Source organism: Geotrypetes seraphini, chromosome 2 (genome assembly GCF_902459505.1).
Source record: "Geotrypetes seraphini chromosome 2, aGeoSer1.1, whole genome shotgun sequence".
Taxonomy (NCBI): domain Eukaryota; kingdom Metazoa; phylum Chordata; class Amphibia; order Gymnophiona; family Dermophiidae; genus Geotrypetes; species Geotrypetes seraphini.
The window spans coordinates 47118171-47262349 of record NC_047085.1 but is presented as its reverse complement, the minus strand read 5'-3'; the positions used below and the strand labels follow the sequence as shown (position 1 = coordinate 47262349).

General features: G+C 41.9%; 1 protein-coding gene across 1 annotated transcript; it reads left to right on the top strand.

Annotated features, from left to right (window-relative positions):
• Positions 1 to 77918: 77918 nt before the first annotated feature.
• On the top strand, positions 77919 to 143613 carry COLEC10 (collectin subfamily member 10). Its single transcript, XM_033930054.1, has 6 exons — positions 77919 to 78130; positions 107323 to 107394; positions 122605 to 122676; positions 125304 to 125357; positions 131121 to 131216; positions 142667 to 143613. The coding sequence occupies exons 1-6, from the start codon at positions 77974 to 77976 to the stop codon at positions 143056 to 143058; spliced, it is 843 nt and encodes a 280-aa protein (XP_033785945.1). The 5' UTR covers positions 77919 to 77973; the 3' UTR covers positions 143059 to 143613.
• The last annotated feature ends 566 nt before the right edge of the window (positions 143614 to 144179 follow it).

Here is a 144179-nt window from a genome sequence, read left to right as displayed (position 1 = left end):
ATTGAGCTTAAGATGATGGACCAAGGCCTAGTCTTCCATGATATTAATGCAAATTTTTATCAAATAAATTGTTAGCTAATGATAAAGAAACAGGTAGTATAACTGTGATATGTATGTATATGTGTGTATATACTTTTTATATATATATTGCTTAATCATTGATTGTTCCTAGGTAACTCCCAATGATTGCATAAGCAGATTGAATAGTATTGGAGAGAGTGGGGAGCTTTGAGGCATACCACTCAAGGAGTGCCAACTATCCAAAAGTGCCTCCCATTGCATCCCAGAATGCATTGGGAGGGGGAAGGCCCATCATTCGCAAAACACAGCCCTGTAGCCAGGAGGGAGTGGGCTTCCCTCCTGCTGAATTTGCAGCACAAACTACAGGAATGTCTGGTGATGTGGGGGGCACTATTGCCTAAAGTTGGGTGGTATCCGTTGATGTGTGTTTGGGGGTGTTGCCTGAAGTCGGGTGGTGTATGGTGATGGGGAGGGGGTAGGAATGTTGGGGGATGTAGGGGTGATATTGGGCTCCAGCTGAGTCTGGCAGGGGGAATCCTCTTCAGCTGAGCCAGCAGGAACATAAGAATAGCCTTACTGGGTAAGACCAATGGTCCATCAAGTCCAGTAGCCCATTATCACAGTGGCCAATACAGGTCGCTAGTACCTGGCCAAAACCAAAGGTGTAGCAATATTCTATGCTACTGATACAGGGCAAGCAGTGGCTTCCCCCGTGTCTTTCTCAATAACAGACTATGGATCTTTCCTCCAGGAACTTGTCCAAACCTTTCTTAAAACCAGCTACACTATACACTCTTAGCACATCCTCTGGCAACACGTTCCAGAGCTTAACTATTCTCTGAGTGAATCCCCAAAACTGGCTCAGCTGATGGGGATTTCTCTGCCATCTGCCATGATCAGCAGATGGCATGCCCTCAATGTGCTGTTTTCCCCCTCATCTCTGGGTGGTGGTAGAGGGTCATGCATTAAACCCTCTAGTGGTCATCTTGTCAACTCACCTTTGGGACACTTAGACCTGTTTTACTTTGGTCTAAGTCTCAGCATGTAAGTTCCACCTAGGATGTCTTAGAAAAGCTTTGATTATTGCTTCAGGATGTCTAGTTGAAAGCCTGCCCAATTCCCACCCATAATATATCTCCCAACATGCCCCTTTGAGCTCTGGACGCACAGCAGCTTAGAAGTGCTGCTGAACGTCAAGAAAGTTTGTTTTGATTATCGGCACTTGGATGTCCCTGCTATTAGGACATCCAAGTGCCGACTTAGGCAGGTTTTTAGATGTGTTAAAGTTTTGATTATGGCCCACCTAAGTATCTATCAATTTCTACTTTCATCACGTCCCCTTCCACTGAATACAACACTTTATAATACTCAACAAAACAATTTCTAACCTCCTTCTCTGTGCTTACTACCTAAGAGCACTTTAGAATCTTGGTCTTCTTTCCCAGTCCTTGAACGCACCAACAGATGCTCAGGTTTTCAGGGCATCCCTAACAGATATGCATGCAAGAAATTTGCATACAATCAAGGTAGTAAGCATGCAAATTTCTCTCCTGCATATTCATTAGGGCAGGGGTATCAAAGTCCCTCCTCGAGGGCCACAATCCAGTCGGGTTTTCAGGATTTCCCCAATGAATATGCTTGAGATCTATTTGCATGCACTGCTTGCATTGGATGATAATAGATCTCATGCATATTCATTGGGGAAATACTGAAAACCCGACTGGATTGCAGCCCTCGAGGAGGGACTTTGACACCCGTGCCCTACTGTATTCTGCATTGTTCTTTTATCTGTCTTATCACCCTAGAAAACACTACTATTTTCTTGTGTGACTATTTCCATTAGGAACCATTTTCCAAAGCTGCACTAAAAAGTGCCCTGTGCTATGATTAGCACATGAGTTTCCCATTGGCTGAGGCAATTTTTAGCACAGCTGTAAAATAGTCACATTTTCCATGTTTACAATACTGTCCATGTGCTAATTTTCCCATTAGTGCATGGGCCCTTAACTACACCTATTGTCTAGGTAGTAAGGACTCCCATGCTAACCACATGCTAATCAGCGTGCAATAATGCACATGTGCTAACTGATTAGCATAGCTATGCCCATTCTTGGTCTCAAAACACGCATATGCACATGCAAAAATATCGTGGGATGCCTGAGCTCACTCCACGGTAGTGTTCTTTTACATGCGGTAAGCACACAGCTTAGTAAAAGTGTCCCTATAGTGAATAAAACAATCATCTGTTCATCTTCAAAGTTTCATGAAACTATGAATATGATCATGTTAGGACAATCAAATGAGGGCTTTCACCAAGACAAAGGACTTGGGGCCCCTTTTACAAAGCCGCGGTAGCGAGTCTCGCATGGGAAATGTTACACAGCCTATTCAGTTCCTTGGGCTATGTTGCATTTGCCCCGCTGTAAAAAGGGCCCTTAGAGTCCTGTTTTGTTGTTTCTTTTTTCTTTATATAATATGTAGGCATGGTCATTTTATAATGAGGTAAAAACTAGGCAGACTTTACAATGAGTTGATGTTTCTGTTGTTGTGTGGGAATACTTTCTAGATTACTGGTTTAGTTTGACTCAGTCCTCCTGGGGACCACCCAAAGTCTCAAGCTACATATGTTTTGCGTTTCCTGCCAAAAAGAAACATTAGGGTACATTTTTTTGTAATGTTGGGTCTGGAACTTCATAGTACTACAACTCATTAAAATTCTGCCTTTGGTAATCCAATCCCAAAAGAATTATCTGACACAGCCAACATTCCCTTTGGACTATTTTTTTCTTTTGTTTACTCATAGTAAATTTATATTTTTGTCTGCATACATTTTTAGAGGAATAAATCCCATTAGCCAATTCTACTTTAGAATAAATTATACTAGTAATTTAAAATGAAAATAACATTTACTTATGCTATCTAGCAGCCATGCATTATTTTAAAAAAATATTCAATGTAGAATCCAGTCTTAAAAACAACCTTAAAAGCAATCCACAAAGGGCGTATGCAGTCACAAGTGACCCACAGGAGAGAAATCAAATAATGTATAAAATAAAAATGACCCAGCACGGGCCATGTTTCGGCAAAATTAAAATGCCTTCCTCAGGGGTCTTATAGGATCCTTGGCTGTTTTAAATATAAAACCATAAGTCACAAAATGTCAAATAATTACTAGGCAAAGAAAAACAAAAGAGGTGACCTATGGTGGAAACACAGACTGTGTCTGAATTCAAGAGGGATCTCTCAGAGAAAGAGATAATGGTTACTGCGGATGGGCAGACTAGATGGGCTATTTGGCCTTTATCTGCCGTAATGTTTCTTTGTTTCAATCCTTTTATTCACTCAAGACTCAACACGTATGTATTTTGGCCATAAGGCCTGCCTCAGGAGTCTTATCCTCAATACAGAGCAATGTGTTTCCAATTACTCTCTTATAGTGAAACAGTCAAAATCTCTTAATCACCATCGGTTTGTGCTGTAATCTAATCAGCTGTGTGTGAGAAAAATGTCATGTGTCCACTGAAATGAAAGTGAAAGTAATTAATAGTTTACAAACAAGCAGCACCCTTTGTGGATTGCCTTTAAGATTGTTTTTAAGTTATTTGGATGCTTATTAAACTACAAACTGGTACCCTGTTTCCCTGAAAATAAGAACTATACCAAAAATAAGCCTTAGCATGATTTTTAAAGATGCTCCCAATATAAGCCCTACCCCCATATAAGCCCTAGTTAAGATCGACCCCTGAAGCCCCCACTCCCCCCCGAATGTCCCTGATACTCCCTGTCTCCATCCCTGACTCTAGTGCTGCCTGATTTGCTGAAAAAACCGGACTCGTCAGTTTCAGCAACCCTCCACCCCTGCTGCTTTAGGAGGCCTCGGAGCAAAGGTATGTCAGTCTCAGGGTGGGAGGGTTGCTGGGGTTCTGCTGCACAGGGGGATGGGAGGGAGGGAAGGAATGATGCTGCACATGGGGGAGGGGGCAGAGAAAGGAAAGAGATAGGATTGGGGTGGAGGAGAGGGAGAGATGATTGTTGTACATGAAAAAAAAATAGGAATAAAATCTGGTAACCCTCTATAGAATTATAGTGCATTTTCAGATGCACCACTTTGAGCGTACAGATGGGTGCCCTTTCTAGAACCTAATTTTTTGAGACCCGTTCCTCCTCTGACTCAAGGAATGCCTGGTTTTTGGTATGTTTCAAGTTTATTAAAATTTTGATATACCATCTTATCATTTATTTCAAGGTGGTTATACATTTTAAAATAGGGTAGAAACATATAATATAATTTAACATAACTTTAACAAAATAAACATACACGATTAGATAAAAACAGTGACATACACGACTGGACAAACGAGTGCGAGTGGAAAAGAAGGGGAGAACTACAATGCTGAAAGAAAAGTAAAATATTAAAGGTATAAACAAAAGGGTGGGGTAAAAATAAGTAAGTCCAATAGAAGTGGACTTGTAAAAGATAAAAAGTTTCATTTGGTTTTTTTGGTGTTTTGTTTTTGGTTTTTTTTTTATAAAAATCCTTAAAAGGACATTTACACCAGTTTTTCAAGATATTTAAGAGACCAGGTTACAGTTCCAAAGCTAATTAATGGCTTGTATCTTTTTCTGGGATATTAAAGCATGATTAAATATTAATTTTTATTTCCTTTACTGATCTTTTCTCTCAATTTATGCTTGAGAGTCACTCTTTATATACGCCTTCCTATTTAATTTCTTTTATAGTCATCAGTCAAAGAAATGTTTTCAGTTTTGCTCTGTGGCTTGTACTGTGGCAACTTTGGAATCCGACTTGTTCGTAGTCCAGAATTCCAGTGTCTGCCCCAAAATTTATTAAGTTGCAGAAAGACTACATTTTCCATAATTTAGCAACTAATGGCAAGTTAGGCACAGGGTGGTATAATTTTGCAAAATCATTAGGTGCCAAGGCAGGCTTTTTCAAAAGATGAATCAGAGCTTTCTTCGGTGACAATGGAAAAACACATTTAGTGGTTTAGAGGAATACTGCCATCAGGCCAGACCTCTCTAATGGTCCATGAAAGATAGAGATTAAGAGGCCAGGAATAAAGTTGTCAATCTGAATTCTGAAAAACATGTCTGTAAGAGCTGTCATACTGGGTCAGACCAAAAAGTCAGTCTAGTCTACCATTCTGCTCATAACAGTGGCACAAGTATATTGCAGAATCCCTAACAGTAGCAAGTTTCCATGCTACCTACCCCCAGGAAGGAGCAGCTTTCCTCAGCTCCATAAGGAACAGTTTATGGACTTTGGGGCTCATAATCAAAATGGAATTATGCCTAAAAACCGACCTAAATCGGCACTTGGACGATCAGTAAGGCAAGTCGTCCAAGTGCCGATAATCAAACCGGGTTTTAGACGTATCTAAAAAGGACTTAGGCCTTTTTAGTGCTGCTATACGACCAGAGCTAAAAGGGGCATTTTAGGAGGAGTGGTGAGGGCGGGATTTGGGCAGGACATGGGCTGATCTAAACTTAGTCGTACTGCAAGTATAATCGAAAGTTTAACGAGGCTGCCTGGATGGAACTTGTATGTTGTGACTTAGGCCATGTAAAACCAGGTCTAAGTGCCAAAAAGGTATCCAAAGTGACCAGATAAGTACTGCAGACACAAAGTACAGACCCCCACATACTGCCCAGTGATCACTGACCCCCCCAAAAAAACCCTATAAAAATCGGAATAAAAACATACATACCTGCCTCCAGAACATCAACACCTGGCATAGCAAAGCCTAGCAGAGCAGCACAGAGGTGTCTTAAATAGTCTGGGAAGTAGGCTAGTGAACCATAGAGAGAGGACCCAGGCCCATAAGCCACTCTAACCACTGCATTTATGGTGGAACATGTGCACCCCCAAAACCCAACCCTACTGTGCTGCCATATAGGTGCCACTTGAAGCCGTGAGGACTATTGGGATGGTAGACAGGTGGGTCTAGTAGGTTTTGGGGATGTTTTGGGGAGCTCACCATGACCTTTAAGAGAGTTATGGTGAGATATTTATGTGGCACCCTTTTTGTGAAGTTTGTAGCAGTGCCCTGTAAGGTGCCCCGCTACTCCATTACTTTGCTGGCCCCTCCCATGTCCAAAAGGTCCTTTTCTAGGCGTTTTTGACTAGATAAATTTTTGGATGAGAATGGAGTATAAAGATAAACGACTTATCAGTCTGGGCGATCAAACAGCTGGACGTACAGTTAGACAACTCTCGAAAAAAATATATATATTTTGGACGTATTTTTCGAGAATGGACTTTAGACACTGCCAGCTTTGGGTAATTAGTGACTAAGGCCCATAACGGACTTAGACCTTTCTTTCGATTATGCCCCTTGTTACCTCCAGGAATTTGACCAAACATTTTTTTAAACCCGGCGATGCTAACTGCTTTTACTACATCCTCTAGCAACATGTTCCAGAGCTTAACTATGCATTGAGTGAAAAAATATCTTCTGCTATTCGTTTAAAAAAAAAAGAAGTATTATAACTTCATCATGCGTCTGTACTATTTGAAAGCGTAAACAAGTGATTTGTGTTTACTCATTCCACTCCACTCAGGACTGTACTCCACTTAAGCCATCTCTTCTCAAGCTGAAGAGCCCTAACCTCTTTAGCCTTTCCTCAAGTGATAATCATTTCAACCTCTTGATCGTGTTGGTGGCCTCTCTCTGTACCTTTTCTAATTCTTCTCTTTTTACCGATGCAATAAGCAAAATTGTACACAAGTTGCAGTCGCACCATTGAACAAAACGGAGGCATTATGATATTTTTTTCTGTTATTTTCTTTTTGTTTTCCTTAATATTCGTATTTTAATTTCTCACATTGAGATCCTTATACTAAGGGCTCCGTTTACAAAGGTGCGCTAGGGCCTTAAAGCGCAGAATAGCGCGGTAGATTTTTGGCTAGCACGCGCTAATCCGGTGCGTGCGGTAAAACCCGTAGCGCACCTTCGTAAAAGGAGCCCTAAGGTACGGTTCATAGACAACGGCGCGAAAGACAAAAGCGCATGCCGACAATTGAGCGCAGCGCGCGCCGCCGCGCCGCTCTAAATTACAGTTTTTAGGGGCTCCGACGGGGGTTTTTGTTGGGGAACCCCCCCAGTTTACTTAATAGACATCGCGCCAGCATTATGGGGGGTTTGGGGGGTTGTAACCCTCCACATTTTACTGTAAACTGAACTTTTTCCCTAAAAACGGAAAAAGTGAAGTTTTCAGTAAAATGTGGGGGTTACAACCCCCCACGCCCCCCAAAACGCCCCCACAATGCGGCGCAATGTCTATTAAGTAAAGTGGGGGGGTTCCCCCCACGCCCCCCCCCCGTCGGAGCGCTAAAAACAGTAATTTAGAGCGGCGCGGCGGCGCGCGCTGCGCTCAATTGTCTGGGCGCGCCTTTGTCCCGGTGCGCTTTTGACCTGACACCCTAAGGTACACTAACTTGTAAACAAATTAGTTGGTTAGATCCCTTTAACCCTTTTATTTGGCATTGTTGTTCAGAAGCAATATGTGTCTTCTATGTCTCTTATAGGAGATCTGCATCGCCAAATGCCTGTTACTTGGCACTGTTGCTCTCGTTCAGCATCAAGTTACGTAAAGCAGCCGTTACACCATCTGCCAATTAAAGGGTTAAATAACAACCCTTAAAAATGTTTCCCCATAGGCACAGAATGGGAAATAAGCCCTAGTCAGCTATATTATGCCTTGCTGTGATTTATTTTAATAGAACTCCAGGGTGACAGGACAAAAGCGTGCAACACAAACGCGCGCCGACATTTGAGAGCGGACAATTGACACCCCCCCTACACACACACACACACTTTACTTAATACTGTTTGTGCTGCTGTGTTGGGGGTGGGGGTGGGGGGTGTAATCCCCACGTTATACAGAAAACTTAACTTTTTACCTATTTGGGGGGGGGAAAAAGTTAAGTTTTCTGTATAATGGGGGTTACAACCAGTGTTCCCTCTAAGCTGCGCTGGCGTGCGCTGGCGCACAAAATATTACATCCAGCGCACAAGTTTCACGTCACAGCGCACGGCGGGCAGGGCGGCGAGAGGAGAATCGGGCGAGTTGGCTCATAACTTGCTGGCGCCCGATATTTGTAGCGCACAGCGAAAAAAATTTTGCTCACAACACCCGCCCGCTTAGAGGGAGCACTGGTTACAACCCCCCGATACCACCCCCAACGGCAGCGCCAACACTATTAAGTAAAGTGTGGGGGTTCCCCCCCACGCCCCCCGTCGGAGCCCTTTAAAATAAGCTTTTAGAGCAGCATGCTGAAGTCTTGCGCTCAATTGTCCGCTCCCAAATGTCGGCGTGCATTTGTCTCGCACGCATATGACTGTGAACCGAACTACAGTACTACACTTAGATTACCATAGTTTCCAATTAACAATAATTCTTTTCATAGACTTATTAAAGCTACAAAATTTGTTGGGTGTTTTTTTTTTTTTTCTCTTTCCAATAACAACTTAAATTGTTGAGGATATTACCAGGAAAATAAAGAAGAAAAAAAAAGATGCAGACCACCTGCAAGTGGAAATTTAAAACTATAGCTTCCCCACTAATATTGCACAATATTCCAGTTCCAGAAAATGTTTTCAGACATAAGATTTATTGTTGGTTAAAAAAAATAAAATAAAATAACAAAATGGGATATTTAGCAATTTACCTTTCTATTTACATGAGTTGTAAGGTTTTCAGTTATGCTGAAATTGTGAATAGAAACTGTATATACCAAAATGTTTCATAAAACACTTTCCCTTTCCCTTCCACAGGTGCAACACCTCTCCCCCTTCAGGTCCTATAGTTCTCTCCCTTCTCTTCAGTTCCAGCCCTCTCCTCCTTAGGTCAAGAACCTCCCCCTCCCTTACCTTCAGCTCCAGCCTCTTCCTGTGCCCTTTCCTCCAGCCTCAGCATTCCATTACCAACTGCTGGAACAGTTCTCCTTATAGGGCATCCAGGATCTTCCTACTTTTAGGAGATCCCGCAATAGGGATACCCCAATCAACATCTGGCATATTAAATCTCATATTTGAAGCACTTCACCTTGTATAGCTGAGTATCTATTAAATCTCTGTCCAGTTCTTCCACCCATGAAAGTGTCCTGTATATCACACCAGCGTAAATATATTTTCCATGCCCTCTTTCAAGTTTGACCCACAGTGCTTCTTCCTTACCCTGTATATACTGCTTTCCAGACATTGCCCCCTTTTCTCATTTGGGTAAAGGTATTTAGAGATTCACTTACTAGAAGGCTTATAGTTAACTGGGGGCTTTGATCACCCTGCCCCAATGATTCAAGTTTAAAGCCCTCTTCAGTAGGTTAGCCAATTTGCTTCTGAAGGCATTTCTTCCTATCTTTGAAAGATGCATACCATCTCTGCTCAGCAGCCCTTGGAAAATCATCCCGTTGTCCAGGAAACCAAAACAGCTCTCAACGACACCATCCGCGCAGCCATGCATTCATCTGCAAGATGTGAGCTTCTCTGCCCTGGCCTTTACCCTCGACAGGGAAGATCAATGAGACCACCACCTGCACACCTGACTGCTTCACACTCTTAGTTCTCTTTTCTAGATGCTCATATGCTCCTACCCCTCACCAGGTCTGCCCACCATCAAGTAAATTCTGGCATTTGCTGTCAATTTTTCCCCTCAGTGACAGAAAGCCCTTCACACTTTCCCCCATTCTTCAGTTCTAATTCTTTTGAATAACCTCCACCCCCAGACCACTCACTAGTTCCATTGATTCTCTCCAAAGATATTTTGCAGAGATTGCAGCTCAGCCCCTCCTTCCTGTGACTAGAGCAGCCTTCCCATTGACTGGAGTCTACCACAGCCTCTGCAGTGAAAGAGGTGAGCATGGAGAACTGCGGCTGGCCAAACTCTGAAAAATATCCATCCTTCTGGCTTTGAGACAGGTAATTTACAACTCACTGGTGTTGTAAGGGGGACAAGTGGACCACCTTGGCAGGGGTGCCGGCACTTTCCTCTTCTGGCGACCAAGAGTAGTATCTCTTATGCACTGCTCGCACTGCACTGTGGGGACAGTGAAAATCTATGATGGTCCCCTAAATGAACCCCATTTTGGTGATAACACCAGTCACGGGTTTTGGGTCTGAGACTTTCACGACATATAATTATAATTATAAGTGCAACTGTGATTATAGAAGGTATTGTTTAAACACATTATCACAGGATATTTTATATATTTCTCTCCATATTAAAAGTGTCTATTTGACTGCTCGCATTGGCCTCATTCCTCTCTCTGATGTCATTTCTTGTTGGCAGGGACCAGGAAGTGACATCAGAGGAAAGATGAGGCCTGTGTGAGCAACAGGTAAGAGATGCTGCTTACAGCTGGTAAAAATTTGAAGAGGTATGAGAGTTGGGGAAGGGGTGAGCTCACAGCGTGATGATGCCAGGGAGGAGTGAGGGGTTCAGAGTATGGCTATACTGTGTGCCTCTACCCCAGACACAAGCTTCCCTCACTACACCATTATTAGAACTTTTTAGAATCATGAAAAAATCCAGACAGTTGGCAATCCTAGCCTCCTGAATCCTGAGCAGATCTGAAAGGCCTCCATCCCCTAAACATTTGGGACTGAAGCATGTACCTAGTTTGCCTGTGCCTTAATCTGTCTCTGTGTGTATGCCTCCTTGCAGTTATGTGCCATAGCACTTATGTGCTACTTTACAGAATTGTATATATGAAGAGAGATACAATGGGAGGCTTTCAAAATACTGAATGGAATGGAATGGGTAGATGTAGATTGTTCGTTTACTCTTTCCTAAAAAAAAAAAGGGGACTTAGGAGGCATGCAATGTGTATTTAAACTCTGAAGTTTGTTTGTTGCCAGTGAATATGGTAAAAGTGGTTAGCTTAGCAGAGTTTTAAAAAGTTTGGACAAGTTCCTGCAATAAAAGTTCATAAGTCATTATTAAGATGGACTTGGAAAAATCCATTGCTTATTCCTGGGATAAGCAGCATAAAATCTGGTGTACTTTTTTGGGATCTTGCCAGATACTTCTGACCTGGACTGGCCACTGTTGGAAGCAGGATACTGGGCTTGATGAACCTTTGTTCTGGCTCGGTACGGGGATGCTTAACTGTTAATTAGGATGGCACTCATTCATGCAAGATGCACATGACTGCATGCACCTATTTATAGAATTGCCTTCTAACTGGATAAGTTCTGGTGCTAACTGCCTTATCTGGATATTCAGTGCCAGCCACAATCTGAATAATGGTGCTAAATAATGGATATGTTTTCACAAAACCTCTGACAGTGGCAGCTGAATATTGCTAGGTATCTTTTATTGGGGTTTTTTCTGTGTGGGACAGTCTTCATGGCCCCTGACTTTCAGGCAAGCAGAGAGAGCATTGCAACTTCAACAGAATCACAACTAGCTTACAGCATGCGCAGCGATGTTGGACATAAAGCCAATTCAAAAGATTCCTACCCTTTTAACCATGGATTATTGCTTTCTCGGATCTTTTCCCTGTACCTCTTCCCATAACCACAGACTCTCCGGTATCCTCCCTTTTTGTAGTGGCTGTCTTTTATTAACCACAGCAGTGAGTGGTTTCCCTTCAAATGCATTTGAAAGAATGAAACTTTTGGAAGACACCCTCTCGTTAGACAGAAGCATCCTAATGAAAACCAAGTCGGCAGAGGTCTTAGGGTCATTGCAAATAAACTTTCATTCTGCTAACGAGTTGCACATATGTCTTCATTTGATGTTTTGGTATGTTTTGTGCTGTGGTTTCATAATTCATTTTTCTGGTAGCTTCTGTGCTGTCAGGCTTGTTACTTTTTCCCTTACATAGAATAAGGTGGTTGGGAGTGATAGAAAACAGCAAACTGACAGGAGTTAAGCAATTACACTTATTACAGAATTATGAAAATACATAAACCATATGTTTATATATTATATGCATATAAACCAAAGCCAAACAGCCTAATGGAGTTGAACCACACATAAGAGAAACAATGTACAGTTGGTTCCACCAGGGTTGATTCCTCTGGTGGTTGTACACCTTCAAGGCGTGGGGAAAGGAGCACAAATACAGTGTTCCCCCAGTCATTCACGGTTCACGCCCGATCATTCGCGGTATTCTCCGACCGGGACTTCCTGTGCTAAAGTCAGGCTTCAACAATCAGGAGCTGCGTGTCAAAGCAGCTCCTGATTGGCGAAGCCTGACTTTAGTGCAGGAAGAGGTGGTCGAAGCATACCGCAAATGATTTCCTTCTCTCACCAGCGCTCTTGCTGCCCTATCCTGCCTCTCCAGCTGCCTTCTCCCGCCTCCCCAGGCGAAAAACCGTATTTGTGTTTTTTTTGATATTCGCAGGGGTTCCTGGAACAGAACCCCTGTGAATATCGGGGGAGTACTGTACTCATAGTTTTTGGCTTGCGAGCTACTTTTAAAATGACCAAGTCAAAATGATCTACCAACAATAAAAATTTTTAAAACACACTGTATGCACAGAAAATGCTAATTATCATTTATATTCAGGTTATTTTTCAAAGAGGTCAAGATAGATGACTTTAAAATATGCAATGTCACCTCAGTAACAGCTATAGAAAAATAGACAAATATAGTGCAAAATATAGACACCAGATATAATTTCTCAAAACTGACACATTTTGATCACTAAATTGAAAATAAAATCATTTTCCCTACCTATGTTGTCTGGTGATTTCATGAGTCTCTGGTTGCACTTCCTTCTGACTGTTCATCTGATATTTCTTCCCTTCTTTCTGCCTCCTGCATGCTTCGTCTCCTCCAAACCTCATTCCATTCCCCAACTAACATCTCTGTCCTTCCATGAGTCCAACTTTTCCTTCCTCTCTCCCTGCCTGCCCCCTGCCCCCAACACACTCCATTTTCTCCCTCTCTTCCTGCCCTTGCCCCTTTCTTTCTCTCTTTTATCTCTCTCTCTCTCTCTCCCTGCCCCCTTTCTTTCTGTCTTTTTGTCTTTCTTTCTCTATCTCTGGCTCCTTTCTTTCTTTCTCTATCCTTGCCCCCCCCCTTTTCTTTCTGTCTTTTTGTCTTTCTTTCTCTTTCTCTGGCCCCTTTCTTTCTTTCTCTCTCTCTCCCTGCCCCCCTTTCTTTATTTCTGTCTGTCTTTCTCTCTCCCTGCCCCCTTTCTTTCTCTCTCCCTGCCCCTTTCATTCTTTCTGTTTTTTTCTCTCTCCTTGCCCCCCCAGCCACCACTGCCAATTTCTTTAAGCCACTGCCGCCAATTTCTCCCTGCTTCCCTGATGCAGCAACAGGCCAAGTGCGTGCAGCGACTGCAAAAGCCCTCCCCCCCTCCCCAACATCGAAGAGGAAGTTCCGGGCTATCCAATCGCTGCCTGGCTGGCCCGGAACTTCATTTCTGATGTCGGGTAGGGGGGGGGGGAAGCTTGTGCAGTCACTGCACGCACCTGGCCTGTTGCTGCGTCAGGGAAGCAGGGAGAAATCAGCATTGCGTTCGTGATCTACTAGTAGATCGCAATCGACCTTTTGGGCACCTCTGCTCCTGAACACCAGCACACCTCCTTCAGTACAGAGCAAAACACAAGAAATGCACATTTTCAAAACCGACATATTCTCTCTCTAAATATAAAAAATACAGATGATATTCAGGGTTGTTGTTTTTTTTTTTAATTTGCATTGGATGACTGGACAATGGAGCTGCAACCAAAATTATCCATATGTTTACAAGCTGTCACTACATAGATGATGGATCGCAAGTTAGCACTCAATAATACAAAGACTGATGCGATGTTGATTGGGAAGGAAGAAGACTCTAGGTGGTCACAATATATTAAAATCAATAATATGAGACTTCCAATACATAAGCAACTTAAGATACTGGGGCTTTGGTTAAATGCTACCTCAAGTATGCAGGCACAGGTGTTGGCTGTGATCAGGTCTACTTTCTTCCATATGCGAGTGCTTAGTAGATTAAAAATGATTGTAGGATCATTGTGCAAACTGTTATCATTCAACAATTAGATTACAGTAATGGATTATATCTGGGGATTACAGCTGCCAGATGTAAAGCTTAGCAATTTCTTCAAAATGCAGTAACTGGGTTGATCTGTGAAGGGAGCAGATTCAGTCATATCTCACCTTTAATGAAACAACTTCATTTGTTACCAGTGAAATATTGGATTGTTTTATATGGTTCTTTTTTGATTTTTAAAGTGATACACTTCATGTCCCCTGGTATCTGACTCAGGTGCTGGAAGCATATCAACCAGGTCGAGCCCTGAGGTCAGAGAGAACATTACGGGTAGTTAGTGAAAGGTTGACGGAAATGAGGGCTTAAGTAATCTCAGTGGCAGGGGTGCTACTATGGAATAATCTGAACGGGTCACTTAGGATGCTTTCTGACATTCAGAGATTTAAAAAGGTGTTAAAACGACCTTATTTATAGAGGCTTTTTCTTGAAAGCTGCTCATTTTAATAATACTGTTGGAAAGGGTTTTTAAAAAAATATTAATTGTACTGTTTTTAAAAACTGTATATGTATCTTGTTTATGCAGGGTATACTTTTTTAAATAAATAATTCTTTCGACTCGCCTCCTTCCCCAGTGGGCTGTACTTCCACCTTTGGTTTGTACCAAAGCCATTGATCACCACTATAAGAAATCAGAAGGAAATGAACTGGGAAACTTCCCTGACAAATACACTTCTGTTCTGCTCTAAAACAAAGTGAACACTGTTAACACAACACTAAAATGGTGTGTGGGCTTAGTGATAAGGCGCAGTGGCGTACCTAGCATATATGACATCATTTTTTGACCCCCCCCCCATCTATATGAAAAATATGATTTTTAGTAACAATCCACATATCGCTCAACAAGAGTGTACCTAGGAAAAGGCAGCATCTTAAACACTGCAGTGAGCACTAGAACACCAACATATACATTGTAAAACTAAACAAGCCATATTCTGCACAGTCAATTTATCCTGTACAGTCGATGCTATCAGAAAGCCATGTCCCTTTCATACACACAGACAGATATACCCTTGCCCAATATGGAATAATCACAAATTAAAAATAGAAATATGTAGACAAAAGTTAAACTGAACCGCCAAGAAACCAGACTCTACATACAATGCAACACCACAACACCACAAAAACAGTAATACATGTCCTCTAATACTGTGCAAAATATAAAGACAGTAGATGTAAATTTGAAAAAACTGATACATAACAATCACCACTTTACAAATTAACAAATAAAAATAAAACAAATAATGAGAAATACGAAAATACCATTTTATTGGACTAATCCCTGTAAGCTCAGTCCCCATCCATGCAAACCACCTGATTCCATTCACACAAGCCTTGAATTGTTTTATATTGAACTTATTATATTAAAGTATAAAAAGAAACAATATTCTGTATAATTATCAATTTATATATCAGCGTCTTCTCCCCACTCTCTCTTCCCCATTTCCCTTCAGCGTCCTCAGCCCACTCTCTCCCCACTTTCCTTCAGCGCACACACATAAAAATAAGCATGTAATTTTATATCATTTTCATTCTATTCATTCATAGAAATTAAAGTCAAAATAATACCAGTCACATAACAAAACATGATTTTACAAAAATAATTCCATGCACAGTCAAGCCTGCAAGGGTACTAGATGTCTTTCAGCAGCTCCCCTCCCTCCCTCCCCCTTACCTTCGTCGCCAAGTCAAAATGATCTACCAACAATAAAATTTTAAAAACACAAAGCACACTGTACGCAGAGAAAATGTTAATTATCATTTATATTCTGCGGGTTTTCAAAGAGGTCAAGGCAGATGACTTTATGCAATGTCACCTCAGTAACAACTATACAAAAATAGACAAATATACCCCTCCCTTTTTACTAAACCGCGATAGTGGTTTTTAGTGTAGTGAGCTGCACTGAATGTCCCATGCTGCTCTCAACGCTCATAGGCTCCCTGCGCTAAAAACCGCTATTGTGGATTAGTAAAAGGGGGCCATAGTGCAAAATATAGACAGCATATATAAATTCTCAAAACAGACACATTTTGATCACTAAATTGAAAATAAAATCATTTTTCCTATCTTTGTTTGGTAATTTCATCAGTCTCTGGTTGCACTTTATTCTTCTGACTGTGCATCCAATATTTCTTCCCTTCTTTCAGCCTCCTGTATGCTTCCTCTTCTCCAGACCTCATTCCCTCCCCCAACTTTTTCTTTGGTTTATCCTGCCCACTTCTTTCTTTCTCTCTCCATGCCCCCTTTTTTTCTGTATGTCTATCTTTCTCTCTCCATGCCCATTTCTTTCTTTCTTTCACCTTGCCCCCGTCTTTCTTTCTCTCTCCATGCCCCCTTTCTTGCTGTATGTCTGTCTTTCTCTTTCTCTCCGTGCCCCATTTCTTTCTTTCTTTCTTTCACCCTGCCCCTTCTTTCTTTCTCTCTCCATGCCCCCTTTCTTTCTCTATGTTTGTCTCTCTTTCTCTCCATGCCCCCTTTCTTTCTATATGCCTGTCTTTCTCTCTCTCTCTCTCTGTGCCCCATTTTTTTTCTTTCTTTCTGGCTCCCTGTCCCCCACTCTTTCTTTCTTTCTTTCTCCCTGCCCTCTCCCATGCCATCGCCATTGGGAAACATGCTGCTGCCACCGCCGCTGGGGAAAGGCTGCCACTGCCACCATCGGGAACAGGCTGGCGCCGAGTTCTCCCTCCATGCTTTTCTTCCCTGCAGGGCCGACCAACTCTCGCTGCCCGATGTCAATTCTAACGTCGGAGACGACGTTCCGGGCCAGCCAGGCAGCGATTGGCTGGACCAGAACGTCCTCTCTGATGTCAGAATTGATGTCGGGCGGCGAGAGTTGGTCGGCCCTGCAGGGAAGAAAAGCAGAGAGGGAGAACTCGGTGCTGGCCTGTTTCTGATGGCGACGGTGGCAGCTTTTCCCCTGCGGCAGCCTATTCCCCGATGGGTGGCCAGCTGTGCACCCCCTTGGGGCGTGCACCCGTGTTGAACCCCCCCCCCTTGATACGCCACTGATAAGGCGTATGGGGACAGACTTAAAGATCTCAATACTTCTGTATACTTTGGAGGAAAGGTGGGAGAGGGGAGATATGATAGAGACGTTTAAATACCTATGTAATGTAAATGTGCATGAGCTGAGTCTCTCAATTGAAAGGAAGCTCTGGGATGAGTGGGCATAGGATGACGTTAAGAGGTGATAGGCTCTGGCTTAATCTGAGGAAATCCTTTTTTACAGAAAGGGTGGTGGATGCGTGGAACAGTCTCCCAGAAGAGGTGGTGGAGACAGAGACTGTGTCTGAATTAAAGAGGGCCTGGGCTAGGCACGTGGGATCTCTCAGAGAAAGAGATAATGATTACTGCAGATGGGCAGACTAGATGGGTCATTTGGCCTTTATCTGCCATCATGTTTCTATGTTTCTATTATAAACCTAGGTGGAACTAACAAACCACCCCACTGTGTGCCAACCAGCACCAACATATTTGGAGCTTTTAAAGTCTCTTCAGTTGCTTTTTTTTTTTTAAGATCTGGTAAGTTTTTATTCTACTGGCTAGGGAAGATCATCATCTCTGGATCCACACAGTTGTCCAAGGCAGCAAGCGGGTGAATTCTAATTGACGTAGTGGGGCATCAGGACTCCTAGGCCCAGAAGAGGATTGGTAAGACTCTGAGTCTGCTCCGATCCAATTTTTGGCCAGTTCAAAAAAAAGCTATTCATGCACTAAAATGTTTGCATGCAAATGATTCAAGCGGTGGTTCGTCATAATCCCTGACTCTTCCATCCGATTCATCAAACAAGAGAGAGGCAGGGGAAAGGCTCCTGCCACTCAACTGTTCAGGGCAGGAAACCTCTTCTTTTTTTTTAATGGACAAAGATGCTGTGTGTGTTACACAAGCACATCTGCCCCATTAAAAAAAGAAAAAAAAAGTCCTCCCCTCCACTGATGACTGCCCTCCCCAATGAGCACCAACAAATGCGGACCGGGAATCCCACCCCTCCCCCCACTAGCGAGAATCATCAGGATAGATACCCACTCCCTCCTGCCATGCCAATCCCCTCCTTATGTCAGCAAAACATTAGGAGGGGGTGCTCACTCCCTCCTGTCATGATGACCCCACTCCACCCTCCTGCACTAAAAAAAAATGGCAGAAGGGATGCTCACTCCCTCCTGCCATGCCGACCACCTCCCCCTGTGGCAGTGAAACAGCAGGAGGGATGCTCACTCCCTCCTGCCACAGAAAGCCCACTCCCGTGCCAGGTGCCCCCAAACCATCCTCTATCCTCCCCCTCCCCACAAAAAGGCAGGAGTGATGCCCACTCCTTCCTGCCACTACTGCTCCCCCCCCCCGTACCTTTTTTCGAAGATGGAAGCAGGAGGGAAGCATGGCGACTTCACCTTCAAGGCCTGATCCAAAATGGCAGGCCTTCCATCCTCGGGGAGGGCTGTTATCGGCAGGGGGGTGATTTTTTTTCTTTTATGGGGCAGACCAGACGGACTCCATCTAACCAGAAGAGGTAGAAACGTGTTTGGACATCGATTGGCCCGCCTACTCCATAGGGCTTTAAACTAGGTAAGTTGGGGGAGGGTACATACTTATATCCCAGAGCAGTAAGAAACCACCCTGAGGAGGCAAGTCGCACTCACACTACCAAGTCTAAGGTAAGTACCAATGATATCCACAATAATTCAGGGAGAAATATCACTGATAATTTAGGAGCCACACTAGCTCGTAAAGGAATCTCTTCACAGATATGGAGGGCTATGTATGTTAATGCACACAGCTTGGGCAATAAAATTCTAGCATTAGAGACTGAGATAACAAACGCCGATCTTGACGTGATAGCAATATCCGAAACCTGGTTCACGGAATCGCATGGGTGGGATATGGTTATACCAGGGTACAACCTACTTCGTTGCGACCGAGAGGGTAAATTGGGAGGAGGAGGAGCGCTATACACTAAGGAAAGCATCAAAACCACCAGAATCACAGATGTTAGATACACCGGGGAATCCCTCTGGGTGAACCTGGCCAGAAGGAATGAAAAATGCCTATACCTTGGGGTGATATATAGACCTCCCAGGCAACAGGAGGACAAAGACATGGAATTAATCGAGGACATAGAGAACATCACACTGCGCGGAGACACAGTAATGCTAGGAGACTTCAACATGCCAGATGCAGATTGGAACACACTCTCCGCAACTACGGGTAGCAGTAAAAGAATATTAACCTCCATAAAGGGTGCACGTCTCAAGCAATTGGTATTGGAGCCCACCAGGGACCAGGCGTTACTAGACCTAGTTCTCACCAACGGAGATAGCGTCACGGAAGTCTCAGTAGGAGACACACTGGCCTCCAGCGACCATAATATGGTATGGCTCAACCTCAAGAAAGGTTTCCCTAAGACAAACACAGCAACAAGGGTTCTCAACTTTAGAGGCACAGACTTCAACCGCATGGGAGATTTTGTCCATCAGGAGCTACATAAACAAGCAATATCTGACAATGTGGAGGATATGTGGTCGTCTCTGAAGTCCATCCTACACGAAGCAACAGACCGATACATAAAGACAGTAAGTAAACGCAGGAGAAACAAAAGACCCCAATGGTTCAGTAAAGAAATTTCAGACCTAGTTAAACAGAAAAAAGACGCATTTATCATCTACAAACATTTAGGCAGAGAGGGGGCGAAAGAGGACTATCTAGACAGATCTAAAGCTGTCAAAACAGCAGTCAGAGAAGCCAAACTCCGAATGGAGGAAGAGGTAGCACGGAAAATTAAGAAAGGGGATAAATCTTTCTTCAGCTATATTAGTGACAGGAAAAGAAACAAAGATGGGATAGTACGCCTGAAGCAATCGGACGGTAACTTTGCGGAATCAGATTCTGAGAAGGCAGAACTACTAAACAAATACTTCTGTTCAGTGTTCACCCGCGAAGCGCTGGGAGCTGGTCCACAGCTGCAGATGGGAGATAACCAGAAAGACCCGTTTCAAGATTTCGAATTTACGCCCAGTAGCGTCTATGACGAACTATCAAGACTCAAAGTAAACAAAGCCATGGGACCGGATAACCTACACCCCAGAATGCTCAGGGAGTTAAGGGAAGTCCTGGCAGAACCATTATCTGTTCTTTTCAATCTTTCCCTAAGCACAGGAAGGGTCCCCTTGGACTGGAAAACCGCCAACGTAATCCCACTCCACAAAAAGGGCTGCAGAACAGAGACAGCAAACTACAGACCAGTGAGTCTCACGTCTATAGTGTGTAAACTCATGGAAACACTGATCAAACAGAATCTTGACACAATCCTAGACGAAGAAAAACTGCGTGATCCACACCAACACGGGTTCACCCAGGGTAGATCCTGCCAATCTAATCTGATTAGCTTTTTTGACTGGGTTACTAGACAACTGGACGCCGGAGAGTCACTGGACGTGGTATATTTGGACTTCAGTAAAGCATTTGATAGCATCCCTCATCGAAGATTACTGAACAAGCTGAAATCGATAGGATTAGGAGACACTCTAATTCCGGAACTTGGAGGCGAGGAGGATGGCAGTTTGAGTGCAGAGCTCCTCTCCCTGGACAATCTGCCTGCTTTTAAATATCAGCAGCAGTGGGAGATCAATTGCTTTTACACCTAAGCAGCAACGGGACCAACCCACCAAAAACCCACAGTCTCGATCCTGCAAAAAATATGAGCTCCACCTTCCCTGCAGTCCGCTAGGAAAATCAACTGCTTTTACACCTAAGCAGCAGCAGGACCAGCCACCACTACCAAGAGCCCTTTGCCCCGATCCAGCCAGGCAAGTGAGCTCCTCCCTCTGCAGTCCATTGGAGAGATCAATCTACCTGCTTTTAAATATCAGCAACAGTGGAAAATCAACTGCTTTTACACTTCAGCAGAAGCAGAACTATCCGCAACTACCAAGAGCCCACAGACCCGATCCAGCCAAGAGTGTGAGCTCCACCTCCCCCTGCAGTCCACTAGGAAGATCAACTGTTTTTTACACCTAAGCAGCAACAGGACCAGCCACCACTACTGAGAGCCCTTAGCCCTGATCCAGCCAGACAAGTAAGCTCTTCCCCCAGCATTCAGTTGGAAAAATCAATATGCTTGCTTTTAAATATCATCAGAAGTAAGAGATCAACTGCTTTTACACCTAAGCAGCACTAAGACCAGCCGCCACTATCGAGAGCTTTTGTCCCAATCCAGCCAGACGTGTATGCTCTTCACCATACAATTTGTTGGAGAGATCAATCTGCCTGCTTTTAAATATCAGCAGCATTGGGAAAACAACTGCTTTTACACCTAAGCAGCAGCGGGTCCATCCGCAACCACCAAGAACCCACAGACCCGAACCTGCCAGGAATGTGAGATCCGCCCCCCCCTACAATCCGATAAGAAGATCAACTGTTTTTACACCTAAGCAGCAATAGGACCAGCCGCCACTACTGGGAACCCTTTGCCAGGATCCAGCCAGACATATAAGATCTTCCCCCAGCATTCCATTGGATAGATCAATCTACCTGCTTTTAAATATCAGCAGCAGTGGGAGAACAACTGCTTTTACACCTAAGCAGCATTGGGACCAACCGCAACTACCAAGAGCCCATAGACCAGATCATGACAGGAGTGTGAGCTCCACACCTCCTGCAGTCCGCTAGGAAGATCAACTGCTTTAACACCTAAGTAGCAGCAAGACCAGCTGCCTATAATAGGAGCCCTTGCCCCGATCCAGCCAGGCTTGTGAGCTCCTCCCCCTATATCCCGTTTAAGAGATCAATCTACCTGCTTTAAATATCAGCAGCAGTAGAAAAACAACTGCTTTTACATACAAGCAGCAGCGAGACCTACCGCAACCACCAAGAACCCACAGACCCGATCCTGCCAGGAGTGTGAACTCCTCCCCCTGCAGTCCATTGGAGAGATCAATCTGCCTGCTTTTAAATATCAGCAGCAGTGGAGATCAACTGCTATTACACCTAAGCAGCAACGAGACCAGCCACAACCACCGAGAGCACACAGACCCGATACTACCAAGAGTGTTAACTATTCCCCCCTGCAATCCGCTAAGAAGATCGACTGTCGGCTCCGGGCGGCTTTCCCGCAGAGGAGAGAATCCTGCATTCACCGTGGGCCTCATCTGGGGCAGCCTCCTTGGAGCGGCTGGGGCATGGGCAGGGAATGCATGGATGGGAGAACATCTCAGGGGAGGAGACATAGGCATCCTGGGACTGCCGGCCAAGTCTCTTCCCTGAAGAAGCCCTTTCTGGAAACGTCAATCGCTCCTTCTAAACTTACTTGCTCCACTTCATCACTTCATCATGCTTCTATTCTTTTCTCTCCTCTCTTCTACCTTCCAAAGTATTTAGATCAATGCTGTCTTGTTAAAATGTTTATTTTATTTTTATTTTTCCTCTAACTCTACTTTTCACTTCTCTATTACCCTCCAGGTACTTTAGTTAGATTGTGAGCCTTCGGGACAGTAAGGGAATTTTTCAAGTACCTTTCTTATTTCTAATCTTAATGTATATTTTCTGTAAACCGCTTAGAACCTAACGGATGTAGCGGTATATAAGAAATAAATTACATTACATTACATTACTCTAACTACATGGGTTGGGGATTGGCTGAGCGGTAGACTTCAGAAGGTGGTGGTGAACGGTACCCCATCTGAAGCATCGGACGTGATCAGTGGAGTGCCGCAGGGCTCGGTCCTGGGCCCGATTCTATTTAACTTATTCATAAGAGATATGACGCAAGGACTTAGAGGAAGGGTATCACTGTTCGCCGATGACGCCAAACTTTGCAACATAGTAGGCAAAAGCTTATTACCTGATAATATGACACACGACCTACTGTTGCTGGAACAATGGTCAACTACTTGGCAGCTAGGCTTCAATGCTAAAAAATGCAAGATAATGCACCTGGGTAAGAGAAACCCGCTTAGAACTTATGTACTAAATGGTGAGACCTTGGTTAGGACCACGGCGAAACGCGACCTAGGGGTGATCATTAGTGAGGACATGAAGGTTGCCAATCAAGTGGAGAAGGCTTCCTCCAGGGCAAGACAAATGATGGGGTGTATCCGCAGAAGTTTCGTCAGCAGGAGACCTGAAGTTATGATGCCGTTGTACAGAGCCATGGTGAGGCCTCACTTGGAGTACTGTGTTCAGTTTTGGAGACCACACTACCGAAAGGACGTGCTGAGGATCGAGTCGGTTCAGCGAACGGCCACCAGGATGGTCTTGGGGCTCAAGGAGTTGGAACCCAAGCACAGTACCGGGTAAAGCTTTGGATTCTCGCCCAGAAATAGCTAAGAAGAAAAAAAAAAACAAAAAAAAAAATAAAAAATTTTAAATTGAATCAGGTTGGGCAGACTGGATGGACCATTCGGGTCTTTATCTGCCGTCATCTACTATGTTACTATGTTACTATGTAAGAAAGATTTAAAAAATTGCGGCTGTACTCACTTGAGGAAAGAAGAGAACGGGGAGATATGATTGAAACATATAAGTACATCACGGGACGCATCGAGCCAGAAGATGATATCTTCTGGCTCATGGGACCCTCGACCACCAGAGGGCATCCGCTGAAAATCAGGGGAGGGAAGTTTCATGGCGACTCCAGGAAGTACTTCTTCACCGAAAGAGTAGTGGATCATTGGAACAGACTCCCACTCCAGGTGATAAAGGCCAGCAGCGTGACGGATTTTAAGAGAAAATGGGATACTCACGTGGGATCTGTAAGGGAGTAAATTCAGGAGAGGGGATACTTGGAATGGGCAGACTTGGTGGGCTATAGCCCTTTTCTGCTGCTTTTTTCTATGTTTCTATATTATGCATGTGTAATATGCAAAGCATCTTTGCCCATTAAAAAAAGAGCTAAACTATGGTTAGACCAGTTGCTTTTTTGGATCACTAAAAGCGATCACTTTTTCTTTTCTTTTTTTTCCCCCATATCTTTATTCATTTAAAAAAAACAACATCAAGTGCAACATACTATTAAACAATGTACAAAATAAACAGCACTTAATTCCATCAGATGATATAATAAATACATAACCTTTCCCCCCACCCACCCATTCTTTCATATAGTATAAAGATAAGCAAGAGTAATACAAATGATCAAGACCAACTAATTACAATCAAATAATAATTTAAAGGCATATCCCCCTCCCCCACCCCTCCTTGATGTGTTTAATCAAAGGGCTAAAACCTATAATCAATGTTTACAAAATTTTGTCAATGGGTCCCAAACATCCTTAAATTTCTTATAATGTCCCAATTGTATTGCTCTCATACGTTCAAATTTATAAGTTTGGCACAAGGATTCCCACCAAAACCTATAGTTTAACCCGTCCCAATTTTTCCAGTTTTTCAGAATAAGTTGTATGGCAACTCCTATCATGATAAAAAGTAGTCTATTGTTATGTGAAGTTATTGGACTCTTGGCCCTCAATAATGTAATACCACTAGAGCTTCAAGTATTCTATTGATTTGACTCCAAATGGATTGCCAAAATTTAAGTATCAAGGGACAAAAGAAGATCAGATGATCCAGTGTCCCTATATCGAGATGACAGTGCCAGCCAATATTTGACTTAGAACTATCTAATTTTTGTAATCGAACTGCCAGCACTACTATAACAGCAGGATCTCAAAAGCTAAGTATCATAGTCTTTATAAAATAAGAAAGCCTTGATAAATACTAATATGAGTAATGAACTGAAAACAGCGATTCTGTTTTGAGTAGTAGATGACAGATTTCCATCACTTTAGGCATTAGTTAATAAAATATAACAAAAAATTAAAAAGCAAACTAAAAAATAAAAAAGAAAGGCAATTAAGACCAATGATAGTTCACAATAGGTTGTCTTGGAAGGATTATTTCCAAATCCAGATAGCTGTGAATACTTGAGGTCTTTTAGCCTTTTTTTAAAAAATAAATCTTTATTAAATTTTCAATGGCTAATTCAAAGTTATACATACATTAATATTCAGAATCAGCACTTATAATCAATCAATAACAATACAAAATGAATTCCCCCCTTCCAAAACATCCAATCAAAAAATTAACCCTACCATATATATATCACAAAACCCTACCATATATATCACAAAACCCATTGGTTTTAATATATATATTAACCCTACCATATATATATATATATATATATATATATATATATGGCCTAATTTTAAATCACAAAACCAACTGGTTTTAATATATATTAACCCTACCATATATATATATATATATATATATATATATATATATATATATATATATATATGGTAGGGTTAATATATATATTAAAACCAATGGGTTTTGTGATTTAAAATTAGGCCATATATATATATATATGGTAGGCAATATATATATAAATGGTAGGGTTAATATATATATTAAAAACAGTGGGTTTTGTGATTTAAAATTAGGCCAGCAAAAAAATAACGATTTTAAATTATGTTGTTTTTATTTAAAAAATTTATTAACTCAGAACAATATTAGGAGGAACAAATAGTCTTTCACACTGTAACTGAGGCACCAAGATGAAGAAATAAATTCTCTTCTTAATCCTTTGTGAGTCTGTGGCACCAACAAGCCTGTGCATCTCAGACATGTTACCATGGAGAAACATTAGCCCGTTCCTGGTTGCATAATCCATTATCTTCTTCCCTGCAGAAATTTACCCAATGAACACTCTGCTTTTTCTATCCACTTTTCATAGAAACACCAAGGACTCTGCACTTTGTACCTTAACCTACCGAAGCACATGCCACTGGGCTTTCCTAAACCCTGACACATACAATAATTCTGTTGGGGTCCCTATAATATTCTGGTCGTAGCCAATCAAGCAACCTAATAAGATGATAGGTGTGCCGTGGTTTGTACCTCACATGCGCTATTATGGCAACAGCGTTGGTTTCAGTGCTCTTTTTACTGGCATCAGATAACAGGATTTCATGAAAATAATGCAAGAAAGAATCTGCCTATTATGCCATCAAAGAATCTTTGCCCAGTGGGATTTTCCAAGATTCTATCTGCTATATTTAGTATTTTTTATATATGAATCATAATACCCACCTGTAGACTGCATAAACAGATTATATTTAACAGCACCGAGTGTGACTCAAAAATATCATGCTCCCTTCCAGTTTTAGCATGAATATGCGCACACTTCCAAGAACCCTGTGGGTTTAGAGCTCTGGATCAATGGGTGTGGAATACTGGAAGACTTACACCTCATGTTGACTGTCTGCAGCCTGTGCTCATAGGTCCAGAGGAAAATAAGGAGCATAAGTCCCTATTTTCAGAGGAATCTAACTCATGTACTATTGGGCCTCTATAATAAAACTCGAACAAGACCAAATTTGATGTGGTTGTGCAAAGAAAAGACTTTTATTTTTAACAGTCGTTAAAAATAAAGTCAAATAGTGACCCATGTTAAATAGCATGACTATTTTACATATTGAGGGCATGGTAAATGCTACATACCGAAGGCATGGTGAATAGTATGAACATGTTACATGCCAAAAGGCATGTTAAATAGCATGAGCATGCCTACATACTGAAGGAATGGTAGCTAGCGTCATCCTGCTGCATAGCAAGGATATGGTACGAGGGGTCGCTGAAAAGTTCTCAGCCTAACTAATAAAATCAGGGCAGTCTCCATAGAGGGCTATACACGTGGAGGGGCATAATCAAAAGGGACGTCTAAGTCCGTTTACGTCCATCTCGCAAGTCGTCCAAAGTTAAAAAGAGCCTAAGACACATTTTTGAAAGAACCGTCCAACTTTTTTTTACTTTTGAAAATCATCTAATTATACGTCCTGCCAATCTGATTGTCCAAGCCGTTAAATTGTCCATCTTTATACCACATTTCCATCCAACTTTTCATCCAAGTCCAAAATACCTAGAACAAGCCCTGTTGGACATGGGAGGAGTCTGCAAAGTGATGGACTGAACACCCAGACATGGCACCTAAATAGTGGGGTACCTTACAGGGCATTGCTGCGAACTTCACAAAAAGGATGCCATGTTTTCTCCTCACTACAGCTCCCTTATAGGTCACGATGAGCCCCTCTAACCACCTCCAGAATCCCCAAGACCCACTTATCTACCACCCCAATAGCCCTTATGGCTGCAGGAGCCACTTATATGCCAGTCAAAAAAGGTTTTGGGGGTATATAGGGCAGTGCACATGTTTAAGTATCAATACAGTGATTACAGGGGCTTATGGGCATGGGTCCTCTTCTCTATGGGTCCCTAACCCACCCCAAGATGACTTAAGCTGCCTCTGGGCTGGACAACTAGGCTTTCCTATGCCAGGCGACCATGTGATGATGGTCTGGAGGCTGAAATTTAAAGTTGTGAATATAATTTTTATGGGGGTGGGGGGGGTTGGTGATCACTGGGGTAGTTGTGGGGGGGGTCTCTGTTATGTGTTTGACGTGCTTATCTGGTAAGTTTAGGTGAGTTTTTGTGATTTAGACCATGTTTTACATGATCTAAGTCACAACGTCCAAGTTCCGTCTAGGATCTGTTGTTAAACTTTCGGTTATACATGCTGTACGACTAAGTCTAAGCCGGCCCACGTTCCGCCCAACACCTGCCTTCGACACGCCTCTCGAAACACCCCGTTTAGCTTTGGACGTTGAGCGGCACTATGAAGGCCTAGGTCATTTAGAAATACGTCCAAAACCCAGTTTTATTATCAGCACTTGGACGTTTTTGAGAAATGTTCGTCCAAGTGCTGACTTAGGCCGGTTTTTGGACGTTTTTCTCTTTCGATTATGAGCCCCTTAGGGCCCCATTCTGGAAATGCCACCTGTATTTTTCCAATGGAACAAAAAAAGTGGGGGGAAAAAAAATATTGCTGGACTAAGGGCTCCTTTTACTAAAGACCAGGTTAAAAAAACAAACAATACAGACCAAAACTAACAGAAATGACATAAAAAATACAAAAGAACAAAAACAAAAAAAAAGAAAAATGGCAGGAGGCACTACCACCTGCAATCTAGCCTGGAGCCATATAAAAAAAAAAAAGCATACCAAGCATATGGTGAAGAGCATCTAAATGGTGAAGATGTGCACACACTTTATATTATATTATAAAGTACATATGTAAGTGGCCTATCCATACTCCAGGAAAACAGGAGATGCCAACGTTCCAAAGAATTAGAAAGTAGGAAACAAACAGTGAAGGAGACTCTGGTGCCCAATCACTTTTATTAATATCAAGACTCGACATGACCATGTTTTGGCCCAAACAGGCCTGCCTCAGGAGTCTGAAAATCTGATTGAGGGTATTTACTCGATTCTTCTAAAGGTATTAACAATCAGTGTATAGAAATATTAGAATGTGGATCTTTAAGCCAATGCTGCGGTCTTAACAAAAGCTTGGCCCCAATCCTTGTACACAAATGTTCTCCAAAGGGGGGCTTCCCTATGGCATGTTTTGCATCGGAGGGAGACCTTCCGGGTGAGCCATCACCAGCATGTAGGAGGAACTGCTGTTGGTAGAGATGCTGTATGGGGGTGGGGAACAGATGCTGCATGGGCTGGAAAGGAAGGAAAACAGATGCTCTGGGGGAGGGGGAAACAGATGTTGCAAGGGCTGGAAAGGCAGGAAGGGAGGGAAACCGATGCTCTACTTGCTGGGGGCTAGGGCGAATGCAGTCTTGCAGTAAAATAAAAAGGCCACAGCATACAAAAAAAGAGAAGGGAAGAGATGCAACAAAGAGGTAGAAAAGGGTGAGAGGGAGAAATCCTGCATATAACTCCTCTCACTTTGGGTTCTACATCCTTAACCCTATATGTCATGTCTGCCTGTCTATGTTAGACTATAGTCCAATTATATATAGGGGAAAAAACCAATAAGCTTGGCACTCTACTAAGAAGAGTGATTGAAGGGAAGCATATGAAAATCATAAAAAATCACACCAAGAGTTATATTAACAAACTTTGCAATGGTGAAATAGCAACACTTTGAGGTCAAAAATATGCTCAGAGACACAGAGGCAAAAACAAGGAGCCAAGAATATTGCCTCACCACCCAATCATTGCATATTATGAAGTCAAGTGAAAACATCGAAGTATATCGCTGCAGTCTAGCACAAAAAATATGTTTTCTTATAGTTTAAACTATTTCAAGCATAACACTTAGCTCGATCAAGCTAATTGAATTATCCCTCCTTCGACTTTAATTATGTTCCACCGAACGCCTATGGAGATGTAAGCGCTCTGCCTCCACACTGCGCAAATACAAAGACCAAGCAACCCATTACAAAAATACAATAAAGACAGCCAAGAAAAATACTACACCAAATACATTACCACAGCCAGTAATTCATCAGCACTCTACTCCATCGTCCGGTCCCTCTCCCCTTATGCTAAAAAACCAACCCCAAATACTAATCGACCTACCGCTCAGGATCTCGCTAATTACTTCGAAAATAAAATCAGTTCTCTAAGCGAAAAACTCTCTAAACACTCTGAACACGAATCATTTAATCTTACTATCTCAGAGAACACTCTCCCTTTCAGTTCACTCTCAGATTTCCGCCAACCTTAACGTGATGAAATTCAGAGAACCATCCAAACCCTAAACATCTCAAACAACTCCCTAGAAACTATACCTCCTAACATCCTGAAAAAACACTTCTCGATATTTGGTCCCTTTCTCCACGAAATGATCAATAAAAGTCTCTCAACAGGTTTCATGCCCAGTCGATGGAAATCATCAACTACCGACCCATTGCTAATCTACCGTTTCTGGCCAAATTAACTGAAAAGCTGTTTTTTAACCAACTTTCCAATTTTGTAGAAAAAAAAACAACGCTCTCCATCCGTACCAGACAGGTTTTCGAGCTCACCACTCCACCAAACTTTCACTAATCGGGCTAATTACAAACATTCGCTACTTCCAAGACCACCGCAAGAGTCTGTTAATGTTATGAGTATCAGTGTGCATAAGGATACAACTGCCCAGACAAGCATCATTCTTAGACGTGATTGGTCCTTGGGAACTAACGGCAAGTAATTTTAGTATCTTTGCGAACTTGGATTTTCAGCTCTGACAGAAATTAAACTGAAAAAAAAGAGAATGACTGAAGATGGTGAATGATGAAATGCATGTTTGCTTGTCGACTATCGAGACGTGCATTGAGTTCATTTGCACTCAAAACCAAGCACATGCATTGCATTGATTAGCAGTTCTATTCTATCTACTTTAGTTTCACCATTGTTACAATTACCCATACATAGTTTAAAGAACTTTAAATAAACAATTTTCAAATTTAATTTTTTGTTGGTTTTGTAAAGTGCCGTGAAAACCATTTATTCAGTTTAATGTGCCAGAGGTAAAAAAGTTTGAGAGACACAGGCCTATACAATGCCTTTTTTCAACTCAATTGTATGCCTACTACTTGCTATCAGAAACACAAGTGAGCAGAAGAGGCTGAGCTTTAACAGTTTATCTCCCTTCACCCCCCACCATCCGTAGGACCCTAGGGTGAGGGGTATAGAGTGCTCTTAGACTCTCTTGAGAAGGTATCCTAGGTGACAGCGAAAGATAGAAGGATACTAGGGAGCATAGGGAGAGGTATGGCCAATAGGAAAAAGGAAGTATTGATGCCCTTGTATTAGACTCTGGTGAGACCTCATTTAGAATATTGTGTACAGTTCTGGAGACCGCACCTTCAAAAAGATATATAAAGGATGGAGTTGGTGTAGAGCAGGGGTAGGCAATTCCAGTCCTCGAGAGCCGGAGCCAGGTCAGGTTTTCAGGATATCCAGAATGAATATGTATGAGATGGATTTGCATGCACTGCCTCCTTGAGATGCAAATCTATCTCATGCATACTTATTGTGGATATCCTGAAAACCTGACCTGGCTCTCGAGGGCTGGAATTGCCTACCCCTGCTCTAGAGGAAGGCTACTAAAATGGCCTTCATCATAAGGTGTATGGGGACAGACCTAAAGATCTCAATATGTATACTTTGGAGGAAAGGCGAGAGAGGGGAAATATGATAGATGTTTAAATAACTACATGGCATAAATGAACATGAGGTGAATCTTTCATTTGAAATGAAGCTCCGGAATAAGAGGGAATAGGATGAAAATAAAAGGTGATAGGCTCAAGAGTAATCTAAGAAAATACTTTTTTTACTGAAAGGGTGGTAGATGCATGGAATAGACTCCCAGTAGAGGTGGAGACAAAGTCTATGTCTGAATTTAAGAAAGCATGGGACAGGCATGTGGGATCTCTTAGGGAGAGGAGGAGATAGTGGGTGCTGCAGATGGGCAGACTGGATGGACCATTTGGCCTTTATCTGCCATCATATTTCTAATACAAGCATACCACTGTCTAACTATAGAAAAAAATAGCCATGTGAAGCAACATGTGGAGGTCAATGTTTTTATTTGATTGCAACTCACCTAGAGCACTGTGTGATTGAGGCATGAGAAGTATTTGACCAATTTAATAAATATTTATACAATAACATTTCTGAAAATGCTGATTTGTAGTTTTTTTCTCTAATTGCAATCAGTGCCCAAATCATGAACAACATCTGGTTCTGAATCTGAACTTTCAGTTCTATTTTCAGTAATATGAAAGAGTTGCCATCCAGATTGAAACGCGTTTCTCTGCAAATACAGTATCACTTGTGTAAGTGTAAGCAGACCAGTTTCTTTCAGGGAGTGTGTAGCACAGTGGTTAGAACCAAACAAAAACTGCAGACTATGTACAAGATACAGGCAAAATTTATTGTACCAAAATTAAAATGCAGTAATATGAAACCTTTTTACCAACCAAGGGACCCGACACGGTCCGTGTTTCGGACAACACACCTTCGTCAGAGGTCCATGGTAAATAAGGTGTAAAATATACTGCGCAAAATGAAGATAACAACAAGTGCCTGTTTTTCATTCATTTTTGAGACGCTTTACTTTTGGCAGTGAATCTTGGCGTGCGATTCTTGGCGTGCTAAACAAACAGGCACTTGTTGTTATCTTCATTTTGCACGGTATATTTTATACCTTATTTACCATGGACCCCTGACGAAGGCGTGTTGTCCGAAACACGGACCGTGTCGGGTCCCTTGGTTGGTAAAAAGGTTTCATATTACTGCATTTTAATTTTGGTACAATAAATTTTGCCTGTATCTTGTACATAGTCTGCAGTTTTTGTTTGGTTTTCCTGTTGGTGGCTTCACTGCAGATTCGGTTGGATTTTTTTCTTGTGGCACAGTGGTTAGAACTACAGCCTCAGCACCCTGAGGTTGTGGGTTCAAATCCCATGCTTCTCTTTGTGACTCTGGGCAAGTCAATGTATCCCCCATTGCCCCAGGTGCATTAGATAGCGTGTGAGCCCACAAGGACAGAGAAGGAATAATGCTTGAGTACCTGAATGTAAACCACTTAGGGCTCCTTTTACTAAGGTGCGCTAGCGTTTTTAGCGCGCACTGCATTGCCGTGTGCGCTAACCCCATGCTACATGCCAAGAACCAACGCCAGCTCAATGCTGGCGTTAGCGATTGGCGCGTGGGGCAATGCAGCGCGTGCTAAAACCGCTAGTGCAGCTTAGTAAAAGGAGCCCTTAGGCTATAAGTGGTATATAAGTGCTATAAATAAATTTAAAAAAATAGAAATCAGCTGGGAAGCAAAAAGACTCAGAAATTGGGCCTGGCATTGTCTTACAGAAGCTGTATTGCTTGGCTAAGGCTGAGGCTGCACTCCTGAATCACATTTTTGCAGATGTTCTGTATGCTGTAACATTTGGAAGGACTTTACCAGTTTCAGGTTCTAAGAACTTTGCATGCATAGTAATTCAATCAAAAGCAGTAGCAATTCCATCCTCAATATGTACAGGGGTAAGCAACTTTTCTACACAGAGGGCTGCATGAATCTTACTACTATCTCTAGCGGGCTGCAACATTATGCATTGTTGGAACTGAAAATGCAGAGTTCTATAGACCAGGGGTGTCCAACCTGCGGCCCCGTGAAGTATTTTGTGTGGCCCCGGTTGAGGGCGATGCAGTGTTTTCCTCTGCTGCCTCTGGGTGTTTACCGTTTTACCGGCTCCCTTCTCTGTCTTGCTGCAGCGTTTGCGCATTTGTGCGGCCCCAGAAACATTTTTTTCGGCCAGTGCGGCCCGGGGAAGCCAAAAGGTTGGACACCCCTGCTAGACCTATTGTGATATATAAGTAAGGACCCCTTTACCAGGCTTTGGCAAAAAATGGACTTTGTGATCCTTATGTGGGATTTTCCCACCTGCTAAGGCCATTTTTGTTGCAGCCATAAAATGCCTTGTGCTAATTTTGGCATCCTTTAAAAAACTAAGGCCCTCTTTTACAAAGGCGCACTAAGGTCCGGATTCTGTATAGGACGGCTCAGGAGAGGTGCCCAATCCCTCCTGCTGGAAGACGCCCCCCCCCCCCCGCGCTAACAGCCCCCAAAACTCCCCCCCACCAAACTAACCTTTAATTGTTGGCCAGACGGGTCTTGCCTGTCCAGCCGGCAGGCCCGCCTCGTCGAAATGAGGCGGGCCCGCCCCTTCACGGCCCATCCCGCAAAGCCTAAGGCCTGATTGGCCCAGGATCTAGAAGCCTGGACCAATCAGGCCTTAGGCATAGCGGGTCTGCCCATCCCCACTAAGCCTAAGGCCTGATTGGCCCATGTTTTTAAGTTAAATAGAACTTTCTTTCTTTTTCTCTTTCCTTGTCCAGTGATGGGTTTAGTGCCCAAAACATAATTACATTTTTGTGGTGGTGGAGTTTTTTTTGCCAATGAAAAGAATATCTTCAGCTTTGAATCTTCAGTGATTGCTGTCAATTAATGCAATTTGAGGCTTTTTCTCCACCTTTTTGTAGTAAATGGTTATCATGGGAACACAGCCCATCTCTGGCAAGTAACATTTTTGGATTATTGTTGTTATTGTTTTTGTTCCTCTATTACATTTCTTGAGAGATGTTTAAATACCTAGATGATGTAAATATACCTGAGTTGAGTCTCTTTCATTTGAAAGGAAGCTCTAGAACAGGGGTATCAAAGTCCCTCCTCGAGGGCCACAATCTAGTCGGATTTTCAGGATTTCCCCAATGAATATGCATGAGATCTATTTGCATACAATGAAAGCACCCATGCTCTAGAATGAGAGGGCATAGGATGAAGTTAAGAGATGATAGTCTCAGGAGTAATCTAAGAAATACTTTTTTACAGAAAGGGTGGTAGATGCATGGAACAGTCTCCTGGAATAGGTGGTGGAGACAGAGACTGTGTTTGAATTCAAGAAAGCAGGGGAATAAGCACGTGGGATCTCTGAGAGAGAGGATGAGATAATGGTTACTGTGGATGAGCAGACTAGATGGGCCATTTGGCCTTTACCTGCCATCATGTTTCTATGTTTCCTAAAAGAGTTGTAATTGTAAAGGCTCCTAAAAAAACCTTATGTACCTGTAGAACTATCCAAAGAACGTACACATTATGAACTTGTGGTTGTAACAGGAAGGAATTTTTCTTCTTAATTTGTGTCCAATGAAATACATCAGGAAAGAGAGATAGATACCTTTTCTCCCATAAATACACAGATTTACAAAAGAACTTATGCAAAAGTGCATCTTAATCTTGCAAAAATACAAATGTCAAGGTAGATCTAGATGTAACTTCATCTACAGAGATTTCTTTTTTTTTTTAATCTTTATTAATTTTCAAATATTAACAGTGCAACACACAGGTATAAGAACATATAACAAGTCAAGAAAAACACATTCAACTTACAGATATTCAAAATCAATCATTTTATCCCACCCACCCATTGATTAATCATATGAAAAAGGAGATTATCGCTGGAAAATAGCTGGAAAACGATGACCACAAATGCTCGCAGTCTAAGCAACAAAGTTCATGATCTGCAAGCCCTGATGTTAGGGGCAGATCTAGATATTGTTGCTATCACAGAGACATGGTTCAGTGAATCACATGGATGGGATGCAAACATACCGGGATATAATCTTTTTAGGAAGGACAGAGATGGTCATAAAGATGGAGGAGTAGCTCTCTATGTAAAGATCAATATCCAAGCTACCGAAATGCAAGGGACCTGGGGAGAGGAAGAAGCGATATGGATTGCTCTGAAAAGAGAAGATGGAACTTCTATCTACGTGGGTGTAGTCTACAGACCTCCGACTCAATCGCAGCAAATTGATAAGGATCTGATTGTGGATATCTAAAAGTTTGGAAGGAAAGAGGAGGTTCTGCTGTTGGGAGATTTCAACCTGCCAGATGCGGACTGGAATGTTCCGTCTGCAGAATCGGAAAGAAGTAGGGAGATTGTGGATGCCTTTCAAGAGGCTCTGCTCAGACAAATGGTGACGGAACCCACAAGGGAAAAAGCGATATTAGATCTGGTCCTCACAAATGGAGAGAGTATCTCTAATGTTCGAGTGGGTGCTCACCTGGGAAGTAGCGATCATCAAACGGTTTGGTTTGATATAACGGCTAAAGTGGAGAGCGGCCGCACGATACTTAAAGTCCTAGATTTCAAACGTACGGACTTTAATGCAATGGGAAAGTACCTGAAGAAAGAGCTGTTAGGATGGGAGGACATAAGAGAAGTGAAAAGTCAGTGGTCTAAGCTGAAAGGAGCGATAAAAATGGCTATGGACCTTTATGTGAAGAAAATCAATAAAAACAAGAGAAAAAGGAAGCCGATATGGTTCTCCAACCTGAGAAAATAAAGGCAAAAGAGTTGACGTTCATGAAATATAAAAAAACCCAAGAAGAGGAGAGCAGAAAGGACTACAGGGTGAAACTGAAAGAAGCCAAGAGAGAGATATGTTTGGCGAAGGCACAGGCAGAAGAACAAATGGCTAAAAATGTAAAAAAGGGAGATAAAAATTTTTTCAGATATATTAGTGAAAGGAGGAAGATAAAAAATGGAATTGCTAGGCTAAAAGATGCTGGGAACAAATATGTGGAGAGTGATGAGGAGAAAGCAAATGTGCTAAACAAATACTTCTGTTCTGTGTTCACAAAAGAAAATCCTGGAGAAGGACCGAGATTGTCTGGCAAAGTTACACGAGAAAATGGAGTAGATTCTGCGCCGTTCACGGAGGAGGGTGTTTATGAGCAACTTGAAAAACTGAAGGTGGACAAAGCGATGGGACCAGATGGGATCCATCCCAGGATACTAAGGGAGCTCAGAGAGGTTCTGGCGAGTCCTATTAAAGACTTGTTCAACAAATCTCTGGAGACGGGAGTGATTCCTGGGGATTGGAGGAGAGCGGATGTGGTCCCTATTCATAAAAGTGGTCACAGGGATGAAGCAGGAAACTACAGGCCGGTGAGCCTCACTTCAGTTGTTGGAAAAATAATGGAAGTGTTGCTGAAAGAAAGGATAGTGTACTTCCTTGAATCTAATGGGTTACAGGATCCGAGGCAACATGGCTTTACAAAAGGTAAATCGTGCCAAACGAACCTGATTGAATTTTTTGATTGGGTGACCAGAGAGCTGGATCGAGGACATATGCTAGATGTAATTTACTTGGATTTCAGCAAAGCCTTTGATACAGTTCCTCATAGGAGGCTGTTGAACAAACTTGAAGGGCTGAAGTTAGGACCCAAAGTGGTGAACTGGGTCAGAAACTGGCTGTCGGACAGACGCCAGAGGGTGGTGGTTAATGGAAGTCGCTCGAAGGAAGGAAAGGTGACTAGTGGAGTCCCTCAGGGTTCGGTGCTGGGGCCAATCCTGTTCAATATGTTTGTGAGTGACATTGCTGAAGGGTTAGAAGGAAAAGTGTGCCTTTTTGCAGATGATATCAAGATTTGTAACAAAGTAGACACCGAAGAGGGAGTGGAAAATATGAAAAAGGATCTGCAAAAGTTAGAGGAATGGTCTAATGCCTGGCAACTAAAATTCAATGCAAAGAAATGTAGAGTAATGCATTTGGGGATTAATAATAGGAAGGAACCGTATATGCTGGGAGGAGAGAAGCTGATATGCATGGACGGGGAGAGGGACCTTGGGGTTATAATGTCCGAAGATCTAAAGGCGAAAAAACAGTGTGACAAGGCAGTGGCTGCTGCCAGAAGGATGTATAAAGAGAGGCGTAGTCAGTAGAAGGAAGAAGGTGTTGATGCCCCTGTACAGGTCATTGGTGAAGCCCCACTTGGAGTATTGTGTTCAGTTTTGGAGACCGTATCTGGCGAAAGACGTAAGAAGACTTGAAGCGGTCCAGAGGAAGGCGACGAAAATGATAGGAGGCTTGCGCCAGAAGATGTATGAGGAGAGACTGGAAGCCCTGAATATGTATACCCTAGAGGAAAGGAGAGACAGGGGAGATATGATTCAGACGTTCAAATACTTGAAGGGTATTAACGTAGAACAAAATCTTTTTCAGAGAAAGGAAAATGGTAAAACCAGAAGACATAATTTGAGGTTGAGGGGTGGTATATTCAGGGGCAATGTTAGGAAATTCTACTTTACGGAGAGGGTAGTGGATGCCTGGAATGCGCTCCCGAGAGAGGTGGTGGAGAGTAAAACTGTGACTGAGTTCAAAGAAGCGTGGGATGAACACAGAAGATTTAGAATCAGAAAATAATATTAAATATTGAACTAGGCCAGTTACTGGGCAGACTTGCACGGTCTGTGTCTGTGTATGGCCGTTTGGTGGGGGATGGGCTGGGGAGGGCTTCAGTGGCTGGGAGGGTGTAGATGGGCTGGAGTAAGTCTTAACAGAGATTTCGGTAGTTGGAACCCAAGCACAGTACCGGGTAAAGCTTTGAATTCTTGCTCAGAAATAGCTAAGAAGAAAAAATAAAATAAAATAAAATAAAATAAAAATTTAAATTGAATCAGGTTGGGCAGATTGGATGGACCATTCGGGTCTTTATCTGCCGTCATCTACTATGTATATTACTATGTATGTTACTAACACAAATGTATATACTCTTTCAATAACCTACACTTATTTAAAATAATACAATAGTACAATCCCTCCCCCCTCCCTCCCACCCTGGATGTGTAAGGAAATGGCACAGAAATTAAAGACAAAAACCAACTACAGAGAAGTAATAAAAGATGTCAACGGGCTCCAAACCAGTTTAAATACATTACTATGCCCCAGCATTTCAGCATTCATTTTTTCAAACCTATAACTGGAGCATAAGTTCGCCCACCAAAAAGTAAAATTGAGGCGATCCCAATTCTTCCAATTACGTGTTATCATCTGCATGGCTATCCCAGTTATAATTAAGAAAAGCCGGCATTTAGAATGGTCCATAGGGGGCTTAACAGGTAGTAACGTTCCACATATTACTACTTCATAAGTCAATGGAATTGATGACTCTAGTATAACATTAATCTGTCCCGATATCGACTTCCAAAAGTTGAGTATCAAAGGACAATAGAACAACAGATGATCCAACGTCCCAATATCTATATGACAGTATCAGCATCTATTAGATTTAGAACTGTCTAGCTTTTGTAATCTACAGAGCTTTCTAAAATATTTATCTGAAGAAACATCAAGCACAGAGACTTCAGGCTTAGTAAATGACTGCTTCGGTGATGCTCCCAGAACATAATAAAGTTGATATAAATGAGGGAAAGTAAACTAAACTAAACTAAACTAAGCCTTAGGTTTATATACCGCATCTTCTCCACTGAAGTGGAGCTCGACACGGTTTACAGAGTTTAAAAAATATGGGAAGAGAGAAGAGAAAGAGTTTACAAAGCATAAAAAGAGGGGATGTAATCAGGAGAAGAGATTATTATATGCTAGAGAAAAGCCAGGTTTTCAGTTGTTTTCGGAATAGTTGGAGGGAGTCCAGGTTCCGCAGCGGGACAGTGAGGTCGTTCCAGAGGCCGGTGATTTTAGAGAGGAGGGATCTACCCAGTTTACCTGCGTGGAGGATGCCGTGTAGAGAGGGGAAGGATAGTTTATGTCTGTGGGCAGATCTGGTGGTGGTTGGTGTCGGGGCGAGGAACGATAGAGGGATTAGGGGCGGAAGGATGCCGTGAATGATCTTGAAAGCCAGGCAGGAGCATTTGAAATGAATTCTGGAAAGTACTGGGAGCCAGTGAAGATTGGTAAGTAGAGGGGAGACGTGGTCATATTTGTGTTTAGCAAAAATCAGCTTAGCCGCAGTGTTCTGGATAAGCTGGAGTCTGCGAAGACTTTTTTTCGTTAGGCCTAAGTAGATGGCGTTACAATAATCGAGTTTGGATAAGATGATGGATTGTACAAGGACGGTGAAATGCTTTTGGTGAAAATAGGATCTAACTTTTCTCAGCATGTGGAGGCTGAAAAAACAAGATTTTGCCAGGGAATTCAGGTGATCGTCGAGGGAAAGGGAGGAGTCGATAGTGATGCCAAGGACCTTGCTTGAGAACTCAAGGTGTAGAGCAGGGCCTGTGGGTAGGGTGAAGAGGGCGGGCAGGTGAGCTAATTTTGGGCCGAGCCAGAGTAATTTTGTTTTTGATTCATTTAATTTCATCTGTACTGAGAGGGTCCAGGCGTGAAGTCTCATTATGCATGATGTGATGTTCTCTTGGAGGTTTGTAAGGTTTGGATCTGTTTCGAGGAGGATGAGGATATCGTCTGCATATGTGTAAATTGTTTCAAGGGGGGATAGTTTAAGGAGCTTCAGGGAGGTCATATATATGTTGAAGAGAATAGGGGATGGGGAGAGCCCTGTGGAAAGTACTGTCACCATACTGAAAGATTTCCTTTAAAGACCTGTAAAATGAGTCTTTAGCAATTACTGTTAACCTCTGGGGGGAATTCAGTATTCACAAGTTCAAATGTGTGGTAAAGTAATCAAACCTTCCAAGGAACTATCATTTTAGCTTTAACCAGAACATTTAGTTGTTGTTTTAATTGCTGAACTTGATTTTCCAAGTCTTCGGCTTTAACATTGGAGACGAAGGGCTCCTTTTACAAAGGTGCGCTAGCGTTTTTTGCGCACGCAGTGGATTAGCGCGCGCTAGCCCGAAAAACTACCGCCTGCTCAAGAGGAGGCGGTAGCGGCTAGCGCGCGGGGCATTTTAGCGCGTGCTATTCCGTGCGTTAAGGCCCTAACGCACCTTTGTAAAAGGAGCCCTGGATTACAAAGAAATGTATATTGATACAAAATCCTTGGTATGGATCACGTTAGGATAAAAACTTGTATTGAAAAATCTTTGCACTGTAACTAAGGGAAATTGTAATCTGCAAACTGTATATAATTTATGTTAGCCTGTAACCCGTTCTGAGCTCTATGGGGAGGACGGGATAGAAACACTTAACTAAATAAATAAATATTCTTCCTCTAACTTCAGCAATCTAACAGAATATTGCTGAACAGTAGGAAAAGTTCCAGAGAAAAACGCTTATAGAGACTCCAGTGCTGGCCAAATTGCTTCTGATGTAATTTCAGTTAATTTAACAAGAGGGCTAAAAGTTGTCATGCTCACCTCTTGAACAGTCTCTTCCTTAAGGCCCTATAAGGTTTATTGCCTGTCTACCTCACCAATCATTTCTTATTTTCCAGACCCGGGTGGACCTCTCGACCCCAGTCACTCTTTTCATTCCCATCAGTTAAAGGTTTCTCACATAAGAGATTCATCAATAAATTCTTATCCTACCAAGCGGCTTCTAAAGATCCAGAATGGAGTCATCTGGTCCGTTCTTCTACTTCAGGGGTGTCAAAGTCCCTCCTCAAGGGCCACAATCCAGTCAGGTTTTCAGGGTTTCCCCAATGAATATGCATGAGATCTATTAGCATACAGTGAAAGCAGTGCATGCAAATAGATCTCATGCATATTTATTGGGGAAATCCTGAAAACCCGACTGGATTGTGGCTTTCCAGGAGGGACTTTGACACCCCTGTTCTACATCATACATGCATTTTAGGAAGCTCCTGAAAACTCACCTCTTCCCCAAACCTGCCGACCCAGTTTTAAATTAGCCCTTGTTGACCCAAGATTAGGCAACTTTCATTGATTCGATGCAGCGTGTATTCTCCTCACTCCAGAGTCAAACGCTGCATCTAATTTTTTACTGCATTTGCACAAATTATTTTAAAGAGAGAAAAGACCCCTGAGGCAGGCAAGAGCCGAAACACTGTCAGCGTCGGGTCATACGTCTTGGTTATATATTGTGAAATAAAGCACATTTTTCATCCCAGTTCTGGAGGCAGTTTCACCTTTGTTGGGTGTTGTTTTTTGTTGTGTTTTTGGACTCCCTTTCTTTGCATGATATATTTTAATTAAAAATGAATGTAGAGGATATAGATCCAGCAACAGTAGAGCACTGGCATGTGTCAATGATTATAAATATCATTTAAAAATGAAACAGAAAATGAAAAATAACCAAATAATTTTTAAAAGTAACATGTTCTAATGAAATATAAAATAATTTTGTTCTATCTTTTCCCTCCTTTTACTAGGGGCTCTTTTTACTAAGCTGCGATAGCGATTTTAACACACGCTGAATTGTCGCGCGTGCTAGGCGCTAATGCCAGAATTGAGCTGGCATTAGTTCTAACTGTGTAGTGCAGGTTTAGCTTGCGCTAAAATCCTGCGTGCGCTAAAAACGCTATCGCAGCTTAGTAAAAGGAGCCCTAAGTTGCATTAGAGGCTTCTACTAGTGAATGGCACAGGGACACATTTTTCCTCGTCCCCGCAGGAACTCATTTTCCCGTCCCGTCCCAGCGAGTTCTTTTCCTGTCCCTGCCCCATTCCTACAAGCTCTGTCCTCATCTGCACATGCCCCAAACACTTTAAAATCATAAGTGTTTGAGGTTTGTGTGGCAAAGGCAGAGCTTACAGGAATGGGGTAGGGACAGGGACAAAACTCATGGGGGGCGAGGAAATTGAGTTCCTATGGGGACGGGGACAAATGCGTCCCCATGTCATTCTCTAGCTTCTACCGCAGTCTGAGGCACCAAATGCTGTGATGGTCATAGAATTCCTATGAACGTTGGAGCAGCCTAGGAGCGTTTAGCATCCCGGGCCACAGTCGAAACTTCTGCTGCAGCTTAGTAAAAGAAGATCTTTGTTATTTGTCGTTTGTTATTATATGATGTTATGTAAGGGTCCAAAGGTGTCCCTTAGGGGCCACAAAGGAGTCCCAAGACCAACCTGTCCCTCACACCTACCTCTGCTCTTGCCATAGTGTCCCAAGAGTGGTCTCATACATATCAACATCTGTGTACAGACAAAAAAATTCCCAATACATTTTCTCTCCGAAATATCTTTATTTTGGAAGCACAAAGATCTCACATACATACAAAGAAAGGGATGTTATATGGTAGCATATACTGTATATTTATTTATAGAAAATTAAATACTTAAACAATCAAGAAAATTCTTGTACAGAAAAGCTCAACCCATGCTTAATTTATTACAATACAACTAATCAAGTCAAAGGTAAATGAAACATGAGTTTAAGCTAAAGTCCACTATGTAGATGAGGGTGGATCAGAAATTACATAAGAAAAAATTATTTTAATATCATAATCAAAGGGATTATAATGAAAGGTCGGTGAAGTCCTTCTAATTAAATCTCACATATTACCTTCAGCAACAGGAGCCACAGGAGGAGCAGGAATCAAAGACTTCTTTGCTGCCAAAATATTGGTTAGATGTAAAGGCTCAAAAAATATATAACCATGCTACAACTTTCTTCATCTCTTTCTGCCACTACGCTCTCTCTCTCTCTCTCTTTCTTCTCATATCCTCAACCTTTCATCTCTTCTCTTCTGCTCATCTCTCACTTCCTCTTCAATGTATCTGAATCCAATACTCTTCCTAACCATTGTCACCTCCCAGCACTCCATCTTGTGCTCTCCATCTCTCGCAGCATTAGTTCTTCCAATCCACCTTGTTCTTACCATGCTCTTCTCTGTCACATGTTCACCTTAGCTCCAATCTTCTTTTTATTGTGCTCTACATTTCCCTTTGTTCCTGACCAACCAAAGCCCAGCAGCTATGTTGGACAGTAATAGACTATTCTCATGCCTGCTGTTTGTATTTCCTTTGTGGTAGGCAAATTAGGGGAATGTTCTACATATGGCGACTTAACTTAGTCAATGGTAGGTGCCCTACTGGCACCTAATAGGGAAACACCGTTTGAAATGGCAAATAACTCTAAATTTAAAGTGCCTACCAGTGCCTGAAGAAAAGGCACTGGAATTGTACCTCCAGAGACGCCTAATGCCACTATGGGCATGGCCAGGGCAGGATTAATTCATCGAGGGCCCCTAGGCACACAAGTACACTGGGCCCCCCTGCCCTGCCCCACTTCACCATGCGGCCAGGCGGAAACAGGAAGCTGCGTCAGAGGGAAGCTTTGGGCAAGAAGCACCGCTTGCTCAATTACAGTTCCCGTTGCCTTTCTTACCCGCGTTGTTTGCTTATCTTACTTTCCACGTTGCCGATCGGGGGGGGGGGGGGGCACGTTGTGATTGATGCTGGAGGGGCCCATGGCCGTTTGGAAAAAAAAAATGTTGATGCCCTCCTTCATCGGGCCCCCCTGACCATTTTGGGCCCTAGGCACATGCCTACTTGGCCTATTGGTTAATCTTTCCCTGGGCATGGCTAGCACTAGAAGTGAAGTTAGGTATCATAAAGTGCCTACGTAGGCGTGATTCATGACCAATATAGGTGCTAGAAATGTAGTTTCACTAATAATAAGGGAATATTATATCTTTAAATCCCAGGTTTCTTGTTCAATATAATTAAAAAAAATACCAAAATAATATCTACTTCAATTATGCCAGTTCCACTCATATAAACTCACATTCTCTCATGCATATGAGCACAATAAGTGGTGCAAAGTGCTCAGAAAATGATATTGAGCTAGAAATGTAGGCCTAGAAAACCCTGGCCTACATTTCCGGCACCTATCTTTCCCAGCCACCGATATCAGTGTTGTATAGAGAATCCGGGCCTTAGTGTACATCACAAGCTGTCAGAACTCATATATTTTACTGATCCATAATCTGGGGCATGCTGACCTTTATTTTTCATTGTGGCCAGGAGGCCTGCCAAGAAAACAGGGAGAGGAGATTCAGAGAGCCTGGAAGTCTCTTAAAAGATCCAGAAGAATTGAGCTGTTTCCTTCTTTCCACCATTGTTAGATGCTATTTAACTTAGAATGACTTCTCAAACCTGAAATCTAAGAAGAAAGAAAAGAAGTTTGACCGAGGGGAAAAAAAAGAAAGGAAAAAGGCGGAGGAGTGGGGAATGCACGTGTGAAAATGTGAGGCTTCCTTCCAAGAACTGGGACAAACATCTTGAACATATTGTCCATGCTTATTTCTCCTAATTAGATTTTCTTGAGCAAATACCACAAAAACACATCAAAGATTCATGCGTGTCATTTGATGCCAACCAACTGAATGAGTAATAATGGGTGGCAATGGCAAGCTGGGGCATGGATTTTCTGACAAGAAATGTAATACTGTAGCAACTTAATTGTACAGAAAATTATTGTTTGTGCTTTATGTTTTCCACAGTTTAAAATAAAGTGTTTACTGTCGTGTTTATTTAATGTCAGTATAGAGAGTTTTGCAAGATAAATGATGAATCTGTCAGAGTGTCAACAGCAAGACTTCAAGACTAGTGTGAAGGACGCATGACATAAAGAGAACTGTGAAGAGTACTAGCAGTGGCCTTCCCTTCGCCGGAGCTGAGAAGCGTGGTGCAGAGGGTGGGACGCTAAGTCAGCCTTGGGTGTGTTCCGTTTCTTTGGGAAATAAGCACCTTCTTGCACTATGGCTACCGTAAAGGCCCTGAACCCTAAAGCTGAGGTGGCACGAGCCCAGACTGTGCTGGCGGTGAACAGTACGGCACAACGAGGTCTGCACTATGAGATGAGCAAAGCGATACAAGCAGTGGAATAAAGGCCCCAAGGACAAGTAGAGGGGCAAAACAGCACCAATGTTTGCAGGGAGATCACAAAGAAGCAGTATAGGGGTAAAAGAGCATATTGCCATGAAGGTCACAAGGCAATGGGAGAGAAACAAAGTAGTACCATCTATCTACTTAAGCCTAACTAAGAAAAACCTCCACAGACTCAAACGGATTCAGAATGCCGCGGCCAAGCTCATCTTCGCTAACAGTAAATTTGACCATGTCTCCCCGCTCCTGGCCAAGCTCCACTGGCTTCCGATAATCGCCAGGGTCCACTATAAATGCGCCTGTTTAACTTTCAAAATCCTATATGGTATCCTCCCTCCCTTTATCCCTCTTTCTTGGAATTCCTCAAACCCTAATACCACCAGATCCTCCCACAAATTAAAACTATCCTTCCCCTCGCTAAAAGGCGTTTCCCACACAGGAAAGCTAGGGACCTCCCTCCACTTCAAAATCACTGAGCTCTGGAACAACCTTACCACCCCTCTTCGGAACTTGAGCTCTCTCCAAGTTTTCCGCAAACATCTGAAAACCTGGCTTTTCTCAAAAAATGTAAGTCTCCCTCCAACTTAGGAATCAAGGAAACTCTTATATCTTGGCATCCCAAGTCCTCTAAATTTTCTTCACACTTCTACCTCTAACCCTCTGTTGTAGTTCCTTCCTATTTCTCCTACTGTAAACCACGTCGAGCTCTACGAACGTGGAGATGATGCGGTATACAAACCTAAGGATTAGATTAGATTAGTACCAGCATTAGAGTGAATACTCCTAAACACTGGAAGAGGGCCAGAATAGAACTAACCTTAATGAAATGCTAAACGGATGGTTTCAGGAGGAGTGTTGAGGGTGGGAGTTGGGTGGGACATGGGCCGGCTTACACTTAGTCGTACAGCATGTATAACCGAAAGTTATACAGCCCAGGATCGATGGAACTTGGACGTTGTGACTTAGACCATGTAAAGCATGGTCTAAGTCACAAAAACCCACCTAAAGTCACCAGATAAGCACTGCAAACACATAAAACAGACCCCCCACACACTACCCCAGTGATCACCAACCCCCCCTCTAACCCCATAAAAATATTAATCACACCTTTAAAATTCAGCCTCCAGACCATCATCCCCTGGCCGCCTGGCATAGGAAAGCCTAGTCGTCCAGCACAGAGGCAGCTTAAGTCGTCTTGGGGGGGGGGGGGGCAGTTAGGGACCCATAGAGAGAAGGACCCATGCCCATAAGCCCCTGTAATCACTGCATTGATATTTAAACATGTGCACTCCCTTATACACCCCCAAAACCCTTTTTTACTGGCATATAAGTGGCTCCTGCAGCCATAAGGGCTATTGGGGTGGTAGATAAGTAGGTCTAGGGGATTCTGAAGGTGGTTTGGGGGAGCTCACCATAACCTATAAGGGAGCTGTAGGGAGGAGAAGACATGGCACCCTTTTTTTGAAGTTCACAGCAGTGCCCTGTAAGGTACCCCACTATTTAGGTACCATGCCTGGGTGTGCAGTCCATCACTTTGCAGACCCCTCCCATGTCCAACAGGGCTTGTTCTAGGCGTTTTGGATCTTTTCTGAACCCTCTCAAGTATCGCCATATCCTTCTTAAGGTACGGCGACCAGTATTGGACGCAGTACTCCAGATGTGGGCACACCATCGCCCGATTCAACGGCAGGATAACTTCTTTCGTTCTGGTTGTAATACCTTTCTTGATAGTACCCAGCATTCTATTCGCCTTCTTAAAGGCTGCTGCACACTGTGCCGATGGCTTCATTGTGTTGTCCATTATTACCCCCAAGTTCTTTTCTTGGGTACTTTCACCCATTACCAGCCCTCCCGTCGTATAGCTGTACTTGCCAAATATCTTAAAGTTTAATATATTTTACTTTGAAAAGTGTGTAATTACCTGTAATTGTTATATTTCTGTAACAATTGAATAAATTTATAAAAATAAAAATATATTAAAAAGTGCCCAGCTTCTTTGATGTGAGCTCTGCTTTCTCTCTGGCTCTAAGCCTGACAATTTGTATGGCTTTCCCCTCTGAAACCTATGCCTTCCTGATGTAAGCTTCTTCCCCTCGGCAATCCGTCAAGAAAAGGGAGCTACTTAGATTTAAGATGCTATCATCATTTGGAAGAGGTGAGACAGGGATATGTCTGTTGGGATGATGTCAACAAGCTTAAACATGCTAGATCAAGCGATAGCTGTTTCGTTTTTCTTTTTATCTCTTTTGGGATGGTAGTGTTGTTACCTTACTTAGCAAGCAGGTTCACTGGGGGGTTGAACCCATGATTTTTAGGAAAGAAGGCTGGCAATTTGTAGCTAACGCTAGAGAAGCTGACCAACTAACCTAGATTAGAAGCCAGTGAAAAGTCATCCCAAGTGCTACAGAAGAGCCCATTGGGCCATCATGGGGTGTGTCTTTGATTAGAAACCAAATGTGAGTTCATTGGTTTCCTCCCCAGTCCTTAGAAGTGTTCAAGGCCCAATGAATTTGCATGATATTTTAAAGTGGCTTTCAGCTTTCCTTACTAAGAGATTGTTCACTGTAATCCCTCAATCCGATTTGAGCCCTGATGAATGTCACACAAGCCAAGTAAATAAAGTGCTGTTTTCCTGGCACTTTGACAATTATGACGCCAAAAACAAATTTTTATTTTTTTCATTCATTCAGAGCTCATGCACATTAATTTTTTTTTTTTAAGCTATATAAACTGGAAAAATGCCCTCATTTATTATATTGCACTATTTGTCCAAAAATGAATGTGGATCCATAGTTATAGAACCTTTTGTCCAGCTCATATACCCCTCCTTTTACAAAACTGCATATGAGGTTTTTAGAGCCGGCTGGCGTGCTGAATGCTCTGCACTGCTCCGACAGTCATAGAGTTCCAATGAGCGTCGGAGCAGCGCAAAGCATTCAGTGCACTGGCTGATGCTAAAAACCTCTTGCACGGTTTTGTAAAACGGGGGAGGATCGTGATCATAGAAACATAGAAGATGACGGCAGATAAGGGCCATAGCCCATCAGGTCTGCTCACTCTACTGACCCACCCCCAAGTCTACTATCCTAGGGATCCCACTCCTGGTGACAGGTTCCCTTGGCTTAACCCTCTAAGGGATCCCACATGGGCATCCCATTTGCTCTTAAATTCTTGCACGCTGTTTGCCTCGATCACCTGCACCGGGAGCTCGTTCCAAGGATCAACCACTCTCTCGTTGAAGAAATATTTCCTGGTGTCGCCATGAAATTTCCCGCCCCTGAGTTTGAGCGGATGCCCTCTTGTGGCTGAGGGTCCTTTGAGAAAGAGAATCTCTTCTTCCATCTCGATATGGCCGGTAATATACTTAAACGTCTCGATCATGTCTCCTCTCTCCCTACTTTCCTCGAGTGAGTACAGCCGCAAATTTTTCAGCCTTTCCTCGTACGATAGATCCTTGAGCCCCGAGACCATCCTGGTGGCCATCCGTTGCACCGACTCTACTCTCAGCACATCTTTTCGGTAGTGTGGCCTCCAGAATTGCACACAATATTCCAAATGAGGTCTCACCATGGTTCTGCATAATGGCATTATGACTTCCGGCTGACGAAACTCCTGCGGATGCAATCTAACAACTGTCTTGCCTTAGATGAAGCCTTCTCCACATGATCAGCAGTTTTCATGTCTGCGCTGATGATCACTCCCAAGTCTCGTTCTGTTGAAGTTCTAGCTAAGGTCTCACCATTCAAGGTGTAAGTTCTGCACGGATTTCTGCTGCCGAGGTGCATAATCTTGCATTTCTTAGCGTTGAAGCCCAGCTGCCAGGTCGAGGACCAAAGCTCCAACAAATGTAGGTCCTGTGTCAAACTATCGGGTGAATTGCCATCTCTCACTATATCATAGTTTGGCGTCATCAACAAATAACGTTACCTTACCTTGAAGCCCCTGAGTTAGGTCACCTATGAATATGTTGAAAAGGAGCAGGCCCAAGACTGAGCCCTGCGGTACTCCACTGGTCACCTCCGATGTTTTAGAGAGGGTACCGTTAACTACCACCCTCTATCCCTGTGAGTCTGTTATAATTAGATTGTAAGCTCTTTCGAGCAGGGACCGTCTCTTGCATATTTAATCTACAGTGCTGCATGCATCTTGTAGTGCTATAGAAATGATACATAGTAGCAGTAGTAGTAGTAGGTTGTCACCCTTCCTTGCCCTTTACACTACAGTACTCTCTGTACACAAAGATCTCAGCTCTATTGTACAAACATGAGACCCTGAAGGAAGGCATTTCTTTTAATACTTCCAGTGCTATCAGATAATGCTCAACTCACTGCAATATATTCTAAATAGCCAGTAATTACTAGTGTGGCAGTTACATATGCATTAATCTAGAGCAGGGGTTCTCAATCCAGTCCTTAGAACAACCCTGCCAGTCATGGTTTCAGGATATCCACAATGTATAAGCATGAGAGAGATTTGCATGCATAGTCTCCACGTATGCAAATCTATCTCATTCATATTCATTGTGGGTATCCTGAAAACCTGACAGGCTGAGAACCCGTGAACTAGAGACTGCAAAGTGCGGATTATGGAAGAGGAATCCCCCATCAGCTGAGCCGGTTTCAAGGATTGCCCCTGCCAAATCATAGTTGCCAGACGCTAGGGTCCATCTTAGGGATCAGCACTCAAGAAAAAGATCTGGGTGTCATTGTGGACAATATGCTGAAACCTTCTGTTTAATGTGCGGCGGCAGCCAAGAAAGCAAACATGATGGCTAGGAGTTAGAAAAGAGATGGTAAACAAGACTAAGAATGTTATAATGCCGCTGTATTGCTCAGTGGTACGACCTCACCTTGAGTATTGCATTCAGTTCTGGTCTCCTTATCTCAAAAATGATATAGCGGCACTGGAAAAGGCTCAAAGAAGAGCAACAAAGATGATAAAAGGGATGGAACTCTTTTCGTATGGGGAAAGACTAAAAAGGTTAGGGCTCTTCAGCTTGGAAAAGAGACAGCTGAGGGGAGATATGATTGAAGTCTACAAAATCCTGAGTGGTGTAGAATGGGTACAAGTGGATCATTTTTTTTGTTTTTTTTTGACTGCATCAAGATTTACAAAGACTAGGGGACACACGATGAAGTTACAGAGTAATACTTTTTAAAACCAATAGGAGGAAATATTTTTTCACTCAGAGAATAGTTAAGTTCTGGAATGCATTGTCAGAGGATGTGGTAAGAGAGGTTAATGTAGCTGGTTTAAAAAAATGATTTGGACAAGTTCCTGGAGGAAAAGTCTATATAGTTTGCTGTTGAAAAAGGCACGGAGAAAGCCACAGCTTGCCCTGGATCAGTGGCATGGAATTCTGCTACTATTTTGGGTTTTTGCCAGGACTTGTGACATGGATTGGCCTCCGTGAAGATGGGATGCTGGTCTGATCCAGTAAGGCTATTATTATTGTTCTTATGTTCGTTGACATGGTTCAATCAATGATCTGTAACAATGTCAAAACACAGCATTACGATTCTGCAAATTGGCACTTTGCAAAATAAAATAACACTCTCTTCAGCTACAGTGGCAAAATAACACTCATAATTCAGCACCCCCTCATATGTGTGGGCAACGTGAAAATACATTCTGTGTGCATTTAATTCAGACACTCACATGCTGTTCTCCTTTTTAAGAAGGACCACTGAAATGCCATGAGGGGAGAGGATTTAAAGCCAAAGAGTTGGGCAAATATTTGATCTCAAATGAATTTTCAGTCCTCGCTCATCTGTTGAAATGTTTTCTCTAAACCCTTTCCTCTTATTTGTATGAGCTAAACATGTTCACTGTGTACCAGCAATTTCCATTATAAAAGACTTACTTCTCTTGCACAAGTCCTCACTTTCTATTTGTGAAATCATAATCTTTATTATAGAAACTGAAAGACAAATTAACAGGGAAACACCCCAAGTTTTAAACAATTCTTTGATTTCATAGATAGCTGGTATCTAATTCTGATTTCAAAAATGGTCAAATGGTGTGGAATATTGTAACTTTCCCTTTCTTTACATAGACACCCATAAGCTTGTTCAACAATGAAAGCTTTTCCTCCTTTTCATCACAATATACATAAGAACATAAGAATTGCTATAGTGCAGGGGTGTCAAAGTCCCTCCTCAAGGGCTGGAATCCAGTCAGATTTTCAGGATTTCCCCAATGAATATGCATGAGATCTATTTGCATGCCCTGCTTTCAATACATATTCATTGGGGGAAATCCTGAAAACCCGACTGGATTGCGGCCCTCAAGGACCGACTTTGACACCTGTGCTATAGTGGGACAGACCTCCAACAGTGGCCAACATCAAACCCAACAGTTTCCAATAGTGGCCAACCTGGTTCCCAAGTACCTAGCTAGATCCCAAGTAACAAAACACATTCTATGCTGCTTATCCTAGGAATAAGCAATGGATTTCCCCAAGCCATCTCAATAATGGCCTATGGCAGGGGTAGGGAACTCCGGTCCTCGAGAGCCGTATTCCAGTCGGGTTTTCAGGATTTCCCCAATGAATATGCATTGAAAGCAGTGCATGCAAATAGATCTCATGCATATTCATTGGGGAAATCCTGAAAACCCAACTGGAATACGGCTCTCGAGGACTGGAGTTCCCTACCCCTGGCCTATAGACTTCTCTTTCAAGAAATTTTCCAAACCTTTTTTAAACCCCGCTAAGCTAACTGATTTCACCACATTCTCCGGTAATGAATATTTTCTCCAATTTGTTTTAAATCTACTACTTAGTAGCTTCATCGCATGTCCCCTAGTCCTAGTATTTTTAGAAAGAGTGAACAAGCGATTCACATCTACCCTTTCCACTCCATTTTATAAATCTTTATCATATCACCTCTGAGGCGTCTCTTCTCCAAGCTGAACAGCCCTAGCCACTGTAGCCTCTCCTCCTAGGGAATTCATCCCATCTCTTTTATCATTTATGTCGCCCTTCTCTGTACTTTTTCTAATTCTGCTATATCTTTTTTGGGATACAGCAACCAGAACTGCATACAGTGTTCGAGGTGCGGGTGTACCATAGAGCAATACAAGGGCATTCTAACATTTTCATCTTTGTTTTCCATTCCTTTCCTGATAATTCCTAACATTCTATTTGCTCTCTTAGCAGCTGCCGCACATTGAGCTGAGGGTTTCAACAATGACACTTAGATCCTTTTCCTGGGCAGTGATTCCTAACACAGCATCACATAGCTATAGTTTGGGTTCCTCTTTCCCACATGCATCAATTTGCACTTGCTCACATTAAACGTCATCTGTCATTTTGATGCCCAGTCTTCCAGTCTCACAAGGTCCTCTTGCGATTTTTCACAATCCTCTTGCGATTTGACAACTTTGTGTCATCAGCAAATTGAAATATCTCACTAGTTATTCCCATCTCTAGATCATTGATAAATATGTTAGAAAGCAGCGGCCCCCAACACAGACCCCTGGGGAACCCCGCTATTTATCCTTCTCCATTGAGAATATTGTGCATTTAAGGAAGTATACAGACCATTATGAAGACAAAGCAAGCGAGTGCATTGCTCAAAATATAGAGGGAAGAATGCATTGTTATGACAGATTCAGGTAGGATCTCTGAAGCTTGAGCAACTGAATTTTCTGTAAATACTGTATTAATGGTGTTAGAAGATTCAAAACACATACATTCAATTAGACCGGCTGCCTAATTTATTAAGTAGGTAAAATAAAATCATATCGCCACAAACTTGCTTAAGTAACATTTACTCTTCCGTGACACATCCTTGCTAAGAAATTACGGTACAATGACTCATACAGCCTTGAACTGTGCACAGTTTGGAGCCGTGTTTATTGGTTGTGCTGGAGCTGCTTTTGTGGTTACTTTTTGGTTGAGCAGTTTGTTGTTCACAGGGCAGAGAAAGTTTAACCTCCAAATTGCAAGCAGCTGCCAGTACTGGATCAGAAGGAAAATGTCATCTTGGTGATAGCTGCACAGTCCTGTGATTCATGGCCAGATGAAGCTATTAGCTCTGCCTGCTTAGATTTGAGATCTCTGTTTCTGTCAGTAGCCAACTTTTCATTTAAAAAAATGTAGGCTATTTCATTTAACTTTAGTTCTACTGTCTTACCTTGTGTTTAGCAGCTCTATATTATAGCACTGGGATCACTGATGTGTCCCTTTAGCCCACATAATTTGACTGTATTGTCTGCCATGTTGCATCATTTGTACCTAGGTTTAACGGTTGCTAATATGAATCACATGCATGATCAGTGATGCAAAGTAGAACCGAGGCCTCCTTTTACGAAACTGCGATAGCAGTTTCTAGTGCGGGGAGCTGTGCTGAATGGCCCGTGCTGCTCCCGACGCTCATTGAGTTCATATGAGCATCGGGAGCAGCAAGGCTCCCTGCACTAGAAACTGCCAGCGCAGTTTCGTAGACGAGGGGGTTAGTGATGTCATTTAAGGCTGGCAACCATTTAAAAATCAAGTAGGAATTTATAGATCAGACTGAAAATAATATATAATCTGACTCAATTCCACTTGCTCACTTTTTACTGTCATAGATATAGCGCTAGAGTTATTGGTGTATATTTAATTAATTGTTCTGTTGTTTGGTTTATATGATACTTTATTACTTCACTGACGTATTTACAATATATTTCACCTAATGTAACTACCCTCCCCCCCTTTTACAAAACCGAAACATGATTTTTAGCACTGGCCACGGCGGTAACAGCGTCAGAGCTGTTACCACTGTGACCGGCACTAAAACCCACGCTACAGTTTTGAAAAACGGGGGTGAGGTATGTTTTTTTCTAAGCTCACAGTTAGATAAGCTACATTTATAAAGCACCAGTGACATTTTAAAGAAGCAAACACACCACCATCACATCTGCCTTTCTTTGGTACCATTCCCAATGCTAGAGAAACAGATTGGCGTTTTCTTAGGGAGAACAGGAGATATTAAATTTGAATGTCTGATTTACTAAGCTGTGTTAGCATTTTTAGCGCATGCAGCATTTTAGCGTGCGCTAAACTCACGCTACGTGGCTAGAACTAACGCCAGCTCAATGCTGGCGTTAAGGTCTAGCGCGTGGGGCAATTTAGCGTGCGTTAAACGCTAACACGTCCATAGGCTATAATGGTCACGTTAGTGTTTAACATGCGTTAAATCAGTAAGCCTATGGACGTGTTAGCGTTTAGGGTGCGCTAAATCAGTTAGTGCGCACTAAGACGCTTAGCACACCTTTGTAAAAGAGGGAGTAAGTGAGAGGTTGAGATTGATATTAGAGAATGACACGGTGACAAAATTCATCACTGTTCCCGTCCCCGCGGATAACCGCGGTAAACAATCTTCATGTCATTCTTTAAGGAGAGAGGGAAGAATCAGAGTATGAATGGCCACAACCACTGACCCTCAAGCTTTGCTTTGAAGAATGCTGGTGTAGAAGGACTGAGGCTGAAATAGACACTAAAAATGAAATGGGATTATTTCCCGCGGTTATCCGCGGGGACGGGAACGGTGATGAATTATGTCACCGTGTCATTCTGTAATTGATATATAAGTTTGTCTTCTGCAGCCCTGCTCTTAGCCACTCAGCTGTGAACATGGAACAGAAATATTTATTAAGCATATTAGCCTTATCTTCATCAGCTTCTACATATTTTTCTCCTACACCTTTGTGTGTCAGAATGCCACTTTTGCACTTTCTCCTATCACTAACATATCTAAAAAAATGTCTTGTCCCATATAAATTTGAAATATAATGAATGGAGCAGGTTTAATGTTTAGAATTTAGAACTTCCTGCATTTTTATTTTAGCTGCTTCTTTCCATTGATGTGGACTTCTTTCCATTTTATGTGAAATAATTATATTATAAATGTAAATAAAAAATGTCCATGTTGACTATTTTTTTCTTCTATTTGCATCTTTGCTTTCCTGACTACTCTTCCAGTTTCTTAACTTTTCCAGATATTTTATCGTGTCTTCCTCTTTCTGCGATCTTTTGTAGTTTATGAAGGCTAACTTCTCTTTCCTTACCTTTTCAGCTACTATTGTTCAGAACCGAAGTGGCCTTCTTTTCCTCTTACTTTTTCTTACTTATGCCCTTACAATAGCTCCTTTCAGTTTTTCCCACTGCTTTTCTACGTCTCCAGATGTTCTTATTTCTTAAATAAGCAACAAAATATATAAAGACGGGAAAATTACCTGGTTAACCCCAATACCACCTTTTCCTAAGTTTTAACATAATTTACCAATGCAGTTTACCTCACTGGAGCAACAGGTTTTATCTCAGAACTTCTTTAAGACTTAGAGTAACTGAGCTGTGGTGTACATCTAAGGCAGAGGCTCTCAACCTAGTGCTTGTGACATACCTAGTCAGTCAAGATTTCAGGAGATAAATTTGCATATGCATCCTCTATTTTATGTATATGTTTCTAATGTATATTCATTGTGGATATCCTAAAAACTTGACTGGCTAGATGTGTGTTAATGACTCGGTTGAGAAACCCTGTTCTAAGGTAATGTCTAGAAACAATTCTTTGATGATTTATACTGAATTCAGTTTGCCAAATGGACCCTTTCTATTTGTCTGTTCAAGCTATCACTAGTAATTAATCAATATCATAGGGGTTTTTTTTCTTACTTCTTCACAAGAAGATTCTTTGCAAATATGTCCTCTTTAAAGATTAATTTCTCTAGTAAACAATGCATTTACATAGTAACATAGTAGATGACGGTAGATAACAACCCTAATGGTCCATTCACTCTGCCCAACCTGATTCAATTTTAATTTTTTGAATTTTTTCTTCTTAGCTATTTCTGGGCAAGAATCCAAGCTCTACCCGGTACTGTGCTTGGGTTCCAACTGCCAAAATTTCTGTTAAAACCTACTCCAGCCCATCTACACCATCCCAGCTATTGAAGCCCTCTCCAGCCCATCCTCCCCCAAACAGCCATATACAGACACAGACCGTGCAAGTCTGCCCAGTACTGGCCTTAGTTCAATATTTACTATTATTTTCTGATTCTAGATCCTCTGTGTTCATCCCATGCTTCTTCGAATTCAGTCACCATTTTCCTCTCCACCACCTCTCTCGGGAGCTCTTTCCAGGCATCCACCACCTTCTCCATAAAGTAGAACTTCCTAACATTGCTCTTGAATCTACCACCCCTCAACCTCAAATTATGTTTCTCTGGAAAAGATTTTGTTCTACGTTAATACCCTTCAAGTATTTGAACATCTGAATCATATCTCCCCTGTCCCTCCTTTCCTCTGGGATATACATAGTCAGGGCTTCCAGTCTCTCCTCATACGTCTTTAACCATATCTTGCTTTCAGTTTGTATGAATAAAGAGAGATTTTATTAAACCACCATGGTCTTCTTTTACTAAGGTGCGCTAGCATTTTTGGTGTGCTAGCGTTTTTAGCGCACTAAACCCGCGCTACACTTCTAGAACTAAGGCCAGCTCAATGCTGGCGTTAAAGTCTAATGTGCGTGGCAATTCAGCCTGCGCTATTCCGCGCGTTAAAGCCCTAACGCACCTATGTAAAAGGAGCCCTATGTTGCACTCCAGTGTTCAAACTCTAAACAGAAATTTAAAACTGATATTAGACTCACATTTAGGTGAGGTTTTTTTTCAGTTCAGGTGACTGAGTCAATACTTTCAGCACCTATACTTTGGCTCAATCCAACATTGCCCCCAGCTACGTTAGAATGTGAGCCCACCAGGATAGATACAGAAAATGCTTGAGTACCTGATTGTAAACCGTTTAGATAACTTTTGATAGGCGGTATATAAATTCTAAATAAATTAAATTCTAGCAGGGACTACTGAGGCCATTGTACCTCTACATCCAGCACAAAATGTCACATAAGGATTACTGAAAGAAAAGGGCCAATCGGGAAAAATAGATTAAGCGTACAAGAATGACCAAAGACAGTTAGGCATGGGCTAGATATTTATTTGTATGATTCGATATACTGCCTTTTGATCAAATGTAACATCAAGGCAGTGTAAAGTACAGTATAAATTTAACAAAAATGGAACAAAACAAAAAATTAAAAAGAATAAAAATACCTCTTAAATAAAAATAAGGGATTTCAACATCACAAAGAATTGATACAGTAGAAGAAAAGCATAAAACAACATTTTAAAATCCAAAAGACAGTAGACAAAAGGTAGGTGAACACCATCATGAAGTTTTATCCTGGTCCATCTCAGGCTCTAATTTATGATTGCTTAGTCAAGTCTTAAAACCGTTCTTAAATTTTTGATATGAGGTCTCCTGTCAGAGCTCTAGGCAGGGAGTTCCAGAAGATAAGATTAACACAACTAAAAGGCATTTTGGGAAGAAGAAGCAAGCTGTAGGGACTTGTGAATTGGGATCAGTAAGTAGTTAGTTTGAGAAGAACATAATTGACTCCCAATAATTCAAAAGCGCATGTGAGCATAAACAGTATGGGGTTCATAATCGAAACAGAAACACATCTAAAAACCCACCCAAATAGGCACTTGGATGACCTAAAGGACAGGTTATCCAAGTGCCGATAATTGAAACGGGTTTTTAGATGTATCCACAGATTTTTTAGGCCTCTGAATGTCGCAGTATACCCAGAGTTCAAAGGGGCATTTTTGGAGGAGTGGTTAGGGTGGGAAGTAAGCAGGATGTGGGCAGACTTAAACTTAGGCCTCCTTTTACAAAACTGCGATAGCAGTTTCTAGCACAGGGAGCCACATTGAATGGCACGCGCTGCTCCCGATGCTCATTGAGTTCTTATAAGCGGGCCTTTCAGAGCAGCTCCCCGCACTAAAAACTGCTATCGCAGTTTCGTAAAAGAGGGAGTTAGTTGTCCTGCAGGGATAATCGAAAGTTTAACGAGACTGCCTAGACAGAACTTATACGTTGTGACTTAGGCGATCTAAAAACAGGTCTAAGTGCCCAAAAGGTATCCAAAGTAACCAGATAACCACCACAGACACTACAAACAACCACTACAGACACTACAGATAACCACTACAGACACAAAGTACAGGCCCCTACACACTTCCCCAGTGATCATTGACCCCCCTCACACCACCATAAAAAGCAGAATAAAAACGTACATACCTGCATCCGGAACATCAGCACCTGGCATAGGAAAGCCTAGTAGAGCTGTGCAAAGGTGGCTTAAATAGTCTGGGGGTTGAGCTAGTGAACCATAGAGAGGAGGACCCAGGCCCATAAGCCACTCTAACCACTGCATTCATGGTGGAAAATGTGAGCCCACCAAAAAACAAACAAACCCCACTCTACTGCTATATAGGTAGCATCTGAAGACATAAGGGCTATTGGAGTTGTAGACAGGTGGGTCTAGTGGGTTTTGAGGGTGTTTTGGGGGGCTCACCATAACCTGCAAGGGAACTGTGGTGAGATGTTTATGTGGCACCCTTTTTGTGAAGTTCACAGCAGTGCCCTGTATAGTGCCCCACTACTCTGTTGCCACATCTGTGTGGCCAGTCCATCACTTTGCTGGCCCCTGCTACATCCAAAAGGTCTTGTTCTGGGCATTTGGGACTTGGACGATTTTTTGGATGAGAATGTGGTATAAAGATAGACAACTTGGCGATCTGGATGATCAAACGGCTGGATGTATAAGTAGACGATTTTCGGAAAAAAAAAAATATATTTTGGGCATATTTTTCGAGAATGGACTTTAGACGCTGCCGACTTTGGATGATTAGCACCCTAGGCCCCTCTATATATGTTAAAGGGAGAAAAAACCTCAGAGACCATAGCAATAATCTACTCTCAGAAGCTTTGAGTTTCTGATGCTCCAAGGAAGAGAGCTTAGTTTCCTGTAAACAGGCTGTTTCTTCTGTCAAAAACACTGCTTTAAAGTTTTTGACTTCAACAGGTCATGTCTCAGTCATTGGTTAGCTAAACTCCCAAACTGTACATTTCATATAGGCCCTCTTTTACAAAGGCACGCTAAAGGCTCCTTTTACGAAGCCGCATTAGAGGCTTTATCGCACACAGCTTTTTAGCGCACACTAACCCCCGCGCTAGCCGAAAAACTACCGCCTGCTCAAGAGGAGGCGGTAGCGGCTAGCATGGCCGGCAAACGAGTGCGTGCTATTACGCATGTTAAACTGCTAATGAAGCTTCTTAAAAGCAGCCCTAAGTGTTTTAGCGCGGATTTAGTATGTGCTAACCGCTAACGCGTCCATAGGATAACATGCACACGGTAGCGTTTAGCGTGTGATAAGATTTGGCACGCGCTAAAAAGCATATCGCACCTTTGTAAAAGAAAGGGATAGTGTATTGTGAAATTTTCAAACTAAATTATTGCTCATGGAACAGCACCACCATTTAAGTTTTTTTTTTTTTAAAAAAAGCACTCATCTGTGTTTGTAGAAAATTGCCACACTTGAACACCAGCACTACTTTTGTATATTAGGCAATTGGAAGGTTAAGGAGGGATTCATCAAAGGGTGATAAGCATGTTAGCACTCGCAATCATGATAGTACATGCTAATCGTTAAAGATGCCCATTATATTCTATGGGCGTCTTCTGCAGTCAGTGTGTTCTATCACGGTTGCTCGTGCTAATGCACTTATCGCTCTTTGATTAATTCATCCCCTCCCAAGTGACTTGTTCAAGATCACATGGTGCAGCGGTAGGATTTGAACCAGGAACCCCCCTCAATGTCAAGGTCAACCCTCTAACCATTAAGTTATTCCTCCACTCCGGTAAATATCAGTTCCCACAGAGTCAAATGAAATCGATGTACTGACTTGGGGGGTCTCTCTCTTATAGAACATAAGAAGTGCCTCTGCTGGGTCAGACCAGAGGTCCATCATGCCCAGCAATCCGCTCGCACAGCGGCCCAACAGGTCCAGGACCTGTGTAGTAGTCCTCTATCTATACCCCTCTATCCACTTTTCCTCCAGAAAAATGTCCAATCCCTTCTTGAACCCTAATACTGTACTCTGTCCTATCACGCCCTCTGGAAGCGCATTCCAGGTGTCCACCACCCGTTGGGTGAAGAAAAACTTCCTAGCATTGGTTTTGAATCTGTCCCCTTTCAACTTTTCCGAATGCCCTCTCGTTCTTGTAGTTTTCGAAAGTTGGAAGAATCTGTCCCTCTCCACTTTCTCTATGCCTTTCATGATCTTGTCAGTCTCTATCATATCCCCTCTAATCAGCAGTGATTTGTGAACTGTTTTTATAATGATCTGTTCTCTCTGCTTTGTGATCCGTTTACAATCGTCCAAAATCCCTAAACTAAAGGGAGCAGAGCTCAAAATAAATTTGTTTTAATCATACCCATCTTTGATTTATATAATAACCCAAATGGTAGAATTTTAGCAAGTACTTATAAATCAATGTTTAACAGCTAAATCCACTTTGCATGGAAAAGATGGGCTTAATCTCCCAGGCAGGCATATCTTCTTGTAGGAATTGCATAAATATTTAGCAAACAGGAAATATTTTCCCAGCAAACAGGACTACGTTAGGTCAAGAAAATGAAAACATGGCTTCGATTTGACATTTTTCAAGAGAATTGAGCAATTAGCTTCATATTTAGATAACTTATCTTGAAACATTGTTTGTTTGTCTTTTTCTAATTTATCAACAGATTTCTTTAAATTTCCTGTCTAAATATAAATGTATTCCATGTGCTAAGCTTTACTTGGAGAGATTGTCCAAATTATGGAACCCTTTTACTAAAGTGAACTGGGCTTAGCGCATGTTAACGTGGGGTTTTCCTGCATGCTAAGCCCAAATTTAAGCAGCACACTTACCCCGCCCCCCCCCCCCCCCTCTTTTACAAAGGTGCGCTAAGCTTTTTAGCACGCACTAAATATTAGCATGTGCTAAACACGTGCTACACGCTAACTCATGCATGTTATCCTATGCATGTGTTAGCGGTTAGCGCATGCATTGATTCAGCGTGCGCTAAATCCGCGCTAAAATGCTTAGCGTGCCTTTGTAAAAGAGACCCTTAGGTTTATGAAAATTAATAATAATATGCAGGCTGTGCACTAATGTAGCCATTAGCAACCGTTTATAAATGGCGCCTAACTCGGTAGGCAGATAGCAAATTGGTCCCTACCGCGTGTCAATCAAAGTTAGGCGCCGTCTTTAGAATCACGCCTAGCAGCACCTAAATCAACATAGGCACCAGTAGGCGTCATAATGTGAAGCACTGGTATATTAAGCCAGGCTTTTCTTGGCCTAATAAACCAGTGCCTAACATTTATTTATTTCATTTTCTATACCGTTCTCCCAGGCAGGCATATCTTCTTGTAGGAATTACAGTTTGCTTGAATTTGTTCAGGTACTCAAGAATTTTTCCCTGTCTGTTCCAGCGGGTGCCTATGTTTCAATCAGTGCTGATTAAAAAGCGTATTGAGCTTGTTATTCAGTTTAGATAGGCACCTTTCTAGATGGGCGCCTTCGAAATAGGTGCCTAACTTTAGGCGCTGGTTATGGAATTTGGGCCTAAGTGACTTGCCCAGGGTCACAAGGAGCAGCGTGAGTCTGAGCCCATGACCTCAGGGTGCCAAGGTTGTAGCTATAGTGTGGTAGGAGGCGGCAGAGCAAGCATTGTCGGGCAGAGATGGCAGACGTGGAGGGACATAATCAAAAGAAACATCTAAGTCCGTTTTGGGCCTAGGGTGCTAGTCGCCCAAAGTCGGCAGAGTCCAAAGTCCATTCTCGAAAAATATGTCCAAAATATATCTACATTTAATATACTCTTACTGCTTATGATATAGATATATTTATAAGAGCTTAGCGTGACTTGTTTATTGTGGCTACACTGGGATGATGGTGTATGGCTGTTGTGTGCATTGTGTATGCTTGTGTGCTCAACTGAGATGTTTAAAGTAGGGTTGAATGAATCTGTGCTATTATTGGGGGGGGGGGGTTAGGTTTGTGTCTCTTATAAGATTGAGTATTAGCTCTATGGTGTTCTATTTATTCAATTTATATTGCATTTCTATGTGCTAAACAATGTATTATGCCAATTGTTGGGATACTTACGCTAGGCCGTCGAAAGTTTAAGAGGATGTATGTGTGATGCAGTGGCGTACCTAGGGAGGGTGGGGGGGGGCGGGCCGCCCCGGGTACCAGCTCATTAGGGGTGCTCGAGCCTTGGAGTCATGGCCCGGGAACTTCCCTGCTATGGCCTGACTCCAAGGCTTCCGCGAGTCCCCGAAGTGATCCTGCCTGAGCCCTCTCTCAAATTCCATTCACCCACGGCCACACACCCCGTCGCCGTCGGAGCTTGATCAGCAACTTCCGGTTTCCAGCTGGGTGGAAGCAAGAAAGGGAGCCCGAGCCGCGTGGGACACTGCAATTAAGGCAGGAACTGAGGGTGAGTATCGCTGGGCTGCTTGGTGGTGGTTTTATTGTTATTTTATTTCTGCCCGAATCAACTTTTTAAAAAGCCCAAAATCGGCCTCCCGAATCATCAACTGACCCTCCCCCCCTAAAGCAGGATCGGCAATTTCCTCTTGCTAGCCTGCTCCTGCTTTAGAGGGCGAGGGGGGAGGGTCAGTTGGGAATTGCTGCAATGTCCTGCTTCCCCTCTGGCCTCCTGACCCGTACCTAATTGCATTAGACAGTACTAGATGGGGGGTGTAGGCCTTAAGGGGTGGGGTGTAGGCCTTAAGAGGGAGGTATAGGCCTTAAGGGGGGGGACAGACCTTTGGGTGGGAGGTAAAGACCTTCGGGGGGGTGTAGGCTTTCAGGGGGGTGCAGGCCTTCAGTGGGGTGCAGGCCTTCAGGAGGTACAGACCTTCGGGGGGGGTGCAGGCCTCCATGGGGGTGCAGGCCTTCAGGGGGGTGCAGGCCTTCAGTGGGGTGCAGGCCTTCAGGAGGTACAGACCTTCGGGGGGGGGTGCAGGCCTCCATGGGGGTGCAGGCCTTCAGGGGGGTGCAGGCCTTCAGTGGGGTGCAGGCCTTCAGGAGGTACAGACCTTCGGGGGGTGTAGGCTTTCAGGGGGGGACAGATCTTCGGGTGGGGGGTTCAGGCCTTCAGGGGGGGTGCAGGCCTTCAGGGGGGTGCAGGCCTTCAGTGGGGTGCAGGCCTTCAGGAGGTACAGACTTTCAGGGGGAGGGGTGCAGGCCTCCAGGGGGGTGCAGGCCTTCAGGGGGGTGCAGGCCTTCAGGAGGTACAGACCTTCGGGGAGGGTGCAGACCTTCAGGGGTGGGGTTTAGGCCTTCAGAGGGGGACAGACCTTTGGGTGGGAGGTAAAGTCCTTCGGGGGGTGCAGGCCTTCAGGGGTGGGGTGTAGCCCTTCGGAGGGGGGACAGACCTTCGGGGGAGGGGGGTCCTGGTGTAAAAGTACACAGAGGGAGAGAGGGAAGGGGGGGTTCAAAGATACGTGCATATGCCAGACTTTGTGGGTTAGAAATAATGGGTCTAAAAACAGAGGAGTGGGAGAGAGATGGTGCATAATGGGATTTAGGGAGGGAAGGAACAGAAAGGGAGAGAACTTGGAAACAGGGGATGGTGTGGAGGGGGGATAGAGATACTGGATAGGAGGATAGTTGGGAACAGAAAGGGAGAGATGGTGGATCCTGGGGTGGTGGGGAGTTGAGAAAAGGTGAATCTGTGGATCGAGACAAAAAAAAGGAAAGATGCCAGATCTCCGGGAGAGGGAAGGGAAACGGAAGGGGAGGACAGAGATGGCAGACGGATGGTTAGCACGGAGAAAGGAGACCCTGGCAAGCAAGACAACAAGAGCCTGGGACCAACAAGATTTGAATATTGACCAGAGAACAAAAGGTAGAAAAAATAATTTTATTTTCTGTTTTGTGATTACAATATGTTAGATTTGAAAAGTGTACATGAGACAGCTTGAAATGGGAACTTTTCTATTTTTGTGAATGGCAAGGCTGAGTTCAGTTAAAATATATGCTTTATAAGAAAATATAATAATGTGTTTTATAAAGTTTATAAGCATTGCTGGCATACTCGGTGAGGTGTTCCTAGTGTTGGTGGTGGTGGTAGCATGTCAGTGTGTTGAGAGGAAGAGGTAGTCTGGGAAATTCTGCTGAGCAAACTCTGGGCCCATTTCCACCCCCAGTTAGTCCACTCCACTCAACTGGTTCACACACTGAGTGGGTCTTTGGGTGTTATTTCTGGGTAGTTGTTTTAGAATCTCTTCGTCAGTATCTCCTTCTGGTCCAAGGAAGGAAACTTTGTCAACCTTAGCATTGACCTTCAGAATATGTTTGTAACAGCGCTGCTTGTGTGGCATTAGGCTATGTTGTGATCAAAAGAAAAAAACAGACCTTTGCACATTTTTGCACTATATGGTGGGTGTATGAGGAGATTCATTTCCTGCACAGTTAAGTCCGTGTGAAGTTACCTTGTGCTGTATTTGACATCTAGCAAGGTCTCTGTTTGGAAGGAAAGATCTAAGCTTAAATATGAAGTGGCCAGAAGTTATGTTAAAAGTAGATAGCGTAGCTGGTTTTAAGAAAGGTTTGGACAAATTCCTGGAGGAAAAGTCCATTGTCTGTTATTAAGACATGGGGGAAGCGTCTGCTTGCCCTGGATTGGTGCACTCAGCAGCAACAAATACTAGTTTTGGCTGGCTCTTTCCCCGCATTTCTCCTCTCTTCCCCACAATTTAATATCCAGTTCAGGCAGTAAGTAAATACATCGGCAGGGGGGGGGGTCTGGTAAGTCTTGGGGGCTGGGGATGGAAGGTGAGAATCAGTTCTGTAGGCTATCAGAAATTTGCTTAATTATCTACTCACACAGAAAAGCAGTAAAGTCAATAGGTTCTCTGAGTGGGAACAACCTGTTTGATCTTGCACTCTTGTGATTGACCAATTGTTTATTACTGTTTAATTTATCACATTGATTAATTTGAGCACACCTGAGGTGTCCTATGATGGTGTGCACTGCAGGCAGAGGGTGATTAACCTGTGCCTTATTGTGTAAAGCGCTGGAGAATTCTCTCCTCTCGCTTACCTCTCACGCTGAGGAAACCCTGCTTCAGTATAATCATTTATATGATTTATCTTATAAACATTATTACGTGGTCTTTTCCTCAAGTGCTGAGACATCAGGTTGTTCCCACTTGGAGAACCTATTGACTTTTACTGCTTTTCTGTGTGGCTTTAACATTTTTGCTATTCAGTATACCTAAACTATTATTCAGTAGAAAAAATTTGGTTTGTTCAATCAAATCCTGTGTGGACATTGAACTTCTATGAGTGAATGTTCTGCTTGATTGAACAAACTAAATTTTTTCTACTGAATAATAGTCTAGGTACAATGAAAGTAAATAGCAAAAATGTTTGAGTAGATAATTAAGGAAATCTTTTTCATATTGCTTGCTTATGGACTGGGAAAAAAGACTGTTCAAGCAAATGTCTCCATAACTGCTTTAATGGAAAAATGTGATTTTTTTTTTTTAAGTACTTTGTGAAATTTATTGTTGTTGTGAAATTTATTGTTGTACTTTGTTTAAGCTTAAAAAGCGGTGTCATTAACAGTGAATCGAATCGAAAAATCGATTCAACAGGGTGAATCGAATCGAATGAAATATTTTTCTCTGAATCGGGCAGCACTATTGGCTACCATGAGAATGGGCTACTGGGCATGATGGACCATTGGTGTGACCCAGTTAGGCTATTCCTATGTTATGTTCTCATCTGTAGGGGCCTTTGTTTTCACTTCTTATTTTAATGTATTTTTTTCCTGGGAACTTATCAGTGTTTTTTTTATAATGGGAACAAAAATGGAAGAGAATTAATGTGTGTGGAATGGGGGTTAACTAATTTCTTCAGCTAAATAATTCAATCCACTTCAAACAGACATAGGAGAACTTGTGCACCATTCACACACCCTCCAACCAAAAACGTCAAAAGAAAAAAACTGTTCGACAACCTCCTAGCCATTCGAGCTGCAACACTCGACCCCCAACTCTACAACCAATTGATATCAACCACAGACTGCAAAACCTTCAAAAAGAAATAAAAACTCTTCTATTCAAAAAACACATAAAACCGAACTAACACAATCAGAACTATCCCAAGCATCACCTGCAACTACTCCATATGTACTTCTAATGTCATGACAATTTAGACATAATTTATGTTGTGTTATGTTTGGAATAATGGTTACATATATGAGGTTCAATAAAAGAAAATTTTCACTGCCTGTTTCTATTCTGACCATTTATTCCATTTCATGGTTATTGCAAAAAAAAAAAAAAAAAAAATTTTTTACATGGGGGGGGGGGGGGGTGTCAAAAAATGATGGGCCCCGGGTGCCACATACCCTAGGTACGCCACTGGTGTGATGTTTGGCTGGTTGACATTATATGTGATCTGAGGAGAAGAAGAACACGTGATAATTTGCTGGGTGGAAGGTTATGGGAGCGGGTAGGGAGAGTATCATAGAAGGGAAGGGAGAGGAGAATTGGTGAGGATGTTTTTATACATTAGATATGGTAGGTGAGGAACAAAAGGTTTGGGGTGGGAAAAAGCTGTGGGGGTGATGGCTAGGCAAACCTATGGCTTCTGGATTGCACCTGTAAATCTCATGTATTGGATCTGGAATGTTCTCCTTTGTTATGGTTAGTGTACCATTAAAGTTATTCTTATGGAATGCTTCTGGTATCAATTTCCCTGTCAAAAGAACAAAAATTTTACAAACTATGAAGCGAATTACAGCAGAAACAGCCTGTTTACAGGAAACTAAGCTCTCTGCCTTGGAGCATCAGAAGCTCAAAGCTTCCTGGGTAGGTCACTGCTATTTTCCATCTTTTTCTAGGAATAAAGCAGGGGCTGCCAAACATTTGTTAATGTTTTGAGGGTTGTCCAAGATCCTGAGGGACGTTATATAGTGGTGCACTGGTACAGGGCTGGGACTGCAAACAGGGCACAGACTAGAACTGATATGGTACTAAGGGTTTTTTATGCATAGTCTTGGCATTGTAGATCCTTGATAATTACAACATCCACTGGACAACAACTATATTCACAACTCCAGGGCTCATGGCTCTCTCTTCCATATACACTTTATTTTTGTGTCCATTTCCAAAGATAGCATACACAAGCATTGGCCCGGTATTAATTTCAGATCATGCGTTGATAGATGTTTTCATGGAAGGGATGGGTCCCTAGGAGGCGATTTTCCATTTATTTGTACAAAGATAAGACTTTTCAGCAATTTCTTCGGCGCAAGTTGCAGTATTGTGAAAATAATCCTGATTATATTCTTGTTTTATGGGAAGTAGCAAAGGCGGAGGTCAGGGGAGATATTATGGTTTATACCAGTGCAAAGAACACACATTGAGTGTCTCAACTTTCAGCACTGGAAGTGCAGTGCAGAAAACTAAAGAGTCAGTATCAGCATTTTCTCACGCCTTTAAATAAAAATAAATATTTTAAAGCCAAATCTGCTCTTAGTGCTTTAGTTCATGAGAGGACAATGAAAATAAGTTAGAACATATAAGAATAGACATACTGGGTCATACCAATGGTTCATTTAGACCAGAATCCTGTTTCCACAGAGACCAATCCAGGTCACAAGTGCTTTTGGAAATTCTTTACAATCAAGCTTGTGGCTACTTCTGCATCTTTCTGCCACCTTTTTTTTTGTTTGTTTGGGGTTGCAATTCTTGGTATATGAAGATCTTCGCTCTTTCCACACAATTCACAGAGTCATTGCTTGGGACTGACACTTCTATGTTCAAAGCTGTTCTGGTATTTTTCCCTTTTACCACTATATCCAGTATCCTAGCATCCAGCTTTTTAGTACTTAGAATGAGGATGTCTCAGGTTATTATAACCACTTCATTCTTCACAATTCCTGTAGTCTCGATCCCTATGCTTTTTTGGTACATTGATGTTGTAATGTTTACAAAGGTTCCAGTGAATGAGATGTGCCACCTAGTTATGCCTCTCTTTATAGAAATTTTTCTCCATTAGCACTTCACAGACAACTCCAATGTGCTGTGGAGGGTTGTCGATGTCTACTTTGTGTGTAGGGACATGTGTGCATGTGTTCAGGAAAATAAATGTATGCTGTGTGTGTGTCTGTCCAGGAGGGTGTGTTTAGGTGTGTATGTGGGAGAAAGTGTGTGGGTACACATGAGTGAAGGATATGTGAGTGCACAAGGGAGGTACAAGTGAGGTAGAGTATGTGTTGCGTGTATGCAAGTATAATAAGTGTGAAAATGTGCAGGATACTTTCCTCATCTTCCCTTCCCTATTCTCTCTCCCCTTCACTGTCCACTTCCACATTCCTTTCTGTCTCTATCCTCTCTCCAAACTCTATCCCTCACTAGCTTCCTCTCCCCCCCTCACCTGCTATTCTACCTGCTCCTCCACCAAACTCATTTGTGGTGGGGCCAGGCTCCCCACCAGCTTCCCTCTTTCTGCACCTCCACTGCTGCCAGCCTAACTTCCTTGGCTCATAATAATAATAATTTATTTTTCTTGTATAATAGTAATTAATAATAATTTATTTTCTTGTATACCGCCCTACCAGTAGTTCTGGGCAGTTTACAGCAAGAGAAACTGAAACATTTCAATGAAGAAATACAACTCAATAAGATACATATACCTATTTTTATTTTTTTTTTTTAAACAAAAAAACAACATCATTAATATATTGTTAAAAATTAACATTCGTATTTATCAAATAGATAAGTTTTCAATGGTTTCCTAAATTTAAAATAAGATTGAGATTAAACAATCAAAGGGCATATCCAGGAGTTCATCTTCCCTGCTTGAAATGCAAATGTCCTGTCCAAAAAATTTTTATAACGACAAGCCTTTGGCACAGGGAAGATGAACATAGCAGAATTTCTTGTGTGTTTATTTGACTTAAATAATTTCAGATGAGAAACCAGATAAAAAGGTAATAAGCCAAAGAGTGCTTTAAAACAGATGCACCCAAATTTAAAAATTACTCTGGCCTCGAATGGAAGCCAATGCAATCTGATATAAAAGGGACTTACATGGTCATATTTCTTCAGACCAAAAATCAAGCGAACAGTGGCATTTTGAACTAATCGCAGTCTTAATAATGTCTTTATTTTTGATCCCCAGATAAATGATGTTACATAGTCTAGGGTAGACAATATAGTAGACTGAACTAATGGCCGAAAAGACTACTGCTTTAGCCTGTGTATTGCTGGTGTGGGAGGCAATTCTTCCAACCTGAACTGATGGCTGTGCTAGCAACAGGTTCCTTCACCATTGTGTGACCCTTTCATTTATCCTTCATTATTTGAAGTTTTAGTTTCAGAAGTGCATGTGCTCTTGAAACTAAACATTCATGCATGCATACGGATGGAAAGATAGACAGACAGACGGTGTCAGGTCAAAAGCGCGCCGGGACAAAAGTGCGCGCAGACAATTGAGCGCAGCATGGAGGCGCGCACCGCAGAAAATTACTGTTTTTAGGGCTCCGACGGGGGGTGACCCCCCCCACTTTACTTAATAGAGATCGTGCCGCGTTGTGGGGGCGTTGTGGGGGGTTTGGCGGGTTGTAACCCCCCCACATTTTACTGAAAACTTAACTTTTTCCCTGTTTTTAGGGAAAAAGTTAAGTTTACAGTAAAATGTGAAGGGTTACAACCCCCCAAACTCCCCACAACGCCGGCGCGATCTCTATTAAGTAAACTGGGGGGGGCTCCCCAACAAAACCCCCCTTCGGAGCCCCTAAAAACTGTAATTTTCTTTGGCGCGCGCCTCCGTCTTGCGCTCAGTTGTCTGCGCGCGCCTTTGTCTTTCGCAGGGTTGTCTATGAACCCAGACAGACTGACATACAACAAAGAATATTCTTGCTTGTGCTGGGTCTTAAACATTGCGAAAACCTTTTTATTGAGAGAAGTAGATAAGTCAACCCCAACATTAATATTTTTTGTGGAGTAGTCTGCTTTTTCAGATTTTAAAAAGCAAATAACGCCTAGCAACACGTCAGTTGGTTACTTTGCCTAAATTAGACGATCTGTCTATCAATATATTAATATATCTACGGTATATCTCTTTTTTTCTGAAGTTGCATGATCCTATGGCTTTGTTATGCTTCTACAAAGATCCCCAACAGTGAAAAAGTAATCACATTTCATGCATACATGTTTCATTGTATCTTGCAGAACACTTAATACTTTTGTTAATTTAATCAAATAGATGGTGGAAAAACCTCAGACACTCAAGAGTGTCAACAGTGTTCATTACTATGAACCTCCAAAACTGCTTCACTATGGGATGGAAAAGTAATCATTGGACAAAAAACTACCACACTATGATTGATCTGTCCAGTCACTTATCTGAACTCACTGGCTTGCGGACAGGGTCTTCAGTGAAGTCCCTTACCACAGACTGTGGGCTCTCAGCTCCTCCTCCTTACCTTCGTGCTAAGTCCAATGTAGTCCTGACCTTCATTCCAGCGTTGGGCCATCAAGGGATTCTCTACATATGCTGAATCTCCTGATGGCTCTAGCTGACCAATCCCAGGTCTTCTCCTTCTCCATAGTGTCCTGCCAGCCTTGAAGCACAGTATCACATGGTGCAGTCAGGAGACTCAGTTCCTGGCTGTGAATTCCTGAAGGCATTTTGGTTTTAATTTGATTGGTTCTGCTGGCAGAACCTTTGAGCCTGCCCAAATAATCAAATTATAACAAAACAAAAAGAAAGCCTGTAGAGGATTCTCTCCAGGTGCTGAATCCCCCAATGGCACTATGCGCTCCTACGCTCTAACTGCTGGTTTGGGTTCGTCATTTGTGTCTTTCCTGACTGCTGTAGCATTTGGAGAACTGCAGCAAGCAAAGAGAAAATAAAAAGCAAGCACAGCTGTAAGGCTGAGGATTCCATAGAGCCCCTGGAGACCTTGACACAATGCCTTGCAGCTCTGTGAGTAACTCCTCCAGTTGCACAATCCTGGCTGAAAGAGATAATAAGCCACATACTAAGCCTGCCCCGCTGTCCCTGCAGTTCTTCTTGCTTCTACCAGTACTGCAAACAAGTTGAAAACCCCAATACCTCATGCAGTAGCGTACCTAGCATATGTGACATCCGGGGCCCATCATTTTTTGACAGCCCCCCATCTATATGAAAAATATGATTTTTAGTAACAATCTACATATCGCACAACAAGAGTGTACCTAGGAAAAGGCAGCATCTTAAACACTGCAGTGAGCACTAGAACACCAACACATACATTGTAAAACTAAACAAGCCAGATCCCGCTCAGTCAATTGATCCTGCAGTCAATGCCAACTGAAAACCACGGTATGTCCTTTTCATACACACAGAACAGAGATACACCCTCGCCCAATATGAAATAATCACAAACTAAAAATAGAAATATGTAGACAAAAGTTAAACTGAACCTCCAAGAAACCAGACTCTGCATACAATGCAACACCACAAAAACAGTGACACATGTCCCCTAATACTGTGCAAAATATAAAGACAATAGATGTAAATTTGAAAAAGCCTATCACCTCTTAACTTCACCCTATGCTCTCTCATTGCAGAGTTTCCTTTCAAATGAAAGTATCGCACTAATGTTTAGCAGCGGATTGTCCAACCTTGGTCCTCAAGAGCTTCAATCTAGTCGGGTTTCAGGATTTCTGTCTTTATTTAGTAATCACTAAGGCGAAAAAGGTGGAAGTGAGGTGTACAGGAAAACTCCACATGATACAAAGATCCTCACTTGTCAGGATTGAAAATCAGCATAAGTAACAGTCAATAAATATTTGAAAACAAAAATGACGAGCCAAACTTATATCATTCTTTACTTCTTCTTTAATGTGATGCAGTATGCTTGCCCCAATGCTTAATTGCCCGATGGGACCCGTTTCGCCAAAACAGGCTTTTTCAAGGGTTCCAGCAGGGAGCACTCATTTTAGGCTTCCTCTTACTTCCAGGGCAGGAGCTCCTGACAAGTGAGGATCTTTGTATCGTGTGGAGTTTTCAGGATTTCTCCAATGAATATGCATGAGATCATTTGCATGCACTGCCTCCATTGTGTGCAAATAGATTTTATGCATATTCATTGGAGAAATTCTGAAAGTCTGACTTGGCGAAGGCCAAGGTTGGTTACCCCTGATTTAGCTCATCTACTGAATTCCCTGCTATAAATGCTACTATACACTACTGTCTGAACTGCATCCCAAAGGGGACCCATTTCACCTCTGGTTTCTTCAAGGGATTACATAAAAAAATAATACAAAAAAACTATTCCTTGCAGCTCATGCTAGTTGCAAAAATGCTTCTGTGCATTCATTTTGGAGTATAGCAGCAAACCTAGAATGAGGACACTCAGGACGGCTAATGCTTAAAAACATAAGAATAGCCTTACTGGGTCAGACCAATGGTCCATCAAGCCCAATAGCCCGTTCTCACGGTGGCCAATCCAGGTCACTAGTACCTGGCCAAAAACCAAGAAGTAGCCATTTTCCATGCTACCGATCAAGGGCAAGCAGTGGCTTCCCCCATCTTTTTCTCAATAACAGACTATGGACTTTTCCTTCAGGAACTTGTCCAAACCTTTCTTAAAACCAGCTATGCTATCCGCTCTTACCACATCCTCTGGCAACACGTTCCAGAGCTTAACTATTCTCTGAGTGAAAAAAAATTTCCACCTATTGGTTTTAAAAGTATTTCCCTGTAACTTCATCGAGTGTCCCCTAGTCTTTGTAATTTTTGATGGAGTGAAAAATCGATCCACTTGTACTCATTCTACTCTACTCAGCATTTTGTAGACTTAGATCATATCTCCCCTCAGCCGTCTCTTTTCCAAGCCTTTCCTCATACGAGAGGAGTTCCATTACCCTTAACCATCTTGGTCACTCTTCTTTGAATCTTTTCAAGCGCCACTATATCTTTCTTGAGATAATGAGGCCAGAATTGAATGCAATACTTCAAATGAGGTCACACCATGGAGCAATATAGGGGCATTATAACATTCTTAGTCTTATTAACCATCCCTTTCTTAATAATTCCTAGCATCCTGTTTGCTTTTTTAGCTGCCACCACACATTGGGCAGAAGGTTAACATAAGAACATAAGCAGTGCCTCTGCTGGGTCAGACCAGAGGTCCATCATGCCCAGCAGTCCACTCACGCGGTGGCCCATCAGGTCCAGGACCTGTATAGTAACCCTCTATCTATACCCTTCTATCCCCTTTTCCTTCAGGAAGTTGTCTAATCCCTTCTTGAACCCCAATACGGTACTCTGTCCTATCACACCCTCTGGAAGCGTATTCCAGGTGTCCACCACCCTCTGGGTAAAGAAGAACTTCCTAGCATTGATTCTGAATCTGTCCCCTCTTAACTTTTCCGAATGCCCTCTTGTTTTTGTAGTTTTTGAAAACTACACCTACGATGACACCCAGATCCTTTTCTTGGGCGCTAATCCCCAAGGTGGACTCTAGCATCTGGTAAGTGAGATTCAGGTTATTCTTCCCAATGTGCATCACTTTGCATTTGTCCACATTAAATTTCATCTGCCATTTGGACGCCAAATTTCTTCCAATTTCTTAAGGTCCACCTGCAATTTTTCACAATCTGCATGCGTTTTAACAAGTTTGAACAGTTTAATGTCATCTGCTAATTTAATCACCTCACTTGTCGTTCCAATTTCTAGATCATTTATAAATAAGTTAAATAGCACCGGTCCCAGTAGAGACCCCTGCGGCACTCCACTGTTTACTCTCCTGCATTGAGAAAACTGACCATTTAACCCTACCCTCTGTTTTCTATCCGATAACCAATTCCTAATCCAAAACTGAACTTTGCTACCTATCCCACGACACTTTAATTTTCTCAGGATCCTCTCGTGAGGAACTTTATCAAAAGCTTTCTGAAAATCTAGATATACTATATCAACCGGCTCACCTTTATCCACATGTTTATTCACACCTTCAAATAAGTCAAGCAAATTGGTGAGGCACAATCTCCCTCGGCTGAACCCATGCTGACTCTGTCTCATTAAATCATGTATGTCTACGTATTACACAATTTTATTTTTTATAATTGTTTCTACTATTTTACCCGGCACTGAAGTGAGGCTTACTTCTACTTTACGGAGAAGGTAGTGGATGCCTGGAATGCGCTCCCGAGAGAGGTGGTAGAGAGTAAAACTGTGACTGAGTTCAAAGAAGCATGGGATGAACACAGAAGATTTAGAATCAGAAAATAATATTAAATATTGAACTAGGCCAGTTACTGGGCAGACTTGCACAGTCTGTGTCGGTGTATGGCCATTTGGTGAAGGATGGGCATGGGAGGGCTTCAATGGCTGGGAGGGTGTAGATGGGCTGGAGTAAGTCTTAACAGAGATTTTGGCAGTTGGAACCCAAGCACAGTACCGGGTAAAGCTTTGGATTCTTGCCCAGAAATAGCTAAGAAGAAAAATAAAAAAAATGAAAAAAAATTTTAAATTGAATCAGGTTGGGCAGACTGGATGGACCATTCGGGTCTTTATCTGCCGTCATCTACTATGTTACTATGTTACAAGTCTGTAATTTCCCAGATCTCCCCCGGAGCTGTTTTTAAAAATTGGTGAAACAATACTTTCTGAACTACTATAACTGTGAAGCAGGAGGCTGGCAAGAAATGCCTTCTGATGTTTACATCTGAGGCTCTGAACTGCACGTGAGTTCTGAAAATTACCCTTTTCTAGAAACACAGGTTAGAAAATCTTTCGAAGACTGGATATGAACACTTAAAAAAACATGAATACAGTTCAGATAAAGGAGAAACTTGAGATAAAAGAGCTCTTCATATAGAGATCCATAAATAATTTTTGAGAGAAGAGGTTCCATATCACTTATCCTGATGTGCCAAAAATCTAATTCCTTGTTTATTTAGTTAATAGAACTGAATACTTGGTGGTGAATTCAGCTGCCACTTGAAGATGAATGGGACATACTGTATTTTCATTTTGCTTGAATCATGCTCCAAGAAAGCCTTCTAAATTAAAACAAAAACATCAGACTGTAGAACATCAAAACCCAGACGTGCCCAGTGGCAGAAATGGTCTGTATTATGAGACCAAACCAAAATAGAGGTCAGTTATCCTGGAAATATATTACACAGAAATACTGTTTAGCTATACCGTAGGAGCAGGCTGGCACAGGAGCGCAGGGGAGAATGAGGGGGTGTTTCTAAACAAGCCATTATATTAAGGTTCGAGACACGCAGCTCCTGATTGGTGAGGCCCGACTTTAGTGCAGGAAGAGGCGGTCAGAGCATACCGCGAGTGATTTCCTTCACTCGCCAATGCTCCGGCTGCTCTCTCCTGCCTCTCCGGCTGCCCTCTCCTGCCTGGTCATTCACGGTTATAAAATACCGCGAATGACTGGGACTGTGAATCATCGACCGCGAATGATCGGGGGAGTACTGTATATAGTTTAGAAATTGTATAAGATGCTGAACAAAAAGCAAATTTAGAAAGAGAGCTAGATGAACATGCCTGGCTATTACTGCGATATATTCTGAAAGGAGGAACACATAGGGCTCCTTTTACTAAGCTGCGCTAGCGGTTTTAGCGCACGCTAGACACTAACATCTCCATTAAGCTGGCGTTAATTTCTCCGCGTAGCGCAGGGGTTAGTGCGTGCTAATCTGCAGCGTGCTCAAAACGCTACCTCGGCTTGGTAAAAGGAGCCCACAATGTCATGAACAGAGTCAAAGAGGTATATGCAGAGCATAATAAACACCAAAAGCCAGACAGAGCAAAAAGTAAAATGATTGCCCTATAGATTGTATGTCCATGGTTAATACATAAAAACAGACCTAAATGTGCAGTTGTACAGATAAAATAATAACTACAATCTACCAGATAATGTGAATACAGGTCTGCGCCTGAACATCTTGGAGAAAGAACATAACTAGGGATAACCATGAGAATTGTAATGTGGATGGAATGTCTTAAAGGAACACACTGTAGTCAACCTTAGAGTTAACGCCATAGGGATGTAGAGCAGTGGTTCCCAACCCTTTCCTGGAGGACCACCAGGCCAGTCGGGTTTTCAGGATAGCCCTAATGAATATGCATGGAGCAGATTTGCATGCCTGGCACCTCCATTATATGCAGATCTCTCTCATGCATATTCATTAGGGCTATCATAAAAACCCGACTGGCCTGGTGGTCCTCCAGGAGAGGGTTGGGAACTAGAGTATTCAATGATGTGTTCTGTTTGCAATAGGACGGTGTCAATGCTTCCATCTCTTGGATTAGGTTTAATAATTCTAAAAATGAAAAACTTCAAATCGCTGGTTGTTTGATTGTTGGTTTCTTAGTGTGTGACCAGAGGTGCAGATGTAATGCCCCTTTTAATGTTGCTGCGGTGTTCTATTATCCAAGTCTTCACCAATCTCTTGGTTTTTCCTACACAGAGGGAAGGGCTTGGGCATTGAATGACATAAATAACACCAGAAGAGCTGCAATCAGAGGAATGATGTAAAAAAAAAACGTGTTTGAAGTTATTACTAGGATTTATAAATTTCGTTATCTTGAGGCAATCTGTGCACACTGAACATTTGCCACACTTTGTATGTCCAAAATTTGCGCTGAAGTGTATACCACAATACACCGTGAAGTTCGATGTGGTTTACACTTGAATTTTGTTTCCCCACCGGTTAGAGGATGTAAATTTAAAAGACATCATCAACATCTTTTCTCACATCAGGCAGCATTATGGGGTAAAGATCTGGAACAATTGCTTATGCCTACTACTTATGGGGAATTTAGGAAACACGTAAAAACATATCTGTTCCTGAAGTATTTAGGCAACTGACCTGTACAATCTTATTCCACAATAGCTGATCTCTAGAGCTGTTAATCACTAGCTTTTAACTTTGTTAATTCTACTCAATTTGTAGCATCTTTTAATCATTGTAAACCGCATAGAACTTCACGGTCCTGCGGTATATAAACTGTTATTATTATTATTATTATTAACAGGAGTTAAGTAGAAGACCGTACATGAGAGGCGAGGATACAAGTAGAAATAACATAAGATCCTGACAAGGTCAGAGTCAAATGCAATAATGGTAACGTAATATAAAAATAACTCTTGGTGAGGATATAAGTACAAATAATATAGGATCGTGACAAGGTCTAAGTTAAATACAATCATGGTGAGGTACTACGAGAAGAACTTGAGTAGATGAACAGTTTACGAATGTCGATACAGATATAGGAGATACGGAGGCCCAAAAAGAAGAGGAGAGAGAAGTGAGGGGGGACCGGTAGTAAAAGTTGAATGAGTCTGTGCAGAGAGCTTTTTCCATCATCTTGAGGAGCGCGTGAGGCTTACAAAGAGGGCACAGGGTTTAGTGCTTTCCTAGGAATTTGTTGGACAAGTATGTTTTTAATCCTCGCCTGAAGTGCACATATGACGAAGAAGACCCTATAATGGGGAGTAGTTCCCGACTGAAGTGAGCTGCTTGATAGGACAGTCATTTTATCACGTAAGCTTTTTTTTTAGGTTTTCCTAATTATTGATTGCTACCATTAATTAATTGCTAGTTAACGGCTCATTGGCTAATTAAGATGCACATGCATTTTGTATCCGTGTTAAGTTTTCATCACCATATGTAGAATTTAGAGATAATATCTTCTATTGTGCCAGTGTGTATAATTATTTGAGCACAAAGGCATCTGTTCTCTTTTCAGTAGTACAAAGCTTAGTGATCAAACAATATAGAAAAAAACCATAACAAAAACCAGACGCACTGCATCATTTCATAAGACATTTCTGCAGGTCAGTAAAACTGGTCATCTCACATTCTGGAGATAAAAGGAGGTAAACAGATGTCACATTTAAGTAAATATTCTGGACAGTGCATGTGTGCAGAATCATTAATGAAATTAAGTGACCCGGTCTTGTTCTCTTCAGCTCTCTGGAAACACATGTTCCAGGACTCAGGCGTACGCTTCAGTTTAAATTTGGGGGAGATATACTGTACTTCAAAATCCAGAGCCTTGTAGCAAAACGGCTGCTCCAGAAGTTGTTTCTGGTGGAATGGGAAACATGAACGGGCAGAATAAACAGCAGCGGAGGACATACCTGCTGTTAGCGGGATTGTTCACTCTCTCAACCCAAGTCTTCTGTTCCAGTGCTGACAGTCATCCTGTAGTAGAAGTCTGCTCAACACACACCATTTTACCTGGACCCAAAGGTGAGGAACACAAAAAAAAAAAATAGCCTTTTCTTTTCACTGTTTTTATGAATGCATGATATAAATGCTTTCTCTGGGGCAGTATCTCAACATAACATAAAATTTTATTTATGGATCGCAGATACCGCGCCGCCCTATGCGATTCACAAAAGATGAAACCAGCACATTAAGGGCTCCTTTTACGAAGGGGCGCTAAGCGTTTTAGCGCACGCACCGGATTAGCGCTCGCTAGCCGAAAATCTACTGCCTGCTCAAAAGGAGGCAGTTGCGGCTAGCGTGTGCGGCGATTTAGCGCGTGCTATTCTGCACGTTAAGGCCCTAACGCACCTTTTTAAAAGGAGCCCTAACTGTTCAATTTACAATTAAAACCATGCCATAAACATTTTCAAAATCTACTACATAAATAACCCCATCCTTTACAAAAGCCGCGCTAGCATTTTTAGCGCCGGCTGTGGCGGTAACAGTCTGGATGCTCATAGGAATTCTATGAGCATCGGAGCTGTTACCGCCGCAGTCGGCGCTAAAAACGCTAACGCGGCGGCTTTGTAAAGGAAGGGGTAAGTTTTCATTAATCTTCTAAAATGCATGTAAGAGAATGGTAGTGAAATTAACAGTCAAATTATAGACTCCCATTTGTCCACTTGGTAGGAAAATAGACTGGTTACATATCTTTTATATTTGCATTCCTTTACCGACGGAAAAGCGAAATAAGTAGTAATATTCCGCAAAGATCGTTTTGGTGAAGAAAATGAAAGATGAGCATAAAAGTAAGAAGGAACTAAGCCAAACCTGTTCTTATAACAGGACTGAACCTCTCTCATAAGCCAGGGTATGTTGGGTGCAATCGGTCTCTCAAGTTTCCTATTATTTCCTCTCTTAGAATCTGCAGTGCGCCAATGACAGTTGCCTTCTGGCGTTCATTAGATGCAAAACATGTATATGCAACATGCGAAGATTTGCTTTGAAGTTCGTTTTAATTAAGGCGGTGGCACCCAGAACAACTGGAACTGTTTCTGTATATTTCTGCCACATATTCTTGGTCTCTGGCTGCATTGGTTGGTACAGAGCAGCGCTCTTTTGGGGCATTGGCAGAAGGATCTGGCAGAGTTGGGCACAAAACTGAAAACTTTTTTGTTCCAAGACGCCTTTGGACAACACCTGTCCTTTTAAGGGCATATTTTAATATTTCAATGTTTTAATATTTCAATATTTTAATGTTTTAAAATTTCAAAAATCTTAAATTCCTAAATTTTGAAAATTTAAAATATAAAATAAACTGCTATCTTACCCTAGCCTACTGTACTTTCCTTTTATGTTTTACCTTTTCTATAAAATTGTAGTTCTTCCCCACTTCCCTATTGTTTGCATAGGTCCATATATCTGTGTTTTTGTTTTTACTTTTTTTTATACTTGGATTCTCTTCCAGTACCCCCTGTTTTTATCTGTTTTTATAATGATGTACATTTTTTTTAAATGTATTACTACATTGTAAACCGCTTAGATATTTGATTGAGCGGTCTAAAAAATCTTTTAATAAACTTGAAACTTGAAGGCTTCCAGAGACAGAGATGCAAACAAATACAGAAAGGAATTTAAAAACTGATTGCATTATGAATCCTATACACTTCAAAAACATTGATCAGTGTGCAAACTCTGGAGCATGTCACAAGTAGCTGACGTAATTCATAGTGTAGTGATAATGCCAAGTTAATGTGCATCAGCTCATTTTCTAACTTCTATAGCTCTGAACACTTTTTTCTGTAATTAGGATAGTTTCCTTCTAGAGACAGGTAATATAAAGAAATAAAACAAAAAAAACAAAGGAAATAAGGTGATACCTTTTTTTGTTGGATTAAGAGCTCCTTTTACAAATGCGCACTAGTGGTTTTAGCGCACACACAAGCGTGCGCTAAAGTGCTGCTTGCGCTAGCCACTACTGCCTCCTTTTAAGCAGGCGGTAATTTTTCAGCTGGTGTGCGCTAATCCTGTGCGTGCGCCAAAAAAACGCTAGCGCACCTTTGTGAAAGGAGCCCTAAGTCAATGCATTTTATGATGCGATTTCAAAGGTAACCCTTTTTCTTCAGATCAGAAAAAAGCAAATGTAGACAAATAGCAGTATATATGAGGAAAACGTGACAGTATTTTATGGATAGGAAGAGGGAGGAGTGAGTGGGTGGGCAAGAGACAGAAAGGTAACAGAGCAGTTTAAAATGTCTTTATAATGGGAAAGAAAGCCCAGAGCTCTAAGTCCTGGTAGGTGTCAAAATACCTTTATCATTTAGATTTCAAAGGTTTTACGTTATTAGATTGTTTTAAAGTTCCTTTTTAGTATTCTTACCATAAAATCATTGGCGCAGTGGTCAGTTTATCCAAAGCGTTGTCCAACAGAGGTCACTTCCTGGTTGGTATTGCAATTCTTAATATGATATCTATGTAGGTTGATTCTGCTCTTTAGCATTTGGCTTGTTTTACCAATGTAACATGCCCCTTTGCACTTTTTGCACTGAATACCACATTAGAAGTTGAACATGTGAAGGATTCCCTTTATGCTAAATGTTTTTCCAATACGAGTGACTGTGGGATCCTTTGAGATGTCTGTTTTCAAATGATTGTGAATGTCTACTTGTAACCCGTTCTGAGCTTCTGGGAGAACGGGATAGAAATCGAAATAAATAAATGTGCTTGTACAGTTTGCAGTTTGTCACACCACAAGGATGTGTGCCATTCTCTTCTTCATGGGTTTGTGTAGGGAGCTTGCTTTTTACCAATTTTTGTTTCAAATTAGGTGGCTGACAGAAGGCCAGCACAGTTGGAACTGGGAATATTTCTTTTAGTAATTCATCTTCCTGGAGTAGTGGTTCTAGATCTCTTATAATTTTTCTTAGGGGGTTTTTTTTTTCCACTTCTGGAAACAGAGTGAAATTGTTTTTAGTTCAAAATGAGATTGCTTCAAGACTTTTCTACTGACGATTTCCCTTTGGGCTGAAAAACGTAAGCAAGCACAATATGTGAAACTGTTTGTGCTTATGGAAAGAAGACTTAGAAAGACCCACTAATCCTCATTTTCGGAATTTCCAATCCATGTTTTAAACTCAGATCTGTAAATAAACAGAAGAAATAATGAGAAGAGAGAGAATGTGGGTGAGGGTAGAGGATAGAGGATTAAAGATAGCGTAGAAACAGAAAGTTAAAATAGGGCTTTTATGGAAGTCCCAAGAATAATGCTTGGAAATTAAAGAACAGAAATATGAATAAAAGGCAAAATTGGCGCAGGGGCCTTTTTACTAGAGTGTGTTAGATGTTGCAGTTACTCACTTTAATGCAAAAACATAATGTGTAGTCAGTGCAAATCGAATGCAGCAACTATTGGGGGTGGGGTGGGGGTTTCCAGCATGTTCTTTGCAGTTCTCATGTTAAAACATCCATTAACAAAAAACAAAAGGAATTGACCCCGAAATATCCACAAAGAAGAAAATCCAGAGAAAACCAAAAAAAAACTCTGTGGAGTGACGATGTTCCTAAATGGAATTTATTTGAAAGTATCAAAGTTCCAAAGGTACACTGAAATCATCCACATAAAATAATTCCATCCACATAAAAGTAAATCATCCGCATAAGAGCCTTAAAGGACCCTAGTCCGCTAGGGATACAGGACCCAACACGGTCCGCGTTTCGACAAAAAGTCTTCTTCAGGGAGCCCCTGGGGGTCCTATAAAGGTGAATACGTGGGAAACAATTGTGTGGTGAGCCGGAAGTGAGACACTGCTTACATTTAGGAACATCGTCACTCCACAAAACATCCATTAATCCCAGGTACTCTGTTAGCAACTAGTGCAGATAGCACCTTCACGACACATTTCTGAAGTCTTTCCCTGTTTACTTCACCATAACTGTAACAGAGAAATAATAACCAGCTCCACCCCGGTGCAAGATGTCACAATCTCCACTTAGCTTTCTCAGAAATCTTAAAAGGAAGAGTAGTCCTTTCATTTTCTCACACACTGTTGCTCAGGGCAGGCCCATCTCTCTCCTGCCCAATCCTCTAATGAAAGTCTTATTCCAAAAACAATGGTTTGTATCTCATGTCGGCTGTAAATGTCTCCTAGTGTATACCTCATGCAATCTGCCTTCTCATTTCTTCAGTGAAGGACTCAAGGGGCAAATGCAAACACATGAATGGCTAGGGAGAGATGAACTGAAACCTCAGGATGATTAAGTTACCATATTTATGAAGACAAAAAAAGAGGACACATGATCCTGCCCATACTCCACTCACAGCCCCACCCGCACTCCACCCATTTCTTTGGTCCCCCTTCTCATCCTCTGTACCCTTTTACTGCTTCTCTATCTCCCTTCCTCCAACCCTCCTCCCCCAAGTGTGCTTTTATTCTCTTCTTCCACCTACCTTCTCCTGTTGGTGCTTTTTTTTATTTCTCTCTCTCTCTCTCTCTTCTTCCAACCCCCAAATAGCCCTTGTAGGTGCCCCTCTCTCTCCTTCCAACCTCCTCTCCTTCTCTTTCTTTCTCTCCTCTCCCATCCAGCACTACCCTACTCCATGCTCTTTTATCCAGCCTTCTTCCCTCCCTCCATGCTCTTTCTCCAATCCTTCCTCCCTCCCCCCATGCTCTTTCTCCATCCATCCCTCCCTTCCTCCCTCCATCCATACTGTTTCTCTAGCCCTCTCCCTATCTCTCTTCATGCTGATTCTCCAGCCCCATCTCAATGCTGTTTCTCTAGCTCCCTCCCTTCCTCCCCCAATGCTGCTTCCACTCACTACATCTTTAGCTCCCAATTCCCCCTTCTACCTCCTCCCCGGCTGCTGTAATTAAATCTTTGGGCATCCAGCAGCAGCAACGAAGTAAGCCTGCTGCTTCCAGCCTGCCCCGGAAGTTGCCTCTCTGCAGCAACTTCCTGCTCCCATGTTTTATGGCTTATTTAATTTAATATACCACCCTTCCTTATACAATAACAGAGTGGTTCACATAATTTATAAAACTTTGTCACTCCCTCTGTAGCTCCACACCCTCATTGTCCTGTTTGTCTGATTAGATTGTAAGGTCTGTTGAGCAGGGGTTGTCTCTTCATGGTTATTGTAATGTACAGCACTGCATGTGTCTGGCAATGCTATAGAAATGATAAATAGTAGTATAACTTGCATTTGCATCTCTGCACGCTAAGCGTAAAATTGCGCATGCAAGCCTATGGAATTTGGGGTTTGTTGTCTAATATTAGGTACCAAATTATAGATTGAGGAGGATATTGTATAACAGCAAGACTTTTTTTTCTAAGAAATTGATAATACTCGCAGTAGCGTAAGGGTGAGAGGCGCCTAGGGCGGTAGCGCCCCCCACCATGCGTGCACCCCTTTCCCATTCCCCCTACCTTTTTTAACTTCTCCAGCATGAGTGCCGCACACCATCGGCGTCGGTTCACCCTGTGACATCATTTCCTAGATGCGGGTCCCGGAAGTGACATTATAGAAAGCGTCAAAGCCGACGCAGGCAAAAACCTCACACCGGGGAAGTAAAAAGGTTCGGGGGAAGGCAAGGGGTGCTTGCGGCAAGGAGAGGAGCAGGGTAGGGGGCAGAGAGGAGGAGGGATGCAGCGCCCTCAACATGACTGCGCCTGGGGCAGACCGCCCCTCCTATCCCCACCCCTTTACTACGCCTCTGAATGCTCGTAATTATCGCTGCTAGCATGTTCGTTCTCTCAGTTATACTGACATTAAGAAGACTGAGATTCATGTAGGGTACTTATTCAGAGCTCAGAAAAAGTAAGAACCTAGATCTGAGTCGCCCTCTAAAGGCAAATGATAACTGTAAATTCGCATTTGATGTGGTTGAGATTTTTTAAATTTCCTTACAAGTAGAATTCAATTAAGTTTCCAAGTTTATTAAAATTTGATATACAGTGCTATTAACAGTGTTTCTGAGTGGCTCACAATAATAAATCACCAAGACTGAAAAGAACTACAACTTCAACGAGAAAAGAGATTAAACAGTAAGAAAGAAGCATAAAATCCAAAAAGAGAAAAAAAAAAAGATAGACAGCAAGCATCACTTTAAAAAGTTGCAGAATTAAATTGGAAAAAGATAAAAGTGCATTTTTTGTACACTTGGTATATGGTGATGTAACTTTTCAAATGAGGAAAGACTAAAAAGGTTAGGGCTCTTCAGCTTGGAAAAGAGAAGGCTGAGGGGAAATATGATTGAAGTCTACAAAATCATTAGTGGAGTAGAACGGGTACAAATGGATCGATTTTTCACTCTTGTCAAAAATGATAAAGACTAGGGGGACACTCGATGAAGTTACAGGGAAATATTTTTAAAACCAATAGGAGGAAATTTTTTTTCACTCAGAGAATAGTTAAGCTCTGGAACGCGTTGCCAAAGGATGTGGTAAGAGCAGATAGCATAGCTGGTTTTAAGAAAGGTTTGCACAAATTCCTGGAGGAAAAGTCCATAGTCTGTTATTAAGACATGGAGGAAGCCTCTGCTTGCCCTGAGTCGGTAGCATGGAATGTTGCTACTCTTTGGGTTTTGTCCGGGTACTAGTAACCTAGATTGGCCACCGTGAGAACGGGCTATTGGGCTTGATGGATCATTGGTCTGACCCAGTGTGGCTGTTCTTATGTTTTTATGCTCAAACATTCTATGATTTTTGGAAATCCTCTCTGGGCCAGTTAAGCTTGGGTTATGTTTTTTAGGGTATACTGGGTTTCTGCATACCCAAACTGGTTAAAAACCTGACAGCCAAACTAAACCCAAATATGATAATATTGTGGCTTTTTAGTTGTCAATTATTAGGGAAGCGTGCATCTTCAACACCAAGCATTTACTATAATAAGATTAAGTTAAACCTTTCTACTGTTGATGTTATTGTTGAACTGCTCATCTTGGATTCTGTTTATGAGAAAGTTGACAAGGCAGCTGACTCTCCCTTTGCGGCCACAAAAGACAGAACCAAATTAGAAACATAAACACAAAATCCCACCCACTCTACCGGTGCATGCCTCCAGCTATTCCTACCTCAATGGATGAATATGAAAACCAACTAGGAAGTGTCCATAGTACATTCATCAACATCTAGGTTTAACTCAGACATCATCCCCTAGCAAAGCCATTCTGTTCTCTTCTCAGTTTTGGGTTGTTGTTTTTTTTTTTCTTTTGCCTCATTGTGTTGGTTTTAAAATTATTGATTTTCTGACTTCTAGCTCTATCTCTCTTCTTTCATTAAGGTGTATTCAACTTTCCTCAAAGCTTTGAGTGCACCTTTTGAAAGTTTCCGAGCCCATAGATGCTGTTTGAAATCAGACCTTACCATGTACATTCCATTCTAAAGCTTGTTAGGCTTGTTTCACAAATCCTTTCTCCTCTATTAAAAAAAACTGAAGGGTCAATATTCAAAGCAATTTTATCAGCCTAAAATGGCTCCTAGACAAAGTGTGGCGCAGTGGTTAAAGCTACAGCCTCAGCATCCTGGGGTTGTGGGTTCAAACCCACACTGCTCTTTCTGACCCTGGGCAAGTCACTTAATCTCCCCATTGCCCCAGGTACATTAGATAGATTGTGAGCCCACTGGGACAGACAGGGAAAAATGCTTGAGTACCTGATTAAACTCATATAAACCATTCTGAGCTCTCCTGGAAGAATGGTATAGAGAATTGACGTTTGGGAGAAGGCTGCTGGCCTGTTGCAGCGTCTGAAAATGAAGAACTCAGCAATGGCAGCGTCTGTGGTAGCTTGGGGGCCCAGAAGTCGGCGGTGTTCCCAGAAGTCGGTGGTGGTTTGGGGGCCTGTTCCCAGACGACAGCCCCGGCAGTGGCTTGGGGAGAAAGAAAGGGGAGGCAGAACAGGGAGACAGACAGGGAGACAGAAAGACAGGAGGCAGAACAGGGAGATAGAAAGACAGGCAGGGAGGCAGAAAGAAAGGGTGGCAGGGAGACAGAAAGAAAGTAAGAAATGGGCAAGGAAACAGAAAGAAAGACAGAGAAAAAGAAAGAAAGGGGCAGGGAGACAGACAGAAAGAAAGGGGAGGGGGCAGGGAGAGAGGAAGAAAAAGTTGGACTCATGGAAGGACAGAGATGTTGGTTGGGGAATGCAATGAGGTCTGGAGGAGACGAAGCATACTGGAGGCAGAAAGAAGGGAAGAAATATTGGACGCACAGTCAGAAGAAGAAAGTGCAACCAGAGACACATGAAATCACCAGACAATAAAGGTAGGAAAAATTATTTTCAATTTAGTGATCAAAATGTGTCCATTTTGAGAATTTATATCTGCTGTCTATATTTTGCACAATGGCCCCCTTTTACTAAACTGCAGTAGCGGATTGCAGTGCAGGGCATTCAGCTCAGCTCCCTGCGCTAAAAACCGCTATCGCAGTTTAGTAAAAAGGGAGGGGGTATATTTGACTATTTTTGTATAGTTGTTACTGAGGTGACATTGCATATTTTAAAGTCATTTGCCTTGACTTCTTTGAAAAAATACCTAAATATAAATGATAATTAACATTTTCTCTGCGTACAGTGTGCTTTGTGTCTTATTAAAATTTTATTGTTGGTAGATCATTTTGACTTGGTCATTTTAAAAGTAGCTCGCAAGCCAAAAAAGTGTGGGCACCCCTGGTCTATATCTAAACTGGCTATTTTAGGGGCAGGATGACTGACTTCCCAAAAAATATGGAGAAAAGACCTCAATGTAGCTAATAAATAAAGGCTTATGAAGAAACTACTAAGCCATGGAATAGGAGGAGAAGTACACAGATGGATCGGCAAATGGCTTGAAAACAGAAGGCAATGGGTTAGCATAAATGGGAAATTCTCGGACTGGGAGAAAGTGACTAGCGGCGTGCCCCAGGGCTCGGTTCTTGGGCCTATCTTGTTCAATATTTTTATAAACGACCTGGAAGAGGAAACAACATGCAATATAATAAAGTTTGCAGATGATACAAAATTATGTCGGGCGGTTGGCTCTCTAAGGGACTGCGAGGACCTCCAGAAAGATCTGAACCAGCTGGAAACGTGGGCGAAAAAAGTGGCAGATGAACTTTAACATACACAAATGCAAGGTGATGCATCTAGGAAAGAAAAACAAGGAACATGAGTACAGGATGTCGGGGGTGAAGTTAGCAAAATGCGAAAAGGAAAGGGATTTGGGGGTACTGATTGACAGTACCCTAAAACCATCGGCACAATGTGCGGCAGCGGCAAAGAAAGCGAACATGACTGTTTTTTGCCCATGACTTAATTATGCCCAAAGGATGTTGGGCATAATTAAGAAGGGGATTACGAGTAGAACGGAAGATGTCATAATGCCACTTTATAGAACAATGGTCCGACCGCACTTAGAATACTGTGTCCAACACTGGTCTCCATACCTTAAAAAGGATATAACTCTGCTGGAGAAAGTGCAGAGGCGAGCCACGAAACTTATCAAAGGAATGGAACATTTGAGCTACAAAGATCGACTCAGGAAGCTGGGACTGTTTACCCTTGAGAAGAGAAGACTGAGAGGGGACTTGATAGAGACTTTTAAAATATTAAAAGGATTTGATAAAATAGACCAAGAAGTAGCATTACTGAAATATTCTGATGTGACACGGCCAAGAGGACATAGCCTGAAACTGAGTGGCAGCAGGTTTAAGACAAATGTCAGGAAATTCTGTTTCACACACTGCGTGGTGGGTGCTTGGAATGCACTCCCGGAGGAGGTTGTGGAGGAGACTACTGTTCTGGGATTTAAGCGCAAGTTGGATGCACACCTTCTTGCATATCATATTGAGGGATACGGTAAATCCGGGTCTCCAAAAAGGAGTGCCTAAATGGGCCGCTGCATGTGCGGATCGCCGGACTAGATGGACCTCGGTCTGATCCGGTGAGGGCGTTTCTTATGTTCTTAATAAATCTTCAGTGAAATCCCGAGAAGGGCCCTTGTTTCACTAATGCTGCTTCAGGGGAGTTGAACTGAAAAACAAAAACCCAAACTGGTAAGCTAATTTTTGTTCCAAAAAACAGTCATCACAGTACTCACAAGAAACATCATCCAACTAGCATTCTAAGATGGCCCCTTGGTGTATAAACAATGTCTCCATTTATATACATAAAATCAGTAATACTCAAAACAGTAACAATATAACAAAAATAGCAATATAAAAAATAGCTTTCCATTCAATGTTCACATTTGGTTCATAAGAGTGTAAATTAAACACCCAACACTGTTTTCTTTGTCTTAACAAGTGTTTAAAATTGCCTCCTTGTGGTGAAGGTTGCAATTGCTCTAACACCCAACAATTCCAATCCATATACAAATGTCCATATATCATGCAATATTGTATCATAAGTGTTTCTCGCTTTGATTGTGTACGTAATATATGATTTGTGCTCAATCATTTAGGTTTTGAAGTCTCTGGACGTCTGTCTAAAAGTGGCGTAGCAAGGGTGAGAGGCATTAGTGCCCCTTCCCTGCCCTCTTCTCTGTCCCCTCCCCCATTTCCACATGCTCCTTCTCCGCCCCCTCCTGCCGCGTGCCTGCTGCTTCCCTTGCCCCGTACATCTGCAATGTTCCTGGCATGAGCAGCAACTTCCAAGCTGCTGTTATGTCAGTGTTGGCTCTTCCTGTGATGTCACTTCCTAGGCATGGGTGCAGGAAGTGACATTAGAGGAAGAGCCGACGCTGGTGCGACAGCAGCTTGGGGGCTGCTGCTCATACCAGGAATGTTACAGAGGTAGGGGGGAAGGGAAGCAGTATGCACATGTGGCAGTGGTGGGGTGGAGAAGAGGGTGGCTGCCTGCGCCCTCACCTAGACGGTGCCCGAGGTAGACTGCCCCCCCTCCCCTTACTACACCACTGCTGTCTAACATATATCTTATTACAGGAGAACACATCTTATAAACCACTCCTTGAGATTCACAAGTAGTAAATCTAACAAGTTTAATCTCCATTGTCCCATGGAATATAATTCTTTTTTTAATCCATGGGACAACAAATGGGGCTGTCAATGTGAAAAACTGAAGAGTGATGCACTGCAACACCAATTGCAACATATCTCACATTTCATACCGACTGAAGGAAAAACTCTTCCATTGACTAAACTCCAACATGGTTGATATTTTGAGATTAGCTCTGCTTCAGAGAGATATTCTTTTGTGAGATTCAACAATTTCACTCCATTCCAACATGAAGTTGCCTTCTTTTGAAAGGATACCAAAACGTGTTGCTGGGTGTGTTTATTTTTCAAACATAATCAATGTCCCATCTCCATCTGATGTCATGCCATATTATATTCAGCCAATCAGGTTTCATATTGAGGGGAACATGCATGGTATTGGCCAATTGTTGATAGAATCAAACTTGTCCACTTTACTTTGGTGTTCGAAGCTGCTGGGGCTGTAATATTCAAAGCAAAAATTCTAATCTGATCCTGTCAATTCAAAAGAGATTTAAATTCCCACCATATTCTTCCAATGGCAACTGTTCTATGATCCTCCATGTCAAATCTTGGAATATATGTGACATAATGCTCTATCATCAAGCTCTATGCGGAACAACCTTTACAGGATACTAGCTTAGCATGCATTTCGTGCCTGATTCTATAAATGGTGTCTAACTCATAAGTGCCTTACAGCATGGTTGTCAATCATCAGTTAGGCACCGTTTATAGAATCACACTGATAGGCGTTGAATCCTTAGGCACACTGCCATTTAGGCCAGAGTTTTCTCAGCCTAAATGAGTGCACCTATGTCAATCCACACCCCAAACTCCACTCCAAATCCACCCCTAACCACGCCTACTTGCTGGTAGGCACCTTGGTAGAGATGCCTTCTTTGAGGTGGTAGAGACCTACCATGTTAGGCATCTACCAGCTAATTAATTTTTTAAACATTTTTTAAAATTGGTTTTTAATGGCACTTTCAATTATCAACACTGATTAAGCCAATTAAAAAAATTAAGTTAGGATCCTAGATAGGTGTCTAGATTGGTCTGCTTACCCAGACTTTAGATGTCTTTTATAGAATCAGGGCCTCCATGCCTAACTTTGGTTGTGTTCATATTATAGCACATCCGTTTCAATTACGAAAAGCTTTTATGATGGCTGTGATCTGAATTAGGAGCTGTAAGCAGGAAGGGATTATCGCCTTGATAAAGCCTATCGGGCGAAACATGTTGGTCTGAAATCCCGGCGTCCCAACCACTAAGCTAAGTATCTTAAAGTTAAGCTTAAATTAAAGTCGAAGAATTAATTAAAATGAAATTATAAAAGTCATATTCAAATATTAGTCCGATGAGGAGAGGACACATAAAGCCAAGAACTATGATAGTAACTGAGTTCATGGTGGTGTCGCTGAGGACTATTAACTAATGGTTTTGAGAAATATTGAAGACACTGTCTAAAAGTTGAACAGTTGTTTATTTCCATCTAACTTTGGTTGTGAGCATTGACACCTTTGTTCATGCCCAATTAATGGTAGTTAGGCATGATATTATAGAATGCCTGCATTTGTGTGCCGAACTTCTCTCAATGCCCCTGACCTGCCCATGCCCCTCCCATGGCAATACCTCCTTGAAGTCGCACACTATGAAATTTTGACATGCATGTTATAGAATAAGGCAAAGACCAGATCAACACATAACTCCTAATTACTGCAAATTAAGTGCTTGTTGATGCTAATAATTGATTGTTATGACCTAATTATCTAATTAACTTAAGTGCAAGTCTGTGATCTTTGCCCAAAATTGCCTAACTTTGGGTGACCAATACAGAATCCGATGGATAAAACACAGGTTTAAATATTTGAAAAGTGTTAATGCACAAACCTTTTCCAAAGGAGATGAAGAGGGAGAGTTGGGAACAAGAAATTAAGTACAAGGAGAGATATTCAGGAGCAATGTCAGGAAATATTTCTTCTTGGGAAAGGAGCTGGATGCCTGGAATGGTAGAGATGAAAATGGTGATGAAATTTAAAAATGCCTGAGTAGTGTGAGGTGAGGGCTTTCAGGGGATTTAGTGAAGCCCCAGCTGTATAGCCCTGCTTTTTTATTTTTATTTTTTTTTTTAACTTTATGCTTGATGCAGTTTGATTTGTTGAGTTGGCATCCTGCTCAACCAGTCAAACTGCATCAAACAAACAAACAAAAAAAAAGAGAGCAGGGCTCTTGGGCTGGGGATTCTCTGAATCCCCTGAAGGCCCTGACAGTATTGCTTTGAATTTGATTGGCTGAGCAGCATCTGCCTGCTGCCTGCTCAACCAATAAAGTTCAGAGCAGTGCCCTCAGGGCATTTAAGGGGTGGGGCGAATCCCCTGAAGGTCCACTCCTGACCACACGCCATTGCACCGAGGATTCCTAAATAACAAAGGGATGGGGGGGGAACCAATGCTTGAGTGCTTCTTCTTTAAACAGCAGAGAAATGACTTATCTTTTAGGCAGCATGGAGTGGCAGGTGCAACCCTAAAAGAAGGCATGTCGGGGTAACCAGTCACAACCACAACTACCCTGCTGTGAAGAATGGATGAGCCATTTCAGCTTCTTTGTCAGTTTCTGTATTACGTGACTAAGTAACTGATTTCCAACAATCAACATATAGCAAACATTTTATACCCTTTTGGTTCCTACCATTACATGCATTCAGAATCAATATCATATTTAGCCTGATCATGAGACAAACATGGCCAGCGAGTTCCAGAGCTTAACTATTCTTTGAGTGAAAAAATAATAGATGAACTCTGGAATTCATTGCCAGAGGATGTGGTAACAGTAATTAGTGTATCTGGGACAAGTTTTTGGAGGAAATGTCCACAGTTTGCTTTCAAGATAGACATGGGGGAAGCCACTGCTTGTCCTGGGATTGGTAGCATGAAACATTGCTACTATTTGGGTTTTTGCCAGATCCACGTGACCTGGAGTGGCCACTGTTGGAGCGGGATGCTGAGCTAGATGGGCCATTGGTTTGACCCATTATGGCTGTTCTTATGTAAACTTACATGCACAACGCTGACCACGCACAACGCTGAGGCTATACTGCCACGAGCATGAAGTACAAACAGACAGCATGTTCATACACACAGTCATTCAAATATAAGCAAAGAAATGAGAGACTTTATTCAGTTTTTCCAAGCTACACAGGGCCTTTGAGATGTAATGTTTAACAGTAAATGCAAATATTTTTACTTGCAGAAAGTGACAGCTATGTCTTGTCTGAAATTTTTTTTTCTAGGACTCAAATCTAGGTAAAACTGAGCCCCTTGATGTTTAGCTTTTTTGGGTTTTGTAATGATTTCATTTTACTTAGTACTAATGTAAAGAAAGCAGGACAGTATTAGTGTTTCCCTTTGAAACACAGCCGTTCTGTTTCTTGAAATAATAAACCAAGCATGCAGTTGATGCCAGTTCAAGAAAAATATTACATGTGGATAGTAATCGTCCATTTTCCTCAATTTTGTGGGGGAGCCGCCAGCCACAGGTTGCGTCATTGGTAAAACTGCCTCTTTCGTGGAGGTGGTTCTCTTTCACTTAACCAAATGGTCAGCAGAAGCCACATTAAAAAGCCCTCGGCTCTACAACCTTTAACTCGCCCATGGGGATCAGATAATGTAGTCGGCAGTATGATCACACTGCTATCTATGTTTGGGAGAATTTCCATTAGACTCCAAGCCTATTTTAAGCATCAGTAGTGTGTGGGAGGGTATGGGACTGCAGCCCAGTGGCCACATTCACAATTACGTGTTCTTTTAAGGCTTGATTCACCCAAATTCTATTATAGCTCTGGAGGATAAATAGCTGAAAAGTAAAAACCAAATAGAAACGTTCCTGATAATCATAGCCTGAATAGAAAGCTACTCAGGGCACACAGCAGGAAGTGCCATGGCTGCTCCATTATACCTTCCACTCTACCCATTAGAGCTGTCAATTACTGACAGCCTGAGAGTTTTTCTATCATCAGTGTTGCTTCTCATAAGAACATAAATAAATAATTCTCAAATTTACCTCCTCTTCTATTAAACTGCGCTAGCAGTTTGTAGCGCAGAGAGCCTCGTTGAATGGCCCTTGCTGCTCCTAATGCTCATAGGAACTCTATGAGCGTCAGGAGCAGCGCAGGCCATTCAGTGTGGCTCACCACTGCTAGAGCAGTTTAATAGAAGAGGGCCTTAATTTTTGTTGGTTTTGCAATTTTATCATTTCAATTATAGTGTGCTGTGAAAAACCTTTGCTCCTTTTAGTGTGCCAGAGCTTAAAAAAAAAAAAGATTGAGAACGCTGTTCTAATATATAAACTTCATTTCATTGTAATATCATTTCCCTACTGACACTATAAGCTGACCAGTACTTGCGCTTGAAAACAATCGCTACAGGTTCCTTTTTCATTGAATCTAGCTTCTGCATGCCACAAGTCTGATTAAAATGTTGCGTCTTATTACCCAAATAGTATCCATGCCAGAATATATATAATAATTTATAAAATGAAAGACCATATTTTATTTCCAAGCAAAATTGCCTCTGCTTGCATGGACCTCAGCTAATGAAAACTGAAACTAAAAGCTGCAGTGCTTTTTCAATGGCTTTGTGCCACATTTAGAGTGACAGCTGATGTCATATCACCATAGGCTAATTCCTAAGGAACTGCCAAATTTACTCTGTTTACCATACCAACTATTATTCAAGACCATAACTGCTTTACTTGCAATTGCATTTTACACACACTTAGCTTTCATGCTAGAATTTTCTATATGTTTGTTGTTTCTCTCTCTTCCTTTTCCTTTCAGCTTTCTTCATTTTATTTTCTGCCTATCTATAAATTCTCTCTTATCATGTAGTCCTCAATTTACCTTTTTTCACTGTGTCTATCTATAGCTTGTCACCTCTTTCCTTTACCTCATCTCTCCTATTTCACTTCCTCTTATTCCCCCAGTATCTCACTAACTCTGTCTTCTCCCCATCCAGTATCCACCCTTTTTTTTTATCCTCTCCTTCCATCCAGCATCTTACCCTCTCTCTTTCCTGCTCTTTTCCATCCAGTAATTGCCCTCTCTTCTCCCCATTTCCATCCCCCCTCTCTCTATCTCTCTTGTTAACTTTCATCCAGCATCTTCCCCTTCTCTCTATCAACTCCCCACTTCCATCTAACATATTCACTTTCTCTCTTTTCACCAACTTGAGAGGCTGGAAAAAAGACATGGGTGGATGAGCCACCTTATAAACAGAAAGCACATTGAAGTACTTGAATGTAACGTGCCTTGAGATGCTACTGAATAGATCTGAGCTACAGCCAAATATTCAAACATTATAATAATAATAATTTTATTTTTATATACTGCCATACCGGGAGGGTTCTAGGCGGCTCACAACAAAGGCAATACATACAGTGCATAAAAATACAACAGATAAAATAGTAAAACCAAGCAAATTAATACATCAGGTTAAAATAGGAAGAACAAGTTAAAATAACAACATACATTAAGATACCAGCCTATCGAATAATTGTGTCTTTAACAATTTTCTAAAGTCTAAATAGAGATTGAGAAAGGAAGAAAACTGGCCAAACTAAGCCATACTGGATCAGACCAATGGTCCATCTTCCCAGTATCCTGTTTCCACATGGCCAATCCAGGTCACAAGTACCTGTAGAAAACCAAAATAGTAGCAACATTCCATGCTACCAATCCCAGGGCAAGCAGTGGCTTCCCCTTTGTCTGTCTCAATAGCAGACTATGGGGTTTACTTTCAGGAACCTGTCCAAACCTTTGTTTAAACCAGTTACATTAACCACTCTTACCACATACTCTGGCAACGTGTTCCAGAGCTTAACTATTCTCCGAGTGAAAAAATAATTCCTTCTATTGGTTTTAAAAGTATATCCCTGTAACTTCTTTGACTGTAATTTTTGATGGAGTAAAAATCTGATCCACTTGTACCCGTTCTACACCACTGATGATTTTGTAAACTTCAATCATATCTCAACTATTTTGGTTTATTCCAAGCTGAAGAGCCCTAACCTTTTTAGCCTCTCCTTTTTTTTTTGTAATCATTTTTATTAGAAAGGCTACAACCGGGTAACAGGAACAGCAGAGATACCAAAAGCGCAAATGGAATTCCATACCCTTAATCATCTTGGTCACTCTTCTTTGAGCCTTTTCTGAATTCACTTTATCTTTTTTTGAGATACAACAACCAGAATTTAACAATACTCAAGGTGAGATCATACATCTGCTATTATTTACTAAGGCCCTCTTTTACTAAGCTGAGGTAGAGGTTTTTACCGTAGCCTGGAGTGCTAAATGCTTGAACACTGCTTCGATGCTCATAGGAGTTCTATGAGCATCGAAGCAGGATTGGAGCATTTCGTGCTCTGGGCCATAGTAGAAACCTCTACCATGGCTTAGTAAATGGGGAGGAGCCTAAGGTCCTAAGTGGCCCAGATGCCTAAGGTCCCTCATATGGGAGGGATCTTAGGCATCTGGGCCAATCAGGGCCTTAGGCCCCTTGGGAAGGGGAAGGCCTGCCATTGTGAAGAGGAAGGCCTGACATTTTGAAGAGGCCCATTCCCTCCTTCCAGAACCCCCGAAGCACACCCCCAACCACGATAGGCAGGAGGGATGCCTACTCCCTCCTGCTTGCAGGTCTCCCGAACCCATGACTTGCCCCAACCTCCGATACTCCTTGAACCCCCACCCCAACACCTCTTCACAATGGCTGAATTTAGGGGCGATTTTGTACCCAGCGCTGTCGAGTGTTTGATACACAAGTGGCGGCCACCGACATAGGCCCTGGTTACAGAATCTAGCCCTAAATGCATAAAACCCACATCCGTCAATTTTCAGCAGCAGTATTGCGACAGTGCGATTGCAAAATGTCACTGGCCACCCTGAAGATATCTATATCTTGCAAGGGGCTGAGCAATGTATTCCGCTCAACTATATGAATAGCAGTGACATTCAGCACAATTTGAGCTACAGGTGGTGATGCTGAAAATATATGCAGTGAACATAAAATTAAAGCACTGGCTACTCTATTTAAATATTTCCCTAACATTTTTCTAATTTACAATTTCAGACCATTGTTATTTATTTATTTAATTTGTTTTCTCTCCCGCTCTCCCCAACGAGCTCAGAACGGGTTACAGGTTAACATACATAATATACGAGGGTAAATCAAAAAGTAAAGACAAAATATATTTAACGGCTTTAACAGAAGTAACTGCGAGCAATTGAACATAGTCCCCATGCAAGATGACACATTTGCTGTGTCATTCAATTAGCTTATGCATTCCTGCAGAGAAGAAGTTTTTTGACCGCTCTCGAAACCAAGGGAGCACCGCTTCCTTTACTTCATCGTGCTTTTTCTTTTGCTTTCCGGATCGCAGCGATGCAACCGTGTCTCATCGCCGGTGACAATTCGCTCCAGAATACTCGGATCTTTTTCATACCGTCTCAGGAGCTGGGTCGCAACCTCCACGCGCTGTTGCTTGAGCAGATCAGTAAGCTGTTTGGGAACCCAACATAGAAAAACATAGAAAATGACGGCAGAAAAGGGCCTCGGCCCATCAAGTCTGCCCACTTTAATGATCCACCCCCCTAACTTCACCCCCCAAGAGATCCCACATGCCTATCCCATTTTATAGAAACATCGTGCGCATTTTATAGAAACATCGTGCGCAGCATTTCCTGTATCCCAAGTCATCATGCATTATGGCAAACGCAGATCCATAGCTGATGACCAAACTTACAGCCAATTGAGACACCGTTATCTGTCTGTCTTCTCTAATCAATGCATCCGCCCTGTCAATGTGCTCTTGTGTGCACAATGTTGAAGAGCGATGAGAACGACCGTCATCGGTTACACCTGTTCTTCCCGCTTTAAAACTTTTTACCCACTCATAAACCTTTTGCTGATTCATGGTGCTATGTCCATACTGAGTCAATAACTGACAGTGAACATCCACAGGTTTCACTCCCTCTGCCCAAAGAAAGCGCACTACTGCATGTTATTATTCAATGGTGCAATCTTGCAATGGAGCGTCCATGTTTCTGACCTCGTGGCTGCCACACGACTAAAGCCCAAGTGCTGCACTTTGCATGGACAGAACTACCCAACAGGCAATGTACGAGTACATATGTTGCATTTCGCTAGCTCTGTTCCAGCTATCGCATAATTTAACAACTGCCTTTAATTCATGATGGATTACAGTTTGCCATACTTGTGATACAGTGTGTTCATCTTAACTGAATTTATACAGAGGATCTGTATATCATAAATTGGTTCCTAGGGGCTTACTGTAATCTTGTTTCTGAGGCAGAAATTTTTGGCTTATGGTTTCAGCAAAGGCAAAGCCACAATTCATAGTGGCTTTTAGCTCTAATGTGACCCTTGTTATTCACCTCGGTAAAGGGCATATGTTTATAAACATTGAATTAAATAAATATTCTATAAAGGTAGAAGATTTATATTTTTATTGTGTTTATAATGTTAATATTCCATGAACCTTTCATTGATTTTTTTAGTAAACCTTGTTCCTCTCCCACCCTAAAACAATAGCTTGGTTAATACACAAACTCCGTAATGAGAGGGCATAGGATGAAGTTAAGAGGTGATAGGCTCTGGAGTAATCTAAGGAAATACTTTTTTACAGAAAGGGTGGTCGATGCTTGGAACAGTCTCCTGGTAGAGGTGGTGGAGACAGAGACTGTGTCTGAATTCAAGAGGGCCTGGGATAGGCACATGGGATCTCTGAGAGAGAAAAAGAGATAATGGTTACTGCAGATGGGCAGACTAGATGGGCCATTTGGCCTTTATCTGCCATCATATTTCTATGTATGTCACTCTAGCATTTAAATTAACACATGTTGCAACCATACCCTGGCAAGTGCTGCTTACGAAACTACCTCAAAGGAAATCTCTGTCCTGTGGTCTAAGGCACTGCAAGCAAGTTATGTTCTCTATTCATAATTGTGTTTACAAAATCCTGCTGCTGGAAAGTCTCAAAACCGTGTCAGGAACAGGAGCTGCCAGCTGACCCACATTTCCTGCCGGTAATATGATAGGGCTTCCCACATCCCAGGAGGCTGCTCCAATCTTTAACCATAGTCACCATATTATACTCTCTCTTCATTTGATCTCAAGAGCCCTATAATTTTAAAATGGTTATATATGTTTTCCTCATAATACTTTAGATAAATTTAGTGATATATATTTATTTATATAACACCCATAAAACTTATTTGTGTCGTATGAAAACTTGGACTCACTTGTTTGCTTCCCACTTCACGGAACTCTGTGGGCGTATCATTTCTATCTCAAGGAGTTCGGTGTATGTTTCTCCCCTATTTCATAAAAAAAACAAAACAAAAAAAAACAAGATTACTGTTGTCAGAACTGTACTGAGGCAGAAACACCGCCCTATGCAATATGGCCTCCGATGCCCCTGCCCTACCCACTGTACTTCGGCCAATAACTGAAGTTGGTGGACAGGGAGCAATTCTGGCACCCCTGCCCGGTTTGTGCCCTGTGCAGCTGCACCATCTGACTGTAGTGCAATATAAATAAACAAGTTTAGAAGAACCCTATACGCCTAGTACCTCCTGCAGAATAGGTGGGTGCTACCTGATTCATGACCAATAGGATAAAAGCATGCATATGATTTGAAAAAGTCACATCATCTTACATATATTTTTCCTTGGTGTAAATGCACGAGTAGAGAATAGAATATAAGAAAGGATGCATTTGTAAAAATATACATGGCTATTAAACAGTTGCAATGCACATAAAGGAATGAATTCCTCTCGTATGAGGAAAGACCAAAGAGGTTAGGGCTCTTCAGCTTGGAAAAGAGACGGCTGAGGTGAGATATGATTGAAGTCTACAAAATCCCGAGTGGAGTAGAATGGGTACAAGTGAATCGATTTTTTTACTTCATCAAAAATTACAAAGACTAGGGGACACTCGATGAAGTTACGGTGAAATACTTTTAAAACCAATAGGAGAAAATACTTGTCTTTACAGATTGCAACTGATTAAAAATACTGCTGAGAAATTGATCTTTGGGAAACGTAAATTTGATCACGTGACTCCGTTGCCCCAGAGTCTCCATTGGCTCCCGGTTTATTTTAGAGTTCAATTTAAATGTGCTTGTGTTGTTTTTAAAATCCATGGTGTCTTTACTCCTCTCCTTCCTTTATCTTGGAATTCTTACACACTTTCTTTTGCCAGAGGTAACCAACAATTTATATTATCTCTTCCTTCCAAAAAAGGGATTAAATGAGTCAAAATTTTTAGTCAATCTCTGATCTTTAAGTTTTCTCAACTTTGGAATGATCTTCCATTTCTTTTAAGGAGTTCCGGCTCACTTAAATTTTTTCACAAATCTTTTATCTGCTAAACACTTTGAAAATTAATCTCCCAAAATTTAGTCTTATTTTTTATGTTTTTTATTTAAGTTAATTATTGTAAACCGAGTCGAGCTTTCTTAGAATGAAGGCTCGGTATATAAAGCCAAGCCTTAGATTAGATTAGATATTATTTCACTAACAGAATAGTTAAACTCTGGAACGTGTTGCCAGAGGAAAAGGTAACAGCGGTTAACGTATCTGGTTTTAAAAAAAAGGTTTGGACAAGTTCCTGGAGGAAAAATCCTTAGTCACGGGGGAAGCCACTGCTTGCCCTAGGATTGGTAGCATGGAATGTTGCTACTGTTTGGGTTCTTGTGACCTGGATTAGCCACTGTATTAACAGGATGCTGAGCTAGATGGACCATTGGTCTGACCCAGTATGGCTATTCTTATGTTCTTATGAATTCTATAGACGGCACAGAAAAATTGACGCCAACTAAAAATTGTGCTGAGAACTAGTCTATAAATTACGCTCAAAGTTAGGTGCTGTTTATAGACTAGCACTTGGATTTTGCATGTGTGAATTTGCATGTTTAAATTAGGCATGGGTCCCCCTTATTCTATAAATTACAGGAACGGCCCCAATCTGCCCATGATCCCTCCCCATGGTCACGTCCCCTTTTTGGAACCACATGTAACATTTATGCATGGATTCCAGCGCCTAAAAATACATGCATAAATATTAATCCCAATTAGTGCTAATTGATTATTAGCACTCAATTATTGACACTAATTGACTTGTTGTTCAATTAAATTGCGCATGGAAATTGAGTGTGTGCCCAAATTTCCATATGCAATTTTTAGTTCCATTTATGGAATTAAGCTGATATTGTACTGGTATTAAAACAGACCTGCAAGCTGGTCTGTTTTTCATGTACAAAATTATATATTTAATATTTGTTTTTATTTATAAATAGTTTAAAAATCAGGATATTTTAGAGAACACTTTTATAGTAAGAGGAACCGGACTCAGACAAAACTGTTAGCCCCATGTTTATCTGTGCTGATCAGTTTTTGTTTTCAGTGCTAGCTGGCATGGTTATGTTTTATCAAATTATCCAAGTGTTGGGCAATACTAATGCTGTTGTACTTGATATTAATTTGGCAGTTTTGGCATTGCAATACAGGCCCCAGAATATATTTCAATAGATTGTTTCTGTTGGGCCTAAGTTTCAGCATATATAGTATTTTATCCCCTGAAGAAGACAATTTTAGGAGATCCAAGATGGCCGACGATCCCGGACGCTGAGCAGCACGCCGGAGATTTTCTGAAAACTTTTCTTTGGAGAGAGTTACTTACTCAGAATGCCGAAGAGGAGAGGCCGCAGCGCCGCTGGAGCCTCGCGGCGTTCGGCGGTCTCCTCGTTCGGCAACATAGAAGAACTCCTGCGTCGGATGCAGGATGTCCCGGCAGCGTCGGTGCCTCCGCTGGAGACGCCTCTGAGAGGCGGGAATGAGGCGATCTCCTTGGGGCTGGAGACTACGCTGAGCCCTGACGCTAGGGCACCTCACCCACCTCCTCAGGTTACCAGCTCCCCACGAGAGGAGGAGCTGCCGGTAGAAGGCAGGCATCTATCCTCGGAGGCCAGGGAGAACAGTGAGGGGAGCGTGGAGATGGACTCCCTGAGGTTTCAGGTGAGTCCAAAGAATATTGAGGAATTGGAAACAACAGGGACTACTTCAGGCCAGCAGAAGGATTACCAGGAACAGCTGAAAACTGGTGAGACTATTCAAACTTTTAATTCTTCATATGTTATTGAAAAACCCAGAGAAGTAACACTGGATTCAATTTGGGATTTGGTGGCTGACCTAGCCAAGTCTGTCAAGCCCCAGCTTTTGCAGCTGGAAAATAAAATTATTCTTCAAGAAACTGAGATAAAAAATATAAAAGTTGAAATTGGTGAATCTAAGAATTCTATTGAAAATATACAACAGGAGTTAAAAGCATCAAAACAGCTAAATGAAGCAATAATAAAAGATAATACAAATATGCGTAGAAAATTGGAAACTTTGGAGAATTTCTCGCGTAATAATAATCTCCGACTGATTAACTTTCCTAAGATACCCTCGGTGACGCCTAGGGATATGTTGAAACGTTACATGTTGGAGATTTTGGGCATTCCAGAGGATACATTACCACCACTTACTCAAGTATATTACCTACCAACGAAACCTATTAAATCACCATCTAAACAACAGGAGAATAATCAACTAATTAATGTTTCAGCAATTTTGGAACTTTCGGATAGAGAGCTTGCATCTCCGGCAACATTGCTTCTTACTGTGGCTCTTGCCCCAGATAAAAACTGGTTGCTTAGATTGTTCTTTAGAAACAAAATGAAAGAATTTCTTGGACAAAAAATATTAATGTTTCCAGACTTGGCACGGGAAACCCAGAGAAGAAGACGAGAGTTTCTTTTGTTGAAACCAGGAGTTATATCTCTTGGTGGGACTTTTTTTCTTCGACACCCTTGTAAATGTGTAATACAATACCATATGAAGAAATATGTATTCTTTGAACCATTCCAGTTGACAGCCTTTTTGGTAGGAACTCGGCTGGATGAAGGAAAATCAAAATCAAAGTGAAGTGCATTTGAATAATGATATCCTTCCTCAGCCAAGGGATCTTGTTTTCCTAATATTTGAATTGATAGTTGTTAGTATTTGTTACTAAGTCCGCCTTATCCTTTTTGGATCTAATTTTGAGGACTTGAGCTGAATTTAAGCTAAAAATTTTATTTTATTTTACTTGATTACCATGTATTTTACTTTTGAGTATTATTTTCCTGCTTTTCTTCAACTTTCTGTGCAAGTGGATACTTGATTTATAACATGTAAAAATTTGATAAATAAATAATTAAAAAAAAAAAAAAGACAATTTTACTGTCGAAACTTGGATCTTTGTTGGGATTTACATAATAAAGTTTCTCCCTTTGGACTGATTTGACGTCTCACTTGCCCTCTTTTTGTGTGGGCATATCTGGATATGGCAGGCACAACAGGAGGTACGTAGAGATTGGCAATATTTAGCACACCTATCTGGGTAAACATCCTGATGACTTAGGGCAGCTTTCCTCTGGGTAACTCCTAACTCTTCCCCCAGCCACACAGGGCCTTGAATGTCTGCACATATTCAAGGCCTGCTGACTTCCACCCCTTCCAAACTCAGTGGTTGGATAGCTCATATACACAGTGGTTCTGAAATAGGAAAGATCATTGTGAAAAGTAATGGCAACTTGAAGATAGCAGGGGTTTTGTTTTTTTTGTTTTCTTGTTCAGGTGCTTTCCTGCAAAACAACACTTTCCTGTTTTGAATATATCAGAGTTTCTGCAGTGGATGCATGATTATTGCAACTAACTGAACAAAGGACTACACATTTCTACAGACAGTAGTTCGATCATTGCTGTACAGCAAGTGTAACCTTGATGTCCCAAAGCTCTTTCAGAAAAAAAAGGGTCCCAGATCAGGACCCTTTAAGATAAGTCAAGTTATTTGCTTTGGAAAAGTAATATCACAAGGAGGGTTTTGAACGATGATTGAAGATTTCCCGCTCAATAGCTTTTAGAGCCAATTATGTGAAAGTTGGAAGGGAGTCTGAGATCTTTTTCTTCCTTTAAGTATATGTTTGACGTCAGCAACTAATATAAGAAACGTTAAAGACATTTTCATAAAGTTACTTTTGCATTGTTGTTGCCTGGCTTTTTCGGTTAAGAACATAAGAACATAAGAAGTTGCTTCCAATGGGTCAGACCAGAGGTCCATCTCGCCCAGCGGTCTGCTCCCGCGGCGGCCCATCAGGTCTGTGACCTGTGAAGTGGTTTCTGAATATTTCCATAACCTACCTCTAGTTCTATTTTTAACCTACCACTAGTTCTATCTGTACCCCTCAATCCCCTTATCCTCTAGGAACCTATCCAAACCTTCCTTGAACCCCTGTAATGTACTCTGGCCTATCACATCCTCCAGAAGCGCGTTCCATGTGTCCACCACCCTCTGGGTAAAAAAGAACTTCCTAGCATTTGTTCTAAACCTGTCCCCTTTCAGTTTCTCCGAGTGACCCCTAGTACTTGTGGTTCCCCACAGTCTGAAGAATCTATCTCTGTCTACCCTCTCTATGCCTTTTAGGATTTTGCATAGGTTGATTTCTATCACACGGTGTGAGATTTTCGTCGTCGTTTTTCTTTTTATTAGAAGACAGTGGGAGCCGCGATCTATATAAGCTGCAGAGTGAGAGACCTCTAGAGCAGTGGTTCCCAACCCTGTCCTGGAGGAACACCAGGCCAATTGGGTTTTCAGGCTAGCCCTAATGAATATGCATGAAGCAAATTTGCATGCCTATCACTTCCATCATATGCAAATCTCTCTCATGCATATTCATTAGGGCTAGCCTGAAAACCCGATTGGCCTGGTGTTCCTCCAGGACAGGGTTGGGAATCACTGCTCTAGAGGATTCATGTCTGCATGCGGCAGCACATGGAATCTGAGCAGGAGAGCAGTCACACAGCAGTGACAGACGTTAAGAAAATCAGAAAAGGGACAGCATGCTGAGAGGAACTGTGAAAGGTTCACTGATCAAGAGAGTAGGGAATTTGATGAAAATGTAAATATAATGTGGTTTAACTGTTATGATTTGACTGAGTAATGCTAGGTCTGTGAAAGATTGATAGATATGGCTGGGAAAGGCTTAAAACAAAAATAGCTATGATAATTAGGGAAGTAATTTTATCTAAATTGTCACAAAGGCTGTTCACTAAAACGCAGCTGTAAGACAGCTGAAAACAGGTGTAATTGACAAATAGCTAATATTATAAGCAGTTTCTGGGTAGAAAAAAATATTTTGACAAGAACAGCCAGATTTAAAATTTAAGTACTGGCAGTGATTTAGAATGTTAGTAAGGTAATGTTGGGCTCACTGCTTTGATTTTTTTTTTATGGAAAGCAATATATTTATTTATTTAATTTGGGGGGTTTTTTTTATCCCATTTTCACCAACAAGCTCAGAACAGGTTAACATACATAATATATAGTCACAAATGGGTTACAATTTGCCAAACTTATAATATACACTTCTCCCTCCCGATTCACGGGTTTAGGACTCACAACTTCAGTTATTCGCAAGTTTCTAAACCCGGACCCACCCCCGCCTCCCTCCTGCCTCCCGGACCTCTCGACACTTCAACTCACGAGACTACAGCGGGAACTCATGGCAGCCATTTTTGTTGATGGCTTTGCACAGGGCAGGAGCGTAGGAACAACGCTTCTGCACCGCTTTACCGCTAGACCACCAGGTAAGGTGTCGAGAGGTCCGGGAGGCAGGAGGGAGGCAGAGGTGGGTTAGAGTCGGCCCTAAAAGTTATTCACGTTTTTCCAATAATCGCGGGCCGGCTCTCCCTCTAAACCCCACAAATATTAAGGGAGAAGTGTAGCGTGTTTACACTAACTTGACATACACAGAGGATCTGACCCAGCAGCGGCAATTCTTAGCACACATTTAGGTCCGGATTCTATAAATGGTGTCCCGATTGTAAGCAGCGGTAGGCATCCTAACCTGCCAATCGGGATGCACGTTTTTTTAAAAAAAGCTCTGAGCCATTACCCGCCACAGCTGGCGCGTGAAAGAGAGGGTATACAAACTGTGAAAAATAAATAAATCATGGGTTGAAAGTCTAATTTTTTTTCCCTTTTTCAATTTTTTTTTTGCCTAAGTGATAAGTCTAGCTTTCCAGATAGTAACATATCAGTCAAAACTGAGCCATCAGCAGTTGACAGCATTTTAAAAGCTGAATGCAGTGGGAAGAACTAGGCCTTGCTATTCAGTGTCAGCACCCACAATGAATATTAATGACTGACCTGACCAGCCAATATACAGCCAGGACCATGTCCCCCTCTCACCCCTTCTCAGTGTGGTAATTCTGCTTGTGGTAGAATTTTAATGTATGAGATCATAGTATTACTCTTAAGGGATCCTTAGTATTCTAGGATGTATAGGGGTTATCTGGGTTATTCCTATGCATAAATGTAAATACTGGCTGATGGGTGATTTTGATGGTTGTGAATTGTGTTGCTGAGACTTCAATAAAAAGTTAAAGTATTTTTATAAAATCTTCCCCTAGTATGAAGCATTATGCATTTAGATTTCAGTGCATGATAGCAGAGAGCTACTGTTGGATGCCAGACAGGAGAGAGGTCACAAGATGATCATATCTGATGATATCAAAGTAATCTTGTGCTAGCAATAGCTAGATCTGGAAGCATGCTAGGATTCTGAGAGAGAAAGAGAAAGAAAGAGAAAAAGAGAGAGAAAGGGAAAGAAAGAGAGCAAAAGAGAAAGAAAGAGAGAGAAAGGGAAAGAAAGAGAGCAAAAGAGAAAGAAAGAAAGAAAGAAAAAGAGAGAGAAAGGGAAAGAAAGAGAGAGAAAGGGAAAGAAAGAGAGCAAAAGAGAAAGAAAGAGAGAAAAAGAGAAAGAAAGGGAAAGAAAGAGAGCAAAAGAGAGAGAAAGGGAAAGAAAGAGAGCAAAAGAGAAAGAAAGAGAGAGAAAGGGAAAGAAAGAGCAAAAGAGAAAGAAAGAAAGAGAGCAAAAGAGAAAGAAAGAGAGAGAAAGGGAAAGAAAGAGAGCAAAAGAGAAAGAAAGAGAGAGAAAGAGAGAGAAAGGGAAAGAAAGAGAGCAAAAGAGAAAGAAAGAGAGAGAAAGGGAAAGAAAGAGAGCAAAAGAGAAAGAAAGAAAGAGAGAGAAAGAGAAAGAAAGAGAGCAAAAGAGAGAGAAAGAGAAAAAGAGTTAGGGCGCTGGTCTTTGACCAAAAGGGCCGCCACATGAGCGGACTGCTGGGCATGATGGACCACTGGTCTGACCCAGCAGCGACATTTCTTATGTTCTTATGAGAGAGAGACAAAGAGAGCAAGAGAAAGAAAGAGAGAGAGAAAGGCCTTTAAAACACTACTTAAAACCCATTTCTTTCAGCAGGCTTTTGGGGCAAATGCTTTAGTATTGGATCATATCTATCGAAGGCTTTCAGCAGAGCATCTTAAAAAAACACAATGTATCCTGTATTTTGTATTTTAAATTTTGATGATTGAAATGTATATTTTTTGCTATTGTTCTCTGTGTGCTTTCCTATTTTTAGATCTTGCATGGCGTTCTTCCTTCTCTAATGCCACTATCTTGGAATTCAACGAGACCTGAAGCTACCAGATCAATCCAAAAACTTAAACTATCTTTCCTCCCGTTAAAAGGCGTTATCTATGCTGGAAAATTAGGGAAATCTCCTTTCTTCAAAATCACTGAGCTTTGGAATAACCTTCCTGCCCTGCTGCAGAATCTGGGCTCCTTCCAATTATTCCAAAAGCATCTGAAAACTTGGCTATTCTCAAAAAATGTAAATCTCGCTACCCTCTTTATAATCACTAATTCTTATTATGTTTTCCCTTCCTTATATTAAAGTTCCTGTAAACTGTGCCGAGCTCTATCTTTATAGAGAGGATGCGGTATATAAACCTAAGGTTTAGTTTAGTTTTTTATTTTTACTTTTATACGTTAGTGTTTATGTAAACCGCTGAGCCCTCTGAGTAAGATTCAACGGTATATCAAATCCGAATAAACATAAAGAGAGAGAGTGCATTGATGGAACATTTTAAAGTTTTTTCAAAGGAAAAAAAAACATTCATGACATTTCTCTTCTGCCTAACTCAAAAGCATTTGGATAATTTTCTCACTGCATGTGAAGAAATTTATGTTTTGATGAGTGGTTTCTAAATTAAAATAATAAATATGTTTAAAAAAACAACCCGTGAATTATGTTGTCTTTTCTGTCTTCAAGGTGAAAAAGGTGAAAAGGGAACTCCTGGAGAAACTGGAAAACTTGGAAAAGAAGGTCCCGTGGGATCAAAGGGTATGTATGTTTTACTACGTTACTGCTGTATATTTCTGTAATAAGAACATAAGAGTTGTCCTATTGCAGTGAATCGCAAGATTCTGAGTGCGCCGCCAGGAATTGAAGGACACATGAGTGTCACTTCCAGCAGTAGTGCCTCTCTTCCTTTCCACCCCCACACAAACCTCGTCTTGTTTTCCCTGAGCTCAGGGCTGTCTGGAGGGCCTCCAAGCATATGTGGACGTCTATGGGATGATGTTGTGTGCATGCTTGGAGGCCCTCCAGAAATGGCCCCAAGCTCAGTGAAAATGAGACAAGTATAGCGGCACCAGAAAAGGTTCAAAGAAGAGCGACCAAGATGATAAAGGGGATGGAACTCTTCTTGTATGAGGAAAGACTAGAAAGGTTAGGGCTCTTCAGCTTGGAAAAGAGACGACTGATGGGAGATATGAGAGGAGTAGAATGGGTAGAAGTGGATTGATTTTTTTCACTCTATCTAAATTACAAAGACTAGGGGATACTCGATGGAGTTACAGGGAAATACTTTTAAAACCTATAGGAGGAAATATTTTTTCACTCAGAAAATAGTTAAGCTCTGGAAAGAGTGGATAACATAGCTGGTTTTAAGAAAAGTTTGGACAATTTCCTGGAGGAAAAATCCATAGTCTGTTATTGAGAAAGATTTGGGGGAAGCCAATGCTTGCCCTGTATCGGAAGCATGGAATATTGCTACTCCTTGGGTTTTGGCCAGGTACTAGTAACCTGGATTGGCCACCATGAGAATGGGCTATTGGGCTAGAAGGACCATTGGTCTGACCCAGTATGGCTGTTCTTATGCTCTTACATGTGCCAAGTATAGGACAATCAAGCCATTGTAATATCACTGATGAGGTTGGCTCTGAGACACTGTGGAATTATAACATCACAATCTCAGCTCTGGAATGTTGCTCTCATTGGGGTTCCGGAATCTTACTGTCCTTTGAGATGCTGGAATGTTGCTACTCCTTGGGTTTTGGCCAGGTACTAGGGACCTGGATTGGCCACTATGAGAATGGGCTACTGGGCTTGATGGACCATTGGTCTGACCCAGTAAGGCTATTCTTATGTGCAGGGCGGGGTTGTAGGTGTGCCACAGGAAAACATTTGCCCTATTGAGCCAGAACAAAGTCTGTCTGCCTAGTATCCTGTTTCCAACAGCAGCCAGTCCAGGTCTCAAGAACTTGGTGGAGTCCTGAAAAGATTCCATGCTCTTTAACATCAGGGATAAGCAGTAGTTTTCCCCTAGTCTACCCCCAATAATGGTTTATGGACTTTTCCTCCAATATTTTCAAACCCTTTTTAAACTTCTGAGTGTCCTCTAGTCTTTGTACTTTTTGAAAGAATAATCGATTTGCATTTCCCTGTTGCACTCCATTCAGGATTCTATAGACTACTGTCATACAGTAATGTTCTTTCACCTGTCTCTTCTCCATGCTGAAGAGCTCTAACCTCTTTTGCCATGCCTCATATAGTTGTTCCAGTCCCTTAATCATTTTGGTTGCCCTTCTCTGTACCTTTTCTAGTTCCACTTTATCTTTTTTGAGATGTGGCAACCTTTTTTGAGATGTGCAATCTTTTTTGAGATTGCAGAGAGTACTCAAAGTATAGTCTCACCATGGATTGATTTAGAGGCATTTTGAAATTCTTTGTTGGGGAGGGGTGGGTTTCTCTCTCTCTTCAGTGGTATTGCTTAGACTGTTTTAGGTATGGAGAAGTCAACGTAGTAATACTGTTCTGGCTACTGTTAATAATCATAACACATTGTGCTCACAGTTAATTTTAGAATTCAGTTTGTTTATGTATTGTTTTTTAAGATTTTACATGGTATCTTTGCTCCTCTTGTTCCTCTGCTATGGAATGTTTATAGATTTTCATATGCGAGAGGCATTCGCCGATTTAAACTCTCTCTTCCTTCTAGGAAAGGAATTCAAGGAGTTAAGAATTTTAGCAGCTCTCTGGCATTTAAATTTCCCCAACTATGGAATGAACTTCCCCTAATTTTGAGGTGTCCCATTTCCTCCCAACTCTTCCGTAAACTTCTAAAAACTTTTCTATTTGCTAAACATTTTGAAAACTAAGGGCTCCTTTTTATCAAGCCGCGCTAGCCGCTAACGCCTCCCATGATCAGGCAGTAGTTTTTAGGCCAGCCCGGGGGTTAACGCGTGATGAAAAGTCGCGCGCGTTAACCCCGCTAGCGCGGCTTGATAAAAGGAGCCCCAACTCTCTTGTATTTCAGTTTACTTTATTTTTTTTAATTTATTGTTAACCGCGTCGAGCTTCCTTTGGTTGAAGACCCGGTATATAATGTTTAATTTTCAATCTTTTCCCCTCTTATCCCACCCATATGTGTTTTCCCTTATTTGTTTTTTTTTATTCTGCTCAAATATATTGTAATTTCTCCCCCTACTTACCCTAATGTTTCCAATTAGTCCTGTAATTAAATTGTTTTGTCTTGTTTGTTTGTTTTTTGTTAATCTTTTTTTTTTTTATATATATTGTAATTTTAAACATGTGTTAATCGCTTTGAAATTGAAAAAGCGATCAATCAAATATATTATTAAACTTGGAAACTTGGAAACTTGGTTAAGTTTTAGTTCAGTTTAGTTTAGCATTTATGGCAAGAGGGATAAGTTAGGAATCAAGGATCTTCAGACTGCCCATCAGGTAGCTTAATCCTCATCAGGCTGCAATCCTCATTGATCCAACTTCACGGTCTATCATATCTATCTTTTAGTATTCCTATTTTTATCCTTTCTAATGTGATTTAAGGAAGTATCTTGCAGCACCGCCAGCTGAGGACCTCCTCCAAAGACAACTAGAACTCCCCTCCGCCAAGCGCAGCAGTCGCTGGCAGCATCCCCGAGCCACTGAGGTGCCAGCATCTGTGATTCAGGGACGCTACTGCTGCCTGCCAAGCTTGGCAAAATGGACCGCTGGTCACCTGCAGCGGAACTCCTCAGCTGACATATCTTGGGGATCCTCATCAGCTGGATGAGGATCCCCAAGATATGTCAGCTGAGGACTTTATATTTTATATTTACATTAGGTTCATTTTACAAAGTATGCATTCTTCCCAATTAATATTTCCAAATTAATAAAGTGTCTTTGCTTATTTGTAAATGGGTCTCTACCAGATCCTTTAATTCAGTAGCACAATTAAATGAAATAACTACTTCTGAAGTTTATAAGGACAGTTGGGTACGGAGTCAATTACTTGTGGGGACGGGCGGGAATGGATTCGATTCCAGCGGGGACGGGTTTGATTCCATTGGGGATGGGCGGGGACAGGCTTGATTTCTGTCCCCGCACAACTCTCTAATAGAAAACTGTCTAAAAACAGTGTTTCAAAATGGCAATATGGACATTATAGATGTATGATTTTAGAAGAACAACTTGCTGTTTTATTGGTGACAGAATCTTGGTTAGAAGACACAGCTCAAGTTATGTCTCAATTATGTCCAACAAGGTTTGGGATATTGTATGTGGCATGGAGAGATGGGAAGGGAGGAAGAGTTTTGAGAAGAAACTGTAGGGGAGATAAAGGGGATGAAATGTTAATTGGTTTGTTGATGATAAGGGGAGGATATTGAGTATTTTGGTGATGTGCTGTGCCTCTAGCAGAGAATCTTTGGAGGTTCTGAGGAGGTGCTGGGACTGATGACAGAAATGGCCTTGGATTTCACTAGGCTAATTGTGCAGGGAGACTTTAATGTCCAATGGTAAAATAAGAAGGTGACGGGACAAAAGTGCACGAGACTTCAGTGCGCAGACAAATCAGCACATGACCCCCAGCACGCCACCTAAAAAGTTACTTTTAAAGAGCTCTGACAGGGGGGGGGAACCCCCCACTTTACTTCATATTCTTCGCGCTGCCATTGGGTGGGGTGTGGGGAGTGCAACCCCCCCACATTATAGAGAAAACTTAACTTTTTCCTAAAAAATTGGGAAAAAGTTAAGTTTACTCTATAATGGAGAGTTCCAAGCCCCCCCCAACGGCAGCACAGAGTATGAAGTAAACTGGGGGGGTTCCCCACTTACACTCCACGTCGGAGCTCTTTAAAAGTAACTTTTTAGGTGGCACACTAGGGTCTTGCGCCGATTTGTCTGCGCTGCAATGTCAGTGCACCGAAGTCCCGCGTGCGAATGACTATGAACCAAATAAGAGTGATGGAAGAACATATACCAAGTTACAGCGTTGGTATATTTGAGTGACTGGGTGATTGTGGGCAAGTCTAAGAGTGAACCAGGGGGGGGAGAGTGTGGCACAATAGTTAAAGCTACAGCCACAGATCCCTGCGGTTGTGGGTAGAAAATGACACAGAGACAAATTTGTCTCCGTCTCTGCAGGAACTCAATTTCCCCATCTCATCCCCGCGAGTTTTGTCGATGACCCTGTCCCGTTCCTGTAAGCTCTGCCTTAACTGTACAAGCCTTGAACACTTATGATTTTTAAAGTGTTTGAGGCTTGTGTAGATGAGGACAGAGTTTGCAGGAATGGGGCAGGGACAGGAAAAGAACTCGACGGGACGGGAAAATGAGTTCCCGCAGGGACAGGGAAAAATTTGTCCCCGTGTCATTCTTTAATTGTAGGTTTAAACCCACACCTCCTTGTGACCCTGGGAAAGTCACCTAATCCCCCCATTGCCCCAGGTACATTAGAAAGATTGTGAGCCCACTGGGACAGATTGGGAAAATGCTTGAGTAGCTGAATAAATTCATGTAAACCATTCTGAGCTCCCCTAGGAGAACAGTATAGAAAATTGAATAAATAAAAATATTGGAAAAATAAAGAGCCTGTTAACAGTTTACACCAGTTTTGTCTGACTTCTTGATACCATGGATCTTATTCTATTGTGGTCTTTACCCCCTGTTCTCATTCCTTTCCCCTGCTCATAGACCATCCGTGGTGTCTCCCCTCTTCTGCAAACTGCTTAATGTTTTTTTAGGCTACAATGACTCAATTATTAGAGAGAGTCTTATGACAAGTTTTGAAGTTTGGATCAGAGCTGAGAATGGGTCAAATGGGTCAACAATATTGGATGGGTCATGTAAATAAAATTTATCTGTAGCAGTTCAACATTTTAATATAATGTTGAAAATAATGTTTTCTCTTCCAATTTCAGTATACTGTAATGTAATAAAATGGAAAAAAAAATCTACAGAATTATTTAGGCCTACTTACTTATCTCTAGGATGATTGGCCGATCAATTAAGTTTAATTCTATGTTTACATGTTATGACATACACGTGACCATTCCGACCTCACATTGTTGATCAGAATTCTAATGTTAGTAGTAATAATAATAACTTTATTTTTCTATACCGCCAACACCCAAAAAGTTCTAGGCAGTTCACAGAATAAAAAGGACTGGACATTCCAGTGATGACACAAAGCTTACAGAAAAGCAGTACAATATTTCAATAGTAAAAAATACAATAAGAAACTAGGACATAGGGCTCCTTTTACTAAGGTGTGTTAGGGTATTAATGCGTGGAGTAGCACACGCTACAATGCCGTGCGCACTAGACGCTAACGCCTCCATAGAGCTTGCATTAGTATTTTCATCTATCACGCAGTTTTGCGTGTGGTAATCTTCAGCGTGCGCTAAAAACGCTAGCGCTCTTTAGTAAAAGGAGCCCATAGTCATAATCAAGTAACAAAATTTTTTAACAAATTTTCTAAAGGTGCAATAAGATGCAGATTGTTGAATCAGGTCATTTAACCATACTTGAACTTTACCTGCTTGATAAGCCAAATATCGATCAAAATATTTTTTATAACGGCAATTTTTGGGATTAGGAAAAGTAAATAAACCAGTACGCTGAGTAGGCCTAGTTGAACGGTACCATTCAAAATGAGAGAGGAGATATAGCGGTGCTTTAATTCCAAAACATACTATTTGGAGGCTTAAAGCTTGCCCCATCTGTCTTCAACTTGCCAGTATTAAGGAGGAGCTCTGCAAACTTAAACAGGAATTGAATACAATTAAAGCAGCTTCCATCACTCCACAAAATCATACCAACTTACCACCTCTACCTCAAAGAATAAAACAGCCCAGGAATAAATGGGTCACAGTAGGCTCAGGAAGACTGCGACATGTAACACAGAAACATCCACCTTCACTAATATTACCTCTACAGAATTCCTTCGCTCCACTAGTGCACTGCGATACTCAGGAAAACAGAAGGGAGGTAGGACTGGAACCAATGAAGGTAACTCAAGAGAACAGGCGCACCCTAAGTACAAATAAAAAAGCCAAAAACAGAAAACTATTACTGTTGGGGGATTCCATCATCAGAGGCATTAACCTTGGAACACAAGACGAGGAAACCAAAATAGTGAAATGTCTTCCAGGATCCTCAGCTACCAGGAGTTCCAGGCAAATACTGACTATAATTAAGGAAGAAACTAAGGATTTTAACACTGATGTTGTTATCCATCTGGGAACAAATGACCTGGCCAACAACTCCACACTTGCAGCACAGAAAGCTTTTCGGGAGCTTGGTGAGGGCGTGAAACCTTTTGTAAAGACTTTAGCTTTTTCTGAAATACTGCCTGCATATGGAAAGGGAGAGCAAAGAGTGAAAAACACAGAGGACTTTAATAGATGGCTCAGAGCCTGGTGTCATCAAGAAGGCTTCAGGTACATAGGAGGATGGGGAAATACATGGAAGGACAAGAAGCTATATTGCACTGATGGGCTACATATTACTACAGCAGGAAAAAGAAACCTTGCAGAGAAATTTAGACAATATTTTTCTAGGCATTTAAACTAGAAGGTGGGGGTGGTGTATGTACGAAGGACAATTATAGAGACCACCCCCGGCAAAAGAAAAGATGTGATAGTAGTAAAGGTTGCAACATAAGCAATATCAGCAACTCATTTCTTAGTATTGCAACGGAAAGTGAAACGACACAAAAATCCATACGAAAAAGGAGATTATCGCTGAAAAATAGCTGGAAAGCGATGACCACAAATGCTTGCAGTCTAAGCAACAAAGTTCATGATCTGCAAGCCCTGATATTAGAGGCAGATCTAGATATTGTTGCTATCACAGAGACATGGTTCAGTGAATCACATGGATGGGATGCAAACATACCGGGATATAATCTTTTTAGGAAGGACAGAGATGGTCATAAAGGTGGAGGAGTAGCTCTCTATGTAAAGATCAATATCCAAGCGACCGAAATGCAAGGGACCTGGGGAGAGGAAGAAGCGATATGGATTGCTCTGAAAAGAGAAGATGGAACTTCTATCTACGTGGGTGTAGTCTACAGACCTCCGACTCAATCGCAGCAAATTGATAAGGATCTGATAGTGGATATCCAAAAGTTTGGAAGGAAAGAGGAGGTTCTGTTGTTGGAAGATTTCAACCTGCCGGATGCGGACTGGAATGTTCCGTCTGGGGAATCGGAAAGAAGTAGGGAGATTGTGTATGCCTTTCAAGAGGCTCTGCTCAGACAAATGGTGACGGAACCCACAAGGGAAAAAGCGATATTGGATCTGGTCCTCACAAATGGAGAGAGTACCTCTAATGTTCGAGTGGGTGCTCACCTGGGTAGTAGCGATCATCAAACGGTTTGGTTTGATATAACGGCTAAAGTGGAGAGCGGCCGCACGATACTTAAAGTCCTAGATTTCAAACGTACGGACTTTAATGCAATGGGAAAGTACCTGAAGAAAGAGCTGTTAGGATGGGAGGACATAAGAGAAGTGGAAAGACAGTGGTCTAAGCTGAAAGGAGCGATAAAAATGGCTACGGACCTTTATGTGAAGAAAATCAATAAAAACAAGAGAAAAAGGAAGCCGATATGGTTCTCCAACCTAGTGGCTGAGAAAATAAAGGCGAAAGAGTTGGCGTTCATGAAATATAAAAAAACCCAAGAAGAGGAGAGCAGAAAGGACTACAGGGTGAAACTGAAAGAAGCCAAGAGAGAGATACGTTTGGCGAAGGCACAGGTGGAAGAACAAATGGCTAAAAATGTAAAAAAGGGAGATAAAAATTTTTTCAGATATATTAGTGAAAGGAGGAAGATAAAAAATGGAATTGCTAGGCTAAAAGATGCTGGGAACAAATATGTGGAGAGTGATGAGGAGAAAGCAAATGTGCTAAACAAATACTTCTGTTCTGTGTTCACAGAAGAAAATCCTGGAGAAGGACCGAGATTGTCTGGCAAAGTTACACGAGAAAATGGAGTAGATACTGCGCCGTTCACGGAGGAGGGTGTTTATGAGCAACTTGAAAAACTGAAGGTGGACAAAGCGATGGGACCAGACGGGATCCATCCCAGGATACTAAGGGAGCTCAGAGAGGTTCTGGCGAGTCCTATTAAAGACTTGTTCAACAAATCTCTGGAGACGGGAGTGATTCCTGGGGATTGGAGGAGAGCGGATGTGGTCCCTATTCATAAAAGTGGTCACAGGGATGAAGCAGGAAACTACAGGCCGGTGAGCCTCACTTCAGTTGTTGGAAAAATAATGGAAGTGTTGCTGAAAGAAAGGATAGTGTACTTCCTTGAATCTAATGGGTTACAGGATCCGAGGCAACATGGCTTTACAAAAGGTAAATCGTGCCAAATGAACCTGATTGAATTTTTTGATTGGGTGACCAGACACCTGGATCGAGGACATATGCTAGATGTAATTTACTTGGATTTCAGCAAAGCCTTTGATACAGTTCCTCATAGGAGGCTGTTGAACAAACTTGAAGGGCTGAAGTTAGGACCCAAAGTGGTGAACTGGATCAGAAACTGGCTGTCAGACAGACGCCAGAGGGTGGTGGTTAATGGAAGTCGCTCGAAGGAAGGAAAGGTGACTGGTGGAGTCCCTCAGGGTTCGGTGCTGGGGCCAAACCTGTTCAATATGTATGTGAGTGACATTGCTGAAGGGTTAGAAGGAAAAGTATGCCTTTTTGCAGATGATACCAAGATTTGTAACAGAGTAGACACCGAAGAGGGAGTGGAAAATATGAAAAAGGATCTGCAAAAGTTAGAGGAATGGTCTAATGCCTGGCAACTAAAATTCAATGCAAAGAAATGCAGAGTAATGCATTTGGGGATTAATAATAGGAAGGAACCGTATATGCTGGGAGGAGAGAAGCTGATATGCACGGACGGGGAGAGGGACCTTGGGGTGATAGTGTCCGAAGATCTAAAGGCGAAAAAACAGTGTGACAAGGCAGTGGCGGCTGCCAGAAGGATGCTGGGCTGTATAAAGAGAGGCGTAGTCAGTAGAAGGAAGAAGGTGTTGATGCCCCTGTACAGGTCATTGGTGAGACCCCATTTGGAGTATTGTGTTCAGTTTTGGAGACCATATCTGTCGAAAGACGTAAGAAGACTTGAGGCGGTCCAGAGGAGGGCGACGAAAATGATAGGAGGCTTGTGCCAGAAGACGTATGAGGAGAGACTGGAAGCCCTGAATATGAATACCCTAGAGGAAAGGAGAGACAGGGGAGATATGATTCAGACGTTCAAATACTTGAAGGGTATTAACGTAGAACAAAATCTTTTCCAGAGAAAGGAAAATGGTAAAACCAGAGGACATAATTTGAGGTTGAGGGGTGGTAGATTCAGGGGCAATGTTAGGAAATTCTACTTTACGGAGAGGGTAATGGATGCCTGGAATGCGCTCCCGAGAGAGGTAGTGGAGAGTAAAACTGTGACTGAGTTCAAAGAAGCGTGGGATGAACACAGAAGATTTAGAATCAGAAAATAATATTAAATATTGAACTAGGCCAGTTACTGGGCAGACTTGCACAGTCTGTGTCTGTGTATGGCCGTTTGGTGGAGGATGGGCAGGGAGGGCTTCAATGGCTGGGAGGGTGTAGATGGGCTGGAGTAAGTCTTAACAGAGATTTTGGCAGTTGGAACCCAAGCACTGTACCGGGTAAAGCTTTGGATTCTTGCCCAGAAATAGCTAAGAAGAAAAATTACAAAAAAATAAAAATAAAAAAAATTTAAATTTAAATTTAAATTGAATCAGGTTGGGCAGACTGGATGGACCATTCGGGTCTTTATCTGCCGTCATCTACTATGTTACTATGTAATCCAAATAACATTTTATAGCAAATACAAGATGTTTAAGAATGACTGTAACAACAACCACAAAGGAGACAGACACCTTTGCAAAAATCACAGCAAGATCCAAGAAGAAGAACAAAGAGAGGCCTGGTCTTCAAACCAATAAAAATCATACACGAAACAGTTCAGTCAAATAGAGGCTTCTGGTAAATCATGGACTCAACATAGACTTTTTTGTAGCTAGAGTGCCTGCATCAGGAGTCCTAGAATAAATTATAAAACTGCCATTTAATATAAATGCATAAATAAAAATAAAAACAATAATTTTAAAATCAGTAGTGTTAGAGAAAAGCATGAATGATCAAACATGCATACCCTGTGAGATAAATGACAAACCAAAAATGAGAATCAAATCAAAAAAGAGTACAGAAATAAAATTTTTCACATATTTACATTATATTACATTAGGGATTTATATTCCGCCATTACCTTGCAGTTCAAGGAAGATTACAAAAGAGTTAAAGATGGTGATTTACAAAAAAGATTTCTGGTCCTTTTGGGGGAAAAAATAGTAGAGCAGGTGGATTTGGGAGTTCGGAGGGATAGAGGGATGAAAGAAGGAAGATTTCTGGTCCTTTTTGGGGAAAAAGGAGTAGAGTAGGTTGATTTGGGGGTTCGTGGAGTTAGAGGGATGAAAGAAGGAAGATTTCTGGTCCTCTTTTGGAGGGGAAAGAGTAGAGCAGGTTGATTTGGGGGTTCGGGAGGTTAGAGGGATGAAAGAAGGAAGATTTATGGTCCTTTTTGGGGAAAAAAAGAGTAGAGCAGGTTGATTTGGGGGTTCTGGAGGTTAGAGGGATGAAAGAAGGAAAATTTCTGGTCCTTTTTAGGGAAAAAAGAGTAGAACAGGTTGATTTGGGAGTTTGGGGGGGGGGTTAGAGGGATGAAAGAAGGAAGCTTGAGAGGTTAGGACTTTTTCAGGGAATTTTTGAAAAGTATAGTCTTTATTTCTTTTCTGAAAGTTTTGTAATCTGGGGTCGTTCTCAGAAGGTTGGCGATTTGATTGTCTATTTTTGCTGCTTGAGTGGCTAGGAGGCCATCATATAACTTTTTTTATATGTTATTCGCTGTTTTCTATTAAAAACCATCGTGAATATGGTGAAACCGCAAATAACATGGTTGGAGACCTGGCCTGTTCCTGAAGGAGAGGCAAAACACGGTGAAGAAAGTGCTGGGACTCAGCGATTTTCTCTGTAAACTCTTGGAATCAGCGATTTCTCTATGCAAGCTGATGTAATTTGGGGGGAGGAGCCAGCAAGATAAAAACCTCGAATAATCGAAACCGCGAATACGGAGGGAGAAGAGTACATTGTTCATAAGTCAAGCACGTTACATTGTTGCAAGATCGAACATCACATCAAATATGCTCTACAGAGGCTTAAATGAGGTAGTTAGAAGGACAAGAAAGAGCCATTAAAAACTTAAAAACAGGTTTAAATAATATAGGACACGCTAAAATACCCCACGCGCTAGCCGCTACTGCCTCCTCTTGAGCAGGTGGTAGTTTTTCAGCTAACGCACGCTATAGCTCACGCTAATCCGGTACGTGCGCTAAAAATGCTAGCGCACCTTCATAAAAGGAGCCCTTAGGGCCCCTTTTATTAAACTGCGCCAACAGTTTCTAGCATGAGGAGCTGCGCCGAATGGCCCGCGCTGTTCTCGATGCTCATATTACTATTGGGAGCAGCACGGGCCATTCAGCACAGCTCTCTGCGCTAAAAACTGCTAGCACAGTTTAATAGAAGAGGGGGTTAGTTTCAGGTCAAGAAACAACAGACTCAGGGCTCCTTTTACTAAGCTGCGCTAGCGGTGTTAGCACGCGCGCTAGATGCTAATGGCACCATTGAGCTGGCATTAGTTTTTACGCATAGCGCGGGAGGGCAGCGCGCGCTAAAAATGCTAGCACACCTTAGTAAAAGGAGCCCTCAGTTTCAGATCGTGAAACTCCAAAATCAGTTTCTAATTGAAAAACCCCATGCTTCCCACAGAAACGTAATCAAAAGAAACTTACCACTGTGGTAAGAATAACTATTAACCATCTCAGTCGTGGGCATTGGACAGTTTGTATAATGTGATTTGAAATTGCTCTGTTCCGAAATAAAATGCGGACTCAGAGGAGCTCATGAGTGGGGAACAGGCTGAAAAATTGGAGCACATAGAGGTAAGTAAGGAGGATGTCCTCAAACAGATAGACAGGTTAAAATGCGGCAAATCACCGGGTCTGGACGGGATCCACCCAAGGGTTCTGAAGGAACTAAGACAAGAAATAGCGGACACAATCCAGCATGTTTGCAACCTATCCTTAAGAACTGGAGAGGTACCAGAGGACTGGAGATTGGCGAATGTCACACCTATCTTCAAAAAGGGATCGAGGGGTGACCCCGGGAACTACAGGCCGGTGAGCCTGACTTCAATTATAGGGAAGATGGTGGAAGCTATGATCAAGGACAGCATTTGCGAGCACATTGAGAGAAATGGCCTACTGAGAAAAAGCCAGCACGGATTCTATAAGGGAAGGTCGTGCTTAACGAACCTTCTGTACTTCTTTGAGGGAATAAGCAGTCGGGTGGACAATGGGGAACCCGTCGACATCATTTACCTCGATTTCCAAAAGGCTTTCGACAAGGTTCCACATGAAAGGCTGCTTAGGAAGCTGTGGAACCACGGGGTGGGAGGGGATGTGCACAGATGGATCGAGCACTGGTTGTCGGGTAGACTGCAGAGGGTCGGAGTAAAGGGCCAATTTTCTGACTGGCGGGGAGTCACGAGCGGTGTGCCACAGGGATCGGTGCTGGGGCCGTTACTCTTCAACATATTTATCAATGACCTGGAAAATGAGGCAAAGTGCGAGGTTATAAAATTTGCAGACGATACCAAACTGTGCAGCAGAGTTAGCTCCAGGGAGGAGTGTGAGGACCTGCAAAGGGACCTAGACAAGCTGGAAGACTGGGCAAACAAATGGCAAATGCGCTTTAACATGAAAAAATGTAAGGTCATGCATATAGGGAAAAAGAACCCGTTGTTCAACTACAAAATGGGGGGGGGCATTGTTGGGAGAAAGCAGTCTTGAGAGAGACTTGGGTGTGCTGGTGGATGCATCACTGAAGCCATCTGCACAGTGCGCAGCGGCCTCGAAAAAAGCCAACAGGATGCTGGGCATCATAAAGAGGGGCATAACAACCAGGACGCGGGAAGTCATCATGCCATTGTATCGATCGATGGTGCGTCCTCATCTGGAATACTGCGTTCAATATTGGTCGCCATACCACAAGAAAGACATGGCGGTACTTGAGAGAGTCCAAAGGAGAGCAACGAAACTGGTAAGAGGGCTGGAACACTGCCCATACGCTGAGAGGTTGGACAGGCTGGGGCTCTTCTCTCTGGAAAAAAGGAGGCTCAGGGGTGATATGATAGAGACCTTCAAGATCATGAGGGGCATAGAGAGGGTGGATAGGGACAGATTCTTCAGGCTGAAGGGGACAACAGGTACGAGGGGGCATTCGGAGAAACTCAAGGGAGATAGGTTCAAAACAAATGCAAGGAAGTTTTTCTTCACCCAAAGGGTCGTGGACACTTGGAATGCGCTACCGGAGGAAGTGATCGGGCAGAGTACGGTACAGGGATTCAAACAGAGACTGGACAGATTCCTGAGGGATAAAGGGATCGTGGGATACTGAGAAAGTATAGAAACCCAACCAGGTCGTGCATGTGCAAGACCGGAGGGCTAGGACTTTGATGGGAAGATAGGACTCATCAGGAAACCAAAGTGGCATGGAGGCCCCTTCTGATGATTTAGACAGGTCATGACCTGTTTGGGCCGCCGCGGGAGCGGACTGCTGGGCTAGATGGACCTATGGTCTGACCCGGCGGAGGCACTGCTTATGTTCTTATGTTCTTATGTTCTTATGAATGTTGGAAAATGTTCAGAGTGGTTGAAACTGCAAACAGTGAGCAGATTTTTGGCTGGGCAGCCTGCTTGAATTGTTCGAGCTGTCTACGGTTTAAGTCAAGGTCAGACAATGGATCGTTTAAACAGTATGGCATAAAAAATATGCATGTGGAGCTAAGAAAATGTGCCACGGGTCAAAGGCGTGATGGTTCACCTAGATCAGTGGTCTCAAGCTCGCGGCCCGGGGGCCACATGCGGCCCGCCAGGTACTAGTTTGAGGCCCTCGGTATGTTTATCACAATCACAAAAGTAAAATAAAAGTTTCTTGATCATATGTCTTTAGCTATAAATGACAATATTATTATTAAGACTTAGCCAAAAAGAAAGATTTCTTTAATAGGACATTAACAATTTTTTCGGTTCATAGACAAAAGCGCGCAACGACAAAGGTGCGCCAACAACCCAGCGCAGACAACTGAGCGCAAGGTGGAAGCGTGCCGAAGAAAACCAGTATTTTAATGGGCTCCGACAGGGGGTGTTGGTGGGGAAACCCCCCCCCACACTTTACTTAACAGAGATCGCGCCGGTGTTGTGGGGGGATTTGGGGGATTGTAACCCCCCTCATTTACTGGAAACTTAACTTTTTCCCTCTTTTTTAGGGAAAAAGTGAAGTTTTCAGTATAATGTGGGGGGTTACATCCCCCCAAACTCCCCACAATGCCGGCGCAATCTCTGTTAAGTAAAGTGGGGGGGTTCCCCACACACCCCCCGTCGGAGCCCTTTAAAATTCTGTTTTTCTTCGGCGCGCTTCCACCTTGCGCTCAGTTGTCTGCGCTGGGTTGTCGGTGCGCCTTTGTCGTCGCGCGCTTTTGACCTGTCACCATTTTTTCTGAGGCCCTCCAAGTACCTACAAATCCAAAATGTGGCCCTGCAAAGGGTTTGAGTTTGAGACCACTGACCTAGATCATGGGTCATAAACGATGACCCCCCTAAAAGCTCTGGTTTAGATATTCCTCGTACTCTCCAACCCCAACACATCATACCAGTTTCGCTGGTGATTGCACAAGGCAGAAGCAGGGCTAAGTACAAATACCATAGTGCATTAGACTGGACAGTCTGAAATCTGAACTGACTAACCTTGTCCTTCCAAAATCTTAATAACAGAACACGATGGCTCCAGTCATTTTGGCAGTTTGAATAATGCGTTTCTTTTACATTGCAGGAGAAAAAGGAGACCTGGCTGATGCAGGTGATCAGGGAATGATTGGAAAAATTGGTCCCATAGGTGCAAAAGGTAGGGAATATATTTATAATACTATGCAGAAGAGTTAACAAACTGAGCATTTAATTAGAGTTGCTGGGGGGGGGGGGTCTTTTTTCTTTTTATTTTGTTGGTAGATTTGTTGGGGGCTTTTTCTACATACTATTTTTCAACAGTTTACATTAGGTCGCCAGTCCTGCTTACTAAATGCAGCAAAATTATGAAAATAAAAGCCCTCTTCTCCCAGGCATTCTCATGCTGTGACTTATCCCGTCTTTGTGGAACTGATCAAAGCAACTGAAACACATGATTAGTGATAACCTGTTTAGATCTACCCAGCTTTTAAAATGTTTCTGAATCAAGTGCTTCACTGCATTACATTGAACTATGGATATATTTAGCAACTATAAAGGTATTTCATCAGATAAGGTATTGCAAATAAGCTTATTCGGCACTAGCCTAGTGAGGTCAGATCAGACGTTTGTGCCATGGTAGTTACCAAATTGATTTTATTACCACAAAGTATCCAGAGGAAGGAACTGCACCACTCAAGAAATTGCCAAAATTAATAGTAATCTCACCTACATAAAATGGCTAACACACCATAACCTTAAACGTAACCCAAACAAATCCAGATCAATTATTTTCAGTCCCAACAAGTCTACTCTCACCAATCTTACCAGATGATGGTCCTCTTTCACTTGTTTCCTCATACGCATTCTAGTTATTATTCTAGACCTTCTACTTTCTTTTAGTGATTGTATCTCCCTAATAATCAAATGCGCTTTTTTAAAGTTATGACTTATTCATTCTGTTGCCCTCTTCTCAGAAGTTTGAAGAATTTTCTCTATGTGACTCCTGTAAGAATTCTGAGGCTTTTCCTTTCCTCTGTGTTTGTCTTTTGTACTGCTTCTGAATGGTGCACATTAAGCGATGCATAGTCAAGCCTTAAACACTTCTAAAACCCTGCCCAAGTCAGCACTTGGACAACCTAAAAGACAGGTCATCCAAGTGCCAATAAATCAAATTTCTGGACACATCAAGGGACTTTTTAGGCCTCTGAATGCCTCTGTTCATCCAGAGCTGAAAGGGGCATATCATATCAGGAGGAATGGTTAGGGCAGTATTTAGGCAGGATGTGGCCTCCACTTAGTCGTCCTGACCTACACTTAGTCGTCCTGTAGGGAAAATCAAATGTATTATGAGACTTCCTGGATGAAAGTTATATGTTGTGAGTTAGACAATGTGAAAACAGGAATAAGTGTCAAAAAGGTATCCAAAGTGACCAGATAACCACTGCAGAGACAAAGTAAAGACCCCCCATACTATCCCCAAGAGATCACTGACCCCTCACACCCCCACAAAGAATAAAAATCTACATACATGTTTCCGGAACATCAGTACCTGGTATAGGAAAGCCTAATAGAGCTACATACAATTGTCTTAAGTAGCCTGGGTGGTGGGAACCATAGAGAGGAGGACTCAGGCCCATAATCCACTCTATCCACTATATTTATGGTGGAAAATGTGAGGCCACAACCCCTCCCCCAAACCCTACTCTACTGCAATATAGGTACCACCTGCAGCCATAAGGTCTATTAGAGTTGAAGACAGGTGAGTATAGAGGGTTTTGGGGATGCTCACCATAACCTATAAGGGAGTTTCGGTGAGATGTTTATCTGGTACCCTTTTTGTGAAGTTCACTGCCATGCCCTGTAAGGTGTCCAACTGTTCTATTACCATGTCTGGGCGGCCAATCCATCACAATGCTGGTCCCGCCCATGTCAAAATGGTCTTGTTCTGGACATTTGGGACTTGGACAAATTTTTGGTTGAAAATGTGGTATAAAGATAGATGTACTGGCGATCTGGATGATCAACCGCCTGAACGTCCAGATAAACGATTTTTGCCAAAAAAAAAAAAAAAATTTCAGACATATATCCCCTCTTTTACAAAGGTGCGCTATGCTTTTTAGAGCATGCTAAATATTATCACGCACTAAACACGCGCTAAACGTTAATGCGTGCATGTTATCCTATAGACACATTAGCGGTCAGCGTATGCGTTGATCCAGCGCCCACGGCCATTTAGCGCCATAGTACAAATTGGACTTAGACGTATGTTTTGATTAAGCCCCTCTACATGTGGAATAGTATGTTAAATTAAAAAGTATCAATAAGAAAGTAGGAGTTGACTCTATAGTTAGAGCACTGTGACTGAGTGATTCTTTACATCTTTAGCCATTTTTTCTTCTGCCTATATTTACACTTCCCGTAATTCTTTCTTTGCTTCTTTGAGTTTAATCTGGCAACCTTTTCTCCGATCTTAAGAACATAAGAATAGCTTTACTTGGTCATACCAAAGGTCCATCAAGCCCAGTAGCCCGTTCTCACGGTGGCCAATCCAGGTCATCTTCTTCTTATATTCTGCTGTATTTCTTGAATGCATCCTCTTTTGCCTTTATTTTTTTCAGCCACTTGTTCGGAGAACCATATAGGCTCCCTGTTTCTCTTGTTTTTGTTTACTTTCCTTGTATAAAGTTGCTGTATTTATAGTTGAGTATTATTCAAGATAATTAAATGCTTCAGAAAGAATTTCAACTGTAAAATAACTTCATGTCAGATGTACATTGTATATATAAATATATTTTTTCTGTTCAGGTGACAAAGGACAAAAAGGTATACCTGGGCCACCTGGGGGAAAAGGCAAAACAGGTAAAACAGTTCTTTTTTTGTTTTGTCTTTTTGTTTCCACATGTATAGAACTCCTACTTTAATTTTCTAGGGAAAAAGCTAATGTTGCCAGATTTCTCCCAGAACTGAAATGATCATGCAAAGACAGTGTCCACCAATATGTAGCATCACATTCATGTGTAACTTACAGTATTTTGTAAGTTACATGTGTTCCCAGTAGATCTGCCCATTGTCCACCCATATTCCTCCCACATGAATGCCCACTTTCTTATTCTCTCTAAAATGGGAGTGACTATCACAGTGGCTGACTTCTTAATTTTTCTGAAATACATTTCTGTTCTTTTCCTCAATGTGAGCTACCACCTGCTTGTGCACAGAAAGAAACAATATGAATTCAGAATGCAGCTGAACAAGCTAATTGGAGGTGCAGGTGTGTGTGTGTGTCTGTACCCCTCATCCTTCTTACTATGCCACTAGCTACATGAAAGGTGTATCTGAGCTAATGAATATGCATTTTCCCACTCTGTACATGTTACTCAAAAACCTATAAAAACTGAACTCCTAGTCCCAGCAAAGGGGGGTTCTTCTACTCTCTGACACACATTTCTGTGTTGGGAGGGCAGTGCCTTCCCAGGAGAATTTCTGTTATCTTGCCTCAAAAAATATTTCTGGGACAGGAGCACAAATCACAAATCTGTCTCTTTTGTCTGATATTGCGAGCTTATTACAGTATGTATAAGGCTTGTCCTGAGAAAACTCTGAGTGATATACATCCATTTCTATTTTATACAATCTTTTCTTCCTATCAGTATTTTTGAGACTATTAGCTACCCAAAACAAAAAAAGAAATAACAGAGAATTGTAGTGAATTGTATCTGTGCACAGATGTTGTCTGAATGTGCATCTTTGGTACTGGTTTTGACCATAGGAGTCAACTTTTGAAAATGATCGGGGGCGCTCAACTCATGTCACAACAAACTGCCCCTCACCCAACAAAGAAAACCAAGGAAAAACAAAATACATCTGGTAGTGAATGATAATGATGACCAGCTTGTATCTACCATATTTTTTGCTCCATAAGACGCACCCACCTGTAGAGGAGGAAAACCCAAGAAAAAAAAATTCTGAACCAAATGGTGTGCCCTGTACCCTGTCTCCCCTCTAGTGGTTTAGTGGTAGGCTGGAACAGGGTACAGGGCACGTCTAGTGGTGGGCATGTCTAATGGTAGGCATATGTAGTGGCAGTCAGCCAGCCAGCTTAAGCAGGGTAAACCTAACCTAACCTCACCCTAAAGCAACAGTCCCATCTTGGTCACCACTTAAGCAGCTAGACCTGCTCTTAGGTGTTCAGGAATAATGACAATTGCACAAATCTTTTCCAAATGGTTATTTTTTATTAGCTTTAACAGATTCAACTTTCAAAAGGTAATTTGTACAAGGAGTCATGTATAGTCAGACACGTCAAAGTGCATCTCTCCTGTCAAATATGAACTCAGAGAACCACTCCCACAAGGTTCACTTATATACCTTTTCAGTACCTAGTATGACATCACACTTGACAACCAATCAGCCAACAGAGGCCATCCTTAGGTATGAACAAAGAAATTCCTTTTAACATAGTTATCGGGCTCAAAGAAAAGTTTCATAAATTATATATTTTTTCCACAGAACTTTTTTAATATATATATCTCATTTAAATACCCAGAGCAAACTTTGCATCAACCCAGCTTTCTGTGTCAGGAACTCAAAGGCTGTACAGAAAACAACAGCCTCTGTGTGTGAGCCCCACCCCCCTAACGTCACAGAGTAGAGAGAGTTGCCTATAGTAAAGGTCAGAGAGGTCAAATTGCAGATGTTACTTTCTCAGGATTTCTCCTGGTTTAAAATATATAAAAATGCAATTTTCAAAATCAATTCTAATGTTTAAACATATATTCATACACATAATCAAACACATTCTCACACACATTCGGGGGCCCCAAAACATTCATAAACTATTCAATACTTAAATACAAATCATATTCACTTTCTTCTATACCCAGCATTGGATGTGAAATCAGATATGCTCCAAGCTAACTAGCTCAAGAACATCTGTTATCAATTAGGCCATGAGGATCGTTTGGCGCAAACTCTTTTAGACACAGAAACAAAGAAGAACAGAAACCAAAATGGAAGCAGATTAATACAAAATGGAGTTATTAATACCTCTATAAGTATGTTATGTATCTCTACCTGGTTTCCTCTATGATCCCGCTTAATTCAGCAAAATACATATACATTTTCCCTCCTAATAACCCCTAGTTTTTTCCTGTTATTCTCTAATGTCATTTTTCTGGCCTTTGCCGCATTCCATATTCAGATTTTTATAAGTTTCTATTGGGCGCGGCCTTAACTATCACATATGCATCTAACTAGATTTACCCAGAACCATATGAAAGGCAGGTGTCATATGTAGAAAAATCTACAATATACTCCACAAACATGTCTTGCACACTATCCATTCCATTACAGCATTATAGCGCCCCCCCTACCAGCCATCCAGTGCCACTACTCAAGCTCCCAGCCCCAAGCCAGTCCCAAGCCAACCCCCAGCCAGTCTCAAGCCAGCCAAGCCAGCCCCCAGCCAACCCCAAGCCAGCCAGCCAGTTCCAAGCCAGCCAGCTATCCTCAAATCAGTCAACCCCAAGCCAGCCAGCCAGCCAGGCAAAGACAGGTAAAGCAGGCATCCCCCTCCCCGATACCTTTTTTCCTCATCCCGGTGGTCCAGTGCGCTTTCTATGCTCCTGCCTCGGTTCCTCTGCTCTCTTCCTGCAGTGGCACCAGCACAGCGGTGCCTCTTTTCCCTCAGCCCATCTACACCACACTCTATTTCCCCAATTGTTTTCATTTTTTCCTAATTTCATCTCCTCTCTTTAACCTTCCCCAGCTTACATACACTTCCGCTCTGTGGAGTGAATAACTATTGTGAGCCCACCAGAGACAGGGAAATAACTAATGTGCCTGAAAGCAACTCAATCTTGAGCTACTATTGGAAAAGCAATGAGAAAAACCCAAATTTGTTGCCGGCGAATATGGTGAAATCAGTTAGCTTAGCTGGGTTTAAAAAAAGGCTTAGCTAATTTCCTAAAAGAGAAGTCCATAGGCCATTATTGAGATGGCTTGAGGAAATCCACTGCTTATTCCTAGGATAAGCAGCATAAAATCTGTTTCACTACTTGGGACCTGCATTGGCCATTGCTGGAAACAGGATGCTGGGCTTCATGGACCTTCAGTCTGTCCCAGTATGGCAATTCTTATGTTCTTGGGATGTGCATAGCCAAAAATGTTTTGGTTGTTTCCCACATCGTTCTAAGGGGCCCTTTCACCAAACTGCAGTAAAAATTGGCCTTAGCACGTGCTTATGTGGGTAGGTCCTTCCCACACGCTAAGGCCATTTTTACCACATGGGTTAAATGGATAAATATGAGTCTTTTCCCATTAGCACTTGAGTCCCTTATGCCATCTATTTTGTAAGTGATGCGGGCTCACACACTATCCAAGAGATAATCGGTTAGCATATGGAACGGCAATGTAGTGCACTGATTAGTGCCGAACACATTACTCGTTGTCCCCAGACACACCCCCAGCACTAAAAAGAAAAAAATCTATTTATTTAATATAGGGAAGAGCACACCGATGCCAAAATTACTGCAGGACGCTTGAGCATGGCCTGCAGTAATGCACTATAAGCCACGGTAAGCATTCATTTGTGCTTGCTGCCACTTAGTGAAAGGACTTCTAAATAACTAGATACATAAAAATAAAGTTGTCGTTAGGTGCCATTGACTCGTGTTTGCGTCCTAGCGATTTGATGAATTAGAAATCTAAAAAGAAATTGGTTTTGTGCTAGTCCGGGTAGGGTCCTCCAGCGTCATCCTCATGGTGGTCTTTCAACGTGTCCAGCCATCTGATTGCAGGTCGCCCTCTTCGCCTGGTTCCTTCAATCTTCCCAAAAATGATGTCCTTCTCCAGCAGATCTCTCTCTTCTGACGGCGTGACCAAAATAAGACAGTCGTGACTTCATCGTTTGGGTTTCGAGTAATTAGTGTACTATGCTCAAATGTATTTAACTAAACAAATACAAAACTATAGACAGGTTGGAACCAAATAAATAGCAAAGAGAAAAAGATGTTAAAATTCTTCACATGGCAACAGGATAAATCATAAACTCTCCACATGGTTAAAGATGTATTCAGTTGCTGCATGGAGAGTTCTGAGATCTTATTTCTCCCTGCTGTGTCTTCGGTCCAGCCTTTCTAGATTTTTGCATTTGTTTACTTGAGTATATTCTAAATCAGTGTTCTTCAATTGCTGGTCCGTGGATCGGTGCCGGTCCGCAGATATTTCCTGCCGGTCCGCAGGGCCAACACATGCATCAGGCCCAAGACAGTGTTCTTCAGCCATCAGTCCACAGTGTGATCGATGCGGCCTTATCTTCAGGCCAGCTCCCTCTTCCTTACTGTCGCATTGCACAAAGCTGCAGGCAGCAGATCCTATACCTGAACCGGAAGCCTTCTCTCTGATGTCAGAGGGAAGGCTTCCAGATGAGGCGTGGGACAAGCGAGGAGCCGCTGCCCATGGCTTTGTGCACTGCGGCAGTGAGGAAGAGGGAGCTGGCCCAAAGATAATACCGGGGGCGGCATAAAATGGCCAGGCGGGAGCAGGCCAGAAGGTAAAGCACAGCATGGAGGGAGGGAGACAACAAAGGTAGGGGAGAATGATTTTATTTTTTAATTTAGTGATTGAATTGTGTCAATTTTGAGAATTTACATCTGCTGTCTATATTTTACACTGTTCAGGAAGAAATGCTTTTGTTTCTTTTTCTCTGGTGTTGCATTGTATGCAGAGTCTTGCGTCTTAGGGTTCGTTTGTATATATTTGTACTTTTAGTTTGGTCCCGTATTTAGTTTTTGGTCCCGTATTTATCTGTTTTCTGGTAGGAATGAATGTTGGAAAACATGCAGTGTGCTTTGTGTAGTTTAATTTTGTGGTTAACCATTATGTATTGTTAATAAGATTATATTGTGTGTATATATGAAAAATGAAAGGAAAAAATAGTGTTACAATTAGTACTGTTATGGGGCGGGGTCTGGGGCAGAGATGGGCGGGGTCTGGCCCACGACTTAGCCCAGTATTCTTCAACTGCTGGTCCGCAGACCAGTGCTGATCCACAAAATAATTCTTTTATTTCTGCTGGTCCATAGGTGTCAAAAGGTTGAAGAACACTGTTCTAAATGACTACCAATGGCATAGTAAGGAGGGGGGTGAGGGAAGCAGTCCGTCCCGGGTTCCATTTTCCTAAAGGCATGGCACCTCCTCCTCCTCTCTGCCCCCCCCTCCCACCCCCGGCTCCTCTCCTTGCTGCGTGTGCCCCTTGCCTTTCCCCGTACCTCATTTTCTTCCCCGGCATGAGGTTGCTGCCCGCGTCGGCATTGGCACTCTCTCTGATGTCACTTCCAGGACAGGCACATAGGAAGTGACATCAAAGGGGGAGACAACACTGACGAAAGAGAAGGGGGTGCATGTGCAGTGGTGGAGGGGGTGCCACTGCCCCAGGTGCCGCTCACCCGTACTACGCCACCGATGACCACACATCCATATACAGTAGTTCACCTGCTCTGCTCACCTCCTTCCTTGGATCATTTTGCAGTTATTGTAATACAGAATATTGCAGATATAAATGCTTGCACTTATTTTGTTGAGTCATCGTTTTCACTTTTTTTTTTTTTTGTTTAAATTTATCAGGCAGTGTCTGTGACTGTGGAAGATACCGCAAATTTGTTGGACAGCTGGATGTTAATGTTGCTCGACTCAAGACCTCTCTGAAGTTTGTAAAAAATGGTTAGTTGTTTTACAGTTCTTTTATCGATGGTAAAGCAACACTAGCAAGTTGGATGGTAAGATGTTATAGCATGTTCAAAGGGTAATTTTCACAAAGCTGGATACCCGTGTAGTTGCTTATTTGCATGGGTGAAACAGCTATTTGAAAACTGCCCTCTCTGGGGAGAATTCCATAAATGGCACTTAAAAATGGGCACTGAAAAAAACAACCTAGCGCTAAGTATATTCTATAAAGGGAACATACCCTTCATAGAAACATAGAAACATGATGGCAGATAAAGGCCAAATGGGCCATCCAATCTGCCCATCCAGAGCATTCATTATCTCAATGTCTCTCAATCTGTGTACCATGGCACTTTGGTGTGCTCCGAAGAGATTCCAGGTGTGCCATGAGACATTCCAGAATTTTACTTTTGAAAAATTCCCTTCATAAGTGGACACTAGAATAGATGGCATATACATCGCGTACGCAAGAGTCTGTAAATGTTATGAGCGTCTGCATGCGTAAGGATACAACCCAGACAAACATCATTCTTTGATGTGATTGGTCCTTGAAAACTAACAAGTAATTTTATTTTTATTTTTTATGCAGTAGTTATCCTAACTTGAATTTTCAGCTCTGAAAGAAATTAAATTAAAAAAAAAAGAGAACGACTGCAGATGGTTGATGATGAAATGCATGTTTGCTTGTTGACTATCGAGCCACATTTTGAGTTAATTTGCACTCAAAAACAAGCTCATACATCGCATTGATAAGCAATTCTATTCTATCTACTTTAGTTTCATCGGCGTTACAATTACACATTCGTAGCTTAAAGAACTATAAATAAATAACTCTCAAATTTTATTTTTTGTTGGTTTTGCAATTTTATAATTTCAATTATAATGTACCATGAAAAACATTTGCTTTGTTTAGTTTGCCAGACCACAGAATGGAAGGGAAGGAGGGGAGAGAGAGATGCCAGACTACAGAGAGGAGAGATGCAAGACCGCAGAAAGAAGAGGAGAGAAGGAGAGAGATGTTAGACCTTGGGAAGAGGGAGGGAAGGAGAGAGAGATGCCAGACTATGGGAGAGGAGAGAGATTCCAGGCTATGGGAAGGAGAGGAGAAAGATGCCAGACCATATGAAGGGGGAAGACAGAGTTGTCTGACCATGGGAGAGGAATGAGATGGTGCACAGGGATGAAGGGTTAGGGGAGACAGAGGGAGGAAGGAGGTGCACAGCAATGGGTGTGTCAGGGAAGAGATAAGAAGAAATGCTTCTTATGGTTTAGATGGGAACAGGGGAGAAGAAAGAGGGAGGAGATGGTACACATGGATAGATGGGAAGGGAAGACATGGAAAAGTAGATAGATTTTGAGAAGACAGCAGAAAAATGGAAGAAAGCTGAATGTTAAAAGTTAATGCTAAAGATGGATGTATCAAGAATCAAAAATCAGAAACACTTCCTTCAGTACTACAAAGTTCTTTACAAAATATACTAGTGCATAAATATAAAGCTATGAATGTGGGAAGTTTATGCTCAGAGACCTGAAGGTATAAAACAGAGGTCAAGTCTCCAAGCATCTCACCACCCAATCATTGCATAATTTTCCACATTTGACCGCTTATATGTTGAAATACAGTTCAATAATGTGTTGTTCATCTCTTTGCAAAAACTGAATAAAATTAATGCACTTATCTATCTGTTGGTCCCGACGTGCACGTTTCGTTCTCTGCTTCAGGGAACCAATATTGAAATTTTTAATTGCTGGAAGACAACATGAAAGAGCAAACAAACCTCTCAAAATTAAAATAACAAACTACTTTTTAAATTACTTTTTTAATTTTACATATTAAACATATCAATGAAAGTTTTCAAAAATGTAATAGCTGTACTAAATGGTACCTGATTTAATTCTTAAATCGTTCCAAAAAGACACTCCAAGGTACTTCTTAATGGCAAAAAAGAACTGACTGAAGATCTTTTAAACCAGAGGAAGTATCACATCACCACGATAAAACGTTTTGAGGTAATCAAACACACACTCAACCAATAGGAACCACAAAGAATCCATTTTTTCAAAAAACCAGCACTAACGGAGAAAGCTTTCGCTACCAAAAAAGTCCTACATACTGATGAATATCCATTATAAAAAAGCGCACAACTCAATTTCACAATTTAGACTCTGGGGCATTAATGTATTTAACTTATAAATCCATTGTTGCTCTCTGTTCCACAATAGCTTAGCAAGGTTCCCTCCACGTATTAAAAGGGGACCTTCTAATATAGAGAATCTAAGAGATGTCACAGGGTGTTGTAACTCAGTCCAATGCTGGATGAGTGGCGCCTCCTGAACCTAGGTATTTATTCTGCTAATGTGTTCCCCAATTCTGGGGGATGTAGAGAATTAGATATTTGTCGATGAAAGCAGGGGTATTAGTGTGGGTGGTTTTGTAAGTAAGCAAACAATTTTATAGGTTATATGGTGGGTAATGGGTAACCAATGGGCGTCGCAGTGGAGAGGGTGACGTGATCACATTTTTTTGCTCTGTAGATGAGTTTTACTGCTGTATTTTGTAAAATTTGAAGATGATGTATTTCCTTATGAATTATGCCCTGATATAAGGAGTTACAGTAGTTGATGTGAGAAATGAATCAGGATATTGAGGTTAGGGATCGAATTAGTCTGAATTTGTAGACATTTCTGCATAACTGAGCTGATCTGTTGAGAAAAGTCATTTAGTTGAGATTTTTTATCAAGGATAATACCTAAAAGCTTAACTTTTGAGTCAGTTTTGATTGGGGGTAGAATCTATGTAGATCGGTACGAATAGATCATCTGTATTTTAGCGACGGATTATCAAAAGAACTGTGCTTTTTTCCAAGCTTCCTAGCAGTCTCTGATTCTACCATCCAAATGGACTCATCAATATTTAAATGAGCACTCTGGTGGATTCTTCAATATCGCCGAGTGATTCTCCATCGGCTTTTGGTGACCAAAAATCTGCGACTAGTATGGGGGTGCCGGTACTATGAAAAGCGTATCTCTGGCATGTGTTTTGACTGTGGCTCATGAAAAAAATAAAAATAAAAACTATATGATTCACATAAATTATAGTTTTTTGGGGGGGAGGGGATGGACAAAAGCATGCTTCTTGAGTATTATAGATGTGACTTATGTGTTTCTGGCTGTGGTTCATGATAAAATTTGACATTAAAAATAAATTACAAGATTTATGTGAATCATAGCAGTTTTGGGGGGAGAAAAGGCATGTCTTATGTGTGCTTGTTGAAAGCCGATGTTGCATCTCCCCTCCCTTCCTTTCATCCAATAGCTCTGGCACGCCTATGATTGACACACCGCTTACGGCATTGCTTTTCCTGGCACATGCGCACATTTATACCTCTTTCATGGTGTGTTCTGCACATGTACCGATCACTATCACCAGCGACACATCTTGTGTAAATTTAGCAAAACTTCGCTACTCTCCGCCAACCTCATTTGCATGCACAGTTTTTTGAGAATGTCTCGCCTTTCTGAAATCACTACAATACAGGCAACCCATCGTTTTTTTTTTACTGCGAAGGTTTAAGAATCTAACCTTAAGTACCGCTAGGCACCCGAGTGGTAGCTGCCGGCCCTGGGAGGCGCCTAGGATTTTTTTTTAATTGTTTTTTAATTGGCTTTTAATGGTGCAATCAATTATTGCACCACTTAAAGCAGATAGCAACAATTAAATTATGCACTGGCAGGTGCGATCTAGGTGCTTGCTGGTGCCTAAATTTAAGTGGCCCTTATCAGGATTTCCCTCAAAGTGCTTTAGCGCATGCTAACCACATCAGCGTGTGCTAACAATTAGCATGTGCTAAATGTTAAAGACAACCGTAGGAATATAATGGGCTGGAGTAATAATCACAAACCGCTTTTAAGAAGCGCTTCCCCCTTCCTATTGTTATTCCCACCCCTTTTTTTTACCTCCCTTTTAATTTTTTTAGCTCGATGGACTTTACTTATCCTTACCCATGGGCCCCTTTGTTACCCTTTGTCCTTGGCTGTTCTGTCCTTGATATTTGAATTTTGAATGCTTCCCTTCTCTGTCCTTGATATTTGAACTTTGAATGCTTCCCTTCTCTTTTTTTATTCATTTAAATGTAGTAGTGTAAACCGTCTAGGTAACCTTTGATAGAAGGTATATCAAATATGCAATAAACTTGGAAACTTTAGTGTGCGCTTATGCACTTAAGGGCAAATTCTATAAGAAGCGCCCAAAAGTTAGGCGCAGATGTAGGCAACCGTTCAGTGCGATTCAAGCAAAATTGGGCGCTGTTTAGTGAATCACGCTGAGCGGCACCTATTGTAGAGGCACCCGTTAAATAGGCCAGCTCTAGGCACAACTAAAAGTTAGGCGCCCATTGACTAACAAACTCTAACAAACTGTCAGCTCTGAAAGACACTTCTGCTTTCTTGAAGGAAAGGAAAACCACAAAACATAGCTGGAAAGGAAGTCACAGAAATTGATGTAAGAAATTCATCAAGAAACTGGGCTGTGCAGCGTAAGAACAAGGGATGTAAGGAAGTAAAAACTAACCACAGAGCTAAAAAACATTAGGCCAGGTGCTCGGAGGCAGGGCTTGGTATATTAACAGGACATTTACGGGAAATCAGGGTAGAATTAGATCATAAGGGGTGTGGTAACACAGTATCACTCATGTTAACCAATCATTAGATTAATAAATGAGATAATAAATATTATTAACCAATGAAAATGTGAAATGTAACATGCATCAAGATGGGCCAGAGCTGTCAGAGTCCTATAAAAGAGGGCTCCCGGGACCAGAGCTTCAGAACTCTTCGGAAGTTCTCCATCAGTCTGGCCAGCCTGATGTATGCTCTATCACTCTATCACTGTTATCTATATATATCCATTTTCTGTCAGCATGCATCTTTGTGAACCTTCATTATCATAAGTGTTGGGGAACTGATGCCTGGCTTCTTTTATCTCATTCTTCCTAAATTTTCCTCCTGGTACCGGCTGGTGCATACTTGGTGTTCAGGCATATTTTTGAGGGCGGTCTTTATGCCAGTAATTTCTACTGAACGCCCATGAAATATATGTCCTCAAATCTATCTTTCTCAGCCTCTCTTCTCCATGAGAGTCCTGTAATGACGAGTAAAAAATAACCAATAAAGATTTATCATGTGATTTAGACCAACGTGGTGCTGGCCACCAAGAAATGTATAAAATAGGCCTTTTAAAAGGAAGTAAACAGAACAGACATCAAAGGATCCTCAGGCCTGAAGATCACATTCTGTTACTCTATATGCTGAATGATTTATTCTTGTAAGCTGTTACTGATTTGCTAATAAATATACTTTAATTGAAATCAGTGTATAGTGTGTGAGGTCTCCATTTCAAGGTAGGCCTAGACAGCGGCCTACTTCACCATGCGAGCGCTTAAACATGCTTAAGACCAGTGATTCTGCAACACGTAGCCACGTAGCCTAACACGTAGCCACGCCCATGCCGAACATGCATAGTGCCTATTTCTTTGGAAGGCCGCCTAAATTTTTAGCGGTGCCTTGTTACAGAATCGCGCTTTCTTGCTAGGCGCCTAGGTTTCAATCAGTGCTGATTAAAAAGCGTAATTGGGCTCGTTATTCACTTTTAGAGAGGCGCCTATCTAGGTGGGTGCCTCCGAAACAGGTGCCTAACTTTAGGCGCTAGTTACAGAATTTGGGCCTTAGTGCCCTTTGATGAATTCTCCCCTTAGTGTGGCTGTAAAATGGCGGCATTTCCCATTTCCTCAACACAGCCCTCAGACTGATCCACTCACTATGCAAATGTGACTCGCACTGGCTTCCTACACAAGCGCGAATATTATTCAAATTTTACTGTCTATTAGTCAAAGTAATGAACGGCACTGCCCCCACCTACCTAATCAAGCGCCTAAACCGGAACAAATCAACCAGACCAAGGAGAACTCAGACCCCATTTACCCCTCCCCCCCAACCAATCAAAGGTACAACCTACTAGCAACGCAAGCAGCGAAACTAGATCGCCACCTCTCCGACATGCTGACAACGACCGACTTCAAAACATTCCAAAAGGAAATTGAAACCTTGCTATTCAGAAAATTTATCAAGAAATACTACTACAGCTCCTTGACTACTCCCAGTCTTGTAAATTTCCCAGCAAAGTCTCAACCATGTAATTATCACCCTAATCTGTAATTTTCCTGGAAATGTCCAGTTATCTTCTTTTGTAATCCGCCTAGAACTGCAAGGTATTGGCAGAATAGAAGTCACTAATGTAATGTAAAATGGATGCATTTCCCATTTCCTCAATTAATGGTCTTGCACTAATTTCCCCATTAGCCCATGGTTATTAGTGCGAGCGCACGTATTGACACCTATTTTCTAGGTGGTAGAGGCTTCCGCGCTAATCACGCATGAATCAGTTAGCCTGCTGCAATGTAGGTGTTCTAACCTATTAGCACAGAACATACCTACTCTCAGTCCCCAAACATGCCTCTAGTGTTAAAATATATAAACTATTTTAGTGCATGGGAAGTGAGCACAGATGCCAAAAGTATCGTGGGACACTTGAGCGTGCCTCACAGTAGTGATTTTTAACCTGCAGTAAGCACGGTAGCACTATTACTATTAATTATTTCTATAGCGCTACCAGACGCATGCAGCGCTGCACAGAGTCACAAAGAAAAAGAAAACAGTCCCTGCTCGAAAGAGCTTACAATCTAAACAGCCAAGACAGACAAACAGGATGTCATGGATACAGTTAAGGGTAACGGTTAATCTGCTGGCTAGGTTGGAGGGAAGAGGGGAGTACAGACAATCAAGTCATTATGACATCACTGATGAGGTTGGCTCTTATTGGTGGAATAAGGCATTATGACATCACAATCTCAGCTCTGCTTCCCAAAAACTAAAACTCTTCACACTACTACTACTACTATGAATTATTTCTATAATGCTACCAGACATACGCAGTGCTGTACAGGATCACAAAGAAGAAGAAAACAGTCCCTGCTCGAAAGAGCTTACAATCTAAACAGCCAAGACAGACAAACAGGATGTCATTGACACAGTTAAGGGAACGGTTAATCAGCTGGCTGAGTTGGAGAGCAGAGGACTTACTGCACTTTGATAGAAGGTATATCAAATATGCAATAAACTTGGAAACTTTAGTGTGCGCTTATGTACTTAAGGGCAAATTCTATAAGAAGCGCCCAAAAGTTAGGCGCAGATGTAGGCACCGTTCAGTGCGATTCAAGCAAAATTGGGCGCTGTTTAGTGAATCACGCTGAGCGGCACCTATTGTAGAGGCCCGTAAAAGGGCCCCTTAATTTTTGAAACCTAGCATTGGTGCCCAGTCATAGAATTGTCCTGTGTATCTTTATAAAATAAGCTTCTCGCCCTCTCAATCGAGGCAACCTGTTGTATAATTTCCCTCCCTAGTGGGGGAGGGAAATATTTTTTTAAAAAACAAATAGAAAAAAATCTACACACTCTCCGATAAAAGCAATGCCCCCAAAAATGTAGAAAGACATGAAAACCAAGTTAGATAACTGACGGAGAAAAAGATCTCAATATTGAATACAATACAGCCTGAAATCAAGTCAGGGAAGAATCACCATCACTAGTAGTACAAATAAATCTGCTCTGATTTAGGGTACAGCATAAAGATCCATATTGCTATTTATTTCACATCTTACTTATACAAACATTATCTCATCTTAGCCACAAAGAGGTTTATTTTAGTTATGAGGTTTTCATAACCACAACTAGCCATAAAGTCTCCCTCCTGGAATTGAAAAACTGCAGCTCTATATGTTGGCAGCACATTAAAAGATATCCTTTCATTAAAAAAATAAACCTTTTTGTGGCTGGGTGTGAAAAACACAAGCATATGATGTCTTGAAAGAGTCTGAAGAAATTCATAAACCACTTAAATAACTCAATGATTTGATCAGAAGTTTTTCCCCCGAAGAAGCTTGCTGAGCGAAACAGGAACCCTAGTTGGCCTATGCTGATTAAGCAACTGTTTTGAGAGGAAGAGTTTTCCCCATTTGCATTTGTTTTCAAAATGTGGGATGCCCCATGTATTTGTATTATCTCTTAACTCTGCCTCTTACAGAGACTTCTGCTCAAATCAAATAAAGCCCAAGATGGCTATCACTCTATCTGTCTCCTCTTCCGAAAACAGACAGCTTCAGCTTTACTCCACCTGTGGCTTTACAATTTACGCTAGAAGCTGCATTACAATTCTCTCCTAACTCTGCCTTTAACAGAGACTCTTTGCTACTATAAAGCTGCACCCTTGACATAGCATATGTTAACTCCAGGAGACCCTTCGAGATGCCTTCCCATCCACCCCTCAATCCTCCCACCCCTAGGCACACACATTACATATATAGGCCCACCCTCCAATCAACCCCAACATACCCCACCTGCTACACAACCAAATCCTAATAAAGCTCTATATCCCTAACCTAACCACCACAGCCATTCAAAATTACTTTACCTTCATAATACCAATGCTACAAGCTGTGTTCTCCTATTTAATGCCAATTGCTCTCCTTGCCAACATGTATTCCCCCATCCCAGTCAACACAGGCCAGGGTAAATATTTTATTTATTTATTTATTTATTTATTCACTTTTCTATACCACTTTCCCAAGAGAGCTCAGAACGGTTTACATGAGTTTATTCAGATATTCAAGCATTTTTCCCTGTTTGTCCCGGTGGGCTCACAATCTATCTGATGTACCTGGGGCAATGAGGGGATTAAGTGACTTGCCCAAGGTCACAAGGAGCAGCGTGGGTTTGAACCCACAACCCTAGGGTGCTGAGGCTGTAGCTTTAACCACTGCACCACACTCTCCCCTTTGTCACCTTCCCCTTACCACACAGGCCCTGATACCTTAAGCCTATCCCCCCACCCCCACCCCCACACACAATAACCTCAAAATGGCACTGGCAAATGCAAGGTCTGTAAAAAACAAAGATACTATACTAAATGACTTTTCCTCACATCTGGAACATCTTCCTAATTACTGAAACCTGGCTCAAAGACAATGTTGGAACTACCCTGTTGGGTATGCTGTGCCCTCCAGGATACCAAGCAATAGCTTGCTCACACACTGACACAAGAGGTGGAGGTGTAGCCACCATCATTAAATCCAACCTCAACTCAAGACTGATAGATGCCATCACACTAGACCAGGGGTCTCAAAGTCCCCCCTCGAGGGCCGCAATCCAGTCGGGTTTTCAGAATTTCCCCAATGAATATGCATGAGATCTATGCGCATGCACTGCTTTCAATGCATAGTCATTGGGGAAATCCTGAAAACCCGACTGGATTGCGGCCCTCAAGGAGAGACTTTGAGATCCCTGCACTAGACGCACTAGAGTGCCTCACCTTCTCGGTGGGTCACAACAGAGACCTAACCTTTGCCTTGATATACAGAGCAAATTGTAACCAGTAAACTATATATTATGTACCTGTATATTAATATTAGATCCCTAGTATGTGTTAGGTTAGGATAAAAACTTGTATCGTAAACTTGTACTGAAATTATGTATATTTAACCTGTAACCCATTCTGAGCTCTTTGGGGGCAAAGGGATAGAAAACGAATTAAATAAATAAATATATATATATGCATGTATGTATGTATAGATAGATATTAATAATTTTTCCGTGGTTTGATTTTATCTAACTTTTTATCAAGCTGCATTAGGGATTTTTATCCCAGGCTGCTGCGGTAAAAGCTCCAATGCTCATAGGAATTCTATGAGTGTCGGAGATTTTACCACAGTGGCCCGCAATTTTTTTTTTTTTTTAAACCCTAATGCAGCTTGATAAAAGGGGGCACTACATTTTTATATATTTCTGTGGAGGTAGATATCTTTTTCGGCTATTTGTTTTGGCTTTTCTGCTTTATTCTAATTTGTTGACTCTTTTGTTTTTTTCTAAAGATATTTTTGTACTTATATGGTTGTATATGCTTCTTTTAATGAAGATACAGGGGAGGGGGACCGGTTTCGGGGATGGAGAGTTCTTGAGATGTGGGAGGGCTGATCCAAAGCTCCACCCAGACACTAAACTACCAGGATTTTGTGGGAGGTAGAGAGGTGATCAGAAGGCAGGGAGCGCTTGGTGTCGGGGAGGTCAGGGGGTCTCTGGTTTTGATGGCAGGTGGGAGGGGGCACAGAAGTGTGAGTCTGCCCTGGACACCCCCTACCCTCGCTAAGCCACTGACTAGGAGTGTGTGACATAAAGTGGTTATAGACCAGGGGTGGGCAACTCCGGTCCTCGAGGGCCAGAATCCAGTCGGGTTTTCAGGATTTCCTCAATGAATATGCATGAGATCTATTTGCATGCACTGCTTTAAACTAAACTAAACTAAACCTTAAGTTTGTATATCGCATTATCTCCATAAAGATAGAGCTCGACACGGTTTACAGGTAATTTAATAAATGAGGGAAGGACATAATAAGAAGAGGATAGCTAGCTTTACATTTTAAATAGATAGGTTTACATTTTGGAGAAAAGCCAGGTTTTCAGATGCTTTCACGGAGCGAGTGATTGATCAATGGAACAAGCTTCCAGTACAGGTAATCGAGGCCAGCAGCGTGCCAGATTTTAAGAATAAATGGGACGCCCATGTGGGATCCCTACGTGGATCAGGGCAAAACATTGGCTAATCTTAAGGGGAGGGTCTATAGAGTGGGCAGACTTGATGGGCCTTGGCCCTTTTCTGCCGTCATCTTTCTATGTTTCTAATAATCGGAATGAGCCTAGGTTCCACAGCAGGGCAGGGAGGTTATTCCAAAGCTCAGTGAATTTGAAGAAAATTGATTTCCCTAATTTACCTGCATACATGACACCTTTTAACGAGGTGAAAGATAGTTTGAGTATGTGGGCGGATCTGGTAGTGTCAGGTCTCGAAGAATTCCAGGATAGTGAGATTAGGGGAGGAAGAATGCCATATAAGATCTTGATAATTAGGCAGGTACATTTAAAGTGAATCCTAGAAATCACCAGAAGCCAGTGAAGTTTTGACAGAAGCAGGGAAACATGATCAATGCTTTCAATGCATATTCATTGGAGAAGTCCTGAAAACCCAACTAGATTCCGGCCCTTGAGGACCGGAGTTGCCCACCCTGTTATAGACCTAAAGGAAAAAAGAAGAGAGGAGATGGAACATCATTACTCAAGTTTCAAGTTTATTTAAAAATTTGATTTGATTGCAATATCATAATCCAATGCGATTTACAAATAATAATAAAATCAGGGTAAGAAGAAAAAAAAACCCCACACAATTGAGAACTACTAGAGAGTGATAATTGTATATGAGAAGTTTTGATTAGCTTAATAATGTGAACTTGATATGCACTAGGAGACAAAGAAAATTAAAAAGGTCTGTGTTTCTTTTCATGAAGTCATTGCAGGAATCAGAGAAACAGATGAAAAATACTATTACATTGTAAAAGAAGAAAGGAGCTACCGAGATGCCCTGACACACTGTAGGATCAGAGGTGGCACCTTAGCAATGCCCAAAGATGACGCAGCCAATTCTCTGATTGCCAATTACGTCTCCAAGGCAGGCCTGTTTCGAGTGTTCATTGGAATAAACGATGTGGAAAAAGAGGGTCAGTTCATGTACACAGACAACACACCGCTGCAGAATTACAGCAGCTGGAAAGAGAACGAGCCCAGTGATGCTTCTGGGCACGAAGACTGCGTGGAAATGCTTAGCTCCGGTGCCTGGAATGATGTGGAATGCCATCTGACAATTTATTTTGTGTGCGAGTTTATGAAAAAGAAAAAATAGATCTTTGGGCACTTCAGAAGTTGGAGTTAAGAAAATGAACCTATCAAAAACAAAGACAGCAGACCCATCACAGATATATCCATGTAGAGAAATGTATGCATTGAAAATTGTCCCAGTTTAAAGCCTATTATCCCAGTTTAAGCTCCCTAATTCCTACAGCAGAAATGTATAAGAAAAAACAACAGGTTCAACACACCCAACACAATCATCATTGTAAGTTAAAAATTGCATATGCCAATATGGCATTATCTTATACAGTGAGGAGCAAAAGTTTGTGCAAATTTCAGTGCAAGAAACACTCATAGGTACAAACAAACAATCCAAGAAACTTTTTTTTTTTTTTTAATGAAGTACATGAACAAAAATTCTGTAGTTGTTGGCTAGTCCAAAATTAATACAAATAAGCAAAGTTTGTGGCTGTTAAAGCCTTTTTTCAGTATTTTGAGTGTCATCCTTTGTTGTCAAATACAGCTTGGATTCGGGCAGGCATCGAATGGCATAACTGCTGGCAGTATTCCGGTGTGATCTGAGTTGTCCTCACCTGTTTTATTTGGTTTTCCAGATCTTCTAGTAATGTTGGATGCCTGTCCGCCACAGTTCTCTTCATTATCGCCCATTCATTCTCGATTGGATTGCGATCGGGAGAATTTCCAGGCCATGGAGCCAGTAAATGATATCCAGATGACGCTATTCGCAGGCACACTTTAACTGCTTTAATTGAATGGCATGGTGCTCCATCATGCCGAAAATGATTGGTACTATGTATGGACATGAATACTGGTAACTTGTCTTTCAGAACCTGCAGGTAAATTGGTCCCGTCATGGTCATGTTTCTAGGCATTATCCAGATTGCACCCCATACCATCACTTTTTCACACTGCTTTACTGGAGGCACCACATATTTTGCATTGTACCTTTGTTTTGCAGGTCTCCAAACCCTCCCGGTGTAATTCTTAAACTGAGTGAAGGTGGCTTCATCACTAAATATTACTTTCTCCCAATCTGCAGACTTCCAGCTTCTGTATTTGTTGCAAAACTGAAGACGATTGGCAATGTTCTTGGCAGACAAAGAAGGGTTTTTTGCTGGAAGACATGATTTCAGACCACCATCAAACAATCTG

Excerpts from the sequence above, each read along its gene's own strand:
- COLEC10 (XM_033930054.1), top strand. The coding sequence starts at position 77,974 with ATGGGAAACATGAACGGGCAGAATAAACAGCAGCGGAGGACATACCTG. Across the intron at positions 78,131-107,322 it reads CATTTTACCTGGACCCAAAG|GTGAAAAAGGTGAAAAGGGA; the intron begins GTGAGGAACACA and ends TCTGTCTTCAAG. Across the intron at positions 107,395-122,604 it reads AGGTCCCGTGGGATCAAAGG|GAGAAAAAGGAGACCTGGCT; the intron begins GTATGTATGTTT and ends TTTACATTGCAG.